This window comes from Ammospiza nelsoni, chromosome 1, assembly GCF_027579445.1.
Source record: "Ammospiza nelsoni isolate bAmmNel1 chromosome 1, bAmmNel1.pri, whole genome shotgun sequence".
In the NCBI taxonomy this organism is placed as follows: domain Eukaryota; kingdom Metazoa; phylum Chordata; class Aves; order Passeriformes; family Passerellidae; genus Ammospiza; species Ammospiza nelsoni.
Genome location: NC_080633.1, coordinates 102,395 through 227,955, shown reverse-complemented (window position 1 = coordinate 227,955; position 125,561 = coordinate 102,395). Strand labels below are relative to the sequence as shown.

The following is a 125,561-nucleotide window of genomic DNA, read 5'->3' as shown; positions in this document are numbered from 1 at the left end:
AGCACTGGCAGCATCAGGGGTGACAGAGCTTCAGGCAACAGTGCATTGGTGATGAGGGAGTGCCTGCCTGACCTTGGAGCATGCCCCCTCTCCTTTCCTCTATGCAGGGATTCCAAGGCCACCACAAGCTGCCAGCCCTCAGAGACAGCAGCCAAGCCCAGCCTGAACAGAAGGGAAGTGACCCAGAGCAGCAGCATTCCCAACACAAGCAGCTGAGCACACAGAGGCTGATAGTCCATCCCTGGAACCCCGGCTGTACATCAGAGGTTCATATTTTAACAGCTTTGGCATCACCAGGGCTATCCATCACCAGCTCATTTTCCTCCTGTGCTGTTTGGAGCAGTGTCTGATGAGACACCAGAGCACCACCTGGCAGCACGGCTGCCAAGGGACACTACATGGCAAGGGGAATGCACACAGGTCTGCTCACTGCTGCCAGTGAGCAGTGAAAAAAGCTCCCTCCCCCCAAACCTGCTGCCCTCCTGACAGACCTCAGGGATGCTCTGCCTCCTGCTCCTCCTCTGTGTGAGAGAAAGAGCACATGCTCTTAAGCCACTGCTGTCTCAGAGAACAAAAAACAGAGCACAGGCACTGGGGATATTTTCATGAACACTCATTCAGCACTATAGTGCTCTTTTTGAGAGGTTGAAGAAAGGGACAAAGGAAAAAAAAATGTTTCTAGCCCACAGACATGCACAGCTTAGTCAGAACACAGACATGGGGCCAGGGACATGCAACATCAGAGTGATTAAGTGTTGCAGCACTAAAAACTTGCTGTGAGATCTGCGAGGACACAGGCAGATCTGGACAAAGACAGACTCTGTGGAGCAAGGCAGCCCCAGCACACTTTGGAAGAGAACCTGCACAGGCTCCAAGTTTTGTTTGTAGTGTAACCTGAGTACTTCTGAGTTGTTCTCACAGTGACCAGTGCTCTGTCACCGGGCAGCAGAGCCTAAAAGCAGCTTTGCCCACATCTCACGGGAGCCACAAGCCCGGTGTGAAAGCAGCTGAGCTGAGGCATGGCTCTCAGCAAAGCTCATCAGCTAAACACAGGGTGAGGCTTCAGGGAAAGGCAGCCTGTGTGACATCCTGTGCAGCTCCAGGGGGACTAACTGTGGGGAAACGAGCAGGATTCCTGCACAGCAAGAGAGAAACCCCTCACACGGGAAATGTGAAAAGGACAGTGTGGCCAGGTTCAGCGCTGAACTCCCTCATTGCAGGAGCAACCTCCTCCTCCTCCTTCTGCCCCTCCGTGCATCTGCACTCCCTGCCGCATCTCCGAGGAATGCAGGGATCTAGTAAGAGGAACGCGAGCTCAATCTCCAGCTCCATCCTTCAGGTCTTTGTTGGGAGTGGGAGGAAGAGGGGGACGTGACACGAAGCAGGATGCAAAAGTAGAGCACTGGAGAACGAAGCACCTATAGCTTTAAATCCTCACTCCTCCAGGGCTCACCCGGTGCTCGATATTCTATCAGACATCTGCAGGAGACAGCCTCTGACTTCTCATAAGCCAGCACCTTATCCACAGAGCCAGCCAGGCACCTGCCGAGCGAGCTGGGCTGCCGGCAGAGGAACGAGCACGGTCCCCGGGCAGTGCTCCGAGCTGGGCTCGGGCAGAGGGACCCGGGGAACCTGCTCCGAGCTGGGCTCGGGCAGTCACAAACAGCCGGGCAGGGCTCCGATCCGGGCTCCCGCTCCCTCGGCAGGGATGGATCCCAGCTCAGGCAGGCAGAGGGACCCATCTCCAGGGCAGGAGCAGAACTGCAGCTCCGGGCTCCTCAGCGCTGCCCGTCCCTCAGAGCGCGGCTGAGCAGCTGCTGCAAAGGGAAAGAAGCTGTAGTGAATGCGTCAAAACTAAGGAATGTTTCTCCGTTGTCTCCTCAAAGGTAAAGGTTTGTAAGTTAAAGTTTTGAACTGCCTCCAATAATGAACAGAAACTGGTTTATTTTAGAAAATGAGGCACCCCCTTTACTGGTCATTAAAAGAGCTTGTAGGTGATACATGAGGCAAGCAAGTAATAGACTTTTCATACATCAGGCAAACTTGGCCAGATGCTAAGGAGCAGCCAAGGACATTTTGGCAAGCAAAGATGAGGATCTCAATATTCCTGCTGTTGATAGGAGGTGGCTGTGACCTTGCACGTTCAACATCCTCTGTAAGCAAGTACCTTACCTGCCACAGGGACTGCAAAATCTACAAAATGATAAAGTCTTTGCTGTCCTGGCTGCTCGTATGAGGCTTTTCGTGCCTCACCCTGCTGGTCTGGCTCTGCTCCCTCTCTGGCTTGCTTGCCAGCTCTCAGAGGGAACCCAACAGGCAAAGACCCATCACACCAACACAGATCTCCCCCACTGCACTCTATAAGCCAGCTCTGGACCCGTGGTGGTGCTCACCCCTTTCCTGTGCCTTTCAAAATTATTCTTGGGATTTCCTTCTTTTTTTCTTTGCTTTTCTCTTTTATGAAGAAAAAAAAAAGTTGAATTATTGCTTTGCTTACCAACATGTAACCTCATTCATGTTTTAATCTCACTTTCAGGTATGTTTAGAGCCCAGTTCCTTTCCACAATTATGGATCAAGGCAAAACTTGCCTGTCCTCACCTTAGGCCTCCCACTCTTGGGCTGGACTCTCACAGGCCTGCCTCCAAGCCACGCATGCAGCTGAGCATCCCCACAGCTCTCTGCCCCTGGTGCCAGCACGCAGCCTCTCCCACAGCACAGCCACCACCAGGGCTGGAGGGAGGAAAACAGATCCCTCTCCACTGCTGTCCTGCAGCCAAAAGGAAGCAGAGCCCCCAGCAGAGCCCTTGGCTCTCTCGCAGCCAGCCCCACTCCGCAGCAGCAGGGTCAGAGCTGCAGGGAGATGCTCAGTGCTGCTGCTGCCTCCTGTGCCCTCCCCAGAAGCATCATGCACACCCAGGCTGGCCCCCACCAGAGATCAGCATCTGTCACAGGTCATGAGACCCAGCAGCACCTCACAGGCTGGGGAAATCCAGGATTGCCCCATTTGCTGTCACCTTGACACTTCACACAGCTCTGGTTCCTCCTGGTACTCCCACCCTGATAGTGGCTGTGAAGATAGGACATTAGAACCAGGCATCCAGTCCCACCCTGGAGCTGACAAAGGTCACTGCAGCAGGTTGTCTAGAGAAGTTATGGATGCCCAAGCCTCCAAAGCCAGGCCGGACAGGCTTGGAGCAACTTGGTCTAGCAGAAGGTGTCCCTGCCTGTGGCAGGGAGGGGGACCTGGAGGGGCTTTAAGGGCCCTTTCAACTGAAACTATTGCATGATCTGCACCCAGAACATGGAGCACGCCTTTTCTTCACTGCAGCACAGACCCTGAGGCAGCAGCTCTGTGTGGGAATCCCCACACACCCCAGGAAGGTGCTGTGCTTACAGGGCAGCCAAGCAGCCACCACAGGGCAATGGCCCTGGACACAGCACTCAGCCCTGTGGGCTCCATGTGGACAGACAGAAGTGCGCCCATGCTCCCTTCAGGGCCCTGCATCCCTCCTGTGAGAAGCACTTGGGGATCAAGGAAAGGCAGTGAGGGTCAGTCATGATATGATGGTCCAAGGCAGAACACAGGACACCCAGCCCTAGCTCAGTTTAGAGCCCTGCAAGATAAAGCTCTCTTAAAAGGCACTGGAAGCAAGTAGAGATGATGGCCACATGTCTAGAAAGAAAAGTGTGTTTTTTTCCTGTCAGTGAGCTCATTTTTCTTCAGTTCTGCCTATGCCAGAAAATGAGAAAGTTTTCACCAGAAGGAAAAAAAAAAAAAACCCAACAAAAGCCCCCACAAAACCAGCAAAACTCAAACTAAACAACAGCAATAACAATACACAAAAACAGCTAACAAGGAACAATTCTCATTTGCACAACCCACCAGAAAAAAAAAAACCCAGACAAAGGACAACAGCTTTGAAAATAGTTTATAAACATTAGAAGAACCCTTTATCCAGTGGTAATTTGATCCTATTGACCCAGAGAGATTTAGCATCTATTCTGACCGGTATAAACTGATAACTTGGGCAGAAAGACCCACCACAGTTAGGAAGCAGTTGAAGAACAGCGGGACAGTCAAAGGCAGCAGAGGTTTTTAGCAGTCAGGAATCTGAAAGCCATAGTAAGGATTTTGGAGAACTGCAGAGAACCCACTATGCTTCCCACAACGACCCCAGCTTTGCCCAGGCACACCCTGTGGTCCCTGCTCCTGGTTGCACATGGTTGTTGTCAAACAGCAGCTGCTCTTCCAGCCCTCCCAAGCAATCCCCACGGCCACAGTTTAAAGTGTCTCACAATTTGTGATGCCAAGATTAAAGCCACGCCCTGTATTTCTATGCATTTTTTATTTGCAGGCAGACAACGCGAGGTTCCGCTTTCTGAGCTGAGAAAGAGCCAAGGCCTTTCCCGCAGGAGGCGGCGCGCCTGGGGTCACTGGCCGCTGGTGTACTTGGTGACGGCCTTGGTGCCCTCGGACACGGCGTGCCAGGCCAGCTCCCCGGGCAGCAGCAGGCGCGCGGCCGCCTGCACCTCGCGGCTGCTGAGGGTGGCACGGCGCCCACACTGCGCCAGGCGCGCCGCCTCCGCCGCCAGCCGCTCCAGCATGTCGCTCACAAACGAGTTCATGATGCTCATGGCCTTGGACGAGATGGCCAGGTCGGGGTGCACCTGTGGGACACAAACCGCGGCTCAGGGTCCCCCCCAGCACCTGCAGGGAGCGGCAGCTCCGTCCCCTTTGCTCCGACTCCAAAGGCACCCGCAGCTGCCACCCCGAGGGTTTCAAACCGTGGGCCACTACAAACTCAGGACAGGCTCCCATAGTGCTGTAGGAGTTTGGGGATTGCACTGGAAGGAGCCTTCTTACAATCCCTGTGAAAAACATGGCTGTGAGGGATGGAAATACTCCCACCTACAAGTCCTGTCTACAGGCTCATGCTGACAACTGTGGCCTAGAAAACCCATGGCCACTTCCAAACATGCTCTCATATCCCCATCAAGAATCACCAGACATGTACTCACAGGGCCAGAAGCAGCTATTTCTACAGTACTGACTTTCATGAAATTACTTCTTCAGGCAGAGCTAAGCACCAGAGCTCATTCCCCCTAGGAAACAATTTCTGCTCTGGATCCACCTCTACTACCCCTAGAATCCACCCCCTCAAATTCTAAGCTTCAGCTGGGCCTCTCCTGTATCTGCAACCACACTGTTTTTTCTTTCCCCATCTCTCTAGAAACCCAGATTTTTCTTTTCCATGCTCTTTATGGCACTAACATACAAGAGGCAGAAGTTACCTTATGTACAAGGTAATTTCTAGCAGAAAACAAACATTTACTCACCTGCTTCAGTACTTTGTAAATGTAGACTGAAAATGCTTCCTTTCTCTTTGGCTTCCTCTTAGATCTTTTTTCCCCAGAGGCAGCAGCACGACCACGTTTCTTCAAAGGTTCTGGGCTCATCTTAATCCCCAACAGAACAGCCAGCAAGTGCTGTGGGGCTGGTTATATAGCACAGGACTTACCCTGCCTCAGTTGCAGCCCCCAAGAAACAGAACAGGTACACACCTGCGGCTGATGATTCCACTTTGCACTAAATGAAAAGCAGCTGGCCTGAGAGGAGCTTGGAAGTGACAGATTCAGCTAAACTTTCAGACCTGAGAAGTTTGAGTGTAACCGGGGCAAAGAGGGGCAAGAGGAGAAGCATCTGATTTACAGGGGACAGCATTACCAGAGAAGAGCCATGCCCAGGTAAAAAAGGAGCTTGGTGAAAGGAGGGATCTTGCTTTGGTGCAAGACTGTGAATTGGAGTACTCAAGGTACTCCAGAATCAAATGGAATCACATCTGTTCTATGGAACAAGTAATGCCATCAGGGGAAACGCAGTAACTGCAGGGAGCATAGGTCCAGAGATTAAAGGATGGCACTGTAAACATCCTCCCAGCCCAATTTCCCCTGCTACCTAGCCTGCTCTTGGGATCCCACCTGCTGCACACAACAGGCAATGTCAGGAGGGGGGCGGTGGAGGGCTGACACCCCAGGTGTGGATTGATCTGTCTTGGAAACCAATGATTACACTACTGAGGGTAAATGTGACACAGGATTTAGGCATTGCCAGGAAAAACGTGCAGCAGCATAGCAGGGACATGAACAAAACAGGGTTTTCTGTACGTTGGAGAGAAAAGGAAGCCTTTCAGCAGACACTACTGCAGCCATTTCATAAAGGGATGACACCAGTATGCTTGTGTGGTGGGGGAACACACTTTGTTTGGTGGGAGTCTCTGTGCTGGCAGGTGGAATCTCCTGCTCAGGTACACACATCATACTGGCACAGCCTGAGCAAACCACATCTGCCAAAGAGTGAGCCTGGGGGCCTAGTCATCAGTCAGTGCTCCTGCTGCTGCTTGTGCAGCCCACAGTGTTCCACTGAATCCCTTTACTCCCCCCTGTCCTCATGGGGAGGCACCTGATCACCCTCCCCTGGTGCGCGTGACTGTCACAGTGACAAGGGGGGCAGTGCCACAGTGGGGTTCTTGCTCCCAGACACTGAAACCTTAGTGATCAGGCAGTGCAGGCTGCAATGGTCGTGTCAGTGCATCTGTGAAGGAGAATGGGCTTGTGGAGATCTGGCATCCTCTTGAAACAGGAGTGACTAGTACTGGCAGTGAGGAGCAGGGGACATCACCACCTGTGCTTCCTAAGGGGCCCTGTGTTGTCAGGAGCAGTACAGGGCCCACCCTGGGAGGGACATTCCACCACTCCTTGCAATGGGAGCTGTGTTTCCTTGGCCACAGCACACAGGGAGGGACTCCTGTGCTGAAGGAGCTTGGGGCTGTTGTATCCCTCCCCAGCTACCGCCCTGTCTGTGACACACAGCCTTACACAGTGATAAACACACAGCTGTCTTTTCTGAAAAAAACCCATTTAGCTGGAAGGAGCCCGTGGGTGGAGGAACAGCACCTGGTCACTCAGCATTAGGCACAGGATGTCTTCACACATCAAGGGTGGAGGTGGTCCACAGAGCAGTACAGCCAGCCTCGGACCCTCAGGTTTGGGAATTACCCTCTGTTTCCCTGGACTGCATGGGCTGGAGGCTGTACAGGCTGCTGTGCTGGGCCTGCCTCATGCTGCTGCTGCTGGTTTATGGGATATGGATCCACCTGCAGCACACACACAAGGGAATCCCACAAGCCTGCACCTGCCCCCTCTGGCTGTGCTAGAGCCAACCTTGCTTGTGGACAAGAGGCAAGTGTGATTGTGCAGGCACTGGGTCACTTCTTTTACAGAAACGACCATCCTAGCACCTGAGGAGCAACTCTTGTAATTTATCAACAGTTTTTCTTTTCTGTAAAACCAGCAAATTCTCAGCTGAAACAGCCTGAAGTGGCACTGCCTCAGCTTATTGCTGTCTCTGAGATCAGCGCTCCAGGACATGTCACCCGCAGCTGCTCCAGCACAGCCCAACACACTATCACCACACAACAAAATGAGGTTAAACCAAGGCTGCTAAAGCACATTTATGGATTCCATTTCACAAGTCCTGCCCTACTGTCACCCCTAGTGCAGCTACAGCTGCTTTTGTTTCCAACATGTATCTGTGGCCCTTGTTTATACATCAGAGACGTGTAAGTTCCTCTCTTAGCAGCAGCAGAGAGGTGACAGAGCTCTTCCTGGCTCCATGAGCTACAACAATGCTCCAACTACTGCCCCTGTCATCCCAGCATCCCCCAGCCATTCTCAGGATTTACCATTCCCAAAGAACTCAGTGTAAGATTGTATTTTCCATTTATTACTACAGATCTGAAATGTACTGAAATTTATTGTTGCCAAATCTTCGGTAAGAAAAAGAAGTTCAGGACAAATAGCTCTAGCCTCAGTGAGGACTCTGACCTCACCATTCTCAGAGCTACTTCACAACCATTTCCAACTCACCAGCACCTCCTACAACCTAGAGAGGAGCACAAACAGACCTGTATTAATCTATTATTGTTAAACTTTGTGGCCCATCAGTCTTTTGAGTAATCACTTCTGTGAGTTTTCACACCCTCACTCTACCTGAAAACTTCCAAGTCCTCCACTGTGAGATATTAATCCAGGTGACATTTACTACCATCTAGACTTTTCTGCAGAACTAACTTGGAAGCGCTTATACTAACTGGCATTATTTTCCCAGAAAACATATTATTTTTGTCCTCTCAGGTCATTGCTAGAACCAGTAAAAACCTGAAGGGTGCTTTTTGATCTACTAGAAGCAGCTCACATTTGTCCTATGGATGACACTCAGTGCTTCCACAGCAGCAGTCACAACTTGGATGGGCCCTTTGGGAAAGAAAAATAAGGAAAGACTTATAAGTCAAAGTCAGTCAGTTGGCACCAAAGAATGCTCTGCATGGAAGCACAACTCCTTCATTTGTCCTGTCCTTCCACTCACCCAGGCTCTGGTGCTGCCACATGGGCTGCTGGGCTACACGAGCCTCTCCTGGGACCAGGGCTGTCACTCTCATGGGTCAGAAGTAATTCAAATGATGACCCATGATCAAAACCTATTAGGTTCAATTTGCTACCTACCTTTCTCTTTAGTACTTTTTATTCTAGTACTAAATTAAAAATGTGTTTTATTCAAGCTTCTGTGGCTCAGGGTGAGGTTTGAACACCAACTTTTCCAAAAATCTGTTACTGACACCAAAAATTACAATTAAACAATTAAACTTCAGCTGATTAGTCTTTAGTTAAACCTGCAAGGAATGAGGAACTAGTTCAGAGTCCAAAATCCCTACATTATTTAGTCTTATTATTAGACAATTCAAGGTGAAGCAAAACGCCACACCTGAGCCAGTGGTGTTCTGCCTCTAACAATGATCTGTGGAACACTTTTGGGTTGTGTCTGTCACTGTCCGTGACAGAGGCATCCGTGGCCTGTTCAGGGACTCACTGGAAATGCAGCGTTCAGTGTGAGAACCCTGTTCAGTGCCTGCACAGCTCAGGACTCCCCACCCACATCTCTCAGGTTCTGGCCACAGCTTTGGTTCCACTGAGGAACTGAGCACTTTCAGGCAGAGCTGCTCCCACTCAAAGCTCAGGACTTGCTCACTCACCCCAGCACAACCCAACTACCATGGCTCACAAAACAAGACAAGACTGTTTTTCTCTCTTTATTGACTGATGGATTCTCAGGCAGATCTGTTAATTACACTGTTAAATAATAGTTAAAAACAAACCAAGGCCAGAGGAGTTTGAAGTGAAGTATCTAAACTGAAGCAGAAATTGGGAAGGAAAAGGCAGGAGAAGCTGGGCTGGGGTCTCCACTTGTGTATCACTGCAGCTCGGACACCCCAATGGCCACTGTTGTGACCCCAAGCCAACAGACTCCAAGGCCTGGCTCAGATGGGACGTTGTCTAGGTAAGGAAACAGTTGCCCAAATGTAGCCAGACCAGAAGAGAACAGCTCTGTCCAGACATAGAGGTGCAAGGCAAGTCGAGGGGAAGCAGTATTGCAGCAATCCTAGAACACAGCCAGAGGGAGCAGCAGCTGTGCCCCGCCGTGGCCAGGCCTGGGGCTCCTCAGCTCACACGTTGTGGGTCCGTTTGGTGAGCTGCGGGTCCTCATCCACCAGCTTCGACTTGAGATGCTCCTTGTAGGCAAGGATGTCCCCTTGCCACTTGGTGATTGTCTGCTTCTCACAGACCCAGATCTCCTGTGCCACCTGACAGACAACACACCATGATGAGGAGAGAGGTTTGCAGTACAAATTTTTATAATCTTACCAAAAGTATAAAGTTAACTAAAAACTACTCTCTGAAGTCTTGCAAGAAAAGTTTGTTAACTTTCACATGTAGACTATCAAAGAAAAGTATCTACAGGGAAATATTTTCCCTGGTGTTTTCTGCATAATTTGTACAAGATTTTAGAACTGAAAGTCCCAGGCCCCTCTGTATTTCTGGTTTTGTTCATGGACTAAGATGAAAAGCCTTTCTTGCTAAATTGGTATTGAAACAAAAGTAGTTCTTGACCTGAACTACTTGGATCTATCACAGTGAAAAATAAAATCATATCTGAACATGCAGCCAAAGCTATAGGGGATCGATCAGCACTTCACATTTGTGGTGGTTTTTATTTTATTTTAAGTACCTAATGTTTTCCTGGGCTAGCTCAGCAATTGTTTAACATTGCAGTAAGGGAGTCACGATTTCTTTTTCACCCACCCATCTTTTTGGGATGAGTAAGAGCCAGCCAGTTGAAAACACCTTGTTTTCATGACTAAAATGTTAGAAAGGTGCTCTGACAAAACTCACAACTGTCCTTACCTGTTGGATGAGTCTGAAGTCATGGCTGACAAGCATCATTCCTCCCTCGAACTCATTGATAGCATCTGCCAGTGCATCTATGGTTTCTATGTCCAGGTGGTTGGTGGGCTCGTCCAGGAAGAGCATGTGAGGGTTCTGCCAGGCCAGCCAGGCAAAGCATACACGGCACTTCTGCCCATCAGAAAGGTTCCTGATGGGGCTCACCTGCCCAACACACACATGGCTTGCAGCTCTGCAGGGACCTGACAGCTTGCCACCCTGCCCCAAACCACCTGGGTCTCACCTTGGGCTCCCAGCAGCTCCACGACACAAGAGTTAGCCTTATACCTGCATCAACCTCAGTTAGCCTTATACTCACACCAGCCTCAGCCTTACAGCTACACCAACCTCAGTCTTATACCCACACCAGCCCCAGCCTTACACCTGCACCAGCCTCAGCCTTACACCTGCACCAGCCTCAGCCTTACACCTGCACCAGCCTCAGTTAGCCTTATACCCACACCAGCCTCAGTTAGCCTTATACCCACACCAGCTTCAGTTAGCCTTATAGCTACACCAACCTTCTCCCACCCTGGGAAAAAGGGAATTCCAGGGGTTTCTGAAGGACTGTACACAGCAAGACCCAGCTTGTGCCAAAGGTGTGTAAGGACAGTTAATTGGTATGACTGGTATTCACCGACACAACAATCAAACTACTCTCAACTTCTGCAGTGATAAATGGGCAAAACCAATGTAAAAATCAATGCTGAGCTGCAGCAGCAGTGTGGACAACTGTCACACATAGGACGTGTCATGTACAGGAGCGTGTCATGCTGGGCCTTGGAGCACCATAGGGGAGCCCACCCTCTTGCCTGAGCCAAGTGGACCCTACAAACAGCTGAGAATCTTCTAGCACTTCTGCCTGGCATTCATCTCGGAAATAAGAGAAGCAAAATAGTTCAAATTATAATTAAACATGCTCAGGTCTAGCAATATACCAGAACTTGCTTTCTTTTCACCTGGAGTGTGAGGGAGTCACCCCTTCCAACCCACACACTGCTGTGATCCAAAGAAAGTTTCCATAAGCTGTGAGTTAATTTTTTCTGTAATTTCAAAGGCAGAGATGGAAAAAGCATTTTGATGCTGTGGTGTGGCATACTGCATACTGAATCACACTGTCAGGTATCAGTAAAGTAACAGAAAACACAGAACCTCTGCTCCCCTAATGAACAAAAAGCAGACCTCAACAGCTAATACTCACCTGCTGCTTCCCTGTCAAACCATATCTGCCAATGATTTTCCTCATCTCCTCCTTCTCCTTGATCTCTGGGTAGCATTTCAGCATGTACTCCAATGGTGAGAGGTCTAAGTCCAACTGCTCTTGCAAGTGCTGACAGAAAGGAAAAGTCAGCTTCAGGCTGTGCAGGCCAACCACTCCATGGCCCTAAGCACTCCCCCCCTGCACCCCTCTGGTACCAGGTGAGCAGCTGAAGGCATGAGCCAATAATCCCACCCACAGCCTCTGTGCCCAACTACTAGGGAATAATTTAATAACTGCCATTTGAGGAACAGGAGTCTGCTCCAGAACAGGAGGCTTGTTCACCACCAAACCCAAGGCACCACCTCTGCTGCAGCAGGTGGGAGACTGAACAGGAAGGACCACAGCCAGGCTCTCTGCAGGGTGAGAACACGAGCTGGAGCCCATTCCATGGAACAGCTCCTTCCCCCATCTCCAGACACAGAAAGGCAGCACTGGGAGAGGCCTTAGAAGCAGAACTGGAGGGACAAGGTTCCTCATTCCTGACAGCTTTTTCCTCAGGATTCCCTGTCCCCTGGGGCTGCTGTAGGGAGTACCTGGTGGTATCTACCGATCTTCACATGTGAGTGCTTGCGAATCATCCCATCTGTGGGCAGCAGCTAGAAGGGGAAGATAAAATCATTTCAGCAGGAAAGCCCTTCTCTTGTAATATGCCAGAAATACAGAATCCAGCCATCTCCAGTCTGGCACAGGGGAGACAGTCCGAATAGGTAATATGAGAGGAAAAGCTCTATGTTTCACAAGACCACAGGACTTCTAAGGCCTGACCAGGGTGTTCTGGCAAACAAGTGCACTTTGCTGAAGACTCTTCCAAAAGCAAAGGCCCAGAGCAGGGTAGACAATGCACAGAGCAAACCTCTCCTGTGAGCAGCTTCAGCAGTGTTGACTTTCCAGCTCCATTGGGTCCAACAAGAGCTACACGAGTATCCAGGTCAATCCCAAACTCCAGGTTATTATAGATCCACGGCTGCGAACCACAAAAACCACAAAACATTTTCAGTGCTCTCCAGAATGTCCCCGCTGCACCTGTAATGCTCTGTCCCCCAGCAGGCCCAGCATTAGCACTGCCAAGACCTTTGCTCCACTAGCCATATACTGCAGCCCCCTCAGGAAGCTCAGCCAAAAGTCTCCCACTCCCAAAGAAGCAGGAATACAAGTGATCTCTGTATGCATAGTCCCATACTCACCCCATCCTTGGTGTATCTGAAGCTGACATTCTGCACCATGATGACGGGAGGGGGAATTTTCCCACAGGGTGGAAAGTAGAATGACAAAGTCTGTTAACACAGAATATCCACCTGTGAGACACCCACATCATGGGACAGCCCACTCATTCCAGTATAACCATGCCTCACTACCAACATCAGCTGTAGACAAAGGCACCAGATTGTGACTTTTTATAAGCCCTTCTTGCAACTCAGATTTATTCTGATGAGCTGCCTGCAAGCTCATCTGCTGGCCAATAAACCCCTATTTCTTTTCCTTTGAAACAAATGTGGGTCTGCATTCTTAACACAAGTAAAAGGTGCACTGAGCATCCTCTTCTATATCCTATGAGCCCTAGGCATTCCTTTCTGATTTTTGCAAAACAGCCTTATTAATAAGACAACTCCACTTCCCTCCCCTAGAAAACTCCTCCTTCTCATTGTTCAGCATTACTCCATGCTGAGTACAGCGATACTTGGCATCAAGGAGGGGTATCTTGTTCTTGCTACCAGCTCTGTCAGCCCTTCCCGCTGTCTGCTGAAGACCCTTCTCCTCCTGTAGTCTTTCAAATACAGATCTCTAGATGCAATTCCACGTCTGATCCTACCTTATCATTCACAACTCTCTCTGTCAAGCCAGAAGCCATCATTTTTTGAAGGGTCTTCTCCTTGCTCTGAGCTTGCCTGGCCAGCTTTGCGCTACCATGGCCAAACCGTGCAATGTAATTCTGCAAAAAGAGTCAGCCAAAAGGCACAGTGATAAGGCTGATGAGGGGCAGGAATGCCCACTGAAAGGGTAGGAGGGTGCTCGTGCAGCTAGGCAGGTACCTTCATATGAGCAATCTGGTCTTGCTCCCAGTGGAATCGCTTCATTTGATTTTCCTCTAGCTCTAAGCGGGTCTTTACATACTGATCATAATTTCCCTGGAAAGAGAGCATGGCACATCAGGTGTGTCCAGAGAACAGCCCCTGTTCCTGCTCTGGTTACGTGGGGCTCTGTTCACTCACCGTGTAGTACTTGAGTTTGCGGTTGTGCATGTGGATGATGTTGGTGCAGACGCCATTCAGGAAGTCCTGGGAGTGGGATATCAGCACAAGAATCCGCTTGAACCTGTGGCACCACGTAAGTTATTACAGACTCAATTAGGAAAAGAAATTCCGTTTGTTGGCCCTGATGGTGACAAAGGCTTTATATGCATGCTCTGGTAAATAGCAGTGAAGCAGCTACAACCAATTGCAGTGAGTAAATCCTGCCAACAGTTTTCACTGTAGTAAAACACCCCGGACCATTACATAGTCTTTGCCTGTTACCACAAGAAGTCCAGAGCTGATTGCCTTTGAGGCAAGTGACTTGTGTCACTGATGCAGCTGCCTCCACTGGCATCACATTTCTAAGAGGTTTCAACCCTGGCTGCTCACTGTCCCCTCAGTACAGACTCCCATCCACATGCACACCGCAGGTGGTTCTGCTCCAAATCCGTACAACGAAGCGTTAAAGCCTCACCAAAAGAGGTTCAAAGTTCTTTTCTAAAGCACCTCACTTCTAAAGCAAGGACACAAAAGGTTCAACTGACAGAGCTGATGGGAAAACCTCTGCAAAGGCAAAGCCCTTCTCACAATACAGTTCTTTTAATGCACACCCCATAACCTGAGCATCCTAACTGTTCTAAGCTTTTTGCCTTACACCTTAACATTTTACCTTTGTTATGAAAAGCAGGCACCTCACACACTAGCAAAAGATGAAACCAACACACTCAGATACTACAGTTCTGTGAAAACAGAGAAATGGTGGGGAGGAAGATGAGCTGAGAGCCAGGTCTGGAAAGGTCATTATGTACTAGTACAGTACATAATGCTGGTACACAGGCTGCCAAGGCCTGCTCCTGGCTTTCAAGGAAGCACCTTTAACCTGGGAGTACAAATCAGCATTTCTCATTTCTTCAGTGCCAGGGAGATAGGGAGTTGAACTGAATTCTTTATCCTTGTGTCAAAGAATCTCACACAGCAGCAAGCGGGTGTCACTGGTACTGCAACACAGTTTTGCACCCACAAGAACTATACAGTTACTCCTGCAGAACTTGCTTAGTGCTGACAAGATGTTAAAGCTCACACGCTGACAAGCAGAAAAGCACAACCCACAGAAGCACCCAACTCCTCCATGCTTACGTTTTCAGCTCTTCCTCCAACCACACACAGGCATCCAGGTCAAGGTGGTTTGTGGGCTCATCGAGCAGCAGCATGAAAGGCCGAATGAAGAGTGCTCTGCAAGGACAGGGGAGATGACAGCATAACATAAGTGCAGGGAACCCAAAGCCTCTCAACCTGCTCTGAGTCCTTACAACTGCCTGTGACTCTGCAGTCACAAGCAGGCACGCACTCTCACTCACCTGGCAAGTGCCACCCTCATTCGCCAGCCACCACTGAAGTCCTTCAGCTTCTTCCTCTGCATGGCTGGTGTGAACCCCAAGCCGTGAAGGATACGTGAGGCTCGTGCTTCTGCCTTATCAGCATCCAGCTCCTCCAGGCGTTCATATAACTCCAGGAGTTTCTCACACTCCGCTGAAAGAGAGCCTGCCAGTCAGCACCCCTGCCCACAGAGGGCTCTCAGCTGCACAGCTGGGAAACCTCACAGCCCCTCTGCTCTGCTCCTACTAAGCCCCCTCCACGGCAAAGCCTGAAACACTTCTTAAGACCGCACGGAATAATTCATCCAAAGAAGTGTCATCTGTGCCTATTAGTACAGGGCAGCTGGGGGAAACAGGTACCACAACATGTGAAATCTTTCCAAGGAACCCCAATTTCTTTGGTAGGGAAGGAAAGGGAGGAAATGTCTTTTGGGACTATGAGAAGCTTTACCGTCTTCATGAGCTAAACGCTCTGCTTCTCGCTCCAGCATGGCCCTCTCTGTATCCACCTCCATCACACACTGCAGAGGGGTCTTGTCACTGGGAGGCATCTCTCGGGTCAGGTGATAGATGTCAATGTGCTCTGGGATGGGCACTTCTCGCTTCCCAATAGCTGACAAAAGCATGGATTTCCCTGTGTGCAGATAATCACAATTAATTGCTCAGTCAGTGAGATACAATGTCAGTGAGAGTCAGTGAGATACAACGTCACAGTGAAACAGATGAGATACACTCATTTCCCACTGTGATTCCTTCTCTTTCCAACCTCAGAAAATCCTGGGGAATTTTTTTCCCAAGAGGCCAGAAGAACTGGAGGCACAGTAGAGCCCACTGTCTCGGTAGGACAGGCTGTCCTCCTCGCTAAGGCTCACCACCCCAAAGACAGAACTGAGACATGAAGAAGCTTTTTGGAAACCACTGCACTTCAGCCCTTACCCAGATTTTGGAAACTTTATCTCTGTTGTAGTTTCTGCTGTCTAACCAGGTCTGACAGCTGGTATCACAATCCCAGATTCCAGAGACTTCTAACACAGAGGAAAGTAATGCACTCATCCCTAAACAACCTGGGTTTTCCTGAAACTTAAACCAGATGGTCACTCTTACTAGCACCTCCCTAATCACAGCCATATTCTGCATCTCTCAGTGTAGCATCACTTTCGCCATGGACTGTACAGTTATTTCCCTAGTCAGGCCAAACCACACGTTTTCTACTTCTCCATACGGTACACCAACAGCACTGGGTTTACTGGCTCTACTAGGCTAATCAGGCAAACAGGAATCAGGCACATTAACAGCTCCCAGACAACTCTCCCAACTCTCCACAGAAACAAGATCAAAAGCACAGTCCAAATCTAGAATGCAATCTCAGACATCTATCAGCAATCCTAGTAATTCCCCCCCTGGGTGGAGATATGGGAGAACAGAAACTGCTGGGTCCCATCCATATATGCCTAACAGCCCTCCTTCTGGTTTCCAGCATGTCCCACCTGCACCTGCCCAGCTTCTCAGCAGAGACCTATGCTGAATTCCAGGGAGCCACGGTGCCTGCCCTCGGCTTACCAATGCCATTGAGTCCAATGAGGCCATAGCGTCTCCCAGAGTTCAGCTCCAGCTTGGTGTCACTCAGCAGCTCCTGGCCATGAAAGGTCAGGGAGAGGTTGATGATATGCACATCAGTGCTGTTGGGGTGGGAGGCCAGCACTCCTGTCACGGCTCGAGCAGCAGCTTTCTTTAACTCAAAATCCTCCAGCTCCTTCGTAAGAGCATCCACCTCTGTAAAGAAGACCAGAAGTGTTACTGATTTACAAACACAAGGGAAGCCATAAGCCCCTGCACCAAAAGGCCCAGGACCACGAAAACAACTCCCATTTCTACAGAAGAGCTAAGGAGACCAGGATGCAATGACACTCAGCTTTTCAGCTTAGCAGGAGGATATATACAGTCTAGTAGGAACTTTCACCAGCTAAATATCTAAATGTCATCTAAACAAAACCGGACCATCAGAACTAAGCGAGCAGACACAACAGTGAGCCGTTTTCTGAATGTGATGGGACTAACCCCAACTTGCAGGAAAGACTAGACTAGGAATAGAGTGTACAAAGTTTTGCCTGCAAGTGTAAGAAAAGGCTTGGACAAAAAATGAATTGACTAGAAAATAAACAAAGGGAAAGCTAAGAACAGAGAAGCAGCAGTGGAACAGTCCCTACTAATTTTCTGAGAAGCTACAATGCTCATCTGCATGTTCCCCCTTCCTTTCCTCCTACAGTACAAGAAAATCATAGAATCAAAGAATCCCAAAATGGTTTGGGTTACATCTTCCAGAGCATTTAATTCTAAACCTGCTGCCATGGAGAGGGACACCTTTTACTAGAGCAGGTTGCTCCAAGACCCGTTCAGCCTGGCCTTGGACACTTCTGCGGATGGGGCAGCCACAACTTCTCTGGGCCGCCTGTGCCAGAGGCTCGCTGCCATCCTTCCTGTCATGCTGACCTTCTGTCACAGGCCAACTTCATCCAGTGAGAGATGCTGCCCTTTGAAGCAGCCAATGGCACTGGGGATCCTGGCAGGCAGACCTGATTTCTGATTGTGCCAGCACAGAATGACACCCTGCCTGTCAGCATCCAGCACTCCGGGCGAAATCACCCACTCCGCAAAACCACTATTAACACCGTGGCAAACGTGCCTTAGCCAACGAGCAAAAAATATCACTGGCACTGATACAGGACTCCTTTGGGCAATGCCACAGAGCAGTGACCACAAAGAATGAAACAGGTGAGTGAAAATGGGTAGGGGAGTGTTACCCCGATGCATCAATAGCTCAGCAAGAAACACGCCGGTATTGATCCGCATAGAATCACATGATCTCCTGGGCCGGAAGGGACCCACAGGACCATGGAGCCCCAGTCCCGGCCCTGCAAGGACACCCCAGCACCGCACCCGTACCCGGGAGCGCCGTGCCAGGCCCCGAGCTCGGGCCCGCTCCCGGAGGGGCCGCCGGGGCAGCGAAGCCTTCCCGGGACCAGCGGGCCCCGCCCCGCCCGCGCTGCACCAATAGCAGCGCGCTATGCAAATGACCCGGCGGAGGCGGCGATTGGGCGGCTCGGGCCGGGCGGCCCCCGCGCGCCGGGGCCTCACGGAGCTCCGGCCCGCGCTGGGACCCGCGGCCCGCACCGGCCCCGCCGTTTGGCACGGCGCACCGCGGGTGAGCCCCACAGAACCCTGCGGGCTGCCAGCTGAGCTAAAGGAAGGCCTAAAAATGAACTCTTTGTAAGCGTTTCCAGCCCTATTTCCTTTAGGACCAACAGCTCCCTGCGGCAAAGCCTCTCTCTTTAACAGGCACCAAGCCTCTTTTAGAGGCAGGCTCTTAGTTTTGCAAACCAGGTACTTCTCAGAGAAACAGGTGAGCAGAGAGTCACAGCAAATAGCAGTAAGAGAATTGATTTAGACGCTACAGTGGTTTCCGCAGCAGGAAAGAAAACTCCAAACGAAACGAAAACCCGAGAAACCCCACACAGGTCTGGGCATCAAGTAGCAGAAGGTAGGGACAGTGACTGAGAGGGGGAAAACACCATCAGCCCCCTCCATCTTCACACTGCCGTGCCTCAAGCGAGGGCATCCTTCACACACACGGCCCATGCGGAGCCCCCGGGCCCGCGGCTGTCCTTCTGCCTCAGGGCAGAGCGGTCCCGACGGCAGCTACTGCAGCCGCCGGTTCCACGCAACCCACGCCGAGGCGTCTCATCAGAACATCACTGTCGCGGTTCGCCCACCCGGGACACAGCCGAGCGCACACGGTCCGCCGGAACGGCGCCGGCCAGGCCCCCGCCCTGCGATACGCGGGGCAGACACAGCACCGGCCGGCTTCTCACCTGGCAGCACCGTCCCGTTGGCCTCCGGGGGCCGGACTTCCTGCGGCTCCGGCCCGGCATCACCGTTCTCGTCCGGGACCCGGCGCGGCCGCTGCCGGGCCTTGGCCGCCTCCTTCTTCTTGGCCGCCTTCTTCTTGGCCAGGTCGGAGGGCATGGCACGGGTGGGAGCTACGCCAGAGGGGGCGACAGGCGCCGTTAGGCCGCGTCGATCCGGCCCGGCCCGGGTCGCCCCGCCTCTGCTCCCCGGCCCGGAGCACACGGCGCCGCCGGCTCCTGCCGAGGGCTCCTGCCCGCCTGCCGGGCTGCCCGCGCCGCGCTGCGCCGCCCACCCCGGCCCGGCCCTGCCCCGCTACTCCCCGCTCTCGGCTCCCCGGGCCCGCCCGCACCGGCCGCTCGCGCTTTCCTTCTGTCGCAACAGCCCCGCCGCGACCGCGTGCGAGCGCCCCGCCCCCTCGGCGCACCGGCCAATCGCAGCGCGGACCGTCACCGGCGCCGGGCGGCGCGCGGCCCTGGGCAGCGCCGTCCGCACGCCGCCGCGCCTCCCGGCATGCCGCGCGCCGGCCCGGCCCCGCCTCCGCAGGTACCATAGAGGCGCCGGCGGGGCGGGCCAGAGCGGCCCGCAGGCAGCAGCGAGGGGGGAAGCGGAAGCGCGCGGGGCGATGTGGCCGGTGAGGTGGCAGCGGCGGAGCGCGGCCCGGCCGAGGCCGCCGTCACTCCCCAAGCTCCCGTCCCGGAGCTGTGGCCCGCTCTCTGTCCTGTCACCGGCCTGCCGGTAACAGAGCCCGGGGGGCGCCGTCCCGCGGGACCGCTGCCGCCCGAGCGCCCCGCGCCCGCCATGTCCTGCGGCTGCCCCGGGAGCTCGGCCCGGCCGTAGCCGCCGCGATGCGCCTGGGCGCGGTGCTGGGCGCGCTGCGGCCCGCGCTGCCGCTCCTGCTCGGGCTGTCCCTGGGCTGCAGCCTGAGCCTCCTACGCGCCTCCTGGAGCCACGGCGCGGCTGAGGAGCGCTGCCTGGCGCCGGGCCCGCCCGCGCCGCCCGCTCGCGGCGATCCGCCCGAGGCGGCGGAGGGGAGGCCGGGCCCGGGCCACGAGGACTTCAGGCCGCGGATTGTGCCGTACTACAGAGACCCCAACAAGCCTTACAAAAAAGTGCTCAGGTAAGGCATGCTTTTTCTGGCCTGGATTTTCTTCAAGCAAAGTATTCTCGTTGGGAACTTTTAAGTCTGCGTGTAATTGAGCAGGTTCAAGGTGAAATCTGATGTTTGAAATGAGTTGTGTAGTGACGGTGTGGTGCACCAAGGTAACGGCCAAGGTTGTTGCCATAAGGGGTGTAAGAGATGCGTTCAGGAAATTATCCTGAGGGGAAAAAAAGGCCACAAAACTGCCTAAGAAGTGTAAGAATATTTCTTCTCAGTACAGGGAGGCTGATTCTGCCCTGCTCGGGTCAGACCCCACCTGCAATGCAGCATCTAGTCCTGGGGTCTCCAACACAAAAAGGACCTCAACCTGTTGGAGTGAATCCAGAGGAAGCCACCAAGATGATTGGAGGAGTGGAGGAAAGGCTGAGAGAATTTGAATTGTTCAGTCTGGAGAAAAGAAGCTTCACAGTGATCTAGCTGCAGCCTTACAGTACTGCAAAGGGAACAGCCAAGAAGGGTGGAGAGAGACTGCTTAACAAGGACATGGAGTGATGGGACAAGGGGGGATGACTTCACACTGAAGGGAAGTAGGTATAGATTAGATATTAGGGGGAAAGTCTTTCCTTTGAGGATGGCAAAGCACTGGCACAGGTTGCCCAGAGAAGCTGTGGCTGTCCCATCCCTGGAAGTGTCCCTGGCTGGGTTGGACAGGGCTTGGAGCATCTAGTGGAAGATGTCCCTGCCTGTGGCAGGATGTTGGGAGTAGATGATGTTAAAGATCTCTTCTGCCCCAAACCACTCTGGGATTTGGGGATTGTCTTGTTACTTGTGTTTAATAGAACACGTTAAATTATTCTTTAAAATTTGTTTTAACTGGTCTACTCATTAGGAAAATACTGGTCAATTAATCATAGTGTATGTGTTAAGGAAGTTTTCCTGCCTGACCATCCAGGAGCCACTCTGGGTATCATACTGCCCCTGTGCCCCCGGGACTGCCCCTGCCAGGACCAAGGCTCCTTTGCAGATACAGCTCTGGTGACCCAAGAGGTGCCCTGCTCAGCTCCTTCCACACACCACGCTCATACTGCCAGACAAGTTTCCTTGGCCCCAGGTTTCCTATAGCAGAGTCCCTGGTTTCTCTTAGTATTTCACTAATGGTGTAGCAACACCATAACAGCTCAGGCTGGTGCCTCTGCAGAGGGGCCCTGAGCAAAAGGACCCCTGGACTTTTGTACCCTCACAGTCTGTGTATTCTTTGCATGTTTCCTCATGTGCCCCTTGGTGCAGTGGTGGTTTTTGGTCTGGAGTCCCCTCGCTGTTCACTGGGTCCTGCAGGGCTTTGTGCAGGGGTTTGTGAGGCCAAAGAGCAGCACCCATTGCTGGCTCATGGCCTGGGTCTTCAGTGATCTCCCAGCACCCAGGGCCCCATGTGCAGCTGGTGTACCCCAGCACACCTCAGCCACCAGCACTAGAGACTCCTCAACAATCATTCCCGTGTTTTTGTTGAGCATACCTGCTAAGCTGCACCATGTACTAAGCTCCAAGTGGTTAGCTCTGTGCTATTTTAATTTTAATTGCAGTGGTACAGTTTTCTAGCTCAGATAGATAATGTGCGATTGTAGCTACCTTGAAAGAAGCAAGTGTTTTTACAAAACGGGATTTTCACTAGTGAGTCTTCTCTTCAACCTCTATGACCAGGCTTGACTTTTTCGCCCTGGGTAGATTCCAGCATTTAATGACGTGTACCAGGTTACCATAATTGTTTGATTTTTTTTCTCCTCCAGCTGTTTGTCACGTAGGTATGTACTTCCTTTACAGAACTCGCTACATTCAGACAGAATTGGGATTCCACGAGAGGCTGTTTGTGGCCGTGCTGACCTCCAAGGCCACGCTGAACACACTGGCCGTGGCAGTGAACAAGACCGTGGCCCACCACTTCCCTCGCCTGCTGTACTTCACGGGGCTGCGCAGTGCCAAGGTGCCCCATGGCATGGTGCTGGTGGCCCACGGCGACGAGAGGCCCATTTGGCTCATGTATGAGACCATGAACTATATCCACCAGCATTTTGGTTCTGACTATGACTGGTTCTACATCATGCAGGATGACACCTATGCCCAAGCTGAGCAGGTCAAGGCTCTGGTGACACACCTGAGCATTAACCAAGATGTGTACCTGGGCCGAGCAGAGGAGTTCATTGGGGGAGACGAGCAGGCCCGGTACTGTCACGGGGGCTTTGGCTACCTGCTGTCCCGCAGTCTCCTGCTAAAGCTGCACCCACACCTGGACAGCTGCCGCAATGAGATCCTCAGTGTGCGCCCAGATGAGTGGCTAGGTCGTTGCATCATTGATTTCCTTGGCATCACTTGTGTTTCCCAGCTCCAGGTACTGCCTCCCTGCTCAAATTTTGTGTTAGCTGAGCCTGACAAAGCCCAGAATCCGATTTGTTCTCTACTGCATAGCCAAGAGGCTTTTTTGTGGGCTGCTGCTGTGAGTTCCAGAGGAAGGTAGGGCTCTGTGCTATGGCAGTGTTGGTGGGGGGGCCAGAATCACAGCTGGGATGTTGAGGAAGAGAGCACACACGGGATTTAATTTTCAGCCTTACTGGCAGGGCTGATTCACAGGTTTTTGAAGGCATGATAAAAGGTATGTTGGTACTGAAGCAAGTGCGAATGCAGTGCAGGGTGGGATGGACAACTTAGCCCTTTTTTTTTTGGGTATTGCAGTCAGTATGGAAAGAGGGGCAGGCGTGTGTATGGGGTGAGGAAAAGCTGCTCTATGAACTCAAGTTCCATGCCAGTCTTTCTGGCTTTTGTCTGCTTCAGGGCCAGCATTACCGCACTTATGAGCTAGCTAAGAATACTGAGCCGGAGAAGGAGGAGGAGGAGGACTTCCAAGCAGCTCTTGCCGTGCACCCTGTTTCTGACATGACTCTGATGTACCGGCTGCACAAGCAGTTCAGCAGGATCCAGCTGGACAGAGTCTATCAGGAGATCCAGGACCTCCAGGTATGTGGGGAGGGCTACCTGCAAAAACTCCTTGACCCAACGGAGGATTTCCTTCATTTTCAGCACTCTGGAGGAAGATCATTGTTTCTGTTTGTGGGCAACTGTCAATCAGACACAAGCTGTAGTCCCTTGTCTCAGAAACAGAACTTCTGATCCCACGTTACCCAAAACTCCTGGTGTGGCACTACCCATGTACAGTTGTAGGTGGGGAGGAGCTGGCCTAGATCTCTTTGAGAACATAGTGGCGATCAGTTTGTGCTCTCTCTTTGCACAGATGCAGATCAGGAACCTCACAGCATTGACCCCTGCCGGTGAGGCAGGTGTGACCTGGCCTGTGGGCATTAATGCCCCGTTCCTTCCAAAGTCTCGTTTTGAGGTGATCAGCTGGGACTACTTCACAGAACAGCACCTGTTCTCCTGTCCTGACGGCTCCCCAAAGTGTGAGCTCTCTGGAGCCAGTAAGGCAGATGTCAGTGAAATCATCGAGTCTGCGGTGGAGCAGCTGAACCGTCTCTATCAGCCCCTGCTCCGCTTCAGCAAGCGGCAGCTGCTGAACGGCTACCGGCGCTTCGACCCCACACGGGGCATGGAATACACCCTGGACCTGCTCCTGGAGGCTGCCACCCAGAAGGGTCACAGTCATGTTCTGGCCAAGCGAGTCAGCTTGGTCCGACCCTTAAGCAAGGTGGAAATTATTCCCATGCCATATGTGACAGAGGCCACACGAGTGCAATTGGTGCTTCCCTTGACAGTGCAGGACCTGGATTTTGTAGCAAACTTCCTGGATATGTTTGCTATGAACACACTGGACACACATGATAATGCCTTGCTGACTTTGCTTTTTATCTACCATCCCTATGATGCCCAGAGAGTTGGTCAGATGGATGTTTTTGCTGGAGTCAAAGCCATGGTAGGGGAGCTAGAGAAACGCTATGCAGACGTTAAAATCCCGTGGATTAGTGTTAAAACAGAGGTGCCATCGCAAGTGAAGCTCATGGATATAGTCTCAAAGAAGCACCCTGTGGACACTCTGTTTTTCTTGGCCAGTGTCTGGACCGAAATCAACATGGAGTTTCTGAACCGCTGCCGCATGAATACCATCAGCAATTGGCAAGTCTTCTTCCCTGTGCATTTCCAGGAGTTCAACCCTGCGCTGGTGTACCGTGGTGAGCAGACAGCATCCTCCAACACTGACTTCCTGAGAGACGGGCATTTTGACAGACATTCCTTTGCTGAGGCCTGCTTTTATAATTCTGACTATATGACAGCACGTACAAAGCTCGCAGCTGATATCCTGGACCGAGATGAGGTGCTGGAGAGCATGGAGGTATTTGATGTCTTCCTGCACTATTCTGGCCTGCACCTGTTCAGGGCTGTGGAGCCAGGGCTAGTGCAGAAATACACACTGAGAAGCTGCAATCCCCGGCTCAGCGAGGAGCTGTACCACCGCTGTGTGCTCAGTAACTTGGAAGGACTCGCATCCCGCTCACATTTAGCCATGGCCCTCTTTGAGCAGGAACAGGCCAACAGCACTTGAGAGATGAGAAACATCAAGAGCTTCTCAGCACCTTAACACTCGGCACTTTCCATCCCCTTCCCAGCCTTGCCATGGGTGAAGGGTATGTGAGGTCAAGGGAGGAGGAAGGCTTTCCCAGATCCTGAGGCACATGGGCTATGGAATGAGGCTTGGTTTGGGGGTTTGGTTTGTTTTGGGGTTTTTAAAAATAAATTTAATTTCCTTTCCAGGCAGAGTAATGTCATCACTTCTAAACTTTGCAGCCTCTGGGATGAGGGATGTAAACAAGCAGTAGAATGGACCTTACTTAAAGCTATGTAGTTCTGCTGAGCAGTGCAGGGAGAGAATGAGTATTAGCTGTGTACTTGGACAAAGTTACCTTGACTGTGCTGTTTTCAGGGCTGTTGCTGCACCCTCCTTTGTATTTATGCATTTCACTTTTTCAAGGGGTGTAAACACAGCTTGTCTGTGTTAACTGAACAAAGCTATTCAACCACTTTCACTTTGGTGGTTTTGGCTCTTCCAAAGGTACAGAGTGGTTCCAGTTTAAATATCTTGGGGATGGGGACTCCCAGCAGTAGAGTGGATTCACAGTAGAGTAACATTTACAGCTCAAAACTTCTTTCTCCTGTTTAAATGAAATTTTTTGCATTTTAATTTGTGCCCATTGCTTCTCTCAGCATCATAGGATGCCACTGAGCAGCAGCTGTTTGTGTCTTCCTTATACTTTCCCATTACTGACACACACACAGATGACAGATGTTTTGAGGCTGTTCCTCAGACAAAACAGTCCCAGTTCCCATTACTTAACATTTCCCTGTCCCTTTACTGGACTAACTCCAGTATGCCCATGTATGTCTTGTATTGGGAAGCCCAGACTGGACTCAGCACTCCTGGCATGTCTCACTTGTGCTGACGAGATGGGTCATTGTCCTTGACCTGCGTGCCGCAGTCCTGCTGCCGTGGCCCAGGGTGCTGTTGGCCACCTTTGTTCCGAGGGAATGCTGCTGGCTTATGTTTAGCTTGGTATCCACCAGGACCCCACTAATCCTTTTACTTTTCCAGCTTTCCAGCATCATTTCTCCAGCCAGCATCCCAGAAATCAAAGCCCTGATGTGAGCTTGTGAGTTTATGTAATAAGCTGGCAAGTGTGACTGACCCTGTTCAGCGCTGCAGGGTCACTGCTGAAGGAGAGAGGTTGTACGTGCTACACTCATCTCATGAGGTGAGCAAGGTGAACATCTGGTGTGGACAACAAAAGAGACGCTGAAAAATTAGAAAAGCTTGAAAGAAGTATTCAAAGTCAGGAACATTGGTTAAAATTGGGTAGAATTTTCAGATTTTCTTATTTAAGTAAGGCACGTCTCAGCTACATTTACATGGGAAGATCACAGATGTTTGCAGTGCCTTATGGGGATGAGTGTTTGTTGCTAAGCAAATGAAGCAGAGCAATGCAGAGTCTCCAGGCACGTGCAAAGGAGAGCCCTTTATTGCAAAAAAACAGGCCTTTTAAAGTAGTTAGGCTGTTATCAGTTACATTCCATTTTAGCATGCCAAATGTAATTCAGCTAACCAGCATTCACCACAATGTGAGCACGTAATGGTTATATAACTTGTTTTTCTATCTCCAGTTCAGATGAGTCACTTTCCCATAGTCCTCTTCTACTTAGCCAAAGTAGCAGGCCTGAGCCATGATTTTACAAGGTTAACAAGGCCCTTATTTTATAAAGCTTTACCTATATGCAACATGTAAGCACACATTCACAGAATGAGGACAAGGGCAATTTTCTGGGAAACCTTCTATTAATATAAGGGTTGTTCTGGATGAGGAGGTCCTGATCCATTATTATCCAAGTAGGAAAGGGACTTGGGCTGTGTAGGGTGCTATTTAAAATATAATGTGTTAGAGCAAACATGAAAGAATAGTGTACATTATCTCACATGCTTTAGATGTGGGAATCCCCAAGTGGGCCTCTGATCCACACCCAACATGCCCTGCAGACCCCACCTGCAGAGCTGGTTCTCTCTTTTTTGCAATTAGAGCCATTATAAGAGTGCAAGAAAACAACTCTTCCTCATTCCTGCTGTCACACAGAAAGGATGTGTGAATGAGAATTTCTTGCCTCACTGTTAGACAAAAGCCAGGCCATGTGAGTGGCAGAATGGCTGGGCATGACCAAGAGCTGCCCACGGGCATTTCTGTATGATGAGCTGGCTGAGACTGTCTTGTGGGCAAGGGGTTTGTGCAGCAAAGCCAGGTCTGACTTGCCCTGTGAGCAGCATGGGCCTGTGTGTGCTGAGGTTAATGTTCTCAACGGGATGCAGCGACTGCCAGGTGGGATCACGTGCCACAGCACAGATGGACAGAGTGGAAACTCCAGTGCTGCTCACCTTGGGGATGGTGTGCTCATCTTGAATGCAAAAGAGATTCTGGTGCATGAAAAATAACTTCCCAGTGTCACAAGGATACCGAGCTTGTAATTGCAGATTTCAGTGCAGTGTAATATTCAAGAATTCCTTGGATCATTGTTCTCCATAACACATCTGGAAGCACTGGCAGAGGACACGGTGCTGTAAGAAACTAAGCAAGCAGCAGATTTCTGCACTGGGACACAGCTGGTGCCATGTCACCAAGCTGAGCATTAACCTGGGAGAGATGCAGGAACTGGCTGTCAGGAATTGCTGACTGAGAGCTGTAGGGGATGTGACAGGTGGGGATGTCTGGGATGTAAAACAAGCTGCTAAAGGAAAGGATTTAAAATGACATGGGGCAAGCAAGAATCGTTAGTGAGTCCTCATTAGAGAAGAAACAGAATCATGGAAAACAGGATAGTGAGATTTGATGGATGTAACCCAAAAGCCAGGAATGTTGTTGCCAACTTGTTGTTGTAAGTCCCTACCTGTGTTCAGGGTATATCAGATGATGGTGCAATGCTACACAAAACTTAAAATTCTTAAGAGCATCTTGTATCTTGGGAGAAAGCTGAGGGAAGCTGGAAGCTGATTTTTCTATTTTTTACAATCCAGCTCCATGGGAAAGACAGGAAATACTGCCAGAAAACTGCCCAATCCATAAGCTGGGGATTCTGGTTTTTATCTGCGGGACAGTTCTCCAGCCAGTTGTTTTATACTTAATTGATTATTTGGAAACAAATGTACGATCTCTACAAATAAAATCAGCAGATACGTAAAAATATGCAAAAAAGTAATGAAGAGAGGATAATAGTGAAAAGAGTGTATAGCCGAGTAAGGCCCTTCATATAGACTTTTATCTTAGAACAGTCAAATGCAAACTTAAGCGTTTGGGGAAGATGGTGTATCACTCTTCCAGAGAGACTCCATGTTAAAAAAAGGTAAGTCTGTAAAGAAATTGACTGTATTAAAGTGTATATTAAGTGTATATTATTTTTCTTGGACCCTCTGTTTCAGACACTAATACCCAGGCTCTGTCCCAGCCCTATAAAGTATAGATTTAAGACATAACAGATCTTTACAGGTAGACAATCTGGGGGAAACAGATGCTGTTGATGTGAGACAGCAAGAAGGGCCCTGGTGGCATATAGTACACAGCCTATTTTTAGGGCTTCTGGGGAACAAAGAAGAATGTTTGAGGTTCACAAAACGTACTTCAAGATTGTAAGAAGTATTTTACAATGTGAGATGCAGAACTCTTGTAAGACAAGGGGTAATGACTTTAAACTAGGTTTAATTTTAAAATTTTAAATTAATTTTAAAATAAAAGAGGGTGGATGCAGACTAGATAAGAGACCATTTTTAAAATGAGGCTGGAAAGCGCTGGCGTAGATTGCCCAAAGAACCTCATCCATGGAGGTCTCCGAGGCTGGTTGGACAGGACGTGGAGTGACCTGATTATGAGTTGGAAATGTCCCTGTCCATGGCCGGGTCCCTAGAGGGCCCTTGAAAGTCCTTCCCAACCCAAAGCTTCCTATGAGTCTATGGACTCTTAGAAGGTTTGTGAGTGATCTGATCAGGGTGTGTGAGTACATGTACAAAGAGAAAACACTGAATACTAAAGCAGTTTTTAGTTGTCCAGGGATAAGGCATGACTGCAGCAGATTGAATTCCAAAGGAAAACAGGCACATGCTTTCAGTGCTGAAAGTGAGTAGCTAGTGGAATTACAGTGGTAACTTTTCCCATGTGCTGCAGTTTACTTGGTCTGTGTCACAGAGATCATTGGAGGCTAGTGTGAAATTACTTGTCAAATATAAGTGGGTAGAGTAAGTCCTTCATGGCCATAAATTTCATGACTGTCACTATACAGTAGATGAAATTTGCAAAAGAGAAATCTATCAAAGGCTGTTATAACCCAAAGCCAAAGCCTCTGGCACAGCAGGTCTCTGAATTACAAATCTGTAAGCATTAGGGGAGCTGCCAGGAAGGGAGCACTTTGTCTACCCTGTTTTAGTGATTTTTTTCTAAGCAGACAGTGTCAGGGAGAGGGCAAATCAGTCAGGTGTGCTTATGATTTGACTCTGTGCCACCATTTTTTCTCTTGTGCTACAAAAGACTAGATTTTTTTAGAGGATGCACTTTATTTCAGCCAGAAATCATGCCCTATGTGGGGATCATGATACTGAGACTGTGTACTGCAGTGGGGTCATGTACTGGCCAGGAAGATAAATTACCATAATTGTCAGGTTTGATTCTGTAGCCCTGAAGAAATGCACACCCTTATGTGATGTCTCTGCTTTTCCCAACATGCACTGCATGTATTTACTTTTGTGTATACTTCATTTTCTTTGGGGTCCACAGCAATGGATATTTTTCTTCCTTGTCTTCAGTTGTGAGGATAATTTCATCCACTGCATGTTTTAGACTGGCTGACATACCCTGTTGGAATAATGTGTTGATCCTACAGAAGGATGTGTAGTATATGTAACGAACAAAGAAGCTTCGGTCCCAGCTGCATTTTTAACCTCAAGAAACAGGTAAAAATAGATTCTCCACCTTTTCATCTGTGACAGAGCTGCTACTCTATCCCAAATTAATACGTTAAAAAAAAAAAAAAAAAAACACAAACCAAAATGAAACAAACAAAAAAAACCAAAAACAAACACCCAAACCCAGATGCTGTGAACTCTGATATTGTATCTAATCAGAGTGTTCATCAGTCTTCTCCAAGACCAGAATATAAATGCTGTGCCTCTGCCATGTGACCTGGACGAGTAGTCCATCTCCCTCGGGGGCTGTGCCCAGGGTGCCCTCCCCTCTGCTCACACCTGAGCAGCAGTTCAGCTCTGTCTGGGCAGGTCCTCCACTCAGGCACAGCTCACAAGCTGCTTCACCCTAAAGTGCTGCAGAGACAATTCCCAGCATGCTGGAGAGTGCAACGCAGGTCTTGCAGATGGTCTAAAGTGCTTCACAGAAGTTCTGGAATTGCTGTTGGTCAGATGAGCAGCGAGAGGACAAGATGCTCTCATTAACACGTTTCCCCAGCTACAGCAAGGTATTCTTGCCCATACTCCTCCGTTCCCCAGCACAGAGTTCCTTTCATAGGAGCTCGCTGTCTTCTGTTTGGCTTGGAGCATTGCCTTGTCACACATGCCTTGTGAAATATTCTGTACAGCACAGCAGAGCATATGCAGGTGCTAGCTGCCAGCTCGGTCTCAAGCCAGGGGTCTGGCCTGAACCCCACTATCCCAGATGCTTTCATGCCCCCCTGTCCCCTGCATGTACTTGGCACTCACCTTATCTCCCCAGCATGCATGCTGAACCGTTGCTCATGGAGTCTCAAAGGGGGCCATTTTCTGGTGACAGGTACCACAGAAGCTCATTTTGCATTTGCAACAGTGTTTTGCTGGTACATATAACCATAGGAAAAAGCTTGAAAATATGACACAGAAAATGTAGTGGAAAATCCAAATGCATATGTACAGTCCCTCCTTAAAAACACCCACTAAGACTTAATTCCACCTTGTGATCTTTAAAATATTTTACTTCATCTTTTAGACTTGCACTGTTTTTGAGCATGTGAAGCTGTCAGGTTTGCTTGGCTCCTTGCAGGTGGAGCTCAGCCCTTTCACCGCTTCCTCACAGCTCCTTGGAGCATTACTCCAAAGCATTCATTGTCAGTGCTCATTCTGTCCGAACTTCCCTCATCCCCATGAGCTGCAGGGCTTTGGCAAGTTACACTGAGGGTTCCTTCTAATCGCTCTGTCAAAGTGCACGTCGCAGAGATCTCCCCCTGGGGGTTTAAGAAGCAATTTTCCTTTTCCTGTTACAATTGACACCGCACCTCAGACCCGTAGCCCGCCAGGCCCAGGACGCTCATCTCCACCTTCCCGGGAGCCACCAGCTCCTGACTACAAGGCAAAGCGTGCGGATGGTGGACCGCAGCTCTGGGCCGGTTCTGAGTTTGAAGGACTGGACGTGCCTCGGAGCTCCCCTGGCCTATTTGCTCTCTCATTCTGCTGCTCCCGTCCCCATCGCCACTGGAATTCTCATTGCCTCCCGGTGAACCCCGGCACGGTCGCTGTGGGTGCGAGCCCCGCTCGGAAGCGGTCGGAAGCGCTCCGGGCCGTGCTGGGGCCGGGCCGTGCTGGGCCGGGCGGGGCGGGGGCGCTGCGTCGGGCCCCGCGGCCCGGGGGTGATGCGGAGCGCGGCCGGCAGGCGGCGCTGGGGAGCGCGCGGAGGCTGCGGCGGCGGCCGGAGCGCTGCGAGAGCGCCGGGGCTGCGGCGGCGGGGGCGGCAGGGGGCGGCGGTGAGTGCGGGGCGCGGGGTGCGGGGCTGGGGGCGCCCACAGTCAGAGGGCTCCGGCGCTGCTGGGGAGAGAAGGGGGTGCCTGTGGAGGCGGAAGCAGGGGCGGCGGGGCTGGGGATCCTGCCGCCGGCGGCGGCGCACCTAAAGCCGCTCCGTCCCTCTCTCGAGCTCCGTCGAGGCGGCAGAGCCGGAGCGGCCCGCGGGGCTGGGAGGGCGTGGGCGCCGCACCCACTTGTCCCCGGGAGGAGCTCCGTGCCGCGCCGCCCCCGCGGGGCTGGGAGCGGGGCAGGGGCCGCGGCTGCGCCGCCCTCCCGCCGCGGCGGCGCGGTCGGCGCCGGGCTCCCGGTGCGCGACCCTCAGCCCCGGCGCGGCGGGCGCGACGCACTTTACCGACGGTCCCTGGCCGCTCTCCGCAGCGCCGCGCAGGCGCTCCGCACGCGGACGGCCGCGGCGGGAGCGGAGCATGGACGGGACGGTGAGCGCCCCTCGGGCCCCTGCCCCGGCCCGGCCCCGGGCAGCTGCGGGGCGCCCCCGCCTCCGGTGCCCCAGGGCCGGGCACGGACCCCGGACAGCGCCGCCGCTGCTCCTGCCCGGGCTCTGTCCGCAGGGCTCGCCCGCTCGGAGCCTGGTGAGTCCGGGCGGACCCTGCGCCGCCGGTGCCGCCCTCCGGTGCCGCCTTCCTCCGCCGGCGCTCGCTCGTGGAGCCGCGGCCGGAGCAGCCTGGCCCTGCCGCGCTCTCTGACCTCGCCCGCGGACTCGGCTTTGGGCGGTGCGGCCCCGCCGGCCCCTGCCGAGCCCCCGGCTTCGCCTCCTGGCAGGAGCTCGGCGCGCTCGGAGGCAGGCAGGAAGGGGGAGCCCGGTGCTCGTTCACCGCTCCCGAACGTGGGCTGCAGGCCCCCTCGGGAGGGTCTCCTTTACCGAGGGAGACACCATCACTCTTCTGGATTTGTCCATCCTGCCCTGACATGGTCCATCCATCCTCTGGAGAGAAGGGTCCTCTTCTTAACACCCTGTCCCTGGTGACAGCCCAGCGCTGCCCTGCATCTAACTGACTGCTGTCTCTGGTGCTCCAGCAACAACCAGCCTTCACACAGGAGATGGCAGCTTTTGAGAGAGAGTATTTGATTTGCTGCCTCTAAGATGCCTCTCAGTTCTTTCTTCAGAGGGAGATACATGGTCCAAGATACTCTCTCAGGACTAACACATTTTTGTCTGTGGGAGACTGATGCTCTGCGTGGCCTTCTGGAATATCTCCTGACTTCCCACACATGCAAACCATCTCACTTTGGCACCAGGAGTTTGCTGCTGGAGATTGCTGCTCCTTCCCTCCCTCCTGTTCCCTGAACCCTGAACTCTTCTCTGTTCCCTCCAACACCATGGCCTGTGGAAGATCCCTGTGTGCAAGTTGCTGCAGGGAGAAACTGAGGTAGAATTGAAATGGGGGACTGAGGAACAAGCAACGTCATTCGCCAGTTAGCATGATCTGGGAGAGTGTGCACTAACTATCCTTGCCTGGTGCCGTCAGCACTGCCCTTCTTGGAGACTTCACCCTACCACCCATCCAAGGAAGTCCTGCAGCTTCTGAAGATAACCAGTTCCTTGGTGTTGTCTCAGGAGCAATGAACAATCTGCTGTTTTCCACGGGGACACCACCAACCAAACGAGCTGAGCTCTCTGTGAGGAGGAACTTGCAGCTTGGCCTTGCCCCTAAGGCAGGGTGAGGACGCTCAGCCTTCGCTCTTCTCCTCAGCACTGCAGTAACGTTCCTCTCTGTACCTCCTGCACTCTCCCCTCTCACTTGCACTGCAGTGTTTGCCTCAGCCCCTGCCTGCCTCAGCTCTGTCCTTCCTTGACTACAGCTCTGTTTCAGCAGAATTTACCGTTATCTTCTTTTTTCCCTTTGTTCTTCCCTTTTCTTGACACCGCTAGATCCAGAGCCCTGGTCCTGTCCCTGGTGGAGTTCTCCACTCTGCTCATGCTGCCTGGCACTGCCCAGGCTGGCACTAAAATGCCCATACTTCCCTTTCTTTCCTATCCCTTCTTTGAGCAGTGGTTTCTATTTGCATGTCTAGGTGTGAGCTTATGCTTGAGAATGCTTTGTGCGCTGGTGCTCACACCTGTTCTGCTGTTAATGCTGCTTTTCTTCATCAGCTACAGTACAGAGCTGCCAGGAGCTGCTGTGCAGGGCTTTGTATGTGCAGGTGCAGCTGCCTCAGCTCTTCCCATGGAACAGGTCCCTGTTCCTTCTTAGCCTGGTTTGTCTTCTTTGGGAGCTGTCATAGCATGCAGACACTGAAGCTGCCTGACTATGCCCTAAATCTGTAGGATCATTAATTATTCCAGTGTGCCACACTCTCCTTAACCTACTTGGGCAGCTAATGGTGCCTGATAAAATGGTGGAGTGTTCTGGTAGGAGTGGATTTTTAGTTCTTTAGGGAATTGGTTTTTTTAAGGATGAAAGCAAACTGACTTGGTTAATGTTCTTAGACTGGCCTGCTTTCCCAAGGTTGAGAACCTCTGTGTGAGACAATACCCTTGCTTCCTGGGACAGGCAAATTCCAGGGGTCCACTGCAATCCTACCCACCCCGTGGTTCTTACCAGAGCCTGCTCAATAGGCTGATGGGTTATAGGCAAGCTGTAACCTTTGTGTTCTTTCCAGACTCCACAAATACAAGGTGGGTCCTGTGGGGAAACTGAAGAGCCTACGTGGATGGGCCAGTGCCTGGGCAGAACTGTTGTCCTGGCAGCCTGGCCATGCACCTATGTGCACAATCTCCAGACAAGTCCCAAACTGCTATGTCAGTCTCATCCTCTCTTTCTTGCTCTTCTCCCCCCTCTCTTTTTCCGCAAGTTGTGCTGCTTATGAAGTGTCACATGGGTTTATGCTGTTCTAGGGAATGTTATTTTTATTGTATGTTATTTCCCTCTCACACAGTATGTACTTTCTCTTTTCAGAGCTGGATCCAAATGCATCCTCAGCCTGCTGTCTTAGAGCTGTTCCTGCTTAAGGTCAATGAGAACATCTCCTGCTAATTCATCATGACATAATATCTGGTCTCCTGCTTCATCCACAGGATAAGTTTCTTGCTTCCTCTTGGTGTACACAGATGTGACTCCAGGTGTTGAGCTGCCCTGTCCGATACAGGTAGGTTTTAGCTCTTTGAAAAGTGACCTGTTTTAGTCAGGAAGGACGTGTCTGTGCTTTGGACTGGGGATGGAAAATGTTTGCCTTTGGGCATATGGGAAATACTGTGTTGTGAAATAAATGCTAAGACGCCAGCTTGCTGCTGCTGCCATAAACTGGTCATTTGAATAGCCAATTACTCGTGTGATAGTTTGTGCTGGTGTTGGCAGGAAGATGCTGGTCTGGCAGAGTGGACTGGCTCGGAGGAAGTGACATTGGAGGATGCAGTTGCTATGAGGAGGAGGGGGAGGAGTAGCAGGAATTCTTTGTGGTAATTCATTACTCCATTTGCCACAAATAAACATGATTAGTTCTTGGGTTATTGATCTGTGGGGTTCCCATGCTTCTCAGTGCAGGTTTAAATTAGCTCTTCCCAGCTAGGAGGACTTCTTCAGTACCTGCTGTTGCTGGATGGGCACTGGTCATCTCCATGATAAGGTGCCCAAATCTGCCACTCACATCCTCATTTTCTACCATTACTTACATTCTTCTTGTTGCTTCCACTGTGAATATCCACCTGTAGCTACCTGTCTGTTTTCCCAGCCAGTGCACAGCAAGGCTGCAGGAGACTTTTGTTTTTGCCACTCCTGCATTGGTGACTTCTCACCTTTCACAGCCTACACAGGTCACCTCACTGGTAGTGGAAATGCTGTGGTAGAAGAAATGCATACTGTTTTGCTTTGGAAATAAACAGCCTAGGGTATAACAATTCTCACTGGAATTGGAAGGGCTTATGTATGAAAACTCCTTCAGTTTTTTGATGAAGATGTTAATGTTAACATTCTGTTCTCTTTATCACCCAGCACCATCTCCTTGCCCAGTGCTGCCACTGTAGTTTCCAAGCAGAGTGCTTGGGCTGACACCTAGAATTTGGTGGTGTCTCCTTGGATTGAACAGCATTCCAGAAGCTTATGTTTTCTGGAAAGATGCAGCTGGAGGAATTGAGTGGTTCTTAATTTAAACTGTAAAGGAATAGGAGTTCGGGTGTTATACCAGGGGAGTTATCCAGGTTTTGCATTTATATAGAAATGTCCTGGATACATGGAACCAAGCAGGTATCTACAATTTATGTGCCTTTATATCTAGCTCACAAGGTTGCACTGTGCACACTCTCCACAGTGTTTTCATAATGCAAACACTGGCTAATAGGTCTTGTTCTGGAATGTTCCTTGAGGTCATCAAGTGAGGTGTGAATTGACAGCCTGAGGTGCCCTTGTCAGTTGTTTCCAATATTCACTGAGTAGATGTGGAAGTGACAATGACACTGTCATTTCTGTACTGGCAACTTTGTGGACAAGAACCTCATGAATTTTATAGAAAGCTGTTTTAGTCTTCCTTTAATTTTTTTTAAAAGCTCTGCATTCTCAGGTTTCAGAGTTTGAGAGACAAACTTCCTATCCTTTCCCTTCTGGCCTCTTAGAGTCCTGCAGCCTTCTCTGTTTTCTGTACTGGTTGGAACAATGCCCAAAGCAAGGGATAGAAGCATTTCTCCCTGAACAGAACTAGCCTTAGCTAGCTTGAAGGCCTTAGCTAGACTGAAGAATTTGCCTGCTCCAAGAATGTCAGTGTAAGATTCTATTCAACATAGTATTTTTTACCTTTTTACCCCCAAATTTGGCACACTTACTCTCTGCCTGTGAATAAATTTCTTAAAATTACTTGTTTAAAGGTAGTTCAGCTCCTTTCAAGATCCTAAATGCAGAGAAGAAAACACAATTTACCAGTTATATATTTTTATATTTACAGGTGCAATATGCACAGCTATTGCATTGAAGTGGGAAATCATGTAAACTTACCTTTTCAGCATGTGGCCTTTGATTTGCAAGTATGCTTTTGATGGGCTGCTCCCCTCTGGAGACAGGCTCCCTTTCTCCCCTGTGGAGAAAGCTGGGGCTGTTCAGTCTGGAGAAGGAAGGTTGTGTGGAAGTGTCTGCAGGGCTGCAGGGGAGCTGGAGAGGGATCTTTGTCAGTGACTGCTGTAACAGGAAAAGGAGTAATGGGGACAGACTGAAAGAGGGGAAATTCAGGTTAGATTTTGGGAGGAAACGTTTCCTGTGAAGGCAGTTGGACGCTGGCACGCTGCCCACGAGGGCTGTGGGTGCCCCTGGCAGGGCTCAGAGCCAGCTAGGTCAGGCCTGGGGTGACCTCGGCCAGGGGAGCTGTCCCTGCCCAGGGCAGAGGGCTTGGGACTGGATCATCTGTTAGCCCACTCCAACCCCTTAATGTTCTATGAGTCTATGATGTGAAAGAAATTTGACTTCGCTTGGTGAAATTGCAAGGCTCAACAAAGTATGATATTGAAAATTTATAAATGTATTAATTTAAAGAATTAAACAAGTAATTTTCCCCTGGCAAATACTATGATTCATGGCAATGGCAGAATTTCCAGTTAAAAGGTGGTGTCTACATGGAACAGAAGAGCTGTGTTTGCAGCTGTGAGACCAGTGAGGAATGATTTTAAAATGTTAATTGCAGATTTTTAAGCTTTCCATTTTCATGATAGAGAGAGGACACAGTGGAAGGTTACTTGAGAGGTTTTATTCTTGTTTGTTCCTTGAGATCATAGGGGTAACCACACAGTAATTGAATGGGCTGGCAGTTTGATCACTCAGTGTGGACAGGAGCCAATCTTAGCAGTTGCAGGAGAAAGTGCAAAGCTCATTCACTGTGGGATAGAATGGTACGGGTTGGAAGGGACCTGCACAGATCACCTAGCTGTGTTCCAACATTTACCTCCCTCATTGTAAAAGATGTCTTCCTTAGGTCTAATCTAAAATTGCCCTCTTTAGAACAGCAGTTTAAAAGTGTTGTCCCTTGTCCTGTCTTACAGGCCTTGGTAAAAGGTAAAAGGTCTCTCTCTCTCTTTCTACAAGCCCCCTTTAAGTACTGGAAGGCCACAAGAAAATCTCCCTGGAGCCTCTTCTTCTCTCTTGTCTCTCTCAGCCCATCTCCAGAGCAGAGGGGCTTCAGCCCTCAGAGCACCCCTGTGGCCTCCTCTGGGCTTGCTCCAACAGGTCCATGTTTGTCTTGTACTGTGGGCCACAGGTGAGGTCTGACAAGTGCAAACAGGAATAATCCCCCCATGCCTGCTGTCTGTGCCCCTCTGTTCGTTCTCTTAATACTTTACATTCTTGTATGAACCAAAGTCTCTAGTCCAACGGTATCTGTATGTGGTTTGTAAGTAATTCTTGTGCCACTTTCGTGCTTGGTAGTCCAGACCTATCTTAGTAAGGAAGTGAACCAGTGTGGACTGCTAAGAGCAGCACAGATCTAGATCCATGCCTAGATCTCCCTGGGATGTGCACAGACCAGCCAGGGCACCTGAGAAGAATCTGCTGTCATAGCTTTGCTCTGGACTGTCTGGTGCTTTCAGTCTCCACCATCCTCTGAAGTAAATGGTGGCGTGTGTCTTATGGACATTTGGCACATACAGGCTTTGCCAAGTGGTTTACAAATTTGAGAAAACTGGATGCTTCTTACCTACTTACTGTTTTTTGCATCTTCAGTGTCTCTTGGCAAGTCCTACGTCAGTTAGTGCCCCAGGCTGCCTATCTTACATGGAAAACATTTAATTCATTTTGAACTTAGTCCTCCATTTTTGTTGGTGATCCTCAAGTTCTTTTGTTACAAGATAATGTGCTCCTTTCATCACAGTGACAATTTTTATTCTTTATATTTTCCCCCTCCTCTGCAATATAAACGGGCACTCTGCCTCAGCTCCTCTCCATAAGAGGATTACTTTGTATGTAGTCTTTCTATATCTGCATGGTTATAATTCTGCTGGATGCTTTTAGAGATGTGGCCAGCACTGGCTGCAGTGTGATAAAAAGCCAGTACTGACTGATACTGTGTTCTGTAATGTCTTCTGTCCAGCTCTTCATAACTCCGTCAAATTTTATTTTCTGACTGAATGCTTCTGTCAAGTGCTGCAGCCATCCTCACCTGTTAATATCTGTAACAATGTAAATTGCACACAAAGTTGTAATTAGTGGAGTCCTGGTTTTTGTTTGAAGACTTGATGTGTAAGTGTGGCACTGCAGGTCAGGAGTCACCGTGTGTTCTGTAGAGACAAACACATGTGCCCCATGGGTCTGTTATGTTCCTATTCTGTTCTCCATTGTGTCCCTGTTTTATTAGGATTAGAATTCTTTTATAGGTCATGTGAATAAAAGTGGGCTTGTCAGCATATTGCATTTCAGTGTTTTGAAAATGGCTCTCAGCCAGGTTTCCAAAGAATATAAAAGCTAACAAGGGAAATAGATAGTCAATAAAGAAAACTCCTTGTAAACAGTAAGAAAAAGCAGTGACTCATACAACGGTTGAGGTTGGAAGGGCTCTCTGGAGGTCATCAAGCAGAACTGGTTGCCCAGGACCATGTCCAGACAGCCTTTCAATATCTCCAAGCTGGGAGACTCTGCAACCTGTCTGGGCAACCTGTCACCCCCACCGTAAAACACTATTTGTTGGTGTGCCAAGGGAACCTCTTGTGCTTCAGTTTGTGCCTGTGGCATCAGATCCTGTCACTGGGCACACCGAAAGGAGCATGGATGCATCCCCTTTGCATGGTCCCATCAGGAATTTATATCCGTTAACGAGCCTTCTCCAGACTGAGCAGTGCCAGCACTCGTGGCCTTTCCTCACAGGAGAGATGCTCCAGTCCCTTTGTCAGGTTCAGGGCTGCTCTGTGCCCTCCCCAGTGCGTCCGTGTCTCTCTGGCTGGGCACAGCACTCAGCTGTGGTGCTGCAGTGAGGGGCAGGATCCCCTCCTGGCGCTGTGGCCAGGGCAGCCCAGGTGCCCTGCGCCTTCCCCTGGGGTCTTTGTCTGACAAACTGCTCCTGGGCACGTCCTGGTGCCTGGGGCTGTCCTTCCCCAGGGCAGCCACTGGCACTTCTGCTGGATTTTGCCAGGAATGTAAGGGTGCTGCAAGGTGAGGGTTCGGTGAGGGCTAACTCACCCAACCATTTGTCCTCAAAAAAGGACACAAATGAGCCCCAACACCTCTTCCTCTTTAAGGTCAGGCAGTCAAGGAGGTTCTCCATGCAAAGCGGATAATAAGTAAATGGGAAAGTGCTACGGAAAAAGAGAGACCCTGTTAGGCTGTTAGTCGAGGGATAATGGCGACAAAGCCCAAGAGCAGAGCTGCACTGACTGATGAGCCTTTAGGAAACTGCAGGCATGGCTTTCAAGAGATCTCAGATGGATGACAGCAATCCCTGGGACACCAGGAGCTGCTGATGGTAGTGGCTGAAGAAGGATGAATAAATGTTGTGTTTCTGTGCTTTTTTGGTTCCCCATTGGTGCTCAGTGTATGATGAATGATTTCCAAAGTCTAAGTAATGAAGCAACAAAATTAGATGATAATGCAACATTATTTGGTGCAGCAGAACCTAAATCTGTCTCTTAGGATTAGGGAAGAGTGTTTCAAAACTGGATGATAATATGGCAGAATAAATTTATATGTAAAGTGCATAAAGAAAATAAACCTGCTAATGTAGCCACATCATTGCTAAAATGATCTCTTTCAGCTCAGGAAAGAAATCTTGGTATCTTTATGGAGAGTTCTCTGTAAACCCGAGCTTACAGTAGTGATTAAAATGGAAACTTTGATGTTAGATATTACAGGAAATGAATTAACAAAGCTGAAGTTACTGTTGTAATATTGTATAAATCTGTGCCTCTCCTGTGTTGTGAAGAGAAAATGGAGTTTCGCATCCCTTAAGATGCAGTGACTAGTAGAACAAGAGGAATTCCACAAAAAGTGATTAGGATCACTAATCACTGAGAGGTGGAGAGATTTCCATCAGAGGAGGCATGTGAGAATTCTTTAGAGAAGTGAAATATGAAGGTACAAGTGCTAGAGATCTTCAGCCACAACTGAGGAAAGGTAAAGCACAAATGGACTTAGAATTTATAGAAGATACAGGCATGTGATGAAATTATGAAGCAACAGGCGTAAAGCTAGCACAAAGTATTCTGGGTGTTGGGGTTTTTTTTCAGTTGAAGGCAAGCCCGGATGGCCCCAGGTGGGCAGGAGCCAATGGCACCTGGCTTGTACCTGCAGGGTGTGGGCACAGCCCCAGGGCAGGGCTGGTGCCTGTGCTGGCCCTGCTGAGCCACCTTCAGTGCTGGGGGCAGCTCTGGGCCCTCGAGACAAGGACATGGAGGGGCTGGAGTGTGCCCAGGGAGCGGGGCTGGGAGGGGAATGGAGCCCCAGGAGGGGCTGAGGGAGCTGGGAGGGGAATGGAGCCTGTCCAGGGAATGGAGCTGGGATGGGACTGGAGCCCTAGGAGGGGCTGAGGGAGCTGGGAAGGGGCTTAGCCTGGAGAATGGGTTCAAGTTGTTGGGAAATACTTATTTAGTGAAAGGGTTCTGAAGCCCAACACAGGCTTCTCAAGGAAGTATCGGGGTTGCCGTTCCTGGAGGGAAGATAAACGACATATAGACATGACACTTGTGGACATGGCTTAGTGGTGGACTTGGCAGTGCTGGAGTGTGTTGTATTTGATGATCTTGAAGGTCTTTTCCAACCTAAATGGTTCTGTACTTGTACTCTGTGATTAAGTGAGTGCAGCATGTTCCCCTTCGCTCTCGGGGCACTGCAGTACCTTCAGTCAGTAAATTGAGGCATAGGGGTGGAAGAGGGGTCCCTCTGCTGCCAGGAACGCTAAGCCACCAGACTTCCCCATTATGAGGCAAGCTGAGCACTGATCCTTGAGCTCAGATCCCAGCAGGGTCTCCTTCCCACATCAGGGATGTGGAGCAGGAGGTCCCTGTTTCGGCTGACACTCCTCCTCAAGTCGCAAATCTTAACTATCAGTGCAGTCTTTTCAGAAGGATGGGGAAAAGGCTTGGGTGAGGGAGGAGAGAGAATGTGAAACGGGATTGGGTGGCACCAGCAGTGCATCCTGCAGCCCAGGGAACTGCCTTGCTCCTCCTGCATGGCTGCAATGCAGTGCCACCTCCACGCAGGTCCCGTGCTGCAGGAGCTCCCCCCGGTGAGCTGGCCAAGGCGGCCGCAGCGGGGCAGTGCGGACCTGCCAGGACCGTGTCCGAGCTGAGCCGGGCTGAGCCGGGCTGTACGGACCTGCCAGGACCGTGTCCGAGCTGAGCCGGGCTGAGCCGGGCTGTACGGACCTGCCAGGACCGTGTCCGAGCTGAGCCTGCGGCGGGCGCTGCTCCCGCCCCGGCTGGCAGCCTCTGCCCTGTGCTGCCGCTGCCGCTGCTGGTGCTGCCGCTGCCGCTGCTGCCGCTGCTGCTGCTGCTGCTGCTGCTGCTGCCGCTGCTGCCGCTGCTGCTGCTGCCGCTGCTGCCGGGGGCCCCCGGCGCACAGAGCCGGCTGATTTTACAGACGTGTGCTGGCTAAAACTGGTGGCAAAGACAGAGCAGAGATGCATGCTGCCATTGGCCAGGCAGCTTTCCTGGAAGTGCAGTTCTAGACCACAGGAAGCCTGTGGAGAGGAAGGGATCAGTTTTATTGCACATTAGATCAGTGAGAGTGGATTGAAAGAGCAGCAGGACAGCAGGAGAAAAGACAGGCATGCAGAGGTGTGTAGGTTGACAATGTCATTTTAAGTGTTGATATCAAAACCAGATATTAGGGATAATCTGACATATTATAGCAAATCGCTTAAAACATATTCTGAAAACAGGAATGGAAGAATGATTGATGTGCTTAACTGGGGGAGGTGATTATGGCTGTGTAAAACTCCCTATGATCTAAAAGATGCTGAAATGCTTTGGGCACAGTCTCCAAGAGCAGTGGCTGTCTCCTTGGCAACAGGAAGGCATCCATCTGTTGCCATGGCAACGGACGGAGGGGTGCTCAGGAGGGCTGTGCAGAGTCCTCAGCGCAGGCGCCCAGCTCGTGTTGCTCCTCCCTGGAGCAGAGGCTGTGGGCGCATTCAGGTGCTCTGATCCTGCAGCTGACCGGGAGGAGTGAACTGCAAGTGTTCCTGCTCCCTGTGTAAAACTGATGAATTGCGCAGTATTGTTTCATCTGGGGAGTTCCTTGCTAATTGCCAGCATTAAAGAGCTCTTTGCAGCTCCCCATAAGGAAAGTGTGATTTTTGCTATCCAGAGAGGCATCAGAGAGTGTTTGATGTTGATTCTTTCAAAGCCGTGCACAGACAGATCTGAAAAAACACAAAACAACGTATATGCAAAGAGTCTGCATCTCAGCAGCCCTTTCTGGTGTCTGAAAGTAGAATTGTGCAGAGACACTGACAGGCCTATCTGCACTGGATCCACCACATAAGAACTGCTAATAAAGTAAGCACATTATGTATAACAGGCACCACTTCTTCTAAACCCACTGTGATTCTTTTCTAAGGGAGCCAACTCATATTTGGCACCAGAAGTAGGATTGAAGCGTGGTTTGATGTTTTCATCTTTTTTAAATATGAGGCATGGGATGCAGAAGCACTAATGGAACAGTGGCTGGCTTCATCTGCAGACTGTCAAGGTCAGAGACGACATTGTTCTTAGCTGAACCTCCTTGCACTCTCAGGCACCAGAAACTAGGGAGCCCAAGAATGGGAAGGACTGTGGCATGTGACAGAGAATGTGACACAAAGTACAACACTCAGCTCTTCTCCCTCTGACAGTTCATGGCCCTGCACAAACACATCCCTCTCCTGGAAGTTCTCCAAAGTAAACTCTGTTTTGAAAAGCACTGAATTATCACTGGAACAGTGATAATTTCAAAGTGGTCAACTGAGAAAACTATTTTAGAAGCAGCATTTTGAATGCATTTCTATGTATTGTGTGTAGGTATTACTAAGCAGTGTTTAGTTTTTTTCATCAACAGCCTGCTTTTCATTCCAGTAGCTTCCTTCTAGTCCTGCATTAAAGGATAGCAAAACAGAAATGCATTACTTACCTTCATTAGCATACTGTTTTGCTCCCTAATACGTACCTTTTAAGGCAAAAGCCACTTTCAATCGCTGCTGCTGGACTAGCATATATGCTTGCAGGTAAAGGCACTCCAGGTGTTTTGTCCTTGCCTTGTTTCAGCTCCAGTCTCCAGGCTGTGGTTCCTCATACAAATTCACCACATGTTGATTGGCCAAGTTGATTGAGTTGCTTGTCATGCTTAACTCTTTCCTGAGTAGAATCATAAAATCACAGAATGGTTGAAGTTTAAAAGGACCTCTTGAGATTGTGTGCTCCAACCTCCTATCTCAGAGCTGGGTCAGCTTGAGCAATTTGCTGACTACCAAGTTCAGTGATCTTCTGAATATCTACAGTGATGGAGCGAACTTGCTCTTGGGGCAATCTTTTCTAAGTAAAAACCTGTTCACCTGTTGTGTATGTCCACCTGGTTCAAACATTCCCTAATCTTGTCTTCCTTCATTGACATCAAGTCTTCCTTGCTCCAGACTGGTCTTAGGAGCCTGGAATTCCTGACAGCCAATCTTGCCAATAAAGAAAGATGCAAAGAGATACTTCAACTTATTCTGTGTTCATTCTCAGCAAATCCCCTCCCACATAAGGCTACATTCTCACATATCTGTCTTTGACTGCTGAAATATTTGTAAAAACCTTTCTGTCCTCCCTTCATGTTCCTCCCTAGATTCAACTCCAGGTGGGCTTTTGTTATCTTGATGGCATCCCTGCATGCTTGGACACCGTCTCTGTATTCCTCCTGGGTCATCTGTCCCTGCCTCTGCCTCTTGCAATGCTTCAGCTCAGTCAGGAGCTCCTTGTTCATGCATGCAGGCTTCCTGCTGCTTTTGATTCATTTCCTGCCTGTGGGATGAACCAGTCTTGAATTTGGAGGATCTTTGAAAATCCACCAGATCTCCTGGAACTCTCTTCCTTCCAATTCATTGATTGCTTTCTACCCTGGTCCATCCTCTCATGTTCCTGAAATACCATCTCATGGTCTAGCCAAGGCTGCTCTGACCTTCACATTCCCAACCAGTTCTTCCATGCCCAGCAGAAGACCTCTCTGTGTCTGCTCCTCACTTGCCCATGTTAGGAGTTTATGGTCAGTGTGACCAGAAGCCTCATGGATTGATTGTGCCATGCTCTGCTATGCCCTCAGCAGACACTGGGGTGGTTGAAGTCTTCCAGGAAGACCAGAGGCTGTGGACATGGGGATTTTTCCTGCTGTCTGTGGTCTCACTATTTCTCCCTCAGCAGGTGGTGTGCAGCAGACACCTACCATGGCACCACATGCTGGTCCACCTGAGAACTCTGATCCTAACTCTGGTCTGCAGGCTCTCAGCTTGTGCTCTGTCCATCCCCAGAGGGAGCTCTGTGTGCTCCAGCCACACACTGAGGGGCTGAAGGGCTGAAGGGCAGCTCTTCCTCCTCACCCCCAGCCTGCCCTTGCTGAAGGGTCCGAAAGGCTGCAGCCATCAGCACTCCCGTCCTGTGGGGTGTCAGCTACCCTGAATCCAGTGCATGGTCAGGGTGAAAAGGGACCAGAGAGAGCATCTCCAACATGCGGGTGTTCAGAAGCTTTCTGGAGGAGGCAGAGGAGGCTGTCAGCCTGGGAGCAGATACGGCACCGTTGCTGCAGGAATCAGGAGAATGTGTCACAGCTTCATCAGTCTGAAGATAGGGACTGAGGGCCCTGTGCCCTCCAGCCACAGGCAAATGGCAGAGAAAGCATTTCACATGTTCCTGCTCCTTCAGATGCTTTGCTACAGGGAGACTGCAACAGGATCAGGAACTGAAATATTAGTTATTGGAGTTGTATGTCATCCATTCTTCACCAGCTGCCAGACAGAACAGTAATTTTCTGGGGGTGTTCTTCAGGGCTTTGTCTGGTTTGAAATGTCAGAGACCTTTTGTTTCTGCAGGCAGGCAAGAGATTTTTTTCTTTTTGATAGACAAATGGAGTTGAAGTGTAAGGGAAGATCATAAGCCTTACAATAAGACCATAACAGGAGAGAGATGCAGGTCTGGAACTGATTTTGATTAAATAATTTCTTACAAGGAGCTGTTGACTCCTTGCAGCACTGTGGAAGAGAAAAGGCATCCTGGGGTTGCATGGCAAAGTGGACGCAGGGCAGGGTAAAATCAGCAAATGCACAAGGCTGATGGGATGCAGAGGGATGCAGAATTGGGCCCTGATCTATATGCAGTATCTGTACTGCAAATAGACAATTTCAGAGCAAATTTTTGCCTGTGGCATTCCAAGAGGATTTAATCAGAGTGAAAAAAAAAAATATTTGCAAAGTTCAGAAGAGACAGAATTGCAGTTTTGTGATGTGCAACAGCAGCAGCTTGAACTGGGGAGAGGAAGGTTTGACTCGAATATAAGGAGGTGGAGAAACAGAAGATAAGAAAAAATTAGTAACTGTTAAAATAAAATCAGCCAAGTAGAAGAGTTGCTAAAGATCAAATGTAGCAGAAAAGGAGTAAGTTATGTGATAGACAGAAAAAAGAGTAGCAGAAAAGGAGTAAGTTATGTGATAGACAGACTTTTCTGAAGAACAGAAATACAACAAGATTTTTTGTGTTGGAATATTTCTTAGCTCCCTGTATTTCTTATTATTGCAATATTAGTGATTAACTTTCCATTACATAAACTTTTCACTAATTTTTTAGGTTTGTTTCATTCTTGTTTAGATTAGGTGAATACCCTACTGGAGATTAATGTCCAAGATCTGAACTAAAAGTATTTAAAGAAATAATGTTTTAATTTTCATGGTATCTCAGACTTACAATAACAATTTAGAAAGCCTTTCTCTCTATAACCTTAGCAGATATTTCTGTATTATTATTTGGCATAATATGTATAGTTAGCATTTAGTGTTGCTGTATCATACGTGTATATACCAGCTGGGCTGTGTATTCTGATCTATGTATCAGAACACTGGGGAATCTCTTTAAAGAAGGAAGCATAGTTACTGCCCAAGAGACAATAAGGTAGTCGAAATCTCCCACAAGTGTGTTATTTTTATGGTTTCAAGTTGCAGGCAGAGTATAAATTGATCTGAAAGCAGGTGTCGAGGATGGGTGCAGAGGGTAGGAATTCAGTGGCTGTTCCAAACAAGGGTAGCCAGACAGCTGGCATGCCTGTCGGGATGACTGGTGTTCTCCATTCCACTGTGCTCCTTCTATTTCCATCCGCTGGCTTCATCTGCAGACTGTCAAGGTCAGAGACGACATTGTTCTTAACTGAATCTCCTTGCACTCTCAGGCACCAGAAACTAGGGAGCCCGAGGATGGGAAGGACTGTGGTGTGTAACAGAGAATGTGACACAAAGTACAACACTCAGCTCTTCTCCCTCTGACAGTTCATGGCCCTGCACAAACACATCCCTCTCCTGGAAGTTCTCCAAAGTAAACTCTGTTTTGAAAAGCACTGAATGCCAGAATGATTCAACTGAGCCTCTTGTGCACGTTTTGAAGCTGATTTAACAAGTAGCTTGTGGCAGCACTCGTGTGCCTGGTGGCTCAGAGGTGCTTTCTGTGGGGACAGCTGCCATGCGCTGGGTGACCCCAGCCAAAGGCAGATTGTGCCTCTGAGCTGGAATTTGGGAGCTGCCAGCCTGCTGTGCCCAAAGGCAGCTTGGAGCTGGGAGCTGGGAGCTGCCAGCCTGCTGTGCCCAAAGGCAGCTTGGAGCTGGGAGCTGCCAGCCTGCCGTGCCCAAAGGCAGCTTGTGCATGGGAGGTGGGAGCTGCCAGCCTGCCGTGCCCAAAGGCAGCTTGGAGCTGGGAGCTGGGAGCTGCCAGCCTGCCGTGCCCAAAGGCAGCTTGTGCATGGGAGCTGGGAGCTGCCAGCCTGCCGTGCCCAAAGGCAGCTTGGAGCTGCCAGCCTGCCGTGCCCAAAGGCAGCTTGGAGCTGCCAGCCTGCTGTGCCCAAAGGCAGCTGGGAGCTGCCAGCCTGCCGTGCCCAAAGGCAGCTCGTGCCTATGAGCTGGGAGCTGGGAGCTGCCAGCCTGCCGTGCCCAAAGGCAGCTCGTGCCTATGAGCTGGGAGCTGGGAGCTGCCAGCCTGCTGCGCCCGTGCTCTGCTGGCGGACAGGAGCACAGAAACCACTGTGCTGTGCTGCAGCCAGGCCGCTTCCACTCCTGCCATGCTCAGTTGCTCAGATGAGCCTTAGCCAAAGCCCATTGTCCAGCTGGAGCCCAAGGGCTGTAATCGTGTCGCTGTGCCACAAGCTGCTGTGCTCAGGGTCTTGTGATTCCATACACGGATTTATGTTCTGGGTGAGTCGGCGCTGAAAGCGTTAGCAAACCATCCTACCTGCCCTACACACACAGCACAGTTCTTCCACCTCAGGATTTATCTTCCACCAGCTTGATCTTTTCCAGCTTAAATCTCCTGTCTAACATTTTAGGCCGAGTTGAGTTTTTTATCCTTTCTCCTGATTGGCTGTGAAACTTTTCCAAAATCTTCTTGTGTGAGAATTTAATCTACAAATATTTTGCTTCTCTCTTTTAGATCTTTGAAGGAGGTAAAAAAATCTGTGTGTAAAACCCACCTCAGAGTCCATGGTAGTAATTTTCCTTCCACTTGTTTTTATTACTTGTTTATAACTTTTCAGTAATGTTACATACAAATTATGTTTCTATTAAGAATTTCAGGCATATAATGTTTTACTACATTGCCTCTAAGACACATTTGCCATTTCCCGCTGGCTGCCATTGGTTTTTTCCCAAAGCCATTGTTTGCTGTAATGATGTACTGTTTGAGATTAACTCTGACTTTTTGGAGTAATCTGTAACTGCTGTAATTATTCTGCCAAATAAAATAATTTTAAAAGACATTTTGCCTTGTCTGGCAATGCAGTTTTTGTTATGATCACCACTATTGCTCGCTCTCAGTTCCATCATGTTCTAAGGCTGACATGATTGTATTCCCCTGTTAATTGTCCTTCCAGTTCAGCTGAAGGGGGACCTGGATTTATGAGACAGTCCATGCCAAGACTACTCTGTTTTCCTTCTTTAGTTCTGTCCTTTCTCCAGGCAAATTTTTAAGCAGCTTTGCCTATGAATACATCCTTCAGTCCTTATTTACTTACTATTGATTTGCTTAAACTATAGACACTTTTCAAATGACTTTCAGTGAGAATAGGGCATAATTCTTAGCATTGCTAGTATTGATCAAAATGAACTGTAATGGACTCCTGACAAACAAATAGGAAATCCTGTAGGTTTTCTGACAGTGCAGAAGGGCGAGAGTACTCTAGGCAGATGCATTATCTTCATCCTAAGTCCATGCAAGGCTCAAGAATTATTTTTGAAAGATAAAATAACTGAGCATGAGAAGGGTATGTGTGGTATGAATAAGCAGCCTAAGTTTACTAGCCTACTCTTTCTCAGATAAGTAGATTGATTCCTCACAAAGGAATCAGTGTCCAGACTTGAGTGAAGCCTTTGATACACTGTGATCTGAACATTTGGCTGGAACTCAGAAGACAGGTAAAAGCAGAACTTCAGAGTAGGGAAGGAGCTCAGTAAAGAAGACACAAAAGACATTGCAGTTTCTTCAGGATTTCTCTAGGGACTAGTGCCATTTAATATTTTCACTAATGTCCATAAAAATAGGCAATGTAATAATGAAATTTGCTGCTGATGCAAATGGGTATTGTTGAAGCAGAAAAGAACAGGTTATGTGGGAAGAACTGCTGACTGTGAACTACACAAACAGAACCAGCTGGTATCTGGTGACAATTCAGTGCACAGCCATGCGCCTGAGGCCTTGTCACAGGAGTAGGCACTTTGTGCCAGAAGTGATCCAATGACAGTGCTTAAGGAGAAACACCCTGGTACTTCAGAGAACCTGGAGAGAACATGGAGCTGTCACTTTTAGGATGTTGTGGAGGGCAGCCATGAGCCTGGCGAGGTTTGACAGATTTCTGCTTGTGTGAAAAGTCTTGACGACACACGAGCATGTGGCCTGGACACTGGAGGTACAGTTCTGTCTGCCCTCATTCCAGCCAGGTTAACTGGGACTGACAGGTCTAGGGGGATACAGTATGGGTAAATAAAGGTGGTGTAGAATGTAATCTTATTCCCTAAAAGAGTTGCAGCTGAACCAGTTACTAAAGGTTAGGAGCAGGCCGGGTGATAACAGGCCACACCTGTAGCAAATAAGAACAGTGTTGTAAAAGAGTGGATTGGTGGGAGCTGGAGTCAGATGGCTGCTGCAAGGGCCTGGAGCAGTCAGTGCTGAGAGGAGCTGCCTACGAGAAACATCGAGGAGGTAGGATAACTGGTGATGTGGAATCCTTGCACCATGAGGATAATAGAACTCTTGATATATAAAACAACAGACAGGAAAGATGGAATGATGAGAAATGGGTACAGAATTTTAAGAAGGCAAATAACAGTTTCACTTGTTTAGTCTGACAAAAGGAAGAGTGTATGTGACAGGTATGTAGGAATGCTTCAAAGCATAAACATTAGACACAAAGGACCATTAAGGACAATGTTGATAAGAGTAAATGAAAATACTCACAAAACTCCAGAACTTGGATTTTTAGCAGCTATCCTGAAGGAATACCAAGATTTAAAGTGTTGTGCAATAAGCTGATAATCTGAAAGGGTTAGCTGTGACATGGTTGCTGTTGATTATACATAGAATCAGAGAATTGTAGAATGGTTTGAGTAGGAAGGGACTCTCCAGCCCAACTAGTAAACCAGGTTGCTCCAAGCCCTGTCCAACCTGGCCTGGAACACTCTTAGGGGCAGGTACAGCTTCTCTGGACAGCCTGTGCCAGGGCCTCACCACCCTCTTTGGGAAGAACCAGTGGTTCCCTCAGCTCTGTTCTGTCAGTGAGTGACAGCAGATGGATATTCTAGATGCTCTTACCAAACACATCCGAAAGCCATCATTCTGATGACCAAATATCATGAAGATACACTTTCTGAACTAGGGGGCAGTTGGTTTGAGGGTAGTTGTTGATAGGTCTTTTTCTCTGCTCCCTCAGGATTACCCACCAAGAATTCCTCTATTTCATTCACTTCTGAAAAATTCAAATCTGTATTCCCAACTCTTCTCCTTTGAGGACCAAAGTCTTACTACTAACCTCTCACACTCTGCAGTTCTGCTCTGGGTTAGAGGATGAGGATTGTGGCTGCTGCTTGCAGTGCTTTGGTTGCTCAGATGCTTGATGTTTGTGCACAGCTATTGCTGCACACAGTGTAGAGAGGGATGGTGATGATGGAAAAGTGGAGGTAAAGGCGTGGTAGAACTAGACAGCTTACCATGAGGTTAAACAGAATTGACTAAAATATTAGTATGGTTGATGATAATTCTGATGACTCATTATTTTGTATCCTATAATATTACATATATATTTGATACATTTCTCTGTCTTTTAGCATCCCTGCTGTTGCCTTTGATTACTTTTAAAATAATCATGAAATAAGATTCTCTTTCTACCTCTTCACAATGATGTTTGGAACTTTCAGAGGCAAACACTTCTCTTTGTCTTATTTCCTTCCTTCCTGCCTCCCTCCCTGCCTCCCTGACAGATTTTAGAAACAAGTACTGGAAAGGCCTAACAGAGAAAGGAACCTCTGTGTTACAGAATTTCAGTTTGTGTATGGAAATAAGGCAAAAGGAATCTCTGGCAGTCAGCTGGTGCTGTGTCCTGTCTGCAGTCAGAATCCACACCACCTACATCACTCTGGATAGATGCTTCTCTAGCACCTGTTCTTGAAAGACCGTTGGCGATGAGGAGTCCCATCCTTGCTGGACAAGCTCTCTCAGAACATCTGCTGTCACTGCTGTGCTTCTCCTTAATATCGAACATAATCCTCCTGGGAGAAATTCAAGCTGTTATTTCCTGTACTCTGTGTATGAGGAGCAGCTCTTCCCTGTATTTGCAGCAGCCTTTTGGCCACCTGATGACTGTTGTTTTTCTCTTTATCTTATTTGGACCCTACAGTTCTTGTCACATTTACTGACCTTCCTTAACCTTCCTGGTTTCTCCCACATTTCCTCTGATGCACAGAGCCCCTGACAGCAAATGAGATGGTCTGGATGAGACACTGACAGTTCATACCACGACAGAATTGCTTTGGAAGAGTTCCTCAGCAATTTTGGCAAAATTTAATTTTTCAACCTTAAGGAAATGTTGAGCTGGAACAGCTTGTGGTCTGGAGAGCTGAGGGGATGGGGAGAAGGAGGAGAGATGGAATGAGGAAAAATGAAGAATCTAGAGTACTGTTGTCAGTGCCTGTGCTGCCACCAAGGGGATGAGAGCAGTGGGGCAGCATTCCTGCAGTCTCCTGATCTCCTGGGATTTATCTGTTTATTTTGTGACAGGGTAGTACTGTTAACTCACATTCAGCTCACGATCTATCATATCCCCAGATGTTTTTTCTGAAAAAAAAAGTCTCTTCAGCCAGTTCTCCATCTCCTGTTTAGATAATTGCTGATTTATATCCTTATGTGGAACCCTGCACTGTTTCTGATTGAATTGTGGTTTGAAAAAAACAGGACATATCTCCAGGTCCTCAGGACTTTAAATTTGATAATCTCTTGTAGCAAACTTGTAACCTCTCCAAACTGTATGTTTCTAGGAAATTGAATAAGCTTGTTCTCTAAGTACATTATCCATATTGTTAATGAGACTACTGAATAATTCTGAACTCGGGAACAAGTGGACATTTCTTTAGATTATCAGAGCCTCTGTCTTGGGGTATTTTTCGGTTCCAGCATGTCTTCTACGCCACACTGCATCAATTCCAAAACTGTTGCAAATATTCAAAGTTTCATTGAAGACAGTGATGCTGACTTAAATGAAACTTGGGTGAGGGAAAGCACACCTGCTTAAGGCAATCAGCACCTTCATTACTTCTATGATTACCTTCAGACCAAAAAATGGCAAGTGGCAGCAAACACATCTCCCTAAAACAACTTGGTTCATCTCTTTTCTAATTAACAGCCTGAAAAGCCCTGAATAGCAGAAGTTAAACCAAAACCACACACACCAAGTGGGCTCCCAGTGCCCCAGGAAGTACCAGGCAAGGAGATCAGCCTTTCTCTGAAATGAAGTGGTCTGGGAATGGGACATGAAGCGAGCTGAAAGTGAGCATGAATGAGGCCCCAGCGTGTGCTCAGCCTTCAAGAATGAGTGGAGGAACGTGAGCCTTGCCCAGAGCCCCGTGGCACAGAGATGTTCCAGGTCAGAGATGGCTGGAAGCTGCCAGGATACCTGCAGCAGTTGGGGATCACTTGGGTTAAATCAGTCACTTTTTAAAAAGAACATTGACAACTATTTTCTACACTTTTATGGAGGAAAAAAAGTTGGAAAAATAGAAAACTAAACAATTTAAAATGAAGTTATATGCTGTTTCTCTTAATATGGGAAATTACATTCTGGCATGGTAACCTTCACCCTTTTGTGCAAATGCCTCACACAGTAGTTTTCCTGGACACTATTGTGAAGGGTTGAAGAATCACAGGAAATGGGTTTCATTCTCAGCTAGGTAATGTTGGGCAAGTCACTTCCATTAATTTGTACCTATTTTCCATTTTCAGAACATAAAAGCTGCATGTACTGATTTTTTTTAAGTGCTTGGAGAACTACCATCATGCTAAGAGCTGAGTTTTTATTATTACAGGATTTTAAAATATTTTTTTTTACATTTACTCAGTCAACGGCTGAAGCGAGGCTGTCATTCCTTAATTTTCAAGTGGCTGGCCTTGGAATTTGATGTTCAAGGAAACCTGGTTTTGGATGCCTGTTAAGAACATCCAGATAGATTACAATATATATGGTATTGTTTTCAGCGTAAATTACTAGCACTTCATAGCAAATGTCCTCCTGCTCCAGAAGGGACTCGGTGGCTATGGATGGAGCTCGGGGCGGCTGCGGTTCCAAGCCGTATCTGCAGCTAAGGGGAAAAATAGGAAACCCCTGACCTGCGCAGCCGAGCGCATGCTCCGGCCGGGGGACAAAGGGCCGGGGCTGCGGCCCGGCCCGCGAACAGCCGGTGCCGCTCGTCGGGCCGCGGGCGGTGCCGGTGCGGGCGCGGCGCGGGAGGGGTTAAAGCGCCCCCGCCCGCGCGTCCCCGCCGGCCCGCGCTGACCTTCACGGGGCCGCGCCGGGCATGCGCGCGCCGCGCCCGGGGCCGCGCTGCGCCCGCCGCGGTTCTGCTCCACCGGCCCGGCCCGGCCGGACCCCGGGCCGGCGGATTGGCCCGGGCCGGTCCTCGCCCGCCCGTGGCGGGGCCGGGACCGTGGCAGGCGCACGCCCTGCCCGTGCCGGGCGCGCCGTTGCCATTCGGTGCCGATGGTGCTGGCGACGGAGCGCGGGGGGACGCGAGGGGGGACCGCGCGCCGCGCCGCAGCCTGGAGCCGCCGCCGCCCCTGCCCGCGCTGGGCCCGTAAGGGCGGCTGCTGGAGGAGCCCTGCCGCCCGGCCTTGGTGCCGTTTCACGCGGCGGGGGCTCACATGGCTCCCCGCCAGGGGGGAAACAGCCGCACGGGCCGGGGCCGGTGCCCTCCACGGTCGGGACTGCTGAGACCGCCGGCCAGTGCGGCACCCACAGCTAGTGCAGACTTTGAGGAAAGTGCACGGTGACTGCCGGCAGCAGGGAAGGGGCTCACATGATGGGACCCAGCATTCCTGTGTGAGTCTGAGGTCTAAAACATGGCAGATACCAGCTACGTGCTGCCTTGCTAGACAAACTGGCATGTAGAATTTAGAGTCGTTTAGATTGGAAAAGGCCCTCCAGATCAAGTTAACCTGACATGACCATGTCCACCAGACATGCAGCAGATGGTTCCAGATTATATGTGCCTTTAGTTCAGCTAGAACTTAGGGAATTTTTCCAGCACAAAACAAGGCAAGGCTATGTTGATTTGTTTGGCATATTCCTTCTGAGAGGCTGAGAGGGGGAGCTGATAATCACACTCACCCTCCTTGAGTTTCGGTGATTCCTCAGGCTGTTGCCACATGCTAGCACTTAAGATTGGGGTGACCCTAAAAATCAATGGAGGTCACTGTCATCACCCCCATGTTCAAGAAGGCCATGTGACCTTCATGGCTTGCCCTTCGCTGCTAGTCAATGTAGTGTCTTTTCTGTGCTTGTTTTTATTGTTGGATGAGGGCAGAATAATTTTGTTTCTGATCTGATCCTGTTGTTTGCAGTCCTGCCAGAAAATTCACAGCCCCTAGACAAGAATTTCAAGCAGAGGAATAGAATAAACCCCTCTTGTAACCTGGCAACATCTCGCCTATTGCTGTGTTGAGGGAGAGCAGGGAAGATGGGCCCTGTGAGCTGCGGGAAGCAGATCGCTGCCCCGGGCCCTCGCTGCGGGCTCGGCCATCATGGAGCAGCCGCCTCTGCTCGTGGAATGGCCGCCGTGCTGCCAGCGTCGCCAGGGGCTGGGCTGCTGCTCTCTTCTCCCTTCCCCCTTGGGCTTCGCGTTCCCAGCAGTGTCCTGAGATGTTACACGCTGTCGTGCAGGGCTTTTTGTGACAAGCAGTGAACTGCTGATGTCTTACAGCAGCTGCGGTGTTAATAATTTGTCTGCGTCTGTCAGTCAGCCTGGGGTCTCTGGAACATCCCGAGCGTGGTCACTGGGGAGAGGTGGCGGGAGTGGGGGTTGGAAACAAGCCGTGGGAGCTGCGCCGCCATGCTGCCCCCCCACCCCCTTCTGCTGATCTCACACGCTTGCTTTCCCCTCGCTTCCACATGTTGTCCCTCCCTGTTCCCAGCTCCGGCCTCCCGCTGCTTCTCTCTTGTCCAGAGGGGTTAGCTCTCGTCTCTCATGCTGGAAATGCTGCCAGCGAATGTTTCTGTGTGCTGCCTGCCAGGTCCCTGGGGAAAGGGCCTGGAAATGCAGTGCAGGAGGAGCAGTGGGAGCAAGGGAAAACCACTGCTCGCCTGATGCATTTTCTAATGGGAAAACAGCCCTGCGAGGTGCTGAGCTCTGTGTCACTGCTGAAGTTGCCCCCTCCCCCTTCCCCTTGCCCCAGAATTTCCCATCCCTGATGCAGAGGAGGAGAGGCTGCAGCACTACCAGGGAAAACTGAGACGTGTTTTTCAATTTGCCTCCTGCTTATCTCTGCTGTTTGGACAGAGAGGTTTAAAAAGCTGGATTTTCTGTCCCTGCAGAGTAAACAGACAGAGCCCGGCAGCACAAACTATTTCTGGCTTATCAGTGGAGGAATGCAGCAGCTGAGGCTGAGCGCGAGTGGGCCGTCAGGAAGGCCCTGAAGGGGCCCCCTCCCCACTCCGTGCTATTAGAAGTGTGAGAGCCCAGCAGGACTCAGAGGGGAGAGTTGGAGAAAAAGGCAGAAAAGGGAAAGAAAGAGGAAGAGAGAGAGTGAGAGAGGCTGAGCAGACCCTGATGGCTACAGATGAAGTTACAGGAGGGGCTCGCAAAGCTACGAAAAGCAAACTTTTTGAGTTTCTGGTCCATGGGGTGGTGAGTCGGGAAAGTTAGTGAGCTGGCTGGCTCTGAATAGAGGGATGAGTGGAAACTGGAGGTTCTGTGCTGGGCTGGATCAGCTCCTGCAGTGTGCTCCTGGGGCGCTGGTAGCTGCCTCACCAGGAGAACACTGGGGTCTGTAGAACCCCCAGCCTCTGCACTGATTCATTGTTAATACAGGCTTGTGTCTGGGGGGATGTGTGCTGTGCTTTTTGCTGTGATTCTCCATGAATGGTGAATAGCATGCTTTTCAGCCTGATCATGGTGCAGAATCTGCACTGGATCTAACCCATATGGGCTTGTAGGACACTTTGTTCTGTAATCAAACTTGTGTTTTGGAAAACAATTCTGATGAGAGCCTGATGAAGCTTTGGGGTGCTGCCTCTGGTTCTTGTCTCCAGTCTTGGCTCGTTTGTATCCTCTGGCTACTTAACAGGTGACTTTCAGGGGCTTGAAGAGATTAGCTCTGCAGGTCTGTAACAGTCTATGGAAACTTACCCACGAGAGAATTTCAGGGTGCTATGCTTAAAGCAATCCTTCAGGTCTTTAAAAATGTTCCAGCTTTTGTTTAAGAATCAGGTCTTCGATCTCCATTTAAGGGGAAATGCTCACCCTGTTTTGCTGCCATTGGAAACGTTCTTTAAATGACTCTAGTGTCTGAGAGCAGTCACCATTTATAACATTTGGATCTCTAGCATTGATACACATTGAACAGAAATAAGGCTGTTAAAGAGCCCAAAGGAATGTAATATTATTTGGATGCTGATATTCCCAAGTCCTTCTTTCTTGAGGATCCTGGCATCTCCTGTGACACCTTTTTGAAGACATCAGGTGGGGGCTCTTGTACAGAGGTCATAGAAACCTGTGGGGCTCCAGGCAGGCTATTGAGTTGTCTCCTCGATTCAGGCTTACTCCAGATGTGTAGGCTCTTGTGTGTGTCCTTTGGATCCTGGATGTGGTGGGTGTGGCAGGGCCGGGGACTCTGAGGTGGCCTTGTGCAGTGGTGGGAGCTGTGCAGAGGAGCTGTGGTGCCGTGCCAGTGAGCAGGCGCAGGCTGGGCGGGATTGGCGGCTGCTCGGGGTGGCGGAGAGCAGCTGTGCAGGTGGTAGCAGTGGTTTAGTTGTGGGTTTGTCAAGGTGGTCTGGATTGTGATGGCTGGATCTGAGCAGAACCAGGAGCAAGTTGGGAGGGTGGCATATGGGATGATTTTGCCTTTTCTAAAGTTTCCCTTGGCATTTGCACACCAGTGCTCCTCCTTAGTATCGAGAAGAGTGGCAAAAATAGTTATGGGAATTTGCTCATTCCACATCTAGCTGGCCTTTGTGTGAAAGCAGCATGCAGGGCTCTTAAGCCTGGGAAAATTTTAATTTATACTGGAATGAATATAGCAGAACTCATTTCCATTACTTATTTGGATGCCAGCAAAAGATGTCTGTTTTTTCTGCCCTGGGAGTTTTGTTGCTAGTGGCATCTTACTTGAATGTATGCATTAGGCTGGATATCTGTATATCTCTTCCTGCTTCTTGTTGCTGAGGCTGGGGCTTCTTGGCTGTTGTCCTGGTGCCTGAGCCCCTCTTGTATCACCCTCTCCTTTCCTTCATTATTATCTCCTTTAGTTCTGCTTTGGTGCCTGGTTTGTTCTTTCCTTTAGTTTTTTCCTCATCTCAGGTTCAGTTGGGGTAGTCACTCTTCCATTACTTTAAAAAGATGAAAAAAGCTATAATTTCATTTTATCTCTCCAGGCCCTGTATCCTGCCAAATAAGAGAATGTGCCATGCCATGCCAGCCATTACCTTGAGTTTGCCTAGCGCTGGCTCCTCTGTTTTATTACTACCCAAAGTGTGTCAACACCTGAATTAATTAATTGAAAAATCAAGTTGCATAGCAGACTTTAGTGGAATTTCTTGGAGTCAGAATCTGCTCTAATTTCAGGGACCAATCTCTTCTCCAAATGCCTATTTTTTTTATTCTATGATAACATTATTTAATTTGGTTATTGAAAATTATTTTCTCTCCCCCCTCAAAAAATGAGGAGAAGCAAACAGAGGTAGAATGTTGTGAGAAATCTTTTTTTCTTTGTTGACACTTAAATTAACAGAATAATTCTGCAGTATTTCTTATGGGCACTTTGCTCTTGGATTCACTTGATCTTTCTGGAAACATATGTTCCTTGGCTAAGGTCACTTTGTCCTTTGCTCTTTTGCACCTGATTCTGCTTTTGTGCTTTTCCATATTGCCAGCTTAGGTGATGACTTCTTCCTCATTTGTTCCAGGCAGAAGGGATCCCCCTGAAAGGTGAATGAATCAAAGGTTTAAAGTCTCAAGTGGGATGCTTCATTCTCTCCTTCTTGAGACCTTGATAGTTTGTTACACCTCTGGCTAGCAGTTGGGCTTTTAGAAAGGTTAAATCTCTTTCAGTTATTTATTTTTAGTATGCTTTTACTCCTGTTCAGGTTCATCAGCGTCTTGCACATCATTTTTGTGGGAAGAATTCCCCCCCCCCCCCCCCCCCCCCAAAAGCTTCATGCTGTACTTAGTGCTTTTTTGTTGTTCCTCTGTTTTTCTACCATTTGTATGGACAAATATGGCTTTAGTCACCACATTTATGTTTATTATCTTTTTATCAATGCATTCTCTGCTCTCCAGTAATACATTTCAGGCAGTCTTTTTGACATTTCTCTAGCTGTCCAGCTGTTGCTTTATATTTTGTTGAACGAGTTACTAGTCTTGCTGCAGGTCATTACTTTCCTCAGTTTCCTCTATCCTCTAGTCCCTACCATAGGCCTCATTGCTGGCTGGATCCCTTAAATGGTTCCTGCTTGTGTCTCCCTCCCCTGCTTTTTTATTTGTTTCTTTCTGTTTTATCTTTTTCTTACTCAAACAGGTATCTGCCTGTTTAGTCTTGAGAAGGTCCGTCGTGCTGGTCTTGTCAAACCTCTTGTCCAGACATCTGTCTTCTTGTGACTGGATTGGAGGAGCCTTTGCTTGGTGCCTTGTGCTGGTGACCTTGGTTGTGTCATCTGCACACAGGAACCTGCTGAGAGGTTCATTTTCTTCTCCCGTTGTTCTGACCTTTTTCATCTGCTGCTGTGTCCTTTTCCTGTTCCCACTTTATCTTCCTTCCAAAGCCAATCTTCTTGCCTTTTATCCACCAGATACCCCTATAAAGGTCTATGTGCCTTTCTTAACTCTGGAGTCATAGCTGTATTTACAATGTACTTGCTGTCAGTTCAAATCACCTTCTCCCATAGTGATTTTGGTCTTCGTCCTCTCTGCTGTGCTTAGGAAGCTCTCTGTGGCAATATAAGTCCTTATCCATATTTATTTTCTGCTAATAGGTGTTATTTCATAGTTCCTGCTAATCTCTACAGTTTAATATTAGTTCCACTCCGAGATTGCTAATTCATACAAACCTGTATATCGCTGATGTGACTGCTTTCCTTATCCTCAGTCCTCTTTTTGTTTGGCTATCTACTTCTCAAATTTGGTCTTAGGATTTTATGGTGAATACATAAACTCTCTCATATGAAATGGCATTTACAGCTGTGAAAGAAGTGTCAGACCATGCCATCATATAAACAAATATTTAATATATATGATAACTCGTCAGTGTTAGAACAGACTAAACAACAGGTCTGATGGCTATGGTGGATCTATAACACATTTATCAGTGATTGGGGAAAAGGGGTAAACAATGAGTTTCATATATGAGTTTTGCATCTCCTGATACATCTCCTAGGGTGGATTTAAATGAAATGTCACTCTTCAGGAGAAAGGCTTGGATGTCCTGTGAGCTGCCTAGTGTCTAACTAATAAGAAATCACATCAGCTGTTAGCCTGATTGGAAGGTGGGGCAGGGAATAATGCAGAAGCAATTGTAAATCCGTGGCATATACTTACAATAATGTTTTTCTGGTTTTGCAATCTGTATGACTAAAAAGCCAAAATACTGGAAACTCAGAGGGCAGTAGTAGTGGGACACCTCTGAAGGCTTCAGTGAGGGAATAGGGGTATTTTTGGTTTTATTTATAATCTCTAAGTATAGAGACTGATTATGTAAATTGTAAAAATCTTTGTCATTGGAGGCTTTTGGGTACTGGTTAAAGAAGTAAACGTCTATTAAAGATGATGGAGATACTCATAGTACTTCTTCGAGAGGAGGAAGAACTGCATGACCTCAAGGACTCATATTTCAGTATATTATAAAAATTATGGGATGTTATTGGGAGGGGAAAAACTAAAGATATTTTCCCAAAACTGAAAGGTGTTTTTAGTTTGTGTGTTTAGTTTTCTGTTTTAGTTTTAAAACAGAAACTGTTCCTCTCACTCAGTCACAGGGTTGTAGAGATCACTACTGGCAATACTGAGGTGCAGAGATTATGGCCAGCTAACACTGGCATGGCTAGAAAAGAGCCTCATGAACTGTTTGTTTTGGACAGTTTGTTCCACTTTCTACCACAGAGCTCCCTGCATGCTTCTCTCTGCAAGGGCATCCTCAGGGAACGGGGTCTGGAATGGAGGCACTGCTTTGCTGAGCGCATGTTCCCCGCTGTGGCAAACAAGGAGGTACTTGGGGCGAGTAGGGCAGCCTGAAGAAATCAAGGAGTTTGATTGGGAAGGTAATTGCAGGGGACAGCTAGAGTGACAACCTTGTACAACGCTCAACTATGTGAGCAAGCTGCTGGTATAGATTAAAGGTTTGTCCTTTTCTAGCCATGGACTGATTTCAGACTTTCAAGTAGAAAAATGTTGATGCATAACGAAGAGAATAAAATCATTAATGCTAGTCAAGGCTTTAATTGAGATAAATGTGATTTTGTGCAATATGGGCTTGTTAAACAATGTAGGTGTGTGGATACAGTGGATCTGTGAGATGTTTGAATTGCTCTTCTCTTTCTAAAAAAAATAAAATACTGTAGGACTATGAAAATAGCCAGATGATCGTTTAGTTCATTGTCGCGCGTAGAACGGGGGCAGTGAAAGGCAGCATGGAAGTGCAGGAACAAGGCAAAACCTTGGTGATCCTTCATATGAATACTCTGATTTGGAGCTTGGGAGCTTTTTGACCCAGAGCTGCCCTCTGTGTAGTGCCTCTATGTGGATTTTATTTATGGATGTTAGTCTAGTGCCATCTTCCTGAACCCTACTAAGCTTCTAGCAGTCAGTGTTTTGTGTCAGAATTTTTTTCAGCTTATCTTGCATAAGGAATTATCTGATCCTGCCAACTGTTGTTTGATAATTGTAAGGGAAGAGACAACAAGCTCTTGACCAGCTTCTTCTTTCTACAAGCCAGTCATGGTGCTGCAGATGTCTGTTGTTCCTCTCCCTCCCAAAGCCGTACTTTTCAAGAGGCACATTCTGGTAGCTCTTCACACAAAATCCCTTCTATACATTAGTTCACAGCAGTGGTATGATGAGATGAGTGGTGGAACTCAAAGCTGGTTTGTAAGGTTTATTTGTTTCAATTCCAAAGATTTTCTTGGGTTTTTTCTTTTGGTTGCATCCAAGTGCACCACTTGAACTTGGTGGCAGATCATTCTGAACGGTGAACAGACATACATGAAATAGAACTGAACTTAATCTCATGTTCCAATTCACAGTTCTGTAAATGGAATGTTTTCCTGGTTAAAGACTTCTGGATTGTTGTGAATATTATATTAAAGTGTGTGGTACCTGGAACACTTGGACTTGCATACCGAGAGCTTTTGGGAAATGGAGGAAGGTGAATATGGTAGGAAGCAAGAACTGTGATACTGATGTTTCAGCTTACTAAACCTCTGAAAGATGCATAGACATTAAAACGGGGAACTCATGAAGTAACATCTATATTTTTAGGGAGGAGAGAAGCTTTATACCAGTTTTATTTGTTGCACTTTTAAGAGCCCATTTTGAAACAACACGTCCAGTTGGGAAACCATTGTGCAGTCAGAAACTTGTTGCCATCACACTGTATCAATCTAGTCTAAATTTCTTAAGGGTTCCATGTACTTCTAGTTACTCATTTTTACTTCTAGACAGCATCAGATATCTCCTCTTGCTTATGTTTATGCCCTATAGAAGTCATAGAATTATTTGGATTAGAAGGGACCTTAAAGATCTTCTTGTCCCACCCCTCTGCCATGGGCAGGGACACCTTCTGCTAGACCAGATTGCTCCAAGCTCCATCCAGCCTGGCTTTGAACACTTCCAGGGATGGGGCAGCCACAACCTGGGCCTCATGACCCTCATAAGTAAAGAATTTTCTTCTAATCTAAACCTACTGTCTGTCAGTATGAAGCCCTTCTCTCTTGTTCTATCATTCTGGGCCCTTTTAAACAATCTCTCTCCATTTTCCTTGGAGGGTCTTTTTAGTTAAGAAATATGCTTTTTATATACTTGGTGGTGGTGGTTATTCTCAGAATCTGTTAGTGTCTCTGTTAACAGAGCTGGTGACCATAAGAGCCGCCTGTGTGGTGCTGAGGTGGATGGAGTCTGTCAGGACAGGAGATTGCTGTAGGTGCAGCTCAGCACTCAGCTGCAATGCAGCAACTCCTGGCTCTCTGCTCAGTCTTTCTGAGGCCTCTTGTGGGTGTTCTTGCTTTACTTTTCTTGACACTTTCTTTTTCTTTCACCTGTAAGTTCTCCAGGTTATTTTCCTCTTACTGATATGTCCAGACAGGACTCCTTTTTTCTCCTGTGTTTTGACTGCTGTGATGCACATCCCCTGAGAAACAACTTCACAGTAGAAGAACATAGAAAAACACTGCCTTAATGTTGTCTCATTACTGCTGTCATGTGGGATCTCAGCACCTCAGGACTGATGTGCAGAGTGACCGAGACCACCCTTGGGGGCCTCGGGAGTCCTGGAATGTCGCCAGAAGCGTCTGGTGGCTGGACTTTGATCCTACAAGGGAGACAACACCTGTATGAGGATGGGAGGATTTCACTGGGGTAAATGGTGAAGGGATAAGTTAATTAGAGTGTAAGACACAGGGTTTAGGATTTCTGTACAGGGGGGTCTAAAGAAGTAAGATGGAGGAATTGGGGCGTGTCCTGTTCTTCTTCTTGGCCTCCATCTTCTGTGGTGATGTGGGCACTTTGGGATTGGTTACTACTAAAAGTGCACTGGTTAATAAGGGTAAAAGGTATTGGGGAAAATTGATAAATATTGTATACGTAATTTTGAATGTAAAGATAGGTGACTGCCCCAGGGGCTCGCAGTGTGCTCATGGCTGGTTTGCTGTGCAGACCTCTGTTGGGCTGAGAGAAAATCTTTTAGATAAACAACTAATAAACACCGAGACCGAGAAAAAACCTGAAGCCTCTTCTTGTCCTTTGAAGCGCGGGCTGTCCAAGGCCACCCCGGGCCTTTCCAGGTCATCAAAACAGCCGAGAAACCGACACTGTCAGACAGAAGTTCACTTAAGGATGCCAAAGAGGACAGAGACAGAGCTCTGATGTGAGAGGAAGTTCAGGCAAGGAGGACAGCAGGCAAGCCAAACACTGCTTAGGAAGCTGTCCGTGGACAGCAGTGAAGGGCTGTGGCAGCAGGTGTCGGGGTGGTGTTCTGCTGCACTGATGGCACTCTCAGGTTTGAACAGCTGTAGCCAGAGCACATGTATACAGGCAATTGGCAGAACTCTTGGAGACCAGTATACCTGCATGAAATGTGTGCCTTTGTGTCTTTGCCTTGATGCTGTGCTGCTCTGTTTTCTGCTTCACCTTCTCAGAGCTGTGAGAGTCATCCTTTCAGCTGGGGACAGGCTGTGGTCTTCCTCATTTCCTATGTCCAGCAGTGGCTTTGCCCTCCATCCAGTGAGGTGTTTGTGCAGAATAATACATGCAAATATAATCAATGGAGGTAAAAAGGAGATAGGACTGTGGGTACAAACAGAGATGGGTCAGGGATGGGGCTCTCAGGTAGATGATTTTCCCGGAAGGAGGATGTATCACTGCTGTTTTGCACTGCAGTGTTTCCTATGGATGCTTCTTGTTTATGATAGATTCCATCCTGCTGAGGAAGAGGGGGAGAGACAGATCCTAACCTGTAGATAGATGCACCTTCAAGATCTCTTTCAAAAGTATAAGGGTATTGGAGTACTCTTTAGTATGAAGAGTTTTCTTTTTTAATGTCACTATTGTAAAAAATTTGAAATATTGAAATCACTCTCTTGTATCACACGTGTTTGAGAGCAAAATAAGCTTTTAGGTATGGTGAGATACTGCTTGTATGTTCTTCATTTATCAAAGTTTAAATAGATAAAGCATTTCTGTATCTTGGGAGTCTGGTGGGCTTGCAGCAGGAAGACAGTTGCATAGTGAATAGTACTTTATCTATGAGTGATTTCGGAGGTAGGAACATGAGAACAGGTGAAGGAATGAGGCGGTCAAGGGATGAGATCGAATGTTCTTTTTCTAGAGCTGCCTCTCTTCTCTCATATTTGTCCTTTCTCTGTTTCTCTATTTTAGTGCTTAACGAAGGAAATTGAAGGAAGTTCAAAAACATAAGACCAAGACTGGGAGTAGATTTGGCTTGCTGACCTTGTTCTTCAAGCCCTAAGTTGTCCTTTACAGCAGCACCAAAGTGGGCCTTCGGTTTTATCCATGTAGCCAGTCAGTCTCCATGAGAGGGCTGTGCTCAGGGTCCGGGCTCTTCTGAACGACTGTCAGCTGTCCCCAGCTGACTGACAGGCAGCAGCTGGCCCTGTGCTCTGCCCTTTGCTGGAAGGAGGCCACAGTGTGTGGCCTGACAGATGACAGATCCTAAATGCAGGCTCAAGAGAGAAGCATTTTCTGCGCTGTTTCTGTCCGCTGACTCTGCCTGGGTCAGAGGGTTGGGGCTCATACACGGGAACAGAGAGCACTGTTCTCTTCCAGCTGTTCTTGGGACTCCAGGCTTATGGCAGAAGGCATTTGGAGTTTTGCACAAAGCTGCAGTTTGGTCTGTCTGCTGCCTGCTGCTCTCTCACACCTGCCATTGCTTTCTTACATGGACACTTGCTGAATTCACCTGCTTGGGTTCTTGTGCTGGTGACTCTCCTCCCTCCTGCCTTGCTTCTCTGTCCGTACCAGTTATAGCCCATATTGGTTCTTTGCTGATCATCCATTCCTCTCCTTTCTCCAGTCTCCTTTATAGGTACAAGCATCAGGAATATCTCAGACTTGTGGTGATCAGGGACGACCCTGAGCTGGGGCTTTGGGAGCTATAGTGGCTTTGGATGGTTAATTTGGAGATTTAATAATTTGGTGGGTCCAAATTATTTTTAGAACTATGTTTTATTATAATACATATATAAATATTTAGAAATCATAGAAATTATGATATAAAGATGATGTAAACTTTTAAAAATAATGATATATGTTGACTGTATACTAAATATTTTCTTCCCAGTGGACTGGTTTGCATGCCCTCAGGGGTGCACAGATCTCATTTTGGAGTCCAGTGGTGTATTTCTCCCAAGTACTTCGCAGTGTGCAGCTATTGAGCCAAGTGTGTCTTCTGTGTTGTTAGCACCCTGTTGGAAGAGGGTTCCACAGGCTGATACCCGCAGTGTGACAAACTCACCCCTCCAGTGGTCTGTGAGCCTGGCCCCTCTGCTGATGGCCAGGGTTTGCTATTTTGGCAGGGGCCGTGATCACTCAATACCTGACTGTGCTCCCCAGGCCACGCATGATTCTGCAGAGCTCTGGCAAATGCCCCTTTGGATCACCTCTTTCCAGATGAAAAGTCACAATGTATTTATTTACCTTTACTTCCCTGGATGCAGTTCCATATGCTAAGAATTTCTGTGCCATTCGCTGTCCTTGTTTCAGCTCTGCTCTGCTATCACTGAGCTTCAGGAGCCAGGGCTGCCCACAGACCTTCATTTGTGGACACACCATGGCCATGGCACACTGATATCCCCTGTTCCCTCCACTCTTATTTCTTTTCTTTGTGATTTTTTTGACCTCTAGTAACCAGTGAACCAATATTTTCTGGAAGTGTCTGTTTAAACAAGGTTCTGCTGGACAGCAGCTTAGGGCCCATTGCTTTTTCTGTGATTCTTGGATTGTTTTTTCCCCTTTTGCAATTCAGTTCAATATGCCTTGAACTACATTTGCATCTTCCTTTTAAGCCTTCATTCTATCTCATAAAGTCCTTCTGCAGTTCTTGAAGCTGGCCTTCGTCCTTGTCAACATGAATAACTTAGCATTACCAACAAACTTCTTTGATTCATTGGTTTTTCCTGGCTTTTTTGGTTCTTTTTTCCACAGGTTGTTTTAAATATGCTGAAAAGGAGACATCCCAGTAGAAGTTTACATGTGCCTTTCTTTTGTTTTCAGAACCAATCACTTTTGCCTCATTTCTGTCCTTTAATCAATTGTTTATCCATAATGGATGTCAGTGCCTCTTGGTTTCCTTAAAAGACTTTGTAGAGGGACTTGGCTTTCAGAGGACTTTTGCTGTATAGTTATTCTTATTTTCATCCTGGTTCAAATGCCTAGAGAGTATGTGTGTCTATATTTTTGTGTATATGTGGACATATATATATATTGATAATTCTCAGATGAGACTAATCTCATCTCTCTGTTTTGAATTGCATTTTACAGGCAGTCATTATTTTACTGGTGGTTTTCTTTGATGGCTATAAGCTTTTAGAATGCAGAATTGGATTTACTGGGTGTCTTGTGCAGCATTAAGCTTGTGATTTGACCCAGTGTCTCTCAAGAGCATGCAGAAGACAACATAAATGCCAGGGCTTTAGAATGCCTACAGGGGCTGTTGACAAACTACCACATCCATTTCTTTTTTTTTTTTCTTTTAAAGGCTTGATCAGAGACATGACCTTTTTTATAAAGGATTTGTGTTGCATTATGAGCTTACACTGCTCTCTGGTGTGGGCGAAGTAGAAGGCTCTCAATGGGAAATGTTTATCCTGGTGCTTTGCCTGTGCTGGTTTCTGTCTGCCACTGCTCAGATCTGCCTGCTCGGCAGTGCAGCACATGCAGCAGGAGCATGCTCGCAGCAGCAGTGAGCTGCACCACTGTGGTGCTGCTCGGCAGTGCAGCGCATGCAGCTGAGTGTGCTCGCAGCAGCAGTGAGCTGCACCAGTGCTGACTGCGTGGCACTGCCATGGGCTGTTCCCATCCAGGCTGAAGGTAGAGCTTTCAGGTGTAACCTGGTCTGGATATGCTATTGACCACTGAGTGTTTTCCCAAGCCTAGTATTTTGCCTCCCTGTTTCCTGTCTACTTTATCCCTGAATACCTCTTCATGATATCCAAGATACACCAGTCACAGAGCTCGCGTGCCTTGTATTGCTGCTTGGTGCTCATCGGGGTGGTCAGACGGGGAATCTGCTGGGGCCTGTGTTGCATCGTGTACAAATGTCTTGGCAGCTGCAGAAAGGGGAACCAAGCTGGCTTTTCTTTGTGTTTTGCTTTTCCTCCAGCGCCCTGGGATGCCATCAGGAGCTCGAATGCCCCATCAGGGGGCTCCCATGGGTCCTCCAGGCCCCCCGTATGTCGGAAGCCCCTCGGTGCGACCTGGGATGCCCCAGACTGTGATGGAAACAACAAGAAAACGCACTGCACCACAGCAGGTCCAGCAGCAGCAGGTGCAGCAGCAGGTGCAGCAGCAAGCTACTCAGAACCGGGCTAGGAGGTGAGTGTTCTGGAAAGAAAACACAGCAGGACAATTTGAAGAGACAAAGATGGTACCTGTTTAGCAGTAGATATGACTTTTAAGAACAAATAAGACAGAAGATCTATGTACTGACAGTTTTTTTAAGCAGGAAAAACATTAGTAAGTTTTACCTTTTTTTTGTTTGTGAATGGTCTTCAACAAACCAACCTTTAATAATGTCTGGTTTTGTAGCTATTCTGCTTTTATTTCGCAGGTTTGAATTCAGGCCATGAATTTGTTGAGTATGTTTAGCCTTTAGAATTAAAGAACAGTTCTTTTCTAATATAGTACAATTACTGTATTATTTGTTGCCTGTTCTGTATAGTTGCTCTGATTTCTGACTAACCTAATAGTTTGTAAATGACACAAGTAGAAAAAACTTTGGTTTGTCATGTGAATGCTTGTACTATGGTCACTCAGAAGAGAGGTCATAAAACTTGCAGTTTTCCCAAATGTTTTTACATACAAAGTAAATAAATATGCACTGGAAGTATTTCATAAAATTAGAGGGATTTCTGTGTGGAACTTTCTTTTTGAAATATGCCCACCTTGCACATTGTTGAATACATTCTCTCTTAAGTAGGTTAACTAATTTCTTTTTGCAGCACATTAGACCTCTTCAGTTTTGAGTGTTGAGTGGGGTCCACACGCACATAGGGTGTAGTCATCTGTGTGGGCTACCTTTTGCAGAATCACTATAGATGTATATACAGCTTCAGGCAGTGTGCTGGTGGTGTCAGGGAATCCAGCTGTAGGTAAAACATGACTCCCTGAGCTGAGTTCCTCAGGAGCCCTGCTCTGTCCAGGTTATATACCTTGGATCAGCAAGCCAGATTTGGGAATGCTTGTGTCTGGGATGCATCTGGAAAGGACGCTGATCTTGAGACTATTAATACATTACAATTGAAAAAGGTTGAACACAGAAGGAATGTGTGTGAGTGCAGCACATGAGCACAAGCAGTGCATGTACTTCTTGGAGACCTTTCCCAGCAGCAGCCAAAATGCACATTCTGTAGCACCTCCCAGGAGGTTCTCCAAGAAACTGCATGAAATAATGCCCATGCTTCAGGTCCTAGGGTGGATATAACCTGACAAATTGCCCCTGCTGGATAATTAAGGTAAACTTTAGTCACTAACTAGTTGCCAGGCAGCATTAGAGGGCCGTATTTGATAAAAGTTGGTGGCTTGACTCACAGAAAAAAGTTCCCCTCCCCTGTTCTTAACTTCAGTGTTTCTAGTTTGAGAGCCAGCAGTGATCTCCACTGCCTTGAGTCCAGTTCACAGCAGTGCTGCCTGGGTATTCGGAGAGTTTCTCTGTTTCTTCTGCTGTGCCTTCCCTTCAACTAATGTGTTGATTGTTTTCCCTTTTTTCATTTCCACCTCCCTGTGGTTTTCCATTATGTGTTTTTCAGGCACACTTTTCTGGCACCTTGGGTCCAATTCTGGGGGGAAAATCAGTTCCGTGTTTTCTAGCACGGGCCAAGAAAGTTGCCCTTGTCCTTTCTTGGCAGGTTCGGTGGAGACAAAAATCTCATTTCTGTAAGAGATTATTGAATAACTGGTTGAGATCCAGATTCTTAGAGGATGTTGCTTTGTTTTTTTCTTGTTTTTTATTTGCAAGCCTATGGGGTTGTTGCAGGTTCATGCATATCCCAATCCCTTTGGGAGGCTGGGGCTTGCTCAGCCTTTGCTTCCAGATTCAGTGAAGTGTTTCAGTGCAGATTTCTTTCTGTGAGCGGTGGAAGGTGTTGGAGTTTCACACCATGTGACATTCCATTCCCATTATTCCTACCCTTGTAAAAGGGACGTTGTACACCTGTTGGGTGTAACTGAACTTTCTGTCCACTGTACCTCCAGGCACAAAGAGTTCCTCAGCCTTGGCTTATGTGGGCATGGGGAAGAGTCTCAAGAATCTGGTATTTCAGCCCTGGCTCATTATTAACAAATGTAGGAAGAGACCATGCCACATCAATGTGTGGAAACTGCTTTTACGTGGACACGGCTGATGACAGACTTGCAGTGTGAAAAGGAGGGGGGGGTCCTTGTGAAATGGCAGAGTGGCAGCAGCTGGTTTGCTTTCTCTCATTTGTCCCTCGCAGAGGGAGTGATTAATCTCCTGCTTAAGATAAAGGCCTTGCAAGTTAAAGAGATGGGACCTGAATTCCCTCTTGGCCCCTGTTAGAGGAAGCTGGGTGGCAGGTTTGGTGGGCGTGATCAGTTCTTAGAATCTGAAGACAGTCTTCCTGACAGCAGCATTTCTCAGGCACACACAAATTTGTGTTTATGTACACGAGTACAAGTCTATTTTTAAAAGCATAGCTATAGAAATGTGCCTATGTATGGGTATGGACACAGTATGTATACACACTGCAGGCACACATACATCTTCCCACATCTGTGTTCATAAAGATGAAGAAATGTGGCAATGTAAGGTCTTCCACCTTTATCCATCACTCATGCATATATGATAAGTAAAACAAGTGTGTATGTACATATGAAGGAAGGATGTGAATATGCGTGTGTTTTCATACATCATATGAAATACACACACATGTATGTGTCTTCTTCAGCACTTAATTTTGGGCATGATGGAATAAATGCGTGTTGTCCGTTTGAACAAGTTGATGTGCCATTTGCAGGCTCTCAGCCACTCAGATGTGCACACCGTAGGTGTGTCTGTGCACGCCACATGTGAGACTATGCTCTGCACGCTTATTTGTGCCCAGGAGCAGTGTGTGCACATGCACTTGCATGTGTTGCCGCCCTGCACCACACAAGATGCTGTGATCAAAGAACTTACAGACTTCTTTCCAGGATGCATAACAGACAGCCCTGATTTGTTCTTACCTAACTGCCTCCCCAGGCTGCTGAGAGAAGGGGTACAAGGTCCTGGGCATGGGTGAGACCCTTTTGCTGATGCATGCACAGCTGTGCACCAGCATGTGGAGATGTCAGGATAATTTAGCAGGTGGCCTCGTTACTCCTAGATCTGTCACCATGGTAACGTGTTTTTTTCTTTAAAAAATGTACAGTGCCAAGAGGAGGAAGATGGCTGACAAAATTCTCCCTCAGAGGGTGAGTCGCTTTCATTTCCTATTCCCTTCACAATCAGTTCAGCATCTTAGTGTAATTAGAGGAATTTTAGAAAATTCTTTCACTTTTTGTTTAAAAATCTAATTAAAAAGTAAGTAGGCAGTGGGTGCAAGTGGAGAGCAGGCTGGGCTGGGGGCTGGGAGCGGAGCTGCCCGGCCTGCGCGGCCTCGCGCCTGGGTTAGCCGAGCCAGCACTGCCGCTTGCTGGAGGCTCCGCGGCGCTGGGCTGCCAGCGCGGCCCTCGGGGCTCCGCACGGCTCCTGCTCCTTGCTGAGCCTGCCCAAAACCCGCTCCAAGTGTGGCTGTACCTCCGGGGCTGGGCGCACGCTCAGGTCTCTGGCCCAGTGCAGCTGCCAGGTTATGATTTTTATGGTTGTGTCACCATAGGGCTGAAGTGAACCTGTGTAAACAACAGAGTCCGAGGGGTCGGTATTGTCTGAAGAGTTACTAATTCTTTTATCCCTGGGGATATGTCTGGCTTTTGGTGTCTGCCTATGTTTGATCCTCAGTGCTTACATCTTCTACTTCCTTTCTAAACATTGGGATTTCTCTCTGCTCTCCTCTCTCATTTTTCCCATACTTTTCTTTTTCTTTGTCCTCTTCAGTACAGTTCACAAGAAACTGCTTGGTCCCTAAAGGCTTCAAAATACATAGCCTTGTCACATCCTAATCTAAGTTGCTTTGACTTCTGGTGCTTTTTCTGGGCTCAGAATCCCTTGGACAGGTGTGTCCTTTTCCTCCATATCCTTTTCAAGTTTTCAAGCTCCACTGCTAAAGTGAGCCCGCTTGCTGGCACGCTCCAAAGTCACTTCTGTGACATTTCACAGGTGCCTACTACCAGCCATCCAAAGAGGTGAGCCCACTTTGGTACTCCTGATGTTATGCTATCACTTCTTGTCTTGTTACTCCTGCCACTTTCTGAAAGCAGAGCCTTTCATATGTAAGCCATTAGATCTCTTATGTTGCTGTCTTGAAGGGACTAAGCTACCATTAAACCCAGACCTTTGAACCACTTGCAGCCTCCCTGCTAATTATGTTGAAGCCTCATTCCTGCTCTGCTGGTGGTCTGTACCTTTTTTATAATGAAAGCTAAGTTTCTTGTACTGTCAGGTTTGTCTGTCCCACACAAACTGTTTTCACAGACAATGATACATCCTGTATAGTGACACTGTTGCTGGAAATATATGTCCATTTCAAGATGCTTTTAGTTTTGTTTTGGGTTGGTTGGTTGTAGGAGTGTTTATATTTTTGGTTTTTATTTTGTGTGTTGCCTTTATAAGATTAAAGGTGTGAGAGGCAATCATACTTTTTTGCCAGCAGAGATCACTGACTCTGTTTACCAAGTCCATGATAATACTTTAATAGGTGGAAACTTACATAGGTGTGTCAGAAATCTCTACAGATGCTTTCAGAACCATGCTGTCACCAAATATTCTTGCTTTTCAGTATCTTTGTTGCTGCCAGCCAAAAGCTTTAACTGATGGAGTAATAAGGCATTTGCTAGAAGTCTCTTCTGCAGTGGGGTTTTTATGAGTGCAGCTGCAGTAGTGGTATCAATGATGTGACCTCTGTCTGGGTTAAGGTACTCTGTTAGGCTGCAGTTAGTGTGTCAGAAATCCCTTACACCATCTGTGGGATGAAGAAAAGCTGTGCACATCATTGTCCTGTCAAGTGGAAGGTGGGCACTGGTGGCTGTGGAATGCATGTGAAACATGGGTAAAACTTCCAGCTTTGTGGAACTACCTCTGGAATGTTTTCCAGCCAGTCAGCATCCCACAGATTTTTTGCAGAGTCTTGCTTGTGTTTTCTGGGAAATTTGAAGAGAAGAGGGGAAGATATTAAATACATTTGACTCTTGAAAATGATCTTATGTAGTAGTGGAAAGGAGGTGGGTTCCCACTGTTCCTTGGTATGACAATGACTCAGCAGTTGGCACAGGTAACCTCTTGTTGGATTTCCAGGCTCTCTGGTCAAGCCTGTGCCGCAGTCCTGGAGCATTGTGCTGGTTGGGTAGGATCCCTGAGCCACTCCAGGTCAACTATTTGAGAAGGATTTAATTTTGCAGGAATATAATTGTATGAAAAATTCAACCCAGCAAACTGTGCACGTAGGAAGATTGGATTAGGCAACAGCATGGGACATCCTGGCACTTCCAGTCTAGTTCCCTCTGGCTTGGAAGCCATGACACAACTGCCACTGCAAAACTAGTTAGATTCCTTACCTGAAACATTCTTTTGGCCTGGCAGCTTGGGTTTTTTTTTTTTGTTTTGCTAGGCTCGGCAAGGGAAGTAGTTTGCTAAGTTAGAGAGGCTCCCCTCTTGAAATCCTCTTAGTCATTTGTTTTCTCTGATCCTGGTTAAATTAATGTTTTTCAAACTTTTTTAAATCTACCTCTCAAAAAACCAGAACTATACATAGTATTACAGATTGCCAGTATCCACCATGCTTGGATGCTGTTCCTGCATTTTTAGCTCTATTGGAAATAGCACTACAAATTAGGATTGCTGTGTTTATTTGGGTTTTTTGGGTGTTTGGGGTTTTTTGTTTTGTTTTTGGTTTTTTTTTGTTTGTTTGGGTCTCTTGTTTGTTTTTTTTTTTTTTAATTGGCCTTTCCACATTGATACAGCCTCTGGTCATTCTGTGATTGGCTAATACAAGTATTTCTGCTTTCTGTCATATGCAACTGATGAATTCCCATATTAGAGCAGGATTTAGACTCTGAGGCATGATCCTATGTGTTGTAATGCTATATATGATCCCATCTCCATTATACGGTTCTGAGCTTCCTTACATTCTCTGTACTATCCTCTTCCTTGCAATGACAGTGACACCCAAATTTATCATTACTAAGTTTTCTTAGCGTACTTCTCCTTTTTTGTACAAGAACACTTTTTTCCTACACCAGGTCTTGCTCCAACCCGCATTTTTCAGTCTTTAGGAGTGGTTCCCTTTATGACTGTATGTCAAATACTTTACTTAAATGCAGGTTGATTGTATTGACAGCATATATTTTGTCTAAAATGCAGTTTTAACACAAGGACTTTGGTTACACTCACATTGACATACTGTAACATAACAAGGCTTAGTTTTTTTATAGTGTATTTAACATTGACTCTAGGTCTGTCCAGCAGGCTCTTTCCTGCCCTGTTTTCCTCACTTCTGGATCTTTCCCTTGTTCACACTTGGCTGTCGCTGAAACCCTCATTCAGTTTTGGAGAAGTTCACAGGCATCTTCATTCATGGCTGGGTTCCTAAATCTCTGGAGCTGATGTTACCTTTGTGACCCGGGTTTCACAGCTGTGCCTCAATTTCAACCTCAGACCACAAACTGTCTGTAGGGACACATGACTGCACCTCAGATTGTACCTCTTTCTCCAGGCCTTGCCTCCTCATTACTTCTGGTCAGTCTTATTTTCTCTTAGTATTGAGTCATTACATTTTTTCCCAGGGAGATGTGAATGTGATCCACCATTCTGATTTTTTGTCTTCCTTGCCTACCCATTCTGATGCAGGAATCTCAGCTGAAAACCATTCTAGCTCCATATAGCTGTGCCCATCTCTGCTTTTCCTTGTTTAACTTGCAGAGTGGAGTTCAACTTTGAAACAGCAAACTGCCCCTCCTTCTGTGGCATGCTCGTCTCTTAGTATTGGCTGCTGTTCTTCTCACTCAGCCCCAGATTCCTGAGGACTTTTTGTCTAGCTGTGCTGACAAGGTTTTTTACACCTGTCCTCTCCTTTTCATCTTCTCTACTTCATTTTCCTTTACACAAATATTTAGTCAATTTTTGCTGCTGCTGTTCACTGACCACCATATGGAATTCTCTGCACAGATCCCATGCCATAATAGCTGTCCTGCTGTGGGTTGGTCACTGCATGGCTGTTGTCCACCTCTTTCTTCATCTGAGCCAGCCAGAGGTGAGGAACACCAGGATCTGCCATTCTTTCATGTAAGAAAGAAGAGGTTAGGGGTGTGATAGTCAGTGGTAGCCTTGGATATAGCAACTGTGAAATAGAGAAATTAAAGATCTTGCCAGGGATGAGGAAGGAGAGTAGTCAAGTACAAACCCTGGACTTTGGATAAGCAGAGTTTGCCTTATTCAGGGGACTGGTAGGTGTGATTCCTTGAGAAGCAGCTTTGAGGGGCAAAATGTGTCAAGGAATCTGGGAGGTCTTTAAGGACCTTTAAGAGCAGCCTGCTTTAAATGCAGGAAAATGAGCAGATTTATGAGGAGCCCAGAATTAGGTAATCACAGTGCTGGTCCCAACGTCAAAAGGCAATGTACAAGAAGTGAAGCAGGGACAAGGTTACAAAGGAGGAGTTTAGAACAATTGCCTGGGCGTTGCAGGGAATGGTATCAGCAAAGTCAAAGCTCAGCTGTAGTTGAGATTTTCAAGGGACATCAAGGAGAAGAAAAGCTTCTTCTATTGTGCTAGTAATAAAGGCTGACCAAGGAGAATGTGTGCTCCATGCTGAGCGGGCTGGGTGATCCAGTGATGACACAGACAATAAGTCTGAAGCACTCAAAGCCTTCTTTGTTCAGTCTGCACTAATGATGCCTCCCGTGCCCTGTGATCCGTGAACACATCCAAGAGGAACAGGCCACAGTGGACAGGGATAGGGCCAGGGATTCGTTGAGGAAACTTGACCCGTACAACTCCATGATAACCAACAGGCTACATCTGAGGGAGCTGAGAGAACTGGCCAATGTCCTTTCAAGGCCACTCTCTCATACGTAATAGTTTTGTGTTCAGGTTGGGACATTTTGGTCTGAATGGGCTGACAGCCATGTGGGTGCATGATGAGGCTGAGAAGGTGGCTAATGGTTGCTCAGAGTGCTGCAGGGATGTGTCATAGCAGCTGATCAGTCCAGCATCCTTGCCACTGGAGGAGGCAGTGCCATGCTGGCTTATGAAATCTACAGGTGGACCAATCTCTGTGTGGGGAAACCAGTTGATATGCTTGTGGACATGCTGGAGGAATGAACCAACAAGAACTTTCTGAAAGTCAACTAAGTCAAATGTTCTTCCTTGAGAAAGAGGAGGGCTGCCTGGCTGAGAAGCAGCACTGCTGGAAAGGCCCTGGAGGCACTGGTGGACAGCGAGCTGAGTGTGAGCAGGAGGTATGTCTTGTCAGCAGAGATGACTAACAGTGTCCAGAGCTCTGTGTCCAGGAGCACAGCCAAGAGATTGAGGCACTTGATTACCCTTCTTTGCTCCATACTCAATAGCTCAGTGCTAGAGCACTGTGTCTAGTTTTAGGATCCTGAATTCAAGAAAAACATTGGCAAACTGGACTAAGGTCAGTGGATGATTGTCAGGTCGATTGAATGACTGGATCAGCACATGAGGAAAGACTGAGACAACTGGCCTTGTTCAGCCTGAAGGATGCCTCTGAGGGGACCTAGCAATATCAATGGCTTGCCATGTCTTAAGAGAGGAGGACCAAGAACATGGATTGCTTTTGCCGTTTTACTGGACTGTGTTACCAGCCCTGTAGTAGTCAGTCGGAAATCCTCCTCAAATCACTCTCTCTTAGGGGTTGTAGGGTGGCACAGTTACGATTTATAAGGAATGTCAGCCCTTAGCTGTCTTTGTTTGACCATAGAAGCCTCAGTGGTAGAGATACTTGTGTCAATAAGCTATAGTCTAAAGATTCTCAGCAGGGAAACTGTCCAGTAGCTGCCAAGTCAGACTTCAGTCACTGCCACTTAAGATAAAAATTCTGGTTCTCAGCAATACATGTGAAATGCATGGGTTATGTCCATCTGCCATAGGTAGTAAAAAAGGCCAAGGATCAAACTGAACTTGTCAAACTTGGGGGAGGAAGAGGTTTTGGATTTTGTTATCTGTCTCAAAGACAGAAATTCTTGGGTAGCCTAATTCTCAAGATGCTGCCAAATCTCTATTTATTAGTGTTTTGTTTGTTTGGTTTTTTTAATCAAGATTACTGAAACTGTTTTGTTTGTCCTGCTTAAGCAGTGAAGAATGCAGCTCCAGTTGTTCCTGCCTGCAATAGATCCAGTTTTATTTACTGGGCTTTTTCTGAGATCCTGGAGGTGCACAACAATGGGACCTGTGAAAGATTTACTGGCCAGCTGTTGTATAAAACAGGTTCAAATTACATCGGCTTGCTCAGGACCTTGTCCAGATGGGTTCTGAATACCTCCAGCCAAGGATGGACACTCCAGAGCATTTCTTGGCAGCCTGTTCCAAGGTTTTAATACCATAATGTGTTTTGTTTGTTCTGTCAGAGGTTTTTTTTTCTAAACCACTTCCTTATAGGGAGTGAATTGCCCATGCTGCAGTGAGTTTCTGCTGCCTCTCACCCTAATCTCATGCACCTCCAAGGGGAGGCTGGCCCTGTCTGTGCTTCACCAGTCCCCATGGCCATCACGCTCTCCCGGGCAACCTCCTTTTCCTTTTTCTTCTCCAGGCTAGGGAAGCTTTTGCAGCTTCTCCTGGCAGGTCTGTGCTCCAGCCCCCAACGTGCTCTGCAGGCCTTGCTCCAAGATGTCACATCTTTGTGGTCCTGTGCCCACCAGTCCAGATCCAGTTCCAACAGCATGGAGTCGGAAGGAAGAGCCTCTTTCCTGGGCTTGATGGCAAAACCTGTGCTAATGCAGCCCCTTTTGCAGCTGACCTTTGCTATGGCTGCCTTGCCCCTCAGAGTCCTTCTGCCCTTGTGTGTGTCCCTCAGGGCCCCCAGGTGCTCTCCTGCCAGTGTGTTTTGTACCGCAGCAATGCCCCCTGTGCCCCTGCCCGGTGTGACTCCATGCCAGGAGCAGAGCTTTCCCTGTGCCCACCTTCACCGTGCTGAGGAGCCGTCCTGTCTGTGCAGCCTGTCAGGGTCCCTGTGCACAGCCCTGCCGCCCCCCTGCCCTGGGCTCGGGGCTCTGAGGGCCGCGCTCAGCCCGGAGCAATGGAGCCAGAGACAGCGCGGAGCCTTCTCTGTGGCTTTGGACGTGAGCAGCAGAACCAGACCCGCTCCTGGCTTGTTCTTTAGCTGCTCATGCTGCTCGTCTTCTTGCAGAAGGCTTCCTCATTGCTTTCCCCAGCCTCCCGACTGCTGTCGTTGCCTTCCAAGCTGTCGTTCTGTGACAGCCATAGAAGCTATCCAAAGATGTTTGTATCCCAGAATTTGTAGTGTTGCAGCTGTTCCTTGGTCTCTGATTCTCTCTCACCAGCCTTGCACATCTGTTTACAGGCAGGTGTGGCAGGGCCCCCACACTGTCTGCCATCATGTCGTTCCTTCCACACTGTCCTCATTGCCCCCACCTGCAAGTTGGCCATTTTTTTGTCATCACTGATAAAAAATCTTGTGGAAATCATAGATAAAAATGCATAATTTCATGGCAATTGCTTTTTAGTAATTTATAAAAGTTTGAAATGTTTGAATTTTCATAATAGAAAGATAACTGCGGCCGCAAGAAGGACACTGTCTTACTAATGTTAATAGTAATCTCTTCCAGTTATTCATGGAATTCTAAGATAAAGTATAACTACATATGTTCAAAACCTTGGCTGATCAGATGCTGGTTCTGCTAGGTGCTTTCTGGAGTTTTGTCAACTAGATCAAGGCCAGAATGGAGAATTGAAGTATTGAAACACTCTTTTTGCATTTCTAGTTAAAACTTTAGTAGGAGAGTGTAGACCTGCACGGAGCTATGAACTGTTCTGTTAGGGCAAACCATGCAAGGGAAGGAATTAGGCAGGCTGCACAGATCTTTGTCCCATAGGCATTGTTATGCCTCCAAAAGATTATTCCAGTAGTAGGGTGAGAAAGCAAAAGACTGAGAGCTCACAAAACTGGCCTGAGTAAGCCTTTGATCTTGCCCAAATCCCATCTTTGCTGTGACCATAACACATCCCTAGAGAAGAATACAAACACAGCAAGTACAATTCCTCTCTCAAACGCTCTCCCAACTGTGGCCATTTGCAGTTCAAGGAATTAGATGCACTTTTGTCTTTGGCTGATTTTAAAGTGTTTGTGCTTTTTAGCATCTTGTAATATTTAGCATCCAGTTTGGTTAAAAGAATGGAATAGGAGATAACCATTTCACTTTCATGTGATAAAAGATGTAAAAGCATAGAATAAAAATATTTATTGAAGGTTTCTGCTGTTTCTACAAACGTCCTAGAAATTTGATTAGATCCTGGTCTAGTACCTGTTGAACCAGCCAGAAAGGCTGTATCACCTGTGCTGCATAGGCTCTGTCCTAAGGACTCTGTAGGCCATGCTTCAGCCTGTGCCCAGGGCATTCACAGACTGACTCTGATGGCACTTGGCATTAGAGGTCTGAAACTACTCTCCCGGTCCAGAATTTTTAATTGACTGTAGCACACTATCATTAATTTCTTCAGGCAAGGAACTGAGAAATCTTTTCATGTGTGCAGAACAGGAAAAAAACACTGGGGTGTTTTGTTGTGTCAAAAGATCTGCACTCAATGCCTCGCTGCCCTTGCTCTGCAAGCTGTCTGTCAATTCCCTGATGTTTCCAGGATAGTGCTTGCTCTTCATGCTCATGTTTCTTTTATCATGCAGCTGATACTAACATTTTGAGAAAGCATATAACCAGTTAAAGCTATAAGGGTTTGTCTAAAGCTGAACAGAGTTTTTACTCTGGTTTCTACTTTTCCAAAGTATCTGTGATTTCTGCTTTTCCAAAGTTTTAGTCTTGCTGTAAGTAGAGCAGGTATTCTACCATCTCAAAACAAAAAGAGTCAGTTGAAAGATACATTTATTTAATAACTTTAATCTGTCTAAATACAGCAAGGAGAAATTGTTTGTTGTCAGGCTGGAAAAGAAAATCATTAAGAAAGGGATGGCAAAAACCTGTAAAACATATAGCACAGGTGCCTAGGGAATGTCTTCCCACTGCTGCTCCAGCAGTGGAGGGAAATAGCATCAAATGAAACTCACTCGTGGCAGGTTCCAAAGGAGGAAAAGGAGGTTCTTCCTCCTACATTGCCTGGTGAGGTTCTGGAACGCTCTGCCTTGGACTGTTGCGGATATGAAAGGCAGAAACTTTGAACCCTTGTCAGAGACACAATACTAGGAGAGCCAGCTGTTGGCATGACCTCTGCAATTGTTCTCATGTCCTTGTTCCACAGGGAACAGATGCATGCCTGGTGTCTCTCACATAGGTGTTTGTGCCTTACACCAGATATAAACTGTAAATTTAACTGCAACTAATTCTGTTTCTAAAGCAAAACATGAATACCAACTCACTTTTAATTCCTGTGGAAATATAGGAGTGAATATTGAGTGAATGTTGTAGAAATAGAAAAGGTTGTCTAGTAGATCTATTTTAGTTACTTACAGTACCTTTTTATTATTTTCCTGCATGAATTATTCCAAATTAAGAAGCAACATTTTAATTTAAGGGTATACTTACCCATTTCTAAGCTCAGTTCATTAGGTCATACTCCAACCTACTTCATATCCCCTCCTCTGCCAACTTCCCTGTAAAAGAGAATATAAAAAGGGGGTTTGTCAATAGAACTAATGTAGTTAACTAATGTATTAAAATAGCAATAAAAGATGTCAGGATTGTAAGTTGACACCTGATGGCTGGTCATGTTGAGACTTTGACATGGAGGTCAATTTCGTCAATTTCACCAGCACAGGAAGATGTGTTGACAAAGGCAGGCATCCTACCTGGCATTTTTACTTACAAAGGGTGACACTTGTTTTTGAAACACCGACATGAACACACCTCACCCCCCCTCCCCCTTTAGTTTGGGGGATGCTGCACTTTTCTAGAGTTTTTTAGAATTCTAGGACAAATTCACTGTAGTTTGGATTGCCAAAGGTAGTCTCCCTGGCTGCTGGTAGCTAAGCCTCTCTGGAAGAACGCAGCCATGGTTCAGGCTCTGTGGATTCAGGCGGGGGCTTCCAGAGTGCATTAGCCTCAGTTCTGTGCTCCTGCTCTTCAGTCTGTGCTTGTCCCATGCCTCTGGGAGCTGCTGTCGCAGGGAGAGCCCCTCTGGGCACTCCTGTCCAAGGGCTGGGAATGCGTCAGTGTGGCTGTTCTGCAGCATGGCAGATTTGTGCTCCCGGTGTTGAGGAATCCCGTGCTTCCTTCTCAGATCCGGGAGCTGGTTCCTGAGTCGCAGGCCTACATGGATCTCTTGGCCTTTGAGCGCAAGCTGGACCAGACCATCATGCGGAAGCGTGTGGACATTCAGGAGGCACTGAAGAGACCAATGAAGGTATGTTGTGGAAACCTTGGAGATTGTATCAGGGGAGGCAAATAATTCTTGTAGTAAATGGTGGAAATACCTTTTAAGCTAAAGTCTCATTAGCAGAAATGCTTTGGAATGGGTTAGACAAAGCTCCTAAGAGTAAACAGCTGGGAATCAGCATGCATGGGAAAGTGGTAGAGAAAATTCAGTGGCTATTACCAGCTCTAGCTTCTGAAAATCTTTAATAAGGGGAATAATAGCCTAGGGATAAATAAAGGATCGATAAACATTGGTTTAACTTGGTATTAAAATGGTAAAAAATGAGAAAATAAGCGATTAGAGGGATGTGCTGAAGGTATGTGTTATGTTTTCAATTCAAATTTGGTCAAAAGTGGATCTTGTGGAATAACAGAGCATACAATGGGAAGAATTACTTACAGAAATTATTAGTTGTGTAAAAAAAGAATGGGTGACATTTTCTGCAGTTTCTATTAGATAAAGTCCAGCACTTTGCTCTTCCTAATATCCCACTGAAAAGGTTTTTTCTAAGTTTTCTGAGTCTATTCATTGGAATCATGGAAGAGTTTAGATTGGAGGAAACTGGAAGTTATTTAGTTCAACCTTCTGCTAAAAACAGGGTTGTCAAGGCCTTGTTGAGTTTGAAAATCTGTAAGGATGGAGGTTTCACAGCCTTGTTAGGCAGTCTGTTACATTTTTTGCCCATTCTCATTGCGAAGAATTTCTTTTCATGTCTCATTTAAGTTCTTGTAACTGTATTGGGTAGCTCATACTCTATTCCTCAAATAATTCCCATAGAATGAAGAGTTTTGTAGCCATGTGTCTGCTGTGACATAAAGCTATCATTCTTGTCTGTACCACTGTGATGGGGGTCAGCCCAACAAAGATCAATATTCTGTTGCTTTTGTCACTGTACAGGCACCTGATAAAACATGGAAGGCTTTTACCTCTTGGTGTTTTTCCAGTTGATATATGTGAAACGAACAAAGCAACAACAAAAAACAAACAAACAAAAAAACCCCATAAAACCCAAACAAAAAACCAACCAACCAAAAAAAAACCACCAAAAACCAAACAAAAACAAACCAAAAAAAGAAACAATTAAGTTATTAAGTTCCATTAACACCTCCTAGACAGAAAGGAAACTGAATTGTGGATGGTCTAAATCATGAGTTCATTCTTAAAAAGTGTTGCACATAATATATTTTACTCTCAGAAGAAGTAGTTTGTCTTACCTTCTTGATATGGGTAGAACACCATTCTCTTAAACTAGTTAGGAATCTGGCCATATTTAAAGGTTTGACTTAAATTCATAAATCAGCAGGAAGTTATTTATTCTGTGGCAAAGTCTTTAATAAGGGAATCAACAAGTGCACAAGGTCCTAGCTGTAAGCTGTGCTATGGAGATATTCAGTGTCTGGGATAGAGAAGAGTGTAGGAGGCACAACACTCTACAGAAACTGTAGACAGAAAATTCTGTTTCTGTCTAGGGCTCAGCAAACACATTTTAAATATCACTTACTGTACTCAGTTAACATCTAGAGAATGATCAAATAGATGTTTTCCAAATTCATGTGTAGGTAGTCCTAGCATATAGGTATCAGAACTGTCAAAATAGGGCTAAACCTAGATAAACTTCGGTTTTTCTTAATGTTAAGTATTTCCATTTTATTATAGTTGCAGAATTGGTAACAGCAGTAGAAGTTATTTCTGCATTTCCATCTCTTATCAAAGCTCTTGTAATTTTTAAATACTTGTCTTAGAACGGGGATTCTCAAACTGGGATTGTAATCCTATGCGAAATATGAATTTGTCTAAAGTATGTGAAATTATGTGGGTAATAAGCAGGATTTCTCAGAGTTACCAGCTGTAGCTGCAGTTACAGTGTTTGTCGCGGTGATTGAGCTGCAGATAGAAACAGCTAGAATCTGTGGTTGTAGGGAGCCACAGATTTATGGTCTAGTGTTGCTCAGGTTGGGTTTTTTTTCTGTCTGAAGACTATTCTGGGGAAATTTTAGGCATAAGGGCATAAGTGGTTAAAGCTTTTTTTTTTTTTTTTTTTTTTTTTTTTTTTTTTTTTTTTTTTTGTCAGGACAGTGCATAAAATATGTTTGGCTTGTTGATCCTCCTTGGATCTCCTGAGAGCAGGTGCACTCTTGAAGCAGATGAAAGCAGATGACAGCTGTGGTATGGCTGAAGAAGTGAGGAGACCTGGGGTTTGGCCGGCTGTTGAAGGGGAAAATGTCCTTCCCCACCTGTCAGCTCCTTTGACTGCTGTCAGCAGCCCTCTTCAGCTGCCTTGGCAGTTTCTGCTGGTTGGGCACTGCTGTGTACTCTCCTCTTCTTCAGCCAGTCCTGCATTCCTGGATTGCATCTGTCATGAGAGTCTCAGAATTCATTGTCTGCAGAGCAGCATTAGCAAGAGTCCTTGTACAGACTTCATGGAAGACCCACATGGTCAGAATTCCAGAAAGAACTTTTAGGAGGTAGTCAGGCAGACAGGGCTGCTTGACAGATATAGCAAGGTCCATGACCTGAAGGAAACAGAAACTGTACACTCAACAGATCAGTAGATGTCATTAAAGAATTAATCACTGAAAATCTATGCAGCTCTAAGGCCATGGTGGACTTTGGGAGTGGGATTTATTTGGCTAAGTATAGACATAGCCATTTCATTCATTTATATCTGAGCTAGTCACTCTCAGCTCCCTTCATAGTTGAGAGATTAAGTTGGTGTAGACAGTGGTGTTCAGGGCACAATTCTTCTCAAACAGAAGTGGATGTTTAAAATAGTATAGATAGATAACACCTTAAAAATGCTTATTTGTCTCCACTGTGTAACCCTGAGATAGACAGTTGTCGCCATGAACATAATTTTAAGACTGAGATGATTTTCATCCCAAAGCCTGAACCAGGGTCTTCTGACTGAAAGTGGGATGTGACTGTGACATGGGCAGGGCTCCTACTCCAAGTGCTGGCACCACAGACAGTGCTTTCATCTCACCCAAACCACAGACTGTCATCCAGAGACTGTCCCTCTTTTGCAGCGAACTGGTGTGAGACATTCCGTTTACCAGATATGCGTATAGTTGCAGTTCCCAAACTAAATTATCTGCTTCCAGGTTCTCCATTTTTAGGTGAAAAACAAGTAGTAGCATCAGAACACCATCACAGTGTCTCTCTCCCTAGTTTCGTGAATTGAGATACTTTTTTCCCCACTTTCAGGTTTTAAGATGACTGAGGAATTGATAGTGGATTGTTGGCAGAAAGCAATTAGGTTTTTTTTCTGAAACACTTGTCTTGTGGCATAATTCTGTGTTCTGCTTTTTGCGTTATGAGATAAGGAAAATGGAAACACCTTATCTCCTTTAATCAGTTAGTGTTTTAAATATGTCTTTCAGGTTCTTTAATGTTCTCTTTTCTCGGGTAAAAAATTCATTCCTCCCAATCCCTGTAGAAAAATAATTTTTCAGTGCATCTGACTTCTTATTGCCTGTCACTATACAACTCCTCATTCTCTCCTGAGAAAGTAGAATATGCAACTATGAAATAAGCTGCTACAGCTGATTTTGTAGACTACTGTGCATACTAATTTCCATTTTATTCCTCTATAGCATTTGCTTCACCTTTTTCTTAGTTTTGTTTTTGTTGTTTATGCTTTTATAGAACTGTTTATAAGTGTTTTTCATGTGTCAGTGCAATTTTGAACTCAGTAAATACTGTCTCATTTCTTTTATTATTCATTATACTTGTGTAGTCTACCAAGTCATTGGTTTTTCTGCTTTGTGTTGGCCATTTTTAAGTTCATGTCCATTTTCTTTTCAGGAGTTACCTAACTAATTTTGTTTCCTCTACACATTTTGACATATCTTGCTGCTGCTCTGAGCAAGATGCCTCTATATTCCAGCTCTGATATGGACATTCTTCATTTAATTTGGGTATTTTATAATGATCAGACAGCGGTCATTGTTTTTTCTGTTTCCTGATTTTTAGTTTCCATGCTACCACTGTTCATTTTGCTTTCTAAAAAGCTTTTTTTTCTGTGAGACCAGAAAACAGTTACTGTATATGCAAAAGCAAAAACACAGATTTTAATCTTTTCTGTGCTTTGTGCTTGAGGTTTTTATGCTATATTGAGGTTCGTAGAAATTCACCCTTAAGATATACTTAGGGAGCTTTTAACACAATACTACTTACAAGACTTGCAGTCAGATTTTCTTGAGTCAGTCAGCGGTAGACTGTCTGCTAATAACTTTGTTTGTTTGTTTGTTTGAAATCCCAAGCACAACTTCCCTGGAAGGGCCTGGGAGGTTTTGGGTCCAGGCTGAGAGTTCATTGAAGGAAACTAACTTCAGCAGTTGATGGAGATTTATCTGGGGGATAACACACAGATCCTGGGATCATCAGATACTTGCTTTCTGATTTGACTTGTTAGGGATTCAATACTAATGGAAACTGAAAAAAAAAAAAAAGTAACACTGTAAACCAGGGAAGGTTTTCTGGAGGATTTGACAGATCTCCAGCATTTCACCCATTTAAAGCTGTATTCATTACTTAAAGCCGTATTCATTTGTGTGAGGATGACATCAGAGAACTTGGAGAAAGAGCAAGCTTTAAGTGTGCTGCTCCACTGTTCCTGTCAGACTCCCATTCAGATCTGCTTGATTTCATGTGAGCTCACCCAGCAGCTGTGCTGAGACCTTTGCAGGAGTTCATTGCTGACATTACCACTCATCTGTTACCTATGATTACTTCTTTCCTTTTAGTTTTCTCAAAGAGAAATTGTAAGTGAAATACAATGGGTTTAGGGGTAGACTTTTCATTTTAATATGACTGCTCTTTAAAGTTTCTTTTGCTGAAGCTGAGTCAAAGATCAGTGTCTTACTGTAAGAGAACAAGGAGCTGAAGCGTTTACTGATTTTTGGACAAGAGATTATTTGAATCACAAAGTTGATCAAGTCTCTGTGAAGTTCCTCCTGCTTAGCCTTGCCTTTTTGGGTAGTGAAGTTCTGGTGTGACTGAAGAGATGAAATGTGATGCTTACTTTTTGCCCTAGAGCTGTAAGTCTTCTCTTTAGTTTTTGCTCCTAGCTACTGAGAGTCCTTCAGTTGCTTGCTCTTCTGTTCTCTGAGAATCCACTGTACAGAGAGGAGAACAGATTCTAGGTCTGTGTGATAAAGCACATGGCTGAGAAATTTACAGAATTTATTGAAGGGCTGTCACTTCTTGCCACCACTTTATTTAAGCTGCAAAGCAATCAAGTTGCTCATAAATGTTATCATTTCCTCCCTGGATGAGGTGGAGTTGCTCAACTGGAGACGGAAGAAGGTGTTCCTTCTCTCATTCTGAGAGCCTTCTGGATATGAACTTGACATTCTTGTGGAACATAGGGATACTGCGAGTGAACCAAATACAGTGATTTTTGGTGTGTATCAGCAACTGAAGAGACTTCATGGCCTGTACTTTAAAACCCTACCCAGCACCATGTTAGTGTCTTTCTTTCTTGAGCTCAGTTTTAACTGTATCTCATCTCTAAGCTGGCATCTTCCAAGACTGGACATCCTTATGACAGCAGTATGGCTGTGCATGCTGGAGTTGTTACTAGATAGATCCCTTCAGGTGGGATTCATACTGTACTCTTGGGTCCCTGCTAAGGGTCTTATTGCTCACTGGTAGTTTGAATCAGCTGCCAGGAGAATAGTCACGGTAGGAGAGAAAGAACTTAAGGGTCCAAAGTAACTGTTCCTGGCTCTAAAGCCACAGTTCTGAAATCTTGCTAGGGATTTCTAAATTTATTTTCTTTAAATTCTACTGCATGAAGTATGTATTACCACTGTTGGTAATAAGGGCTTGTAGGGCAAGTTCAAAAGCCATTGTCTAGTTCCTGGACCTGGAAGAGGAGACAGCCTGCCAAAATGTCTGGGAGCAGAACCTTTCCCAGGTAGCTCTTACAAGGAGTCAGTGGTGCTGCTGACACTAGATGTCTATTAAGTAAAAGCCTGCTTGTGTATGTAGGTACAGTTCTGCAAGTAATCCAGGTGGGGATAAAATTTAGGAATGGCGCATAAAATGTCCAGGGTTATTTGAAGAGTTTTGAGTTTAGAAAGGTGAAATCCTTCACAAATCCACCACACTAAATAGAGATTTGGGGTCATTAAAATAATTATATTATGAAACAGCACAGAAATCCTGTGGGAAAAGGTGGAAAAAACATGGATTCACAAGAATATTTTTCTGCTAATCTGCTGTTTTTACCTGTGTAAATCTGTCATTTTCTGCACTGATGGCACTTCGGAAAATCCTGTTCCCTGTCAGAGCATACTGTAGACACTGCATTTCTATCAAACCTCTCTGTTACTGTCTTCTCCAGATTTGGCAGAATGTAGTAATTTTCCTGTTCCTCTTCAGCCATACATCTCTGCCTTCCCCATTCCTCTATGCCAGGTTATGCTGTATAATCTGCTGCATGTAGCTTCGTTCTCTCCTATGTGTGTATAAGCTTTACAAGATTGAGCCTTTCTTATGTTGTTTTGTCGGCATGAACTTGGCAACTGTAGCCTTTTTGACATTGTCATCTACATAGGTATTGGAGATTAGAGTCCCAAAGTAATTTTTGGTAACAATCTTTTCTGGAATCCATGCATCAGACTTAATAGCTGGGTTTTCCACGTGATGCATGGAAGGAAAGGCATGAGAGATGACACAGCCGTAAGCCACTACAGTGACTGGGAAGCTTCAGGTGGTCTGTAAAAATGACAATGTATTAGCATGATTGTATCTCTGGCAGACTTCAGCACCTGGGTTAGGGATGAGGCAGGGTGCCTTCCTTCACACAAGTCTCCCAGCAAGCTGGAGCTGCAGCATGTTTGCTCAGGGTGAAGAGGAGAGCGAGGCAGTGGTGTATGTGTTGGTGTGTTCAGGTGTGTCTGCAGGAGGAGTATTAGCAGGTGCTACAGGATGGCACGACGCAGATGGGCAGGATGTGCCCAGCAGGTAGTTCGCAGCATGAGCTGTATTTGTGACTGCCATATACAAATCTGAGCTATGCAACTATGAAAGACATTTGTGTTGCAATAGTGTTGCAGCTGAATTTTAGCAATCTAGCTAGGTCGAAGCCAGAAAGGACATAATATCATGCTTTACCCACAGTGATTTCTCAGGTATCTAATCTAGAAGTATAGGATGTATCACTTCTTAGGCATGGCAACCTTCTGTCTTCCTCCATTTACAGTGAATTTCAGCATGTTTGTATAGCCAGGAGTTTTTGAAAGGAATTTTTAGTTTCAGTTCTTCAATGTATTTTCGTACATGTAAAGAATCTTAAATTCTAATACAACTGATGCAGCTGTACAAAACATGGAGATTCCCTATTATATGTGTAATTGTCACCTTTCCTGCAGCTTCCTCAGATCCTGAACTTAAACTGGATATGTACTTTTCCCTTGTCTATGTGCATAACAGCAAAAGCGGAAACTGAGACTTTACATCTCCAACACATTTAATCCTGCAAAATCAGACGCTGATGACTCTGATGGCAGCATTGCTTCGTGGGAGCTGCGTGTGGAGGGGAAGCTCCTGGATGATGTATGACTTATCTCTGCTTCACTGGGGCTGGCAGGGTCTAAAGATTGTCTTTTGGAGTGGTAGGTTGTACTGGGAACATCAGCTGAGACAAGCCATGTCTGAATGGCAGTGTTGGCTTGCTGCTGCTGGGAAGGCATTGTGCCCAGCCCAAGTGAGGGATAGGGCCCTAATGGGAATATTAGCGAGTGCAGCAGAAAATGAGGCAGACATAAGGATGGGATAGGTGGGAGGAAGTGGAGAGAAGAGGGCTGAGACTAATCCTTTTAAAGAGATGGCAGGGTTCAGGTTACAGCAGGTGTGGTAATTGTGGCCTACAGTGGGCATTGCATGTTGTGAAGAGCAGGATAACAAGGAGAAGGCAGTACTTCATATTCTTAGGGGGTTCCACACAATGTATGAATAGTTAGAGCAAGGATGGAAGAAACATTTTACTATTATGAAGTCCTCAGAAACCTCAGTGGTGGATTTAGCTGTCTTGGGGAAGGCTGGACTTTGCTAATAAAGGCGTCCATCTATTTGAAATTACTTCACAAGTAAGTGTTTATAGGCTAAACAGACTGAGAACATGCATGCATGGAGAGGGCAAGGCTTTCAGTCTGTCTGGAGGTACCTGTACATGAATCAGAGTCTTGCTGGAGGAAGAAGTGGTGACAAAGTGCAGCATCCGGGAATTGAAGTTAGATTCAGTTTAGAAATTAGAGCATAAATGTCAATAAAGAAAGAGATTCTTTATTGGAAGAACATAGCTTTTTAATTACCAGCATTTTTTAATAAAATGTTATCTGCATTAAACACAAAGAAATAAATTGGAATCCTGTGGTCTGTATTCTGTGGAGAGTCAGGTAATCACAGACCTTCTAATTTTTAATATAGACAACATGAGCTGTGCACTAAACAACAAATACTGATAATTAAATGAAAACAAAAAACTTAAAAGGAAATAGTTTTGCTTAGTGTATGACAGTCTGCAAAATTTACTGTAATCTGATAAATCAGACCAAGAAATTAGCATTCATCAAAAAAATCCCAGGCTGTTAAAAAGAAAGGTATACAGCAGACTTGTGATCATAGAAGGGTTTGGGTTGGAAGGGACCTTCAGGACCATCTCATTCCATCCCACTGCCCTGGACAGGGACCCCTTCCACTGGTCTGTGTTGCTGAAAGCCCCTTCCAGCCTGGCCTGGAACACTTTCAGGGATAGGGCAGCCGCAGCTTCTGTGGGCAACCTGTGCCTCACCACCCTCTGAGTAAAAAATGCCCTTCTTGAGACCAGTCCAACCCTGTAATTACAGATCTTGGTAAAAAGTTGCCCTTGATCTTTCTTACAAGCTCCCTTTAAATATTCCCTGCAACCTATGTTTCTCTCGGCTGAACAGCCCCAACTCTCTCAGCCTGTTCTCACAGGAGAGGTGCTCCAGTCCTGAGATAATTTTCATGGCCATTTTCTGGACCTTTCTCACGGATGCCATGTTCACCATACAAGCCAGTGCTTTTCAATAACATTAAGAGTCAAGGAAATCTTCCCTAAAATGTACACTGTTCCACTACTGTTGAGATTTTTTCATCTTACCCTGTTTTTGTCAAAGGGAGAACTCAATTAGATTGATCACACTTGTGGTTTACATGGGATTTAATGTTCAAGGCAGACTGAGAAGTCTAGGACACAAGCTAATAAATGCAGCCTTATACACCTCTGGTTCTTCTGCTTGTACAGCTCAGCAAACAGAAACGGAAGTTTTCATCTTTTTTTAAGAGTTTGGTTATTGAACTGGACAAAGATCTTTATGGACCTGACAATCATCTTGTGGAGGTGAGAAAGCTGTGCACCCTTTGTGTAGAAACTATTTACTGGCACACATAAACACCTGGCGCCTGTTGCTTCCCTTGTTTAAGGGACTTTGCATTCATTATCTCATTTAAAGTACTTTCAAAGTTTTTAAAATTCCATTATTCTTAGGAATGTTTGCTAGAGGAATCTACTATAAAAACATAGATGATTTAGTGCTGCAGTGCTCATCTTAGAACAGAATGTATGTAAAGATGAAAATATTGTACACATTTCTCCTAACAAGTAAAGTATGTTAAAGGCAGAGCAGATTCTGCACTAAAGCTGAATTGAAATGACTGGGGGGTGGAGGTGGGGGGCTGTTGTGGATTGGTTTTGTTGTTATCTTTTTTAGATTATTTTTTAGATTGCCAGATCTTCAGAAAGCATGCACTTGTCTAATTCTGGTATGGTATGCTGTGCAAGATGCACCTCCATGGACATCAGTGAAAAAAGACCAACAATTTTGTTTTTCCCTTTGTTAGTGGCACAGAACTCCCACAACCCAGGAGACAGATGGCTTCCAGGTGAAGAGGCCTGGGGATGTCAGTGTGCGGTGCACATTACTCCTCATGTTAGACTACCAGGTCAGTGCACTGCTTTAGCCTGCAACACACAGCCACTGGGACCTAGTGCAACAGAGCAAATCCATCTTGTCACACAGCTCTAAACCCAATATACTTGTACTTGCAGTGTCACATGGTCCATTGAAGTTAGAATTATACCAAACAGAAGGATTATTTAAAATTTAAAGGGGACAAATTAAGTGAATTTCTAATATAGTCTAGCAAAATATTGGTCTTGGTGTTATGATAATTAGTATTTTTATTGCCCAGTTGCAGAAAAAATATGTATTTCCTCCTCTAGCTTCTTAGAGAATAGTCAGAGAAGTTGCACGCATGTTACGCATGTGGTTCTTTAAAAAAAATACAGAGGAGAAGCTTTTGCTAGTGATACCTGAACTAGCTGGGTAGCTGTGGCAGTCTTACCTTGGCACAAACAATGGACACAGCAGTTGGGGAGCTCACCAATCTGACTGAAACCGTCCCTGGAAGAAACATTGCTGTCTTAAGGGAGCTGTTAACTGTTAAACTCGCTCTGCTGCGAGTGGATGGGATCCCCCTTTTCAATGACAGCTCAGGCTCAGATGCATTTTGAGGGTGTACCTTTAAGAACTTGTTCTCTGCCACTTTGTTTTGCCTCCAGGCAAATAGCATCTATTCAGGATATAGGCACTCCATTTTATGTTAGCAGAGAGAAAATTGTATTAATTTTAGGGAGCATATGGGCTAACTGAAATACTGATATAGGCAGTGAGTATTTTTGCTATTAAGACAATATAATGATGTTTGTTATGCTCACCATTATTATAAATTTATGCTTTAAAATAGATGTTCTTTTGTTCTTAGGTCCAGATTTGTTATAAAGCTAGCTTGGGGTGACCTGCCACCCATCAGAGTAATCCTTGCTTATTAATGTGGTGAACACTAAACCTGAGTATGAGTACACACTTGAAGAAGCATCCAATTCCAGATTATCCAAGGAGTTTTTGTTACAAGAGATGGAGAACAAGGAAGTTGAATTATATCACTGAGATCAGGAAAAGAAATAAAATCTACTGACTGGTTGTAGTTGGGTACATTTTTTGGTGTGCACCAGAACGGTTCATGCCTGAACAGACTTCCAAGACAGTGTGTTGGTGTGAGACAGCAGTTATTAGCAGCTGTGGAAGCATCATCCTGCCTTCCTTCTCTCTCTCTGTGGTTAACTTCCAGTAGTTCAGAGGAAGGGCTGTTCTTTTTCTTCTCTCATTCTCAAAAGTCAAATTTTGCATCAGTGTTGGAAGGGAAAATTAATTCTGAGTCTTTGTGCAAGTTTTTATTATTTGAAGCATGTGCTACGGGTAGTCTGTGTGCATGGCACAGGTACAAGGTCCTTCTTCCTAAGCACCCATGGTGAGACACAAAAATACAAACTGCGTTTTTGCAATCTCTGCCGCTGAATGGGATACTTCTCCCAAAGAACAGAGTCCCCCAAGAATTAAAACTGAAACTGCCTACTTGTGTATCTGTCTGCTTTCTTCTGTGCTGCCACCTCCTTGGCTCTCTGTTGCAGCCCCCCCAGTTCAAGCTGGACCCGCGGCTGGCCCGCCTGCTGGGCATCCACACGCAGACACGCTCGGCCATCATCCAGGCTCTCTGGCAGTACATCAAAACAAACAAGCTGCAGGACTCCCACGACAAGGAATACATTAACTGTGACAAGTACTTCCAGCAGGTAACTCTTGTTTGGACACAGTAGCTCTTCAGAAGCAAACTCTAACATCCAGACACAAATTTGGGATGAATGAAAAGGAATGATTTTTTTTTCCCTTGATGATTTCCAGTATCCTCAGCACTGAATGGCTTTCAGCAGCCACTACAACTAATATCATTAACACCCTCTCCATGTGCCAGTGTTGTCAAAACCAAGGCCACATAAAAGCATCTCCACCCTTTCTGTAAATATGATTATGGGGTTTTTTTGAAAGGTAATGTTAACTGAGCTCTCACTGGCTTACCTAGCTTTGTTTTTCAGGCTCACTTGACTTACTTTGAAAGTAATTGAAAGTGGGGTTTGTGGTATACTTCTGTGCAAGGAAAATACTGGCAGTTGAATGAATAATGTTTTAGCAACCAACGAAAGTAAATGTTGTGATGAAACTTGTGTCCTGGTTTTCTTTTTAATTTTTTTTTTTCTGTTATTAATTTGCCCTACAATAGTGTTTTTCTGTCTGAAAAAAAATTCAGTCATCTTCTTTACAATATGCTGCTGTAAACCCTTAGTAAGAGAGGGAGTATTTGCTTCTCTCCCATCATGGATACAGTTGATCCTCATGTCCCGGTGAAGGGTCCTGTTCCCTCCAGCAGCTAAACCAAAAGTGAGACACCTGAAATTGTCATGGCCTGATGGGTATGTCTGGAAGCCCAGATGAAAGTGGAGGGACCAAAAATTTAATCTGCAAGGAACCTGAATTACAGCTTTCAAAACCACCTTCTGTATTTGCCTCAGTTCCTTATGAGCTGCAGATTCCTTACTTTCTCATTTAACTGCAAGATAGCCTTTGGACAAACCAAATTTGTTGTTTATTGTGTTCCAGATCTTTGACTGTCCACGGTTAAAGTTTTCTGAGATTCCCCAGAGACTCACTAACCTGCTGCTGCCACCAGACCCAATAGTGATAAACCACGTCATCAGGTAAGTTTGATCAGCTCAGCACTGTCCTGTGCCAGACACTCACTAGGTAAAGTACAGCTGCAGTAGCTGTAGGGACCAAAATCCAAGTTTTATAACTTTGGCATGAACACCTTGGACTTCGTTGTGTGTTTGTTCTATGTGTCATTCTAGTTTGTATAATTCTGAATTATTTTCACTAGCACAGCATCAATTTTCTAGGAGTATGAAAAGCAGCTTTTATATTTACTAGAATGCCATTGGTTGGGCTTTTTCCTAAGGAGAAAGGAATGAAAGTTTGAACCCACAAAAAGAGATAAAAAAGAAATTGAAATGAGGTATTGTCCATCATGGGCAATCATTCCAATCACTGATATATTATGTAAAATGTACAGCAGCATTACGATTTCAAGTGCAGGGCCAGTCCATGCATGCTTTGTTGGGAGTGGGTCAGCTCCTTGACTGTTAGTCTTATCCTGAGAATGCTAAGAAGTCAAGAGATCTCCAGAGATTAACAGCAAAGAGTGTCTGGATTCAGAGGAGGTTGTTGTGACCAAGATGCTGAGCTCTCGTATCCTTGTCAGAACAGATGTCTTCCTGGAATAGCAGACGAAACACAACTTTCAGCTCTCTCGGGCTCTTCCAGCATGTGCCTTTTTAAGTGACAGCTGTGTACATGGAGGAGGGGGATAAAGAGTCTTCTGGGGATTGCAACTTTGCTGTTCAGATATTTCAATCCTTTCCAAGTTTCTTTGTCAGGGTCAAAACTCTGATTCCGGATGTTTAAAAGTTATTATTACTTAGGTTACTGATTTGATTTCCTACAGAATATATACAATATATTTTTAAGCAAACGTTTCTGAATTTGCTTAAAATTGGGCTCTTTATTTTAAATTTGTAACATACGTGATAAGAAGAATAATATGTTAAATATTACATAGGCTATGAAAATAAAGTTTGCTTTTTGATTCATTTGAATGTATCAAACAGAGTAATGAAACAGCAGCTTGGTGGCCATCCAGACTGAGAGCTGTGTATGTACTGTCATTGGGCACAGCTCAGTACCCTGTCTGATGGACCACAAAAAAGCTGAGGTCCTCAGAGAGAGATAGTCATTGCTTAGATAAAAAGGACAAGGAACTGATGATTATGTTTCTGGGGCAGAGAGATGACCAAAAGGTACTGTAGGGAGTGGTTTTTGTCAGATACCAGCAAAAGAACAGGTGTGTGTCACAAAGCTACAGCTTTGTGTCTGCCAACGTTCTCTGATACGCTGTGTGCACCACACAGCTCCTGACAGCCTTAAATGGTGCTGACATAATGGTGTGGACAAAGGAAGAACTCATTTCCTGGGAACAGGCAGTACTTTTGCAGGGAAGTCTTTACAGTGTTGGGCTAAGCTAAAGTAAATCTGGAAGTCTGACACTGAATTTAAAGAAAGTAAGTAATTTTTAGACTCATACAGTCACAGAATAGTGTACAGTCAAAGGGATTACTGGTGGTCATTGAGAGCTCCTCCATCCAAACTCAAATCAGGTTCTAAGTCTGTCCAGGATATTTAAGGGCCTGGTCCAACCAAGCTTAAAACAGGGTCTCACAAATGCTCTGCCCTGTCACCCTGCATTCAGTTTTTTAGAGTGAGTGTAATCAGCCACTGAAACAGTATGCCAGCTGCCTGTCCTGGTTTAATCCAATCTTAATCCATCCACTTGTTCTGTCTCCAGCAGGGCAGGGGGAAGGATTGAAAACGTAAAAGGGAGAGAAAGACAGTGTGGTGATGATGATTATGATGATGGTGATGAACAAATCTAACACTACAAGTGATACAGATGAAAACTATTGCTTACCACCAACTGAGTGATGCCCAGCAAGACCCTGAGCAGTGAACACCTGCCCCAGTTTACTGCTCAGTGTGGTGCCACGTGGTTTGGAATATCCCTTTGGTCAGTTGGGGTGAGCTGTCCCAGCTCCTTGTGCACCCCAGCCTCCTCACTTGGGGGAAATGTCAGGAGCTGAAAAGGTCTCAAGAGGCTGCAAGCAATGATCAGCAATAAATGTCTCTCGAAAATATCTCTCTGTTACCAGCCATTTCCAGCACAAATTCACAAAACAGCTATGATGGAGAAAATTAACTCTATCCCAGCCAAAACCAGCACATTACTTCAGGGAATTTCTCACCGCTAGTGATTGTAAATGGATGGGCTTGTAATTCAGATAAATCCTCAGGCCTGCCTTTTACAGGAAGATCACGTATATCACAATTATTCATTCTAGTTTTAGAGGATATGCACAGGAACAAAAATGTGGAATATTCTAAATTCATTCTAGAAATTATAATAGTATTGTAGAATCACTCTCTGGGTACCAACAACCTTCCTTTTTGAAGACAAAGAAGAAATAATGCAATGGGGTTGAAGTGAAAATAAAGTAGAGATTCTCATAGAAGTCAAATCTTACCTGAGCTCAAGCTAGAAGTGGAGATTTTCTTGAGTTGCACCCCTAATTGCAGCTGACACACCTGAAATCAGAGGTAAAAAGAATAACCTCTGTGGGATTACCATTTCTGCAAAGAAGCGAGACATCTTCCACACATCCACGCACATTAAAGAACGCAAGTAGACTGCAAAGCATAGCTCTCCAATATTCTTCTAGTACAAACAGATTATCTCTGGCACCCCCCTTTTTGACTACCATCGTGATTTTCTAGAAACCACTTCCTTATAGGGAGTGAATTGCCCATGCTGCAGTGAGTTTCTGCTGCCTCTCACCCTAATCTCATGCACCTCCAAGGGGAGGCTGGCCCTGTCTGTGCTTCACCAGTCCCCATGGCCATCACGCTCTCCCGGGCAACCTCCTTTTCCTTTTTCTTCTCCAGGCTAGGGAAGCTTTTGCAGCTTCTCCTGGCAGGTCTGTGCTCCAGCCCCCAACGTGCTCTGCAGGCCTTGCTCCAAGATGTCACATCTTTGTGGTCCTGTGCCCACCAGTCCAGATCCAGTTCCACCAGCGTGGAGTAGGAAGGAAGAGCCTCTTTCCTGGGCTTGATGGCAAAACCTGTGCTAATGCAGCCCCTTTTGCAGCTGACCTTTGCTATGGCTGCCTTGCCCCTCAGAGTCCTTCTGCCCTTGTGTGTGTCCCTCAGGGCCCCCAGGTGCTCTCCTGCCAGTGTGTTTTGTACCGCAGCAATGCCCCCTGTGCCCCTGCCCGGTGTGACTCCATGCCAGGAGCAGAGCTTTCCCTGTGCCCACCTTCACCGTGCTGAGGAGCCGTCCTGTCTGTGCAGCCTGTCAGGGTCCCTGTGCACAGCCCTGCCGCCCCCCTGCCCCGGGCTCGGGGCTCTGGGGGCCTGAGGGCCACGCTCAGCCCGGAGCAATGGAGCCAGAGACAGCGCGGAGCCTTCTCTGTGGCTTTGGACGTGAGCAGCAGAACCAGACCCGCTCCTGGCTTGTTCTTTAGCTGCTCATGCTGCTCATCTTCTTGCTGGCAAACACAGCATCACAGATTCTCAGAATGTTTGTGGCTGGAAGGGACTTCTGGAAATCATCTGGTCAAATGCCCTTCTCTGCTCAAGCACAGTCACCTGTAGCAGTTTGGCCACAGCCATATCCAGATGGCTTTGGAGTGTCTCCAACATGGGAGGCTCTGGGCTGTGGGAAAGGCAGATGGGCTTTGAGGGTCTTACTGCAACTTGTGCTATTGCTTGGTCACCCTTATAGTAAAAATGTGTTTCCTGGTGTTCAGAAGGAGCTTCCTGTGTCTCAGTTTGCACCAACTGCCTCTTGTCCTGTCACTGGGTACCACTGAAAAGATCCTGGCTCTATCTTCTTTAAACTCTTCCTTCAAGTTTTGGTAATTTCCCTTCCCACCAGCCTTCTGTTTTCTAGGCTGAGTAGTCCCAGACCTCTCAGCCTTTCCTCAGCTGTGAGGTGCTTTAATGCCTTAATAATCTTCACGGACCTTTTGAAAATTCTCTCCAGGAGCTCCCTGTATCTCTTGCACTGGGGAGTGCAGCACTGAGCACAGTACTAGAGGTGTGTCCTTGTCGGTCTTGAGAATAGAGAAGGATCATTTTCCTCTACCTGCTCACAACACTCCTAATGCAATTCCATCCCTGGAAGTTCTTCTGCTCCCCCAAGTCTGTCAAGCACAATTAGATCCTGAGGAATTTTGTTTTGCTACCTACTGCAGATGCACACAACCCGCATATTTGATAGGCGGAGTTGAGAAGCCAGAATCCTTATATTGCAAGTGACAGTGACTGAAGTCTGATTTACCAACTACTGCGCTGAAGACCATTTTCTTGTTAAGAAACTTTAGTCTAACAATAAAGTAAGTGTTAAGTCTAAAAGTTGGCAAACTAAAGATAAATTTAGGACAGGGCAAGCCAAAGAAGGATACTGATATTTAGTGTAACAGGTCTCAGGAGGATGTTAGAAATTAAATTTGATGGTCTGGGCAAAAGCTCCAGCTCAAAAGTCTTTGAAATCTAACTGACAAAAGATGAGAGAATATACTAGAATAGGAAAATATATAAAGATACCCTGTTCTTACACTTTTTTTACAGCATCTGCAACAAGCTTTATTGAAGAGTGAATTCTGGGCTGGCTGGAAATTAATTCTGATTCATTATGGCAGTTCTCATGATCTTGTGTTATACTCTCCATAGTGTTGACCCCAACGATCAGAAGAAGACGGCTTGTTATGACATAGATGTAGAAGTTGAAGACCCATTAAAGGGCCAGATGAGTAGTTTTCTTCTCTCAACAGCTAACCAACAGGAGATAACAGCATTGGATAACAAGGTATTAGCCCAAGAGTAAAGTATCCCACGGTACACGTACTCATTGTGTAGCTTCACATGTGTTTGGTGTCATGTGTCAAACAGTAATGTTGTGAGATGGGAACTTGTTAAGGGCATGTGCTTTCAAGGGATGAATAAGCCAGATGCAGTGGGAATACATCAGGGTGAACGGCATTCCCACTTAGGATTTGATCCAAGGCCTAACATGGTTGTGGAGGCGATAGTTTCACAGGTAGTGTACCAAGTCCCCTGATGCTTGAGAATCAGCTGAACTGTATGATTAACTTTTTATTGAGAGGTCATGATATCTTATTAAATTGCTAAGGCAAAGCTAGGAGAATCTCATACTGAGGTGTGAGTTCATAACTGCAGAATGGCTTTCTGCATTAGGTGGAAATATGGAACATGCGTGGCAGGAAAATCACTTGGAAACACTTTGGGAGTTCTGAGTGTCAGTGGAAAAGGATCATGTACACTTCAAATAATAATATCCACCTTAAGGCAGTGGTGGGTTTTGCATACTGTTTTAGGGATTCGTGTCCATGGGGCTGTCATCCAGTTCTGGCATTTGTCAGTGGCCCATTTGGATTGGTAAGGGATAAACAAAAATGCCTTCTCAGAGCAAGGCCCAGGTTCTCTTTATTTACTGCTAATACAACCAAATGTGCTAAACTCTGGTTTTCATGCAGTTTGAAAGGGAGTCTGGGTAGCAGCAATGCAATGGATTCTGGCAACTGTTGCAGTGTCTTTGCTGTCATGCCTCTTGAGGATGGTCCTTTTCAGCTGCTCAGTCAGTTGGTTCCCAGCCCATATAAGCTTGCCAGCAGCATGCACAGGGTTATTCTGTTGCCAGTCGCGCTCCCCTTTTCCTCTGTCTGTGTCGCCTCTTTTTTGAATATTTGCTACAGCACGGGCAAGCTGTGATCGGTGAAGTTGCTGAAGTCCCTACTGGGTGAATGGGCACGGGCTGCTCCTGTGTCCCTCTGAGCACAGCATTGCTGTGCTGCCATGGAGTCTCCTCCTGGGAATTCGGCACATGCCAGTGGACTTCACTCCACACAACTGCAGCGTTTTCCCAAAGAAGGAATCAGTTTAAGTTAACAGCAGCTCTCTTCTCTTAACATACCATGTAGTAGCTACACTAGTGGCCTTGATGGCATAACCAGATCAGGGGATGATAATTTTCTCCCATGTGCTCGGTCGCCTTAGCTGTTTTGGCAAAAGAGATGAATGCATGAAACTAAACAAGATAAGTTTACTATTTCGAACTAGAATGCTAGAGGAACAGGGCAGCAGAAGTTGGCTTTTGTGTGTGTCTGTGTGCAAATGGTTCATGAGATGTCCTCCCCTTCATACTTGATGATTATCCATTATAGGACCTCGACTCTTCTTCAGTCTTCATTCTTCCCCACTAATTAATATTTCTGCCATAATATCTCTAAAGATATTAATTTTCTATAAACCTTCCATACTCGTGATTTGTCATTGTTCACGCTTTTCTTTTTGCAGCCATGACTTTTACAGGCTTTCTCTTAAGAAAAATCTAGAAGTCATGGCTATTCATTTGACATGGACTTGATCAAGAAACTGCTAGAGTTTTTAAGGATATTGAAGATGTGATCATGATGGTAACCAGGGGGATAACTGCTTTCTTGCACTGGGCACTGCTTAACTGCATATTTATTTAACACCTTTCCTCAAAGATCCCAGTCTTGGCAGACAGAGTGATTCTACACAGGAAACTATTACATTGTGCAGTGACATGGCTTAGTTCTGCATGCCATGCAGGAGTTCCGTGCAGGAAGTGAAGGAGAATCCTGTACATATTTGTATTGCAGAAGTGCAAGTGAAACCAGAATGTAGTGGCAGGATTGCAGTTAAGTTGCTGCTTTTTGAACTGAAAAAGACCTAGGAAGGGCTGCACAAGTCTGTGGTGTAGAATTGTCACCTTTGTACATTACCAGGAGTACAAAGACAGTAACAGAGCTGACCTGATGGTCACTGGAGCATGGGAGAAATTAAAGAATATCTGCTTTGGTTTTTTTTTCTGTCAGATTCATGAGACAATTGAATCCATAAATCAGCTAAAAATACAACGTGATTTTATGCTGAGTTTCTCCAAGGATCCCAAAGGATACATCCAAGACCTTCTCCGGTCCCAAAGCAGGGATCTTAAGGTGAGATAAGATTTGAAAAAGAATGAATAGTGTAACCAGAATGGAAGAATTTTATCTAAATGTGCATAGAGTGTATAGCCAAACAGCTAGGATGGATGATTGGTGGAAGATAGACAATGAGTGGAGTGCTGCAATCCCAGAGTAGATAGGAAAGATCATTTAGGTTGGAGGAAAGATAGTTTAGGTTGTATTCCAGTTCCAGTGGAACAGTGGTGTTTCATGGGAGTGTTTCATACGTCAATTTGTGGCCAGATAGTAAGTTTGAAATGCAGGGCTTTGATGATATATTCTGTAAATTCAAAGCTGTGCAAAACTCAGCAGGAGCATCGTATAGTACAAGAACACAATTTGGGTGTTGGTTCATAATTTAATCTTATCGGCTGTCCTTGAGCTTATCTTTGAGATGTACAAGAAATCAAAATGTAAAGAAGTTCAGTTGTTTGCCAGCAAAAATTAATAATTTGTTCCTCATAGTGTCACATTTTCTGTCTTTAACTGACATGCCTCAAAATCAGTTGTATTATTGAATCCATGAAATTATTTTAATAAAATCATTGTGTCTTTCTTATACAAATGCCTATTGCTAACTGAATAGTCTTCCCAAAATCTACTCTTAAGGTTATGGTTATTCCTATTTATATTGTATTCAAAGGGGACAGGAATCTGATAGCATGTTTAAACAAGCCTGACCTCTACTTGAGGGACTTACAAACAGAGGTGTTGTGGAGCTTCTCTACCTAGATACATGGAATAGTTGTTCAGTTTTCCCTGACTGAGAACTAGTCCCATAAGAGCCTTTTCTATTAAGATTCTGCCCTGCTGGCATCAGAGTTGTGATTCCACAACATTGCTTTGCAAAATATACCAATGACTATATTTACCTGTGATTCTGTGATGCTGGAGACAAAGTCATCAAATTCTATTTTTTTGTAGAATGTTTCCAACCCTCTGCTGCCCTATCCCTGGAGGCAGATTGGACAGGGCTTGGAGCACCTGGTCTAGTGGAAGGTGTCCCTGCCCCTAGCAGTGGGGGTGGAATGAGATGAGCTTAAAGGTCCCTTCTAACACAAACCATTTGAGCATTCTGTGACCCTGTTTTGGCAGTAAGCATGCATTGTCCATTTGCTTTGGGCTTTGAGAACAGTTCTGACCATTTTGATGTGTAATGTAGATAAATTTTCACTCTGGGTAAATCTGAAAGTTTCTCTGTGTGGTGGAAGAGCTATGGTGAAAAATGGCTTTATTTTTGTCACAGGTGATGACTGATGTGGTTGGAAACCCAGAGGAAGAGCGCAGAGCTGAATTTTATCACGAGCCATGGTCTCAAGAAGCTGTGAGCAGATATTTCTACTGCAAGGTATGAAGGAAATATCCACACTGCTGACTTACAGATGCATCTCTTGCCACTGAGCAATTTAATGTGCTAAACTGTACAGTGTGTCTTTTTCTTGCAGATCCAGCAGCGCCGACAGGAATTGGAGCAATCTTTGGGAGTGCGTAACACATAAGTACTGCTCACAAGATTCCATTGGCATCGCGACCACCAAACCAGTGGACTTCTCAGTGTTACTTAGCTCACTGTTACACATGGACCTGCTTCCTGACTGGATGAGAACGTGCCGGCAGCACACCAGTCAGAACACCAGCTTTAGAGTGACCCTTGGAAATCTTGCCCAGGACAGGTGTCTCAAACCATTCCAAGCCAGAGACAGCGCCATACAAGTGTCAGTGTGAAAGAAGACTAAAGGTTCACTCATCAACGCACATTGTTCAGTTTTAGTGGAAAGTTAGACACTACACAGCAAATCCTTATGGGCTATGCTTAGAATCATGGGTGGCACCGATGGTGGAGGTTGAGATAGGTGTTCTAGGAGACTACAGATTTAGAGAAATAAATGCAGCTCTTACCCTATGGTACCCAAGAGTCTCAAACAGTAACTTATCTGGAATTAGACAAGATAGTCTTTCTTATAGCTGTGGGATGCTTTATATTCCTGAGTAGAGGTTTTTTTTTCATCCAGACCAATGCAAGAAGCTTTCTCACCATCTGAAAGAACAAACTAGGAGCATTTGCATCCTGGAGTGCAGAGCCCGTCTGGAAGAAAGACGTATAGTCAGGCCATCTCTTCTGCAGGTGCAAATAATTTCTCTTCCCCCTGTCCGGGCAGTGAAAGGTGGATTGAATCACATATCACTAGATGGGTGTGATCTGTACACTGTACTGAGAGAAAGAGAATATTTCCTGGGATAAGAGTTTCTTATGCATCCTTAATATCAGTGGTATTAGTGGTATTAGGTATTTCTCAGAGGCGTTCTGAGAAAACTAAAATAATGTAATGGTGCTTTGCTGATGCCTACCTTTAACACAGCAGATATTAACAACAAGTATATATGTAAAATACCAGATTATTTAAATGTGTCTCTGTGTGCCTGTAGGGTTCATCACTGAAAATAACTTCCTGATTCTTGCTGTAGAATCCAAGAAGCTTAACTTAATGTCACATGGTAGTTTTTTCTTCAAGATGTTAACAGAGTCCCTAGATTGGTCTCACATTTTGGTCATAGGTGAACTGCCTCTTACTATGAATTATTTGGCTCTCCCATACATGATACGTGCTGGTTATTTTGGATGCTGTTGAGTTATAAAGCGTATCAGCCTTAAATAGCACAGAGTACATATCCCTTGGAAATCATCTTCTTTGTAAATGTATGACAATTTCAGATAATAGGAATTTATAGAACAATTACTTGGAAGCAGGGACATCTTCCTTAAATCCTTCCCCTCCTCATTTTTTGTAGTGCACAGACGAGCTATAATCAAGGCCCAATATAATTTCTAGTCCAAAAAGCAGCTGCCAAAGTATAACTGTCCATTTGATGTGGCACTCAAAATCCTCTTCTAGGTTACTCCTTTTCACCTCCATTCTTACACTTCATTGGAAAGAGAATCAAAGTCACGTGAGATATGGAAGGAAGGCAGCTCTTCTGAATAAATGCATTTTTTCTCTAGTGTTGTGTTTTCTGCTGTCTTTGCCAATTTCTCTCTTAGTTTAACTTAAAAGTTTCTTCTCTTCAGTCACAGAAGAGATAGTCTTCTCTTTATCCCTTTATTTAATATCTTTGTTTTCACATTAATAGTGCCATAGCTTTTAGTCCATCCATTGTGTTCAGAGATGTCTTGGAAAATTTACTTGTGAGTGAATTTATGTGATGAAGTACTCTCCCACAAAACCTGTTGGCGTGAGAAAAAGTACCTCATTGTCTGAGGCCTTTTACTGGGAATGGCTTGATTTGGCATTTTTCCCTTTTGTGCTAATGCCTCTTTTCACAGTAAAATGTGAAATCCTGCAGTCTTAAACTGGTTATACTGAGGGACTGTGAGGCTGCCACAGTGATGGACTTGAAAGGTTACTTAATTTAGGACTCCACTAATTGGACTACAAGCAAGCATTACGAGGAGAAAACAGTGGGGATCATCTGCTGCTGTGCTTCCATATTTGTTATGCTGCTGTGTCCGTTGTGTGCATGCTGCTCAGTGTACAAAACTCCTGTCTGTGTGTGGCAAACAGAGCAGCTACAATCAGGGGTATGCTCAGTCTGCAGGAATAAGAAATGCAAAGGAAAATGCCCAAGGATATAAGAAGGGCACGGGACTGAGATAGATGCCTGCAGAATGTCTGCCAGGGAATTCTGGGGTTTGAGAGCCTTCCTGCTGAAGGCAAAGGTATTTGAGAGCAATACCAGCCATTTGCCACAGCTGACAACACATTGGAGTCCAGCCTGGGTTTAGAGCCTCTGTAGAATTAATTGAATGGATCTGGTTTCAAGTCTCTTTCAGAGTAAATTAACAAAACTAATGTGGTGTTGGTGCCAATGTTCACAACTGCATCACGGGAAGCTGAAGCTCTGTCAAGCAGCTGCATTATACTGAAATGGGTGTGTGCATGCATCAGCCACTGATGATGGCACTGGAGATTGCAGTCTAAATTCTTACATTTCACTGTCTATAAAAAAAGACTGGTCACTACCAGCTAGTCCTAAGACTAGCTGTCACATATCTTTCCGTTGGTTAAACTGAGGTTTGAGATTTTGGTGCCTTTTTCCTTTGTTCAGGTGCTGGTCAGATCTTTTACTGAATCAGAGAGAGAAAAATTTTGTCCTTTATTCTGTAGGTGAAATTAAGAGCTTGCTTGTTTGTGAAACAAAGAAAAACTATTTGAAGATAAATAATGGTGCAATACTGGAAGCAACTAGACTAAGTGTTGCTTGAGCATTGAAAATGAAAGGTAGTGGCACTGAAGAGGCAGGTAATTATGGCAGACTGTGAATGAGGAATTTATTTTAAGTTCAGGATGATTGTCTTTTTGTGTGTATAAAAGGTGACAGGAAGACGTATTGCGGTCTTCAGTTGCCACCGTACAATATAAATCTATGCATACTGCAAAAAACCATTCTGTGCATAGAAGTAGTTCATCTATAGATGATAATTTAGATTGTTAGAAAATATAGCATCAAACTAGGAAAGGGTTCAATGGAATTCTGGAGTACCAGTAGGAGGGAAATGTATCTTGGAGCAGAATAGAAACAGTTTGTTTTAGTCTTCTGGGTTGTTGGCCATGAGGCAGGAATCAGATCAAATGTTTCTTCGAGATGGAAGGGGAAGCAAATGTTCAGTTGTGGAATAAAGAGAAGAATACAACAGTGGGAAAGGAAATAAAAAACGGAGCAGAGTAGCACTGAAGCACCAGAAAGACACAGCACAAGATAATGTGCAAAGTGCTCCTGGAAATAGCACAGCCAGTGTGAGTCTGTGTTCTGTGTATGTGGATACACAGAACTCGTGGGAGAGACAGTCAGTCGGTGTGCAGCCTGGGAACTGGGGGGCAAGCACACAACCAAAAGTTTTGCAAATAACATTGAGTCAAGCTGTCAAAGCGTTTTCCCTGTTACCAGCACGGATTCAGTTGTTCCACATAGCAGGGTTGGTAGCTGTAGTGCAGACATCGTCTCTGCTGGCAGGGTTTTACACCACATTGTTTAGAACCTACCCCGTGGAAGCCAGGTGAAAATATTAGTATATAAATCAATATTGGTGTATATTCTAGGGCTGCTAATTTTGCCAAAATGCAAATCAGGTATTTGGGGGTTGTTGGTCTGGTTTCGTCTGGAGAACTCTTTTAAGGCAATGCAAAGAGATGAGGAGGGAAAGAAGGCTCTTTTTCCTAAAGAAAGCAGTCTCCTTTCTGTAACTGCTCTGTTATTTAATAGGATGTATCTGTTCTGCCAGATCCTGTGTCATAAACATTTTTTCCAACTCACTGAAGAGAGGAACTCCATTTTAAAAATACAACAGTGGGTTTGTGAGAGTGAACAAATGTGTGTGTAAAGAATAGGGGGAAGGGGGAGAGAGACTCCCTCTACTCTGTAGCCACCATACCCATTGTGTGATGCCGAGTGATTCGTAGAAGAGCTTTTAAGAATAAATACTTTGTTTCTTTGTATCTCATGCACTAACCTTATGTGTTGTAATGAAGATCGGTACCTGTTTTCTTTCTGCTCCTGCTAATGATCTCTGGTGTTTGGATTTCTCTTCACTTGTGAGTGCACACAGACATGCAAACATGGTGAATTCCTTTTTTCACTAGATTCCACCTTCAGCCATTTCCATACTCAGTAAGTGAGAAATCCTTTCCATTGGAGGGATCTGGCTCCTCTCCTGGACAGCCTAGAGCTAAAGCTTGGATAGTGAGAGGTGGTGTAGGAATTACAGAGTCGCCATCTCCACTGTGGGAGCAAACAGGTGGATACCACTTCTACAACACTTCTCCCTAGGTTCTGCTTAAATTAAAAAAATCAAATGGAGTTTCTTCTACTATGTGTAATACATCATTGTAGTTCCAGATCAGGCCAGGAGCTTCTGAAGAGGAGACCCCTGCCCCCTGTCCATTGTCAGTTTGGCAGGGAATATTGTTTTGTTTCAGAGTGACTGGATGGAGCACAGGGGATAGTTGTGGGTGTCAGCTTTGGAGTTTGATTGCAAAAGTCGCCAAAAAAAAAGAATGACAATGAGATTTGTTAAACTGGTGCTTTCAGACCTCACTTGACATCTTTGCTTTGTGTTGGAGGTTGTTGTGTATTTGCACTACAGGGAATGAATGTCCCCTCCCAAATTCAGCCCAGAAGGTCCCAAGGGCTCTTACTGGGAATATTTCTTCTTTACTTTCTTTCATTTGTGATAACATAATCTGCAAGCTGCCAGGAGAAATTCCTTAATTTCAGAGCTTTGGGGCTGGGGTCCAAAAGGAAGGAAGATGAAACTGCTTCTTCTGGTAAATCCCTAAGTATGGGAGGCCATACGAAGCTCACTGCCGTAAGCAGCCAGTAACTTCCACAGATATTTTAACTGTTAAAAAATGGTGACTTGTATTTCCTCTGGGCACAAATGACTTGGCTGTCCCATGTAGAATCCCCTGAGGCTGTGAATTGCAATCCAGAGCATCTTCAGGCTTCTGGTGCTCGGGATTGTGGCGTTTGTTGTGCAGAAAACATCCCAGGCCGTCTGCCCCGTCTGGATGTGCATTTCCACAGCTCCTCAGAGTGAGGAAAGCGCAAGAAGCTGCTGGGAAGGGCTTCCTCCCAGGCCTGGGCATCCTCAAGACACCTCAAGTTTTGTTTTTAAATGTTTGTTGTCTTTTGTTAACCAGCCCAGGGCTAAGCTGGAGAAAAGGTGGAGAGAGTGGCAAGTGAGACCTCCCATGTTTCGATCCATCCTTGGATTCCAGGTTCTCCCGGTGGGTCTGTGCTGCCTAAGGGAAGGAAACGTTGGGAGTACCTGTTTGTTCACCTGTGCAGCTTGGAGGAGAGACTGAGCATGGAATTGCAGGGAAGCTGCGCTTGTGTAGTGGCTGGAGGAGAAGCATCTTGCCCCACGTGTCTCTGTATGCCTCTGTTCTTACCGTGTGTTTGGCACTCTGTCCTTTTCTGTGTTCTTCCCCATGCCTCACTCATGTTCCTTGTTATTCTCTGAGGTGCTGCCCGTGCCATTGTTCCTCAGAGGATCCTTGTGTCCCATTCCCTGTTCCTGTTTTTAAAGCCTCTCTGCCGTGCTGCCCTTCCCAATTTGGGGTTTTTTTTGGTTTTTTGGAATTTTTTGTTTGTTTGTTTGTTTGTTTGTTGTTGAGGTGGGTTTTTTTGTTTTTTGGGGTGTTTTTCAATTTCATCCTGCACCCAATTCTTCCTTTTCTTTCTGTGTCCTCTCTGCTTCCACTCCCTCTCGCTGCCCCTGGCCCGGGACAGCGAGGCTGGGGAGGAACCTCAACCCTTCTGGGGGCCGCCCCCCTTTCTTGCTGCAGCAGAATCCCTTTCTGCGGGGATGGACGCGTGCAAAGGGCTTGGAGGAAGCGCCGCGCTGCTGTCCGGGGCGGTCGGACTCGCTCTGTGCCTTCCTTGGGGCTCAGGGAAAGGGGATGAAGACTCGGGGCTCTGATGCCGTTGGGGCACCCCGCGGTCCCCAGGAGCGGGAGCCCCACTGCGGTGCAGGAGCAGGCGGGGGGCGGGCAAGGGGCGTCACGCTGGGGGCCGTCCCCCGGAGGGACCCAAAGCTGCCCCCAAATTCACAGGGACGGGTGGGTGTAGAATGCTAAAACCTGTCCAGGTATTCGTTTTTATAGGTCTTGGTAAAGAGTAGAAATTTGTCTCTAAATTCATTTGGGGAGAAACCCTCTCTATCCACACATTTGTTTACAGGCATGTAGGAAACTCCGAGTGGAGACGGGTAGCAGTTTTGAAGATATTGCCCTAGCGTTTTTGTCTAGGAATGGACCGAGCTGTGCCCCGAAAGCATCAGAACAGCTGCAGGGGCTGGAGGCAATAGAAAGGGCTCTCTGGCACCTTTGCCGCCGTTCTCTGCCAGTCCCCAAATCGTGTCGCAGTCCCGGAAGAGGTGCTTGTCATCCAGAGAGCCAAAATAAAGACCTGTAAATTCCCAGCTCTGCCTTGTGTTTCACGTGTTTTTTTTTACTTCATATTACATTTTTTTTTTACTTCATATTACAGAGAGCAAGGAAAGAAGAAATGTGACTGGTTCCCACTATTGTTGTGTGAATGCCTATTTTAAAGGCATTCATTTATTTTTCCACTCCAAGCTTGACTTTCCCCCTCGTTTTTCGAGGTCTGCTGCATTGGGTGTCCCAAGGAGGGCTGGGTTACTTAGCATGGGTCGTAGGAGTTGGCGCTGATTCTGCTTTTTCTGAGGGTGTATCAAAGTGTGCTAGCAGAATGACAGTTTGCAGCACTGGAAAGCTTTCCCTCAATGCCAGCAGTGCACGTACGTGTTTGAGTTCTGGAACCAGACGGGCTAAGGAAAGCCAACACCCGTAGCGGATTTCTGTTTGCTCGGTGTCTGTGAGAAGCGGGCTGTGTGCTGGACAGGGAGAGGCGCTGTTGGAGAGTGGCAGCGGCGCCAGGTGTGAGTGTGAGGATGATGGGGGCTCGGAGCAGCCCAGGTGTGAGTGTGAGGATGATGGGGGCTCGGAGCAGTCCAGGTGTGAGTGTGAGGATGATGGGGGCTCGGATCAGCACCAGGTGTGAGTGTGAGGATGATGGGGGCTCGGATCAGCACCAGGTGTGAGTGTGAGGATGATGGGGGCTCGGATCAGCACCAGGTGTGAGTGTGAGGATGGTGGGGGCTCGGAGCAGCCCAGGTGTGAGCTGTGAGGATGATGAGGGGCCGGCTCCTGCCGGGGCCAGGCTGCTTTAGGGGGAGGCTTTGCCTCGGCTCCCTTTTGCACGGAGCTGCTGAGTGGAGGGGTTTATGGGGCGCTGCCGGCGCTGTCTCGTGGAAGGGCTGCGGGAGCTTCTCACAGGGTCGGGGGGACACCTGGATCCGCGCTTGGGTACGCGGAGCATCGCTTAAAGGAGGCGCCGAGGGACGAATCTTTGTGCCGGGGAGCAGCAGCCGAACAGGTGAGCCCGTGTGGGTTTGGAGCGGGGAATTTTCTCCTTCCCCTTTGCAATTTCATCTTGCCCGTCCCTCCCCGGTTCCCCAGGAACAAAAATGGAGCTTATGAGGACAAAAGGGATTAAGGAGAAGGAAACAGCTCCTCTTCTTTTATTGTCTGCGTTTGAACTGAGGGGATCCCTCTTGACTTGTGGTTTTAAGGGTGTTGATTGCGGGAAAAGCTGCCTTTTCCAGGCTGTTAGGGGTATCCCGGGGGTGACAGGGAATCCCTGCGTTCTATTCTAAGGGGAATGGGAAAAGTATTCTTGTGGTATTCTGGGTTTGATTTGAAGGCAGCCCACCCCATTTTCATCACCCTCGGGTTTAAATGGAGGGGCCAGCCCTGGTGTCCCTCCTTTTGAAGGGTTTGAATGGAGGTCGAAATCGCCCTTTCCCATCAGTCGAAGGCTTTCATTTGGGGAGCGCCCCTTCTTTTCTGCTCTCCTAGGGGGTGAAATTGGAGGGGAGAACACATTTCTTTGCCCTTGTTGGAGTGAGGTGCGCCCCGCCTGCGGCGTCGGTTTCGGGGTTGGCTTGCGGGGAGCCGCAGCTCCGGCAGCGTTTGCAGGGCTGCAATGGGGCTGTGCCGCTGCATCGGAGGGCGCTCGTCGTGCCCGCGGCCCGGCCCGGAACGTTCCCGCTCGGGAGCGCTGCCGGCACGGCCCGGGCGGCTGCCGGGGCGCACGGGGGATTCGGCGCGGCCGGGCCGGCCGAGGGCGGCGGTGGCGGAGCCGCGCCGGTGCGAGCCGAGGGGAGCCGGGCCGGGCCGGCCGAGGGCGGCGGAGGCGGCGCGGGCGCTGCTGCGCCGGCCCGGGCGGTGCCGGCCGCTCCGTCCGCTCCGGGCGCGGGGCCGGGGCGCCGCCGGGAGCGCCGGGCCCGGTGCCGGCCCCGCCGGGCAGGGGCAGCGGGCGGGGCTCCCCGGGACGGCGCCGGCCCCGCGTGCCGGAGCAGCCGCCGCAGGAGCCGCTTCCCTGCCGGGAGCCGCGCTCCGTCCGGGGCCGGCAGCGAGCGCGGGGTTCGGCCGCTCAAAGCTCGGCGGTGCCGCGGCTCGGAGGCGCTTTGGAGGCGTTGATTGCGTGGCTGTGTTCGGTTTGCAGCGGGCGTACGCTAAGGGATGCGGTGTTCTTCCCGAGCGGCACGGTTCTCGGTGCCGGTAGGGCTGGTAAAGGTTTGTTTTGGATTGGGTTTTGTAGTCGGATTTTTTTTTTTTTTTTCCTGGGTATTATGTTTAGAAGGGCGCGCAATGGTTTTTACGGGTCGTAGCGCGAAGCAGCGGTTCGCATTTTAATTCTGTTGCGGCGGCTTTTATTAGCGTGAGTGTGTAGTGTTTGTTTTGGGGGGCTTGGGGTAGCGTCGTGTCGTTCATAGCCGCGGGTTTTTAATCTCGGTAATTGCATGTGTGTTTATCGTCTTCCAGGGCTTTTATGTGTTTGGTTTGTTCGATTGTAGTGTATGTTTTATGGTTACGGGTAATTTGGGGGACATGGTTTATGGTTACGTATGTCTTTAGTCTTTGTGTTTGTCTCTAGGTGGTATTTTTATTTTGATCGCTTGAGGCACTATGGGTTTATTCAGTTGGGAATAATTTTTTTGTTGCAGATTTAAGTTTATGTGTTTTTTGGTATTATTCTTGTTGTTGGTTTCTTTATTTTCTTTTGTTGTTGTCTTTTAATGTATTTGAGTATTGTTTATCGGGTTTTTTTTTGGGAACATGGGTATTTATATGGTGGGTTTTTAAAGTATTTCTTTATTTGGGTAGTTAATTTCTTAGTTTTTAGTGGTTGAGATGTTTTTCCATTTTGTTAATTAGTTCAGGTTTTAACGTTATTTTTACAGAGGATTGTTTATTCTTTGAGTTAGTGTAGAGGTAGAATTTTGTAGAATTTTGGGGTTTTTTTTGGTTTTTTTTTTTTTAGTAACGTTGAGGATGAGTGGCACTGTCTTGAGTTTAGTAGATTGGTTTGACTTTTTTAAAGTACTTTTTGTAATTTGCTGTGTGTGTTTCTATAGGATTTTGTTTTATTTTGGTTCCATTTTTCTGTCGTGATGAGAATTGTTATTGTAAAGAGTGTTCTTTGTTTTTTCACTGACACTTGTTTGGCTGTTGGAGATTCCTTGATGTTTTTGGAAGATATTGGTGGGAATTTGGTGCTGTTTGTTCTGTCATTTCATTTAGGAATTGGATTTTAAATATACAATCATGACTCTAACTCTCTTGAAACAAAAGAAATAGATGTGTAGCAATGGGAATGAGCCAATTTTATTTTTATATATTCGATCAATTTTAAAATTTAACATGTAACTTAAGTCATTATATGTTTCAATAAGTTATTCTAATTTTAATAGAGTATTGTGTATGTTTATAGATATATGAATAGAGAACATAAATGTAAATACGACCCAAACAAAAATACAATAATATAAATGTATTGCAACTATATGCAGATATATAAAAAATTTAATAATAAATTGTAAATGTAAAATAACATAAATTGATACATTATATAATACAAGTAATACTGTATATATCTGATTAAAAATATTATAGGAAATCGATATAAAATAGATATAAATACGGAAGTGATCTATCTATCTATATATATCTATCATTTGTTGTATATTATGATAAATATAAATATTTTAAAAAATTTAGGTAGTTTAAAATAATGAATGGTTTTGCTTTTTCTTTGCCAAAGCAGGGGTTTTAGTATAAAAATTGCAAATACAAATAATATAAAGGCAGAAATATAAGTATAGAAATAAATAGTAAACACATTAAAGATTTATATAAAAATTAGAAATATAAGGGAAAAAAGTTGTAGCAGTAGATATGGTAAATAATTTAAAAAATAATTCCCGTATAGTTTTGAATAAGGTGCATATTATATATAGTTATTAATGTAATGCATCAATATAAACTATAAATATAAATTTGAATATAGTCATGCAAGCTATAACTATAAAAATATTTCAATATAGTGTAAAAGAAAGGTTTTTTTGTATGTATTGAGTTAGAAAGGGATTTTAATTTTAAATAATAAAAGTGTTATAGAAATAGAATTTTTAAAATATAAATATAGAATCAATACATAAAGATATTTATAAAACCACAAAAGATAAATAAATATTATTAGTAGGAATAGACATAATATAGTATAAGGAATAGACATAATATAGTGTATAAATAACGTACTGCATCCATGTCCACTATAAATATGCATGTGAATATAAATACGAAAAATAGAAATATCAAATGTATTTAAATCTAATTTAAAACAACGGGGCTTGTTTGGGTCATGTCGGGTAAGCGGCGGGTTTTTGGCATTTATTTCCGAGCAGTTTTTGTCGGGGGTCGCCCCTGTTGTTTTTTGCCGCCTTCGCTGCCCGCAGCCCCGAGGCGCGCTGCGGCCCCGGCTGGGGCGGGCGGCAGTGCTGCCGCCTTGTGGGCAGAGCGCGGTACTGCAGCCCTGCGCCGAGAGGCCGCCACGTTGGGAGTGGCGAGTCGCGGGTGTCGCGGACTTTTGGTTGACCTTCTCGAGATGGGGGCAGAAATGGCGCGTAAATTGAAGGCCCCAGTCCGTCTTCAGGGCTGCCTGCGTGTAAGACCGAAGCCGGCGCGGCCCCAGTGGGATTTTTTGTGGCGTTTTAGATGTACCCGAAAGGCGCCGTGGTCTCAGCGGCGCCGCGGGCGAGCGTATTTTGGCGGGTTTGTGACAGGCATGTGGGTAAACGGGTCTCTGTGCCGGGGTCCTGTCACGGCCGCTTTCCCGCCCTGAGGGAGCCGAGCCGGGCCGAATAGTTGCGAAGAGCCGAAGAGCCGAGTGTGGCCAGAAACAGCCGAGTTTCACCGAAGAGCCGAGTGTGGCCGGAAACAGCCGAGGTTCCCCGAGGAGCCCAGAGGAGCCGAAAACAGCCGACTTGAACCGAAGAGCCGAGTGTGGCCAAAACAGCCGAGTTTACACCAAGAGCCGATGATAGCCGAGTGTAGCCGACACTGGCCGCTTTTAGACAATGTGCCGAATATGACCGAGTTTAGCCCAATCGTGCCGAGTTCGGCCGAAGAGCCGAACTGAAACGAGTTTAGACCAAGAGCCGAACCGAGCCGAATTCAGCCGAGTTTCATTCAACAGAACCGAACGCCGCCGCAGCGCTGTGCCTGCAGTGCGCCTGTGCAGACGGCAGGAGGCGCTGTGCCTGCAGTGCGCCGGGACAGACGACAGGGAGCGCTGGGGCTGCAGTGCGCCGGGACAGACGGCAGGGGGCGCTGTATAAAGTAAGTATCAAATATCAACTATCTATAAGAAGGGGTTAAAAGCTCTATGTCACGTGCAGCAGTAGAAAATTTCAGGCTCCCAGGGAATAAATAGTTTTCTTTAAATCATTTTCGTTTTGGAGGTTTTTTTTTACTCCCAGGTATCCTGACAGTTTCTACTGCTGCTGTTTTATTCTAAAGCTAGAAAGATAAACCAAGATCAGAAATACAAGAAAGGGAAAGGGATAGGAAAGGAAAGGAAAGGAAAGGAAGCAGGAGAGCAAGAGGGAAGGGAAGAGTTGAAAACCAGAGTGAAAAAAGAAAAAAGAGTTGGAGGGAAAAAGAGAGGGCATTCGGGAGGAGCGGTGCTGCCTCGGGTCCTTCCCCGCCCTGGGGCGAAGGAGCCGTTTGATGCCCGGGAGGGATTGCAGCTCCCTGTGGCGCGGGACGGCGCCGTGGCTGTCAGCCCGAGACTACAACTCCCGGCAGGCCGTGCTGCCGGCGCGGCGTGTGACGCAACGGCTGACGCGGCCCATGAGTGGCTGGCGTGCCAGGCGGCCGCGCGGGGCTGTGCGCGGGCAGCTGGCGGCGCCTCTCCCGCGCGGGACGGCGACGCTGGAGGGGCGAAGGCTCCGTGTGGGCGCCCGCGTGGAGCTGAGGAGCGCGGAAGGAGCGTCCGCCCGGTTCGTCGGCCTCACTCAGCGGTGCCGGGGGCTGGGGCGCTGCCGCCCGCCGATGGCGGAGGGCGAGGCGGTGCTTTGCTGCCGCGGGCCGGGAGCTGCAGGAGCCGCCGCGGGCGAGCGGCGCCGGGCGCTGCCGCGGTCCCGGTGGGGCGGCCGCCCTCGGGCTGGCGGAGGCGCCGGAGGAGCCCCCGAGCCGCAGCCGTCTCCCTCGGGCTGCTGCCGGTGCTGCGGGCGGAGGCGGCTCCGCCGCGTGTCGGGCGTTGCGAGCAGGGAGCGCTGCGACATCGGCGGCGTGACGGGGCTGCTGCCCGCGTTAGTGCTCGTGGCTCTTTCCGCCGTGGAAACGGACGGAGCGGCGCTGAGCGGTAAAGCCCGAGATGGCCGGGAGAATGCCCAGCGCGGGGAGCCGGCGGGCTGTACCCTTCGGATGGCCCAGGTGCGAGCTGCAAACTCATCCCCGCTTCCGCCCCTGCCCTCCCGAGCCCCAGGGAAAATGCTTTCCAGCATTGTCGAGCTTCTGAAAGACAAAACTTGTGATTTGACACTAGCATCCAGAAAAGGTTTCTGTCTAGATTAGCAAATGCCTAAATTGTTCTTGGTTACATCCCGTGACCGGTTTTAGGCAGTGACTTTATACTGCTTTTAGGATGTTCTTGTACAATGGTGAGAAAAGTGGCAGGTCTGATAGTGGTTTCACTTTTTTCTACTTCACGTTCCATAAGATTCTTTTGTCCAAGCACTTGTTTTAAAATTCTACTGTAGGCGTTTATGGTTCACTTTTTTTTTCTTTGCAGCACCCGTGACATTTTTTTGCTCTAAATCGGGAGTAAATATAGCTGAGTAAAATCACCTTGGTTTTCTTCCTTCTTTTTTTAACTGAATTGTTTTTATTAAAAATCCTATTTGAATATGTAGAAAAAGTGGGGATGTCCTGTAATATATCCTAGCTTTTCTTGTTTCCAGGGTACCCAGAAAATATGTCTCCCTTAGAGTCCCACAGAAACGTTCTCAGTGCGATCTCTATCAAGGTATGTATTTCCAAGTAAGTGATCCCTTTAGATATTTGCCTGTGAATTACCTTTTCCTGTAATTGAGAGCTTGCGTTCTGTGGGTTTTATGATAAAGCTGTAAAACATGTAAAAATGGTTTTGCAAGTCTTAATTGTTGAAGGCAGCAAGAAGTGGATTTAGAGCCTGTTCTTGAGCAGACAAAGGGAAAAAGTGTGACTTGGATGCTGAACTTGTCATTTTTCATTGGACTTGTCTGGAATGATTTAAGAATAGAGAGAGCTAGAAAAAGAGAGAAATAGAATTGGTTCTTGAGCCCTCCTCAAATGCTCACCATGATGCAGCGTAGAGCCGAAGGGAAGGGTGATGGAACAGAGCTCTGTGCTTTAGAAGGAAATAAATTTAAACCTGACCTCCACACAGAGTCTCACTAACTTCTGTTGTTTTAAAATACCAAATACGTTTAGGAAGTGTTGGAAGTTAGTATTTTGGGAAAGAAATGGCAGTTCCACAGAACATTCCATGGAACAGAGGCTCTGGGAACAATTCGTGTTGTAACTGCTGTCACTGCAATCAGTTGGTGGCTCAGCCTTGCAATGTGCACTTGGCCTTCTATAAAGCACTGTTTTGTTTGCCTTTCAGTGCTGTGAGTCTTGATAAATTGGAGAAGAGCCCAAGAGAAAGTTTTCATCCCTTGATATAAAAGGTAGGAAGTGACTTTTTTTGGTTTGGTTCTTTTTCTTTATTATTTTCTGGAAATAAAAGTAATTAAGTATAGGTACTACTGGTTTGTTTCTTCCAGTAGCAGGTGATAATAATAGTAGTAGTACTAGTAAAAATAATAATAGACATAATAATAATAGTAATGTGTAATACTACTTACACTGTCTTTATCCATTGGTCTGGCCATTTCAAATCAAAACTTCTAAACACAAATCAAGCCATCATCCTTGTAGAATCTTTCACAGCAGTGGGCTATAGATCCTGGTTTTGTTGACAGGATTTATTGGTTGTGGAAGAACAAGAGGGAAGTAGAAGCCTAACTACTTCTAGCTCACAGAGCCGTCCAGTGAACAGAGCTTTGTGTTTTGATGGGCTTGTGATGACTTTGAAATCAATTGCTCCTTACAGTAAAAAAAAAATTCATGTTTTTTTGAACGTGACAGCAGAAATACTTTTAGGCACCAACTGAATAATAATAGATCACCAATTTAAGTAAAAAATTCATGCTATACTATCAAAATTTAAAGGTAAATTATTATGTATTAGGTGATGGTCTAAAGTGTATGTTCTCATGTGTAATGCAAAGATACATACGTACCTGAAAGTCCTTAGAGGAAACAAATTTTTATGTCTGCTGTTTGACTGTTTATCATACGATATTTGGTTTTCTTTCCCAGGGATGGGTGAATTTTAACTTTGGAGTCCTCTCTGCTAAGGATGCTCAGCTTACAGGTGATGAAATGTTCAGTAATGGTGAGTTTTTCACCTTCTCTTTAATTGCTGTGCTGATCTGCATAAGAAAAAAACAAAAGCAAGAGAAAAAAGAAGGATGGTTTATTATTTTTGATGCTGTTTTGTTTGTTTCCTCAGTATTTGCTGCAGCTCTGCTCGCCCAAGCTTTGGGTTCCTTCTGTCCCACTGGGAGTTGCCCAATTTGGTTGCATCTGGTGAAATTCCCCCGAGACCTTACAGAACTAGCTCAAACTACGTGAGAGCCATTTGCAGTTCTTTCCAGACACCTGGAGAATGGGCGACGTTTCTGAGGATCCGGCGAGTGCGCTTCTATCCAAACTCAGTCTGTGAAATTCCTGGGGAAAACCCTTCTGTGTCCTGAAGGGTTCAAACTCTGGTGAGGATGCAGTTATCAGGTGCTCACCTGGACGGTTCCAGCTCCCAAAGGTAACACTTGTACTCTTGCCCTGTAGTTTACATCTATTGTATTTTTGTTATTTTGCAAGATTTTTTGTCTTTGCAAAATATTGTGCATTTCACTCTTTGGAACCTCTCAGATGGTTCTTTGGTGCAGCACCACCCCATGGGACACTTGGCTGCTGTCCTGAAGGGGTTGGTTGCTGGAATTGTAAATCCTGGAGAGTTTATATGTCTTCTGTCCCCAGGCAGGTATCGTGGTTTGTTTCCTTTTGTTCTGTTGGTTAGGCGCTGCTTCTCGTTGCAAGTATGAATTTCAAACTGCCCTGTTCTTACTTTAACTGTTTTCCTGGTTCTCTCCGCACGGCAGGGAAAGACTCTCGTCTCCTTGCCGTCGGGCTCGGTGCTGTCCAAGAAGATGCAGAGACTAAAAAAATCCTAAGAAGCAAAATACGACTGCAGGGAAAAGAAGCTGGAGAGAACAGGAGGTGATATTGTTATCCTTACCCTGTATTAGAAACATCCGCTGTGCTTTGATGCTGGCAGCTGCCAGGGGCTTGTTAGCTCTTTGTAGGCAGGTGTAGGTGTTCACTTGTAGGTTTTTTCTCTGGACAAGTCAATTCAAACTTTGCTAAGCTTATATTTGCAGATTACTCTGTAGCACAGTCCAGCATGACATTTTTGAATGTTGTAAAAATACCATGTTACTTGGAAATTGCTAATGGAGAGAAGCTTTAGGGGAAAATAAGATTTCAGGGTTGGAAGATGTGAGAAGAATTTTGTGGGGATGTTAGACTGAAGTAAAGCACACTTGAAGCTGGACTGGCACGCTGGCAGGTCCCCTATTAAACAGTAGTGCTGAGGTTAGCCTGGGGGTTGCCCGTTGTTTCTGTAGAAATCAGTGTTTGCTGGTCTTCAGAAGTAAGCTGCTTTGAAAAGCTGGAAGGTGCAGCGTGCTGACAAGCCCCGTGCTTTGGATTAAAAGTAGATTTCGGAAGGGTCCTAAGCTTTTGTCTTTTCCTAGAAGTCGATGTAATCCTATCGAGGGGTTTTTAATATAAATCTGTGTTGCCACGTCATCCATCAGAGCCCTGTTGTACTAATCATCATACAGATACAAAAGAGAAAATCAGAGCCTGTCCCAACCACTTAGAGCCCAGAAGACGATTTCCTCGGGCTGCCATTTGCGTGCCATCGGTACTCACCACGAATTGACCCCTGTGGCTGTGACACAGCACCGGGACGCTGACGGAAGGAGGCTGGTCGCAGAGCCTGGAGGTCCCTGTCCCACGGGGAGGGAGAGGACGAGGCAGCGTCGCCTGCAGGGAGGGTCTCGTCCCCAGAGAGCAGCCGGCGACTCCATCCCTGCCCGGGGCTCCGGGTGCACCCTCGGGGAGGACGCCTGCCCTCAGGTTTCCCCCTGGGCACCCGGGGAGGGAACCAGGTCCATCCGTGTGGCAGCTGCAGGGCCTGCGGGCTCTGGGGCTCTGCAGCCGTGTGCCTTGTCACAGGGTGGCAGGGACGTGGCACTGCCCGGCCGCGCCGCTGGCCTCGGATCCTTGCTGCTTTCCTCCTGATCCCACATGGATGTACCAGCAGTCTTCTGTCTTTTCTTTAAAAGTGTCCTTGGGAGACTTCAAAGAGAGGGTAATCAGTGATGTCAAAGCCGACATATTTGACCCGTTGGCACTCCGGAGAAAAGACAAAAAGCTGCTTTGCATCCTTGTGCCTGCAAGTCATGAAGGGGCTGGGCGAGGTCACTGAGGCTCTGAGATGGAGGTGAGTTTGCATTCCAGTTTATTGGAACGGAGGCTCATCAGAAGTTTCCTCGGCTATCCAAGGCACAGAGCCCCGGAGCCGAGCGAGCCTGAGCTGCTGCGTGCTTGCTGTGAGCTTTGGGGTGAGCGTGCATCGTTGCAGGCCTGGGATGGATTGAAATGCGCTGAGGAAAGCAGAGGCAGGGAGGGAGGGAAATGCTCTGTTAACTTGTGCCAATTCTTCTGTCAGACTCATCACGGCGGGACAGCGTGAGGACTGAAAGTGTAAGAAGATGTGGAGGGAAACAGAGAACCTGACAGGAGCATCGGACGCACGAGTGCACGAATTTTGCTTTTTGCTTGGATGTAAACTCAGGAGTTGAAAGGAATTTGGGAGTGAGAAGGGACATTTTAGAAGGAGAAGGAAAAAAAGAAGTTGTTGTTGTTACAGACCTGGCAAAAGCTTTTGTTCTAGCTAATAAAAGAAGTTAGTTTAAAAAACAAAAAGGAAAAAATGTAGTGTTTTTTTTTTACTTCACTATGATATTCATTGGTGGTATATGGTGTGTTGTTTTATTTCTTGGTATTATTAACTCTGTGTAAATTGTTTTCTGAGTGAAGCTGTCTTTCTGGATTGGTTGGTTTGTATTTGAGGCAGGATTAATTTCAATAGGATTCTTTCATAGATTTCTGATGGGTATTACTGGGATTTTGGTTTTGTTTGTTGTATGCATAAACATAGAGCTTTGGTAGGGCCAGCTGGGCTGCTGGAGTTTTGGGTGTGAATTTATTAGATGGCTTTTGTTAGATGCAGTTTTTAATTTTTGAAATGTTTTTCAATGTAGTGGTCTTAAGGTGGTTTTTAAGAATTCCTTGTATTGTTTTCTGTTGTTTGTAGTTGGTGTATGATAAGGGATGTGGTGTGACTTCTTGAACGCTCTGGTTTTGGTGTTCCTAAGTTGTGATTTCTTTCTGGTTCGATAGTTTTTTTTGTTTTTATTTTTTGGGACAGGGGCATTTATATGGTGGGTTTTTATAGGCAATACGTTTTTTAATTTAGGCAGTGATATTTTTTAGTATTTTAATAGTTTAGATTTTTTATTTTCATGGCTTTAATTATTTTTTTTAATTTTTTCAAATAACTTGTATAGATGATAGGTTGTTATTTGTGCATGAGCATAAAGGTAGAGCTTTGGGGACTTTTTTTAGTAATGTTCAGGGTCAGTTGTACAGTTTTGAGTCTCGTGAGTTGGTTTGATTTAATTTTTAATGGGTGTTTGTTTTTATTAGCAGTTGTGTCATTTTCAAGGTGTATTTGAGTTTTTTTGGGGTTTTTGAGATACTGGTTTAGGAGGAAGTTTATGATGAGCATGTGCAGAGGTTTTGGGCTACTTTATAGTGGGATTTAAAATTGATTTACAGTTAGGTTTATTTGAGTTTTTATTGGGGTTCAGTGACGTTGTGGGATGTTTGTTCCGTTAGTGATAGAAATAGGTTTTGTTTGATGTGCTGCGACGGGACGGGCGTGTGCTGCGTGCTGGCGCTGACAAAGGTACGGTATCGCTGTGGCTCCGGTGTGTCGGGTTAGTGAACTTGTATGGTTTAATATAGAGATGAAAATAGCAATAAATATGAATTTAAAAATAAATCTAAAATTAGAGTGGTAAACATAAATATAGATAACAGATACATACATAAAACTATAATACGTGGTATATAATTGGAACATATTATCATATCGGTAAATGATAGTCTATTTTTTATATATATATATATATATATACAAAGATATATAAATATAGATTGTAAAAATAAAAATATTTAAATAGAGTAAAAGTAAATTGGGGGTTTTATTAGGTTATAGGCTGGGGTTTTTAAATAAATGATTGAAATAAAATATAAATTCAGATATACAAATATATATAGAAATACAAATATCTATACATATTTAATTTAAATAAATAGAAGTAAAAAAATATATATAATACAGAAAATATATATCTATGATTCTATTAGAAGGTATTCTCTCTAATATATATAATATCTATGAATAAAATAAATAAAAATATCCCTATAAATATCATTCTAATTTTGAAAAATAAATTTACTTCCTAAATTTTAAACCTGGTTCAAATAAAGGGGTGTCGTTGGTTTTTATTTGGTTAGAGGCAGGAGTTTTATTTTAAATAATATAAGTAATATAGAAATGTGGATCTTAAGATAGAAATATATAATAAATATATAAAGAGAAATTGCTAAAGCATGAATATAAATGTATATATAAATATATGTAAGTAATATGAAGAGTTGTAGTACAGAATATAAATAACATTATACGGGAATATAAATATAAAAATATGTAAATATAGTTTAAAAGAAAGGGAATGTTTTGGCTTTTATTGAAGTGGAGGCAGGGGTTTGATTTTGAATATTATAAGTGTTAGAGAAGTAAAAATCTTGACGCAGAAATATTTAATCAATGTATAAAAATATATAAATAACTACTCGCATCAGATGTAGTATAGAATGTAAATTTATTTATAACTTGACATTGGTAAAGATAAATGTATATGTAAGCAATAGACATTAATATACATTATTATAAATAGAAATACGAATATAAAAATCAGACATAAGGATAAAACCTATTTAAATATTTTTTAAAAGAAAGGGTTGGGGTCTTTTTTATTATTGGGTTAGAGGCAGGGTTTTCATTTTAAATAATATGAATGTAGATATTATTGTTACATATTTCTTAATATTGAGATATTAAATCGAGATATAAATATATATATATATAAACACAAAATATAAGTAAATAAAAATAATAGGAAGAGATGTAATGGAGAATACAAATAAGAGTATACATTAGTATACATTTTAAATGTAAAAGTGAATATCAACCTGGAAAATTGAATTTTAAAAAATATTTAAATGCAGTTGAGAAGACTGAGGTTCTTTTTGGCTTTCATGTGGGTAGAGGCAGGGGTTTTATTTTAAATAATGTGTTACAGATGTAAAAATCCTAACACAGAAAGTTATAATAAATATATAAAGATATGAGTAAAAGTATATAAAGATATAAGTAATAGGAACACATGTAACATAGAATATAAATTTATAAATAAATCGCTAAATATGAATGCAAAATCGATCATACATCAGTAAACATTTTAAATATAAATTTGAATTTTTTTTTTTTTTTAATTTAAATACAGTTGAAATGAAAGGGGTTTTTTTTTGCCATGTATGGGGTAGAGGCAGGGGTTTTATTTTGAGTACTGTGAGTGTTACAGAAGTAAAAATCCTAACAGAAATATATACTTACTAGGTAAAAATATGTATAAAAATATAAAAATAAATTTAAGTTTTAGGGATATATGCAATATGGAATAGAAATGTATTCATAAAAACAAATGTATAAATGGACAGTGTACATCAATATACATTATTAAATAGAAATGTGAATATTAATATGAAAAAAAATTTTTTTTAAATATTTAATTTTTTTTTTTTAAAGAAATTGTTGGGGTTTTGTTTTGTATTATCCTATTAGATTAGAGGCAGAAGTTTTTTTTCCCTCTTCCCGGTTGTTTTGGGGCATTTATTTCAGAGCAGTTTTCGGCGGGGGTCGCCCCTGTTGTTTTTTGCCGCCTTCGCTGCCCGCAGCCCCGAGGCGCGCTGCGCCCCCGGCTGGGGCGGGCGGCAGTGCTTCCGCCTTGTGGGCAGAGCGCGGTACTGCAGCCCTGCGCCGAGAGGCCGCCACCTTGGGAGTGGCGCGTGGCGGATGTCGCGGACTTTTAATTGACCTTCTCAACAGGGCGGCGAAAAGGGCGGGGAAGTGGAGGACCGGGGTGGGTGTCAGTGGACTGCCTGCATGGAATACCGACCCCGGCGCGGCCCCGGTGGTATTTTCTGTGGCGTTTCAAGTGTACCCGACACATGCTGTGGTCTCAGCGGCGCCGCGGGCGGGCGTATTTCGGCGGGTTTGTGACAGGCATGTGGGTTAAACGCCTCGCTGTGCCGGGGTCCTGTCACGTCCGCCTTCCCGCCCTGAGGGAGCCGAGCCGGGCCGAATAGTTCCGAAGAGCCGAAGAGCCGAGTGTAGGCGAACGCAGCCGACTTGAGACGAAGAGCCGAGTGTAGCCGAACACAGCCGACTTGAGACGAAGAGCCGATGATAGCCGAGTGTAGCCGACATTGGCCGCGTTTAGACAAAGAGCCGAATATGACCGACTTTAGCCCAACCGGGCCGAGTTCAGCCGAAGAGCCGGAAAAGCCGAATTTAGACGAAAAGCCGAACCGAAACGATTTTAGACCTAAGCCGAACCAAGCCTAATTTAGCCGAGTTTAATTAAACAGAACCGAACGACGCCGCAGCGCTCTGCCTGCAGAGCAACGGTGCAGACGGCAGCGGGCGGTGTATAAAGTGAGTATCAAATATCAACTATATATGCGAAGGAATAAAAAGCTCTGTGTCATGTGCAGCAGTAGAAAATTTCAGGCTCCCAGGGAATAAATAGTTTTCTTTAAATCTTTTTAGTTTTGGGGTTTTTTTACTCCCAGGTAGCCTGAAAGTTACTACTGCTGCTTTTTTATTCTAGAGCTAGAAAGGCAAACCAAGATTAGAAATACAAGAAAAGGAAAGGGAAAGAAAAAAAAGGAAAAAAATGGAAAAAAGGAGAGGAGAGGAAAGGAAAGGAAAGGGAAAAGGAAAAGAGTGAAAAACAGAGTTAAAAAAAAGAAAAAGAGTTGGAGGGGAAAAGAGAGGGCATCCGGGAGGAGCGGTGCTGCCTCGGGTCCTTCCCCGCCCTGGGGCGAAGGAGCCGTTTGATGCCCGGGAGGGACTGCAGCTCCCGGTGGCGGGGGACGGAGCCGTGGCTGTCAGCCCGAGACTACAACTCCCGGCAGGCCCTGCTGCCGGCGCGGCCTGTGACGCAGCGGCCGACGCGGCCCGGCATTTTTCTCTAAATCGGCAGTAAATACAGCTGAGTAAAATTAGCTTGGTTTTCTTCCTTCTTTTGTAACTGAATAGTTTTTATTAAAAATCCTATTTGAATATGTAGAAAAAGTGGGGATGTCCTGTAATATATCCTAGCTTTTCTTGTTTCCAGGGTGCTCAGAAAACATGCGTCCCTTAGAGTCCCTCAGAAAGGTTCTCAGTGCGATCTCTATCAAGGTATGTATTTACTAATAAGTGATCCCTTTAGATATTTGCCTGTGTACCTTTTCCTGTAATTGAGAGCTTGCGTTCTGTGGGTTTTATGATAAAGCTGTAAAACATGTAAAAATGGTTTTGCAAGTCCTAATCGTTGAAGGCAGCAATAAGTGGATTTAGAGCCTGTTCTTGAGCAGACAAAGGGAAAAAGTGTGACTTTGATGCTGAACTTGTCGTTTTTCATTGGACTTGTCTGGAATTATTTAGGAATAGAGAGAAGTAGAAAAAGAGAGAAATAGAATTGGTTCTTGAGCCCTTCTCAAATGCTCACCACGATTCAGTGTAGAGCCGAAGTGAAGGGTGATGGAACAGAGCTCTGCGCTTTAGAAGGAAATAAATTTAAACCTGACCTCCACACAGAGTCTCACTAACTTCTGTTGTTGTAAAATACCAAATACGTTTAGGAAGTGTTGGAAGTTAGTGTTTTGGGAAAGAAATGGCAGTTCCACTGAACGTTCCATTGAACAGAGGCTCTGGGAACGATTCATGTTGTAACTGCTGTCACTGCAATCAGTTGGTGGCTCAGCCTTGCAATGTGCACTTGGCCTTCTATAAAGCACTGTTTTGTTTGCCTTTCAGTGCTGTGAGTCTTGATAAATTGGAGAAGAGCCCAAGAGAAAGTTTTCATCCCTTGATATAAAAGGTAGGAAGTGACTTTTTTTGGTTTGGTTCTTTTTCTTTATTATTTTCTGGAGGTAAAAGTAATTAAGTATAGGTACTACTGGTTTGTTTCTTCCAGTAGCAGGTGATAATAATAGTAGTAGTAATAGTAAAAATAATAATAGAAATAATAATAATAGTAATGTAATACTACTTGAACTGTCTTTATCCATTGTACTGGCCATTTCAAATGAAAACTTCTAAACACAAATCCAACCATCATCCTTGTAGAATCTTTCACAGCAGTGGGCTATAGATCCTGGTTTTGTTGACAGGATTTATTGGTTCTGGAAGAACAAGAGGGAAGTAGAAGCCTAACTACTTCTAGCTCACAGAGCCATCCAGTGAACAGAGCTTTGTGTTTTGGTGGGCTTGTGATGACTTGGAAATCAATTGCTCATTACAGTTAAAAAAAATTGATGTTTTTTTGAACGTGACAGCAGAAATAACTTTAGGCACCAACTTAATAATAATAGGTCACCAGTTTAAGTTAAAAATTCATGCTATACTATCAAAATTTAAAGGTAAATTATTATGTATTAGGTGATGGTATAAAGTGTATGTTCTCATGTGTAATGCAAAGAT

General features: G+C 46.3%; 4 protein-coding genes and 3 long non-coding RNA genes across 13 annotated transcripts in view; 5 read left to right on the top strand and 2 right to left on the bottom strand.

Moving 5' to 3' along the window:
* Window positions 1-3,960: 3,960 nt before the first annotated feature.
* Window positions 3,961-7,121, bottom strand: LOC132077942 (late histone H2B.L4). The gene is made up of 3 exons (XM_059479778.1): window positions 7,058-7,121; window positions 5,339-5,496; window positions 3,961-4,669 (listed from the first exon to the last, which is right to left on the bottom strand). The coding sequence occupies exons 1-3, from the start codon at window positions 7,119-7,121 to the stop codon at window positions 4,433-4,435; spliced, it is 459 nt and encodes a 152-aa protein (XP_059335761.1). The 3' UTR covers window positions 3,961-4,432.
* Window positions 7,122-9,134: 2,013 nt separating this feature from the next.
* ABCF2 (ATP binding cassette subfamily F member 2) lies at window positions 9,135-19,623 on the bottom strand. The gene is made up of 15 exons (XM_059483668.1): window positions 19,463-19,623; window positions 19,077-19,244; window positions 16,768-16,980; window positions 15,659-15,841; window positions 15,190-15,361; window positions 14,969-15,064; window positions 13,811-13,913; window positions 13,631-13,726; window positions 13,411-13,530; window positions 12,785-12,874; window positions 12,454-12,564; window positions 12,134-12,196; window positions 11,541-11,669; window positions 10,301-10,504; window positions 9,135-9,699 (listed from the first exon to the last, which is right to left on the bottom strand). Exons 2-15 carry the CDS (start codon window positions 19,228-19,230, stop codon window positions 9,562-9,564), a joined length of 1,872 nt encoding a protein of 623 aa, XP_059339651.1. The 5' UTR covers window positions 19,231-19,244; window positions 19,463-19,623; the 3' UTR covers window positions 9,135-9,561.
* A 116-nt stretch (window positions 19,624-19,739) lies between these two features.
* On the top strand, window positions 19,740-24,967 carry CHPF2 (chondroitin polymerizing factor 2). 2 transcript variants are annotated; one of them, XM_059480856.1, is made up of 4 exons: window positions 19,740-20,230; window positions 22,031-22,595; window positions 23,036-23,218; window positions 23,493-24,967. In XM_059480856.1, exons 1-4 carry the CDS (start codon window positions 19,959-19,961, stop codon window positions 24,753-24,755), a joined length of 2,283 nt encoding a protein of 760 aa, XP_059336839.1. In that variant the 5' UTR covers window positions 19,740-19,958; the 3' UTR covers window positions 24,756-24,967. The 2 variants fall into 2 exon arrangements, with proteins under 2 accessions (XP_059336839.1, XP_059336831.1); XM_059480848.1 differs by having other exon boundaries at window positions 22,031-22,717; window positions 23,011-23,218.
* Window positions 24,968-31,434: 6,467 nt separating this feature from the next.
* Window positions 31,435-103,538, top strand: SMARCD3 (SWI/SNF related, matrix associated, actin dependent regulator of chromatin, subfamily d, member 3). 5 transcript variants are annotated; one of them, XM_059477415.1, is made up of 14 exons: window positions 31,435-31,456; window positions 34,412-34,601; window positions 67,405-67,616; window positions 70,670-70,712; window positions 80,819-80,941; window positions 88,394-88,516; window positions 90,231-90,326; window positions 90,827-90,928; window positions 92,457-92,618; window positions 93,481-93,578; window positions 98,218-98,353; window positions 100,407-100,529; window positions 101,785-101,886; window positions 101,984-103,538. In XM_059477415.1, the coding sequence occupies exons 3-14, from the start codon at window positions 67,414-67,416 to the stop codon at window positions 102,035-102,037; spliced, it is 1,365 nt and encodes a 454-aa protein (XP_059333398.1). In that variant the 5' UTR covers window positions 31,435-31,456; window positions 34,412-34,601; window positions 67,405-67,413; the 3' UTR covers window positions 102,038-103,538. The 5 variants fall into 5 exon arrangements, with proteins under 5 accessions (XP_059333398.1, XP_059333391.1, XP_059333384.1 ...); XM_059477408.1 differs by lacking the exon at window positions 31,435-31,456 and adding an exon at window positions 32,390-33,172; XM_059477401.1 differs by lacking the exons at window positions 31,435-31,456; window positions 34,412-34,601 and adding an exon at window positions 55,828-55,991.
* Window positions 49,737-52,891, top strand: LOC132079416 (uncharacterized). Its single transcript, XR_009419407.1, has 2 exons — window positions 49,737-49,806; window positions 51,081-52,891. It is a non-coding gene; the product is annotated as an uncharacterized LOC132079416 (long non-coding RNA).
* Window positions 103,539-116,115: 12,577 nt separating the features above from the next.
* On the top strand, window positions 116,116-117,278 carry LOC132084330 (uncharacterized). The gene is made up of 3 exons (XR_009420054.1): window positions 116,116-116,175; window positions 116,870-116,945; window positions 117,063-117,278. It is a non-coding gene; the product is annotated as an uncharacterized LOC132084330 (long non-coding RNA).
* A 6,053-nt stretch (window positions 117,279-123,331) lies between these two features.
* LOC132083729 (uncharacterized) overlaps window positions 123,332-125,561 on the top strand; it is a 4,320-nt gene continuing 2,090 nt past the window's right edge. Inside the window, exons 1-3 of one of the 2 annotated variants that reach the window (XR_009419977.1) lie at window positions 123,332-123,527; window positions 124,213-124,277; window positions 124,896-124,959. This is a non-coding gene — a long non-coding RNA (uncharacterized LOC132083729). Of the gene's footprint in view, window positions 123,528-124,035; window positions 124,278-124,895; window positions 124,960-125,561 lie in introns of those variants that run through there. The other variant, XR_009419976.1, reaches the window with a different exon arrangement.

Bases quoted from the DNA above. Each gene is read 5' to 3' on its own strand.
- LOC132077942 (XM_059479778.1), bottom strand. From the start codon at position 7,121: ATGAGGCAGGCCCAGCACAGCAGCCTGTACAGCCTCCAGCCCATGCAG. The intron at 5,497-7,057 runs GTAATTCCCAAA...CTATATAACCAG, and splicing joins GCAGTCCAGGGAAACAGAGG to CCCCACAGCACTTGCTGGCT. The intron at 4,670-5,338 runs GTGAGTAAATGT...TGTGTCCCACAG, and splicing joins TTTACAAAGTACTGAAGCAG to GTGCACCCCGACCTGGCCAT.
- ABCF2 (XM_059483668.1), bottom strand. From the start codon at position 19,230: ATGCCCTCCGACCTGGCCAAGAAGAAGGCGGCCAAGAAGAAGGAGGCG. The intron at 15,842-16,767 runs GTAAGCCGAGGG...ATCTGCACACAG, and splicing joins CATTGGACTCAATGGCATTG to GGAAATCCATGCTTTTGTCA. The intron at 12,197-12,453 runs GTTTGCTCTGTG...TTCCCCTTCTAG, and splicing joins TGAAGCTGCTCACAGGAGAG to CTGCTGCCCACAGATGGGAT.
- CHPF2 (XM_059480848.1), top strand. From the start codon at position 19,959: ATGCGCCTGGGCGCGGTGCTGGGCGCGCTGCGGCCCGCGCTGCCGCTC. The intron at 20,231-22,030 runs GTAAGGCATGCT...CTTCCTTTACAG, and splicing joins CCTTACAAAAAAGTGCTCAG to AACTCGCTACATTCAGACAG. The intron at 22,718-23,010 runs GTAGGGCTCTGT...GTTCCATGCCAG, and splicing joins GCTGTGAGTTCCAGAGGAAG to TCTTTCTGGCTTTTGTCTGC.
- SMARCD3 (XM_059477401.1), top strand. From the start codon at position 55,914: ATGGCTACAGATGAAGTTACAGGAGGGGCTCGCAAAGCTACGAAAAGC. The intron at 90,929-92,456 runs GTCAGTGCACTG...TCTCTGTTGCAG, and splicing joins TCCTCATGTTAGACTACCAG to CCCCCCCAGTTCAAGCTGGA. The intron at 100,530-101,784 runs GTGAGATAAGAT...TTTTTGTCACAG, and splicing joins CCCAAAGCAGGGATCTTAAG to GTGATGACTGATGTGGTTGG.